Below are 130,000 nucleotides of genomic sequence, written 5' to 3' on the forward strand. Positions count from 1 at the left end.
TTGGAGGAAGTGTGTCACTAGCGAGTGAGCTTTGAGGTCTCAGAAGCTCAAGCCAGGCCTAGTGGTTAACTCTCTCCTGTTGATTCAGATGCAGAACTCTCAGCTCCTTCTCCAGCACCATGTCTACCTGTATGCTGCCATGTTTCCTGCCATGATGATAATAGACTAAACCTCTGAACTGTAAGCCAGCCCCAACTGAATGTTTTCCTTTATAAGAGTTGCCGTGGTCATGGTGTCTCTTCACAGCAATAGAAACCCTAACTGTGCCGGGCGGTGGTGGTGCACGCCTATAATCCCAGCACTTGGGAGGCAGAGGCAGGCGGCTCTTTGTGAGTTCGAGGCCAGCCTGGTCTACAGAGCAAGATCTAGGAAAGGAGCAAAGCTACACAGAGAAACCCTGTCTCAAAAAAACAAAAACAAACAAACAAACAAACAAAACAAAACAAAAAAAACTCTGAGTCACTGGGATTTCAGCTGGCTTGATCTTGGGTTTGTGTGAGTATGTACTGGTGCTGGAAATTGAGCTTAAGCCTTCACACATGCTGGACAAGTGTTCTGTTGCTAATCTATACCCCTAGCCTGTGACTTTCTTTCCTCAGTTTCAAACTGAAAAAAAAAAATGTTTAGAAAGGAACTATATGTGCCCCACCTCCCCCAAAAGCCCCACCATAGGAATGAACCACTGACTGTGTCTATAAGAGTGGGGAGTTTTAACTGACACCTGGAAGCTCTCACCTGAAAGGGCCATAGGGGAATTTTCTGTAGGGTCTTCATTCTAATTGTGTCTACAATTCTAAGTGGGCCAGTTTCCAACCATTCAGAACTACTTTGAAATGACTTCAGACTCAAATGTGTTCACCAATGGTTAGTGCTACGTCAGTATTTGCCTAGTACAGTGCATGGAGAAGCTGATGTGGAAATGAACTTGATGTTTGAAAGAGTGGGGCAGGGAAAAGCAGTACATCAGAGCAGGACACATAAGAGCCTCCAGAGGAACCAGAGTGAGCTCCTCAGGTTAGCTTACTCAACGTTGTAAAAGCCCAGGGCTAGTACATTTGAAAAAACTTGGGGTAACCATGGCAGGCAGCCTGGTAGAGAAAAACTTCCATTTTTGAGTCATCTGTGACTGGTCCCCACTTTTCAAGCTTTCCAGCCAGCATCAAGCACAATCCACCGACCTTCTGAGCGGGATTGAAGTCTGTTCACTTCATTGAATTTCCCGACTTCTTGCCCTGGACTTGGCCAACTCTCACTGGGCTTATGTCAAAACCATCTGGCTTCTGATGGTTGATTTCTTAATGGGTGTTATGTTTGCTGTCCTGATTCTATTTTTGATCCTTCTTATGTCCATTTCACAAATGTTCATTTGTGAAGCACTCTTGCCTAATTTCAGTCATGGATCAAGACTCACTTCCAGAAGTGGCTCCCAGTGAGACCATCTTCAGTGGGTTCATTGACTTAGTCAGTTTGTCAATTCATTTAGTGAATTTACCTCTTCTTTGACCTTATCAATCATTTTTGACTAATTTAGACACACACCAAAAAAAGTACATGTTGGGGGCTCCTGGGAATACTGTTTCTTACTCCAAAAGGTGTTTTTGTGTGTGTGTAATAAGAACAAAGGAAAATGGAAATGATGGGTGGTCATGATGAAGCCAGCTTTAACGACAACAGAAAAACCAAAGAAGAGAAACAAAGAAAAGTCACAGCAGGTTTGTTCTGCCTCTGAACTCAGTGAACTCAGACAGCAAGAGAGGGAGAGGGAGAGAAATAAGAATAATCTGAGTATGTTAGGTTGGAATACAATTTTTTTTTCAAGACAGGGTTTTGGTTGTCTTGGAGCTAGCTATGTAGATCAGGCTAGCCTCGAACTCACAGAGATTCACCTGCTTCTGCCTCCCAAGTGCTGAGATTAAAAGTATGAGCCACAACTGCCCAACTTGAATTACAATTTTTATAGGGCTAAGAGAAGAAATGTGAAGTCTGAGAAACCAAATATTGTGTCTGTAAAGTCAATTTTGGACTGTATTTTTCCTACTTTATGCATTCTGTGAACTCCAAGTCTATGCCCACGCACTCTTTATTATTGTGGAATATTTAACTTTGTAAAAATGTGTTGTATTTGTTTATGCTGTGGAGGAATATTACTTTAACTATGTGAAAGTGTGTTATATTTATTTATACTGCAGAATATTATTTTAACTGTGTAAGGGCTTATTACATTTGTTTCTGCTGCATTTGTTCAATTATGTAAAGGTGTGTTGCGTTTGTTTCACCTTGCCTGCTTAAGGCACCTGATTGGTCTAATAAAGAGCTGAATGGCCAATAGCTAGGCAGGAGAGGGATAGGTGGGGCTGGCAGGCAGAGAGAATAAGTCAGAGGAGAAATCTAGGCTCAAGAGAGGAGAAGAAGAGAATGAGGGAGAAAGAGAGGGAAACACCCAGGGCCAGAAGCCAGGCTGCTGCCAGTTAGCCAGACACTGGGGAAGCAGGAAAGTAAGACATACAGAAAGAAAAAAAGAAAGAAAGAAAGGTAAAATGCCCTGAGGCAAAAGGTAGATAAAGATAAACAGGTTAATTTAAGTTAAAAGAGCTAGCCAGAAATGAGCCTAAGCTAGGCCAAGCATTCAGAACTAATAAGAAGTCTCTGTGTCATGATTTGGGAGCTGGTTGGTGGCTCAATAGAAAAATCCTGGCACAGTTTATTATTTGCATTTTCTTATTAATTCAACAAGTACTTATTCTTTATTTTTGCATTGCTATAGATGTGTAGATAGGATGAATAAAGTATGATCTTTGAAGGGATTTATAGTCTAGTTAGAGAGATGTATAAACAAATAGATTATAACACTAACATTGTGTTGAATGCTGGAAGCAGAAAACAGTGGTTGTTGCGTTTTTCAGACAGTATGAGTTGCTAACCAGGAGTCTCAGCTGCAAGGGACAGAAACCCAATTTCAGACAGTCTAAGCAGAAAATGGAATCTACTGGCTCACAGGATTAAGAATTCCATGGTAGAACTGACTAACAGGCTCCAGTGATGTTGGCTTTGGTATTTCTTTGTAGCCTAATTGTACTCGTATGGTGTTTGCTTCCTCAAAAGCCAGTTTGAAACGGATTCAGTGGTATGCCAGCCAGTCAGCACCTTGAGTAGCCAGCACGATTTCCTCAGCTCTTGGGATTGCTGGCTCCAAGTCCAGACTCCCTGTGTGAATTGCCCCAGCCCCTCACTCAACGCTCTGCCACCTCCCTGAAGGCAGCCCACATCCAAAGACTGGAGAAAGGGGTACAAGGACCTGGACGCTTGTCTTGGTGTTTGAAGGGACATTCAAGATTTACAGTCACCTGTAAAATAAGTGGAGAGGTCCAAGGATTTAGAGGGACTGGTTCTTGGTAGAACTTGGTAGATCAATTCGCCCCGAGCCTCCCTCTCAGTCCCCCACTCACCAGAGAGTAGAGAAGAAATGTCAGTGAAAACCAAAGAGTTCCAGACAGTGAAGGACCAAGTGACTTGTGCTGTGCCCCGAGACCCCTTTCTGGGTGTGCACAAAAGTGTGCAAAGCCAGTGAAGAGTCAGGTCTTTGCCTTGGACTGGCCTGGAATGGGATCCATCTGTGAAGATAGTCATGCCTAGAGTCTTAGAGTCACCATCTGAAAAAATAAGTCCTAGAAGTTCTCAGGAAGTCATTGTGGTATAAATTGGTAGATGTGGCTGTATCTGTTATAGCCACAGATAGCTTGATAAGCGGTGTATAACCCCCAACATCTGAGGAGTGAGCAGTGAAGCTAACGGAGGCCTCAAAGGGACATGTGCTGAAATAAAGGCAAAGTGATGGAGGAACAATTCTCTGGACTAATTGATTCGTGTTTTCTTGTTTGGTTTTTAAGGTCATGTGTGCTAGATTTATGTTAACTCGACACAAACTAGAGTCATCTGAGTGGAGGGAATCTTAGTTGAGAAAATGCCTCCAAAGATTGGGCTATCAGAAAGCCTATAGGGCACTTAATTAGTGATTGATGTGGGAGGGCTCAGCCTATTGTGGGTGGTGCCAATGCTGGGCTGGTGGTTCTGGGTTCTATAAGAAAGCAGTCTGAGCAAGCCACATGAGCAAGCCAGTAAGCAGTACTCCTCCATGGCCTCTGTATCAATTCCTGCCTCTAGGTTCCTGACTTGTTTGAGTCTCTGCCTTGATTTCCCTCAGTGGACTGTGATTCAGGATATATAAACCAAATAAATCCTTTTCTTCCCAGTTTGCTTTTGGTCATGGTGTTTATCACAGTTTTGTTTTGTTTTTGTAAATTATCACAGAGCTTTATAATATAGAGAAAAACAATAACAAGAATCATCCAGGTCTCAAGTTATTATAAAGAAATCTGATGACAAAAATAAAACCCTAAAAACAAAACAAAACAAAAACCCTAGAAATGAGAAATTATTGTCAATTAAACATTAAAATAAAAGTTTGGTGGCACACGGCTGTAATTCCAGAACTTGTAAGTTGGAGCCAAGATGGCAGAGGAAATCTGAAGCCAGCCTGGGCTATGTACCAAACCCAAGGGCAACCTGGGCTACATAGTGAAAACCTGTCTCAAAACACCAAGAGCTGGACATGTAGCTAGGTAATAGAGCATTTGCTTGCCATGCATGTGAGGCCCTGAGTCTGATTTCACGCACTGCACACCCACCACCACCACCACCACCACCACCACCACCACCACCACCACCACCACCACCATTTATTTATTTATGACAGATGGAATAATTGAAATTCCAGGTTCCAGATAAAAAATAGTCTCATATTTTATTTGCTAGTAAACAAAAAAATAACAACTTTAAAAACCAGAGTATTGGACAGAACAGATATCTTTATAAGTGAATTTATTACTGTGGATGTTAAGTCTCACTAGAATATAGGCTATCTCATTCCATAATTCCTGCAGAAATAGGTCTACCCCTTTTTTTTTTTAAAAAAAAAAAGTGCTTTAGCACTTAAAGGCCTAAGGAACTGAAAACCAAATAGCAAGTTAGGATCGCCATCTACTGGCCAATGGCTGGGATATGTTTAATTTACTAGGTTCTTAAGCTTGAGGTCCTCCAGTAAAGGAGACTGAGCAGAATTACTGGAGAAGCTTGATCCAGGGAAGCATGGCACTGTGCCTCATCATCAAGGAAGATGTCATTAATATGTCAGTAACTATGTATAACATGTAGACTCTTGCTTGGGAACGTCTCTTTGAAAGAAAAATGTGTGACAGAGTTAAAACCAGCAATCAATTAGCTTTTTGTTTTGTTTTTTTGTTTGTTTTTTTTCGAGACAGGGTTTCTCTGTGTAGCTTTGCGCCTTTCCTGGAACTCACTTGGTAGCCCAGGCTGGCCTCGAACTCACAGAGATCGGCCTGGCTCTGCCTCCTGAGTGCTGGGATTAAAGGTGTGCGCCACCACCGCCCGGCTTCAATTAGCGTTTATCCTCTTTCATGGCTCATGTGTCCTGTGCTTTCGTTCTGTCCTTCCTCATCATCTGACGCCACCCATTCTCCTTCCTAAGTGTTATACTGCCCCCCATGTACAGCAGTTATACATTATAGGCTAGGATCTGCATATGAAGAACAGGTGATTTACCTCACTTAATAGTGTACAACGTAAGTCCATCCATTATTCTGTGATCTTTTCTTAAATGTTAAATTATTTTTAATTTCTTATTACATTTATCCTATTTCTAGTGTATGTATGAATGTTTTACTTGTAGGCATGTATGTATACTATTTGCATGTCTGGTGTCCACAGAGATCAGAAGAGGGTATTGCAGCCCCCGGAACTGGTATTACAGATGTTTGTGTCCCAGGTCCTCTGGGAGAGCAGCCTGTGCTTTTTTTTTTTTTTTTTTTTTTTAATTGCAGAGCCATCTCTCCAGCCCTGCAATCCTGTTTCTTTGTTTTGACGGGGTCTCACTATGTAGGTTTGCCTGGCCTGGAAAGCCCTGTGTGGACCAAACCGGCCTCTGTTGTCTTTTTCTGCCGAGATCAAAAGCATGTGCCACCGTATCTGGATCGTTTCTCTTTAGAATTTTCTATTTTATGAATGTAGCAGGTTTTCATTATCCATTCATCTTTCGATGGACATTTAATTCCTCCCACTTCCTTGCAATGGTGAATTGAGCAGTAATCAAGACCGATGTGCAAATATCTGTATGGTAGGACATGGAGTTCTCTGGGCATCTGCCCAGGAGTGGGAAAACTGGATCACATGGTAGTTCTGGTTTTAACTTTCTGAAGACCCTCCAGGCTGATTTCCATAGCGGCTATATTAATTTGCACCCCACAGCTGTGACTAAGGTTCCTTTTTCCTCACATCCTCTCTGATGTTTGTTGTCAGATTTCTTGATGACAGCCATTCTGACTGGGGTCACAAAGCAGTTTTAACTTTCATTTCCCAACTGACAAGGATTTTGCACCTCTAAAAAAAATTAGTTATTTGATACTTGTGTGTCTTCTTATGGAAATTGTATTTGGTCCAGTAGTCCACTTGTTGATTGGCAGTTTTATTCCCTTGGTATTTAATTTCTGCATTTGTTTTTAGGTGCCATTTTGTGTTTATTGGTTTAGGTTGAAGTAGAGTAAGTTAGAGAAGGCCAATTATTAGATCCTGATTTATTGATTTATTTAGTGATTTACTTAAAACACTGCTGGAACTGTGTATTTGCCAAGCATGACTTCACTTGCTATCTATAACAGAACGACATGGAAAAACAACAGCAACCATGGGTCATTGCCCTTAACAACCTGCTGACGGTCACGTATGTATGCTTCTGTAAAAGTTTCGCTTGTTTGTCTGCCCCACCTTGTAGTTTTAGGATATCAAATGAGACTGTGGCCTGGGCCCAGTATCAATTCCTTTCAGGAGCTCTTCTGGCTATGGTCCATGGTGACATCTCCTCTCCTCCCATCTCATTGGTGTTGAAGTGCTTATTCCAGGAAGACTCCCACAACAACGTCTTTAATGATTAGCTTGTTAGGGGCTGATAATCGGATGACTGTGCAGCAATACTGTTATAGATTTCTTTCCCCCAGACTTGGAAGAGAAGACCTTTTGGTTGATTCTAGGTGGTCTACGTGGCTAGGGTCTCAAGGACTCTTCAGGGGCATCCAACTCCATGATATGCAGCAATACCACAGAGAATATCACCAGAAGAATGCACCCTGCTTCTGGGCTGGAAGGAACCCCAGCAGCTTGTCCAGAAAGAGCATGGACACCTTACACACAGAGTCACCTGGAACCCTTTGGTGTTGGGGCTTTTCTGAAACATAGAACAAGGGTGTAGAGCCATTGGTGATTTTTCTGGGAAGGAATACATATCACATAGCACACATTACTGACCTATGCTGACTCTTGCTTCAGCCAGTGCCGGTGGCTGTGTCAGAGGAGCAGCAGGTGGCAAATGAAGTTCAAGGTGTCAGCCCACCAGGAGGCAACCCCCTGATAGGTGAATCTTGTTAGGTGAGCCACGGAGACCCCAGACCCCAGAATGCCTTTAGCTTCTGTTGTGCCTTTGAGCCCTAAGCTGCTGGGGGCTGGCCCTCCAGGCAGCGATAGGTCACCAGAATGAGCCTTTAACAAAATGAATCTTTTTTTAAATAAATATTTTTATTTTATAATTAATTTAATTTTACATATCAGCCACAGATTCCCCTGTCCTCTCTCCTCCTACCACCTAGCCTTCCCCCTCAATCCACCCCCCACTTCCTTCAAGGCAAAGTCTCCCCTGGGGATTCAGCCCAGCCTGGTAGATTCAGTTGAGGCAGGTCCAGTCCCCTCCTCCTTGCACCAAGGCTGAGCAAAGTGTCTCAGCATAGGCCCTAAATTTAAAAAAGCCAGCTCATGCACCAAGGACAGGCCCCAGTACCACTGCCTGTGGGGTCCTACCTAAGCATTGCCTCCTACTGGCAATGATGGAGAGAGTCCCTGAGCTGACCTACTCTGGTGATCGAATGGTCGAGCATCCTGTCATGATAGAACTCTCATCCAGTGACTGGTGGAAGCAGATGCAGAGATCCACAGCCAAACCCCAGGTGGAGCTCCAGGAGTCCAACTGGCAAGAGAGAGAGGGGGGGATTATATGAGCAAGAGATATTGAGACCATGATGGGAAAAAGCACAGGGACAAATAGCCAAACTATCGGAAACACATGAACTGTGAACCAATAGCTGAGGAACCCCCATGGAACTGTACCAGGCCTCTGGATAAGTGAGCCAGTTGATGAGCCTGAACTGTTTAACAAAATGAATCTTAAAGTACTACTGGTGAGCTGTGAAATCTCTTGCCTGGTATGAGCAAATCCCTAAGATTGAACCCAGAACTACATGAACTGGGTGTGGTAGAACATGCCTATAGTTTCAATTCTCTTATATGTCTTTCTGTGTCCTGCCATATCACTTCCTGGGATTAAAGGGTGTATCCTTCCCAAGCAAAGACATGAGATCTCAAGTGCTTGGATTAAGGGTGTGTGCCACCACTGCCTGACCTCTATGTCTAATCTAGTGGCTGGCACTGTCCTCTGACCCTCAGGAAAGCTTTATTGGGGTGCAAAATATATCACCACATTTCCCTCTTATTGTCTAAAATAGTAAAAGATTATAACTAATATAAGAAAAACTATATGCAATAAGTACAATAAATATATACAATACATACAGTCAAGAATTACATTAACAATGTCCAGGTCATAAACATTTGACAAATTCAGAGAAAATATTCCCTTATCTATCCTAACTTGTATTACCAACCAAAAATATCTTTTGATGTCTTCAAACTTATCACTTTACACCTCTTTAGTGAGTTTCTTTTCTGAATTTCTTAACAAGGAAAACTATAACTATCTAGTCTTCAACTCCCTCAGAGACCTGAGAAGGAAATAATATTAACTGAGTAAGAAGGTAGTGCAAACAAGCAACTTCCAGAAAATGTGAGAAATGACAGAAACAGCTGGCTGCCTAGACAGTCACCCAAGATTCCTCTGCAATGTTGGGGCATCCATCTTCAGCCTACAGGCCTAGCATATCTGACAGACTTTTCTGTGAATCAGGATTTTCTAAAGGGCCTTCCTACCTTGTCTTGGCAAGGATTCGCAGTCCTTTCTTTTGTGCTCTGCTTTCAGCCTGAGAACTCATGGAAACAAGATCAGCTGAGTAGTTGGCAAGGTGAGGTTGGCTGTGGCTTGTTCTATTTCTCTGATCTGTCAGCTTTCACCCCAATATCTGGCTTGAGATTTTTTTTTTTTATTATAAGAACTTTTAAGATTTGTGTACAAAACCCTGTATCAAAAAAACCACCACCACCACCACCACCACACACACACACACACACACACACACACACACACACACACACTATAGGGCGGCAACAACAACAACAACACACACACACACACACACACACACACACACACACACACACACTATAGGGCAAAATCTGCCCCAGGAATTCCTGAAGTAACAGGTTAGCATAGGGGCCACTTCATTATTGCACCTTTAAAATCTCACATTATATGCATGTAAGTTCCTATTCATGGCATGTTTAATTTTAAACACTTTTGCATGTGTGTGTATATTCATGTATGTAAACACCCTCAGGATGATTCTTGGCCTACAGTTATCTCAGCCATTTCTAGCTGAAATGTAGGTATTAGGCAGGTGGTCATGGCCCACACCATTAATCTTAGCACTTGGGAAGCCAAGGCAGGTGGATCTTTGAGTTTGAGGCCAGCCTGGTCTACAGATTGAGTTCCAGGACAGCCAGGGCTACACAGAGAAACCCTGTCTTGACAAACAAAGAAACAAACAAACAAAAAGAAATGCAGGTATTCAAGAGTTAATTTTTGGAGCAGGAGAGATGGCTAAATGCTTTATAACTATCTGTAAGCACTTCACATTCAAGTGGTACACAGACATGCATGCAGACAAAACACCCATATACATATAAAATAAAAAGAAGTAAATATTTTTTTGTTTTGCTTTTCAAGGAAAGATTTTTCTGTGTAGCCCTGGCTGTCTTGGAACTTGCTCTATAGACCAGGCTGGCCTCAAACTTAGAGATCTGCCTCTGCCTCCTGAATGCTGGGATTAAAGGTGTGTGTCACCACCACCACCACCACCACCCAGCATGAATAAATTTTTTAAAGTTAATTAATTAATTTATTAATTTATTATGTATACAATGTTCTGTCTGCATGTACGCCTGCAGGCCAGAAGAGGGCACCAGATCTAACTACAGATGGTTGTGAGCCACCATGTGGTTGCTGGGAATTGAACTCAGGACCTCTGGAAGAACAGCCAGTGCTCTTAACCTCTGAGCCATCTCTCCAGCCCTTAAGTTAATTTTTAAATGTGGGATTGAAGGGAAAAAGGTGGGGGATCATTTTAAAATTCAATGGCAAAATATATTTTTAGTTGATGAAAATTAAAATAACTCAAACTAAATAGAATTTTAATATTTAATTTTTTCCTTTTTTATTATTAAGAGATGTTCTGTACATTTTACATACCAACCACAGGTTAGTGGGAAAGCAAACTTGTACAACCACTGTGGAAATCAGTATGTTGGTTTCTCAGAAAATTGGGAATCAATCTACCTCAAGACCAGCCATACCACTCTTGGGCATATACCCAAGGAATGCTTAATCATACCACAAAGATACATGCTCAACTATGTTCATAACAGCACTATTCGTAATAGCCAGAACCTGGAAACAACCTAGATGCCCCTCAACTGAAGAATGGATTAAGAAAATGTGGTACATATACACAATGGAGTACTACTCAGCAGAGAAAAACAATGACAGCATGAAATTTGCAGGCAAATGGTTGGAACTAGTAAATATCATCCTGAGTAAGGTAACCCAAACCTAGGAAGACAAATATGGTATGTACTCACTCATAAGTGGATACTAGATACAAAGCAAAGAACAATCAGACTGCAACCCACAGAACCAGGGAGGCTATACAGCAGGGGTACCCTAGGAAAACTGTGGCTTATAGTAAGTTTTGGTTTTACTCAATTACTGGGCAAGCCTCAATGAAACATTTCACTATTAGGATAATAATTTGTATTGTATCAAGCCGATAACAGAAAAATAAATAAATAAATAAAAATGAAAAAAAATAAATAAAAAGAAAATTTCTGTACATTTTACATACCAACCACAGGTGTCCCCCTCCTCCCTCTTCCCATCCCCAGCCTTCCCCCAAACCACCCCCCATTCCCACCTCCTCCAAGGCAAGGACTCCCATAGGGAGTCAGCAGAGCCTGGTACATTCAGTTGAGGCAGGTCCAAGCCTCAACTCTGAACCAAGGCTGTGTAAGGTATCCCACCAAAGGTAGTGGGTTCCAAAAAGCTGGCTCACGCATCAGGGATGGATCCTGATCCACTGCCAGGGGCCCCTAGAGCAAGTCAAGCTACACAGCTGTCTCACCTATGCGGAGGACCTAGTCTAGGACCATGGAGGCTCCACAGCTATTGGTCCATGTGGTGATGCATTGTGCTCCTCAGTTTTGTGCACTCTAATAAAGTTTATCTGAGCATCAGAGGAAGTAATATGTAAACAATTTCCTGAATCTATAATTTATCATTACATGGATGATATTTTACTAGCTGATTCAAATGCAGATACCTTAGAAACAATGTTTGAAGAAGTAAGGAAAAATTTGCCTTGTTGGGGATTACAAATTGCTCCTGAAAAGATACAAAGAGGAGATTCTGTTAATCATTTAGGATATAAAATAGGTATACAAAAAAATTAGACCCCAAAAGGTGCAAATTAGGAGAGATTGATTATGGACTCTTAATGACTTTCAAAGATTATTTGGAGACATTTCCCATCTACAGACTGTTGCTGGGGTAAAAAATGATGAATTGAGTAATTTGTTCAAAACCTTAGAGGGTGACAAGGACTTAAATAGTCCAAGAGAAGTATCAGCTGAAAGCTGAGAGAGAATTGGCCTTGATGGAAAAGAAAATACATGATGCACATTTGGATCATGTAGATCCAAAGCTTAATGCATTTTGGTTATTTTACCCTCTATGCATTTTCCTACAGGAATTTTAATGCAGAGGGAAGATATTATATTGGAATGGATATTTCTACCAAATAAACAGAGTAAAAAATTAAAAATTTATCTGAAAAAGATCTCTGAGTTGATTAAAAGGAAAATTGAGACTTTGTCAATTAGCAGGAATAGACCCAGCAGAAACTGTAGTACCTTTAACTAAGGATGACATTGACAAATTATGGGCAGAAGTGAACCTTGTCAAAGAGCTTGCAGTAATCTTTTGGGAGAGATTAACAGCAAATATTCCAAAAGTGATAGAATTCAACTTATAAAGAGAGCTGGTAGGATCCTGCCTCACACTATATGAGAAACACCAATATCTGGAGTCCTTACATTTTATACAGATACAAATAAACAAGGAAAGGTAAATTACAAATCAGAAAATTTAAGTAAAGTGGTTCAAAGTCCATATAAGTTGGTCCAAAATCAGATTTATATGCTATTCTGATGGTATTAATGGATTTTTTCAGAACCTCTCAACATAGTTACTGATTCTCAGTATGCTGAAAGAGTGGTCTTACATATTGAGACTGCAGAATTTATCCCTGATGAGTCAGAATTAGGTTTGTTATTTATTCAATTACAAGATATAGTCAGGAATAGGAATCATCCCTTATATATAACTCACATCTGATCCCATATGGGTCTGCCTGGCCCTCTAGCACAAGGTAATGAAGAGATCAATAAACTCTTGATAGAAAATGTTCTGGAGGCCTCAGAATTTCATAAAAACCATCATGTCAATAGTAAGGATTTACTCACCACCAGCAGGATGTAACCCAAATGATACTCAGAGGAATGAAATCTGGCAGATGGATGTGTTTTGTAGCTGAAGTTTTCCTGGTCCTGCCTGGCCCACAGTCAGGACAAATCTCTCTCACCCGCCAGTCCCACAGCCACTCAGACCCAATCAAACACACAGAGACTTACATTACTTATAAACCATATGGCTGTGCCAGGCTACTTGCTATCTAGTTCTTATATCTTAAATTAACCCATTTCTATCAATCTACATCTTGCTACATGGCTCATGGCTTACTGGTATCTTACATCATGTTTCTCATGGTGACGGCTGGCAGCGTCTCCTGCCTCAGTCTTCCACTTCCCAGAATTCTCCTCTCTCTTTGTCCCGCCTATACTTCCTGCCTGGCTACTGGCCAATCAGCACTTTATTGTCAATCAATCATCCACAGCAGTGTTTCACTTTGCAGAATTTGGAAAATTGAAATATGTACGATTGATACCTATTCAGGATTTCAGTGGGCAACTGCTCTGAGTTCTGAAAAGGCTGATTCTGTAATCACGCATTTGCTAGAAATTATGGCCATCATGGGTATACCTGCACAAATTAAAACTGACAATGCTTCAGCATATCTCTCTGGTAAAATGAAACAGTTTTTTGCTTATTACAATATAAAGCATATTACAGATATACCACACAATCCTGCAGGCCAAGCAGTCATAGAAAGATCAAATCAAACTCTAAAGGATATCCTAAATAAACAGAAAGGGGTAACAAAACCCCCAGCAATAGATTACATAATGCTCTATTAACTTTGAATTTTCTCAGTGCTAGTGAGAAAGGAAGAACGCTATAGAGAGACATTGGATAATAGAAAAAGCTACAGAGTTAAATCAGCCTATATACGTCAAGGATGTGCTGACCTCAGAATGGAATGTATTGTGTATTATAGGATGTGTATTATGTTGGGGATGACGTTTTGCTTTTGTTTCTACAGGAGAAGAAAAGGTATGGATACCATCAAAATTGATAAAGATTTGATTTGAACAAGAGAGATCTCTTAATTGGAAGATAGTTCATCAACCAGCAAGATCATTCAATTTAAATTAATTTATACAACTAACAAATGCTTTTAATTTAATCAGATATAACTTGCCAAAAGGGAATCTCCCCAAAGTTAGGGTTGGAGAAGGGTTTTTGTTTTTGTCTTTCAGGAGAATGAAGGCTAAGGAATCTGAAGAACACTGGACAAATGAGACATCTGAAGAAAAAGGACAAATCATCCAGAAAAAATGTCCCAAGAAAAAGAGTAAATTGGTCTACTGGTTTATCACATATAAAATTTCTTAAGTCTTCAGGCTGGGTGGTGGTGGTGCGTGCCTTTAATCCCAGCACTTAAGAGGCAGAGCCAGGCAGATCACTGTGAGTTTGAGGCCAGCCTGGTCTACAGAGTGAGATCCAGTACAGGCACCAAAACTACACAGAGAAACCCTGCCTTGAAAAAAACAACAACAACAACAAAAATGTTTTTTCCATAAGTCTTCCTAAATGTTTGTTTCTGCTGTTCTCTACAGACACTTAACAACACAAATGGTCTTTATGTAGTTCCAGTTCAGTTAAAAATTAAAGCTGGCTTTGGAGTTGGAATGTGGCTTTCTCCTTCTCTAAACTCAAGCATGTTTGTTAAAAGGAAAATGTAAAATCTCTGTATCATGTCAGAAGAGCCATCTGATATGGGACAGAAGAAAACCAAACAATTAAGGGACTATTCTATTGCCGCTAATCTCATAATTCTTTGGTTCTATTTTGATTCTTTAAAATTTTTCTTAAGGTATGAATTTTATATCAAAATTTATAAGCTTTATACATATATTTTAAACTTTTCTTATGATATTAATGATCATATACAGTACTAATTCTAGAAAAAAGGCTTCATCTGGCTGCCTGTACATGTTTTCGTGTTTGAGTCTCTATCAGTTTTCTGCAGAGAATCATGACCACACCTAACAGCAAATTTGAAGTCTCCTAAAAGATGATGGGGCCCCATAACATTGATTCTATCAGGACAATGATAATACCACTAGGCTGACAAACACCACCCAAAGATCAGCTTTGGACTACAAACTGCTCAGGACAATTTTGAGATGGCTAGCTGAGATGATCCAGCCTCACAGACAACTTGATCAAGGACTTGAGACAAGTCCTGCATTTTCACATTATGCAGAGACTAGACAACAAATGATTCAACTACCTCTCCCAGAACTTGACAATTAACCCCAAAATTTTCTTTTTAGGATCCCCTAAAGATGCCCTCGATCCCAAACAGCAGGAAGTAGTTTTAAGAACATGATGCCCACATTCCCCAGAGGTGGGGTGGGTGGTTCTTTCAATGGATTATGAATAATTGTCATTGTTTAGGATGGTTGGCTACAAGTTTCTAATTTTTAATGGTTAGGGAAAAAGTTAAAGAAAATCAGATTCAGGATTCTTGTTTTAAAAAAAGAGGATATAGATAGAGGTATATTATTAAATCTGCTCTAAAAAAAACCCATAGAGATGATAAATAAAAGGTAGATTATTGAATTTACTCTGAAAAGAAAGAAAAGAAAGAATATGGATATTATAAGGTAAAAAGGGTAGATTATTGAATCTACTTTTAGAAGTCAATTACTAGTTTTAAATATTTTTAGATTGGATTGGATTTTTGTATACTGTATAACAAATTTTGTATATTGATACAAATTTGAGATTGATTTTGTTAGAAAATACTGTACATATATTTCTAATCTTGTTCAAGGTATTATACCTATACTGTTAATTTAACAATGTAATGCAAATTGCTAATCCTTGAAAGTTATTACCAACTATTTAGGATATAAAGAAATGTAAGTTAGCAGTTAGTCATTATAATCAAACTTGTAATCATATTAGGTATGTTTTCAAGGTCAAGCAGAGGTATATTTTAGATGGACAGGCCATATTCAAACACTTCAGAGATCTGCAGAATATGGCATTTAAGATGTTTTAATAACAGTTTTTTTTCTTTTTTTATGACTATGAAATATGTTTGCTCCCGGCAGCACCAATATACTTCAGAGAAAATGATGGGCATTGAAGAAACTCCATATGAAGTTTACTTTCATTGTGGCAAAAGTTAGCCACTGGGCAAGAAAGTGCCTTGGCATCGACTGCTGACAGTATGCTGTCCAAGATGAACAAGCAGGACACAATAGAATGTCTTGCTGATCTTTGCCAAGACAAGATAGGAAGGCTCTTTAGAAAATTCTGCTTCACAGATGAGTCTGTCAGATATGCTAAGCCTGTAGGCCAAAGATGATGCCCCAATGTTGCAGAGAAACCTCGGGTGACTGTCCAGGCAGCCAGCTGTTTCTATCATAACTCACATATTTGGAAGTGGCTTGTTTGCACTTCTGTTTTGCTAGGTAATATTATTTCCTTCTCGGGTTTTTGGGGGAGTTGAAGCTTAGATAGTTATAGATTCCTTGCTAGGAAATTCAGAAAAGAAACTCACTAAAGAGGTGTTAAGTGTATAAATTTGAAAGACATCAAATTAGGATAGTAGGTAAATTAAATACAATCCTTTGTATTCACAAAAATAAGATAGATAATGGAATATTTTCTCTGAATTTATCAAATGAAAATGGACTAGACATTGTTGATGTATTTATTTCTTGTATGTATTGTATATAGTTATTGTACTTATTGTATATAGTTTTTCTTATATTAGTTATCTTTTTTATTTTTTATTTTAGACAAAAAAGGGAAATGTGGTGATATATTGTATCCCCCAATATATTGTGCACCTTAATAAAGCTTATCTCAGGATCAAAGGAAAAAGCCAGCCACTATATTAAACATAGAAATCATGCAATGGTAGCAGATGCCTTTAATCCTAGCATTTGGGAGGCAGAGATTCATTTGGATCTCTGTGAGTTCAAGGCAACACTGGGAACAGACCCAGGCATGGTGACACATGCCTTTAATCCCAGCACTAACCATGGAGGTCTGTACAGACCGACAGGAAGTTACGTAGCTGGGCAGAGAGAGGAAGTGAAATGCAGAAGAGAAAGGGATAAGGCGTGGGTATACAGGAAGTAGGTCTCTTTGGCTGAAGATTTCCAGTGGTAAGAATGTGGTTGGCTGCTTTCTGCTTTGCTGATCTCTCAGGTTTTTACCCCAATATCTGGCTCTGGGTTTTTTATTATTATTATTATTAATAAGACTGTTTAGCAATTTGTCTTTCAAAACTGACTTAATCATAGTTATGCTTTTTCACTATATTATTGAATTTGGTTTGTATTTTGTTGAAGACTTACATTCATTAGGAAAATTAGTCGGATTTAGCTCAGTGGTAGAGCGCTTGCCTAGTAAGCGCAAGGCCCTGGGTTCGATCCTCAGCTCAAAAAAAAAGGAAAATTAGTCTATACTTTTGTTTTTGCTATCTCTGGTTTTGGTATTGAGGTAATATTGGCTTCATAGAAGTAGTTTAGAAGCATTTCTTTCCTTTCTATTTTATGGAATAGTTTGATGGGCATTGGAGTTAGATCTTTAAAGGTACAGTAGAATACAACAGTAAATCTATTTAATGTTGGACTGTCGAGAAGACTCAGCAGGTAAGGGTGCATGCTGCCACGCCTGAAGACCCAAGCTTGTCCCAGAACCACACAGTGCAAGGAGAGGACTGACGCTTGCAAGTTGAACCATGACCATGTATTTAACCACATAGACACAGATACAGACACACAGACACAGACAGACACACAGACACACACAAATAAGTAAATGTAAAGAAAGAATATGTAAAATCCATCTGTTCTTGCAGTGTTGTTTGTGGGTTTTTGTTGCTGCTTTAATCTTATTATAGACTTCAGCCCCTTTCTTTAATTTTATGGATTTATGTCTTTCATTCTAAGTTCCTCATCTTCTAAAATAACCAAATCTCCCTTTCAGAAATCTTTTGCTCTTTTTGTCCTCACTTTATTTATTTCAACCCAGATTTTTATCATTTTCTCCTAATTTTGTATCTGGCTTATTCTCAAGAGTCTAGAATCTCGAGGTGGGACATGAGGTTATTTATCTGAGACATCCTTGATATTGTTGTTTTGAAACAGGGTCTCTTTATGGAGCCCAGGTTGGTCCCACACTTAGGTGCCTTCTGTTTCAGCCTTCCAAGTGCTGGGATTACAGGGCATGTACCATCATGCTGGGTTCATGATTTCAAATCTATCCATAGCTATAAAACCTCATAGAACTGCCTTCTCTGTACCCCAGGGGCTTGTCACGGTGTCTTTTTGTTTGACTCTAAGAACTTCTCATTGTCTTCCTTGACTTATCCAATGACCTACCAATCATTTAAATGTGTATTGTTCAATCTCTATGTGTTTGCAGATTTTCTGTAGTTTCACAAACTGTTTCTAGTTTTATTCAAATACGATCTGATAAGATACAAAAAATTAGTTGATTTAAAAAAAATTGTTAAGGCTTTAAGTGTGATTTATTTGGGATCTTGTGGGAGGGATGTGTGTTTTGCAGATGCTAGAATATTTGTGTGTGCGCGCGCGCATGTATGTATTCACAGGGGTGTGTATGCATGTGGAGGCCAGAGCTCCCACTGAACTTGGAGCTCATTCATTCATTGAGGTTTTCTGAGCTCCAGGGAGCTACCTAGCTGCCCCTCCCTGCTCCTGCATAGGAGCCGACATGCATGGCAGGTACTTTATCAAATGAGCAATCCTAGCTACTGTAAATTGCTCTTTCATGGTTATTAAACGTGGTGTTCTGATTAATAAAATATTCCAGTTATATTTATTATTTTATTATATAACTTGGATTACTAATTTTTTAAAAAAGCATGGACATTAGAAATAACCTATATTAACCAGGTATGGTGGTACACACTTTTAATCCAGGCATTTGGGAGGCCGAGGCAGGCAGGTTTCTTCGAGTATCAGATTAGTCAGGGCTATACATTAAGACCCTGTCTCAAACAAACAAACAAACAAACAAACAAACAAACAAACAAACAAAGCAACAACCCCCCCCCCCCCCCCGAAACAAAACAAAAAAACTAATGTTACATTAAACTTGGTCCTGGTAATAGGTTTGTAATCCCAGCTACTTGGGATGCTGAGGTGGGCAGATCACAAGCAGCAGGCCTGCCTGGGCTACAAAGTAAGTTCAAGGCCTTAGCAACTTAGCAAGACCTATATAAAAAATAAAGCATAAAATAGGCATCTAGATATATGGATCAAATGAAACATCTTACATTAAAACTACTTGGGATTCAGAGGCAGAAGTTCAAAGTCATTCTCTGCCATTTTGTGAGGTGGAGACCATCCTGGGCTACAAGAAACCCTGTCCCCAAACAAAATAACAACAACAAAACCCTCAAATTAACAAAGGAGTTAGTAGCAAGAATAAAAAGGATGCTGTGGTGCCTCTGGCACCTCTGTACACCAAGAAACTCTGAGAACTACTTGGCTGGTACAAAGTATAGTGTTTAGAGTCTGAGGGACAGAGATGTTCACAAGACAGTTCTTGCCTTTTAGAAGGTAGATCAGCTAATAAAGAATTACAATTTAACAAATATTTAAGTGATTATTTGGTTACATGTTTTTTTTAAAGCTTTCTAAAAGCTGAAGCTCTCATCTCTGTCCTTTCCCCTTGAAATTTCTCCTAATTAACAAAACTACCCCTGCTTCAGGAACGGCTAATAGTGCTTTGTCCCTGATCTGCTGAACCAAAATGAGCAGTCTGTCCAGTTTTTACTCTTATGTATACGGCAACAGGCTGAAGAAGATGAAGATATTTGCAGGAGAGACTTCTGCTGAACGTTGCAGCTCTAAGAATCTCTAAAAAGCAGTCTGTTACATAAATTATGTCCCTTTTAACCTCTCCTCTGCGTTCATTTACACAACTGATCATTGAAACTGCTTTAGAAGTATGTCTTCCAGAAATGCAACATATTTACAAGCTTCCTTAAAATTACTGTGAAGTGGATGCAACTTAGTGTTACCCCAATGAATCCCACTTCTCCTAACTATATATAGTTCATCAACATTCCCATCAAATCACGAAATTCTCTCCCACTGCAGTCCCAGTTTGGTGCATGTGTATGAGAAGCAGCAGACTGTTTTTCATGATCATCGATTTTAAATATTTACTTGCTTCTACTGCATAATTTAGCACACTGGAGTTGGAAAGCAGTTTATATGGTAGCTGATTCCATGCCAGTGTTAGAGAATATGAAGTCCCTCTGTGACTCCTGTGAAACTGCAAAAACGAAAGGCATTCTCATTTCCTTTTCTAACCAATTAAAGTTTAACTATAAATCTACAGAAAGCCTATGCTTGCAGTGTACATATACATACCATAATTTTGTATAGTTATCATACAAATCCAAGCACTGATTCTTATGGCTTGTTAATATAGTATGCCAAAATGTAGTCATTCTGGCAATAATAATGTGATTGCTAATCTTGGTGGTCAATTTGACTACATCTGGAATTAATTCAGGCTAAAGCTGTTGGGCACTCTAGTGAGGAATTTTCTTAAACAGATTATTTGAAGTAGGAAGACCCTCTGTACAACTGGGCCACGACTTCTGGTGGCCGAGATAAAAAGACACGGAAGAAGGAAACTGCTTCATGCCCACTTGGTACTAGTTTCTCTGACCAGTTCATCTATCCTGTTGCGGCCAGTACTAAATCCAACTTCTTTGGGATTCAAACGAAGACAGACCTCCAGGAATCTTCCAGGACTCCAGCGCCAGACTGGGATTTCTGAGACCTTTAGCCTCATGGATTTAGTAACTACTAGTCGCCTTTCCAGTGTGAGACAGCCGTCGTTGAACTACCTGGACTACATCCTGGACTATCAGTTCTGTTCCTTTAGAAAATCCTCATACAAGTCCTTAGAGAAGTTATAAAAGGGCTTGGGACAGCTTGTGAGATACGTGTTACCTTCTCTAAGTGGTCAGAAAGTGTTCGGCATATCGAAACAAACTATCCAAGTAGATAAGGGAGCAGATACTTCGTTATCTATGCTAACAAATCTTCCACTTGTCTTGCCATACCCCTCCACTGATTAATTGGCTGTCCCATGTGAATGGTGAATAAATCACTCTAAAAATTCTAGGTAGATGTTTGCATGAGAATAACAATAAAGATATTTTCTCCAGTGTTTGAGAAAAGATCACAAGTTCCCGGCCAGCCTGGCGGAATTTCCAGTCTGTCTTAAAACACCCCTGAATTCTAATCATGAAACACAGTTAAAATTAGAACATATTTTGTATTCCAGAAGGCTTTCATTCTCTAGTGGTTCAACTGCAGGGTAGCAGGGGCTGCTGTCTTTTTTTTTTTTTTTCCCCCTTCTGGTTTCTACTCTTATTTCTTATGCATTGCTTCAACAGTTACTGAAAACGATATATTAGTAGAATTACATTTTGTCATTATTTAGTATTTCTCTCCACATTTCTTAAAGGCGGGTCCTGTACTTCAATCCTTGATGAGAATCTGAATGTGAAAACTGAATGCACACGTCCCTAGATACTCCACCAAGATGTAATCAGCACCCCTAACCAGTTTGCCTTGGTGTAGGGAGACTTAAGTATTTTTATCCAAGAAGGTTTGGTCGTAAGGACCCAGAGCTGTGCATGCTGGATGTTGTAGTCCTGAGGCCGCAACACTCACGGTGCGTGGCAGCTGGTAGCTTAGATACTGTAGTTACAGCTGCAGGGAACAGCTGTAAACCCTAACACGAGGCTGCCACTCACAGATTCACGACTCTGGGCTCTATGCTTGAAGCCCAGGAGCTAAGGGCCCGGGACAAATCTGCCTGCAAGATCGCGGCCTGCGGAGGCAACGGCGTCCGGTGCTACGGTGGCCGCACGGGGCCCTGTCCCGTACGTCCCGCGGTGCGTACGCGCTGCTAGGCGCCGCTGCTGGAGCCGGAGCGTATCCTGGTGTGGGGACTCCTGCGCCGCTGTGCAGTTATCCAGTCCCGTGTCGCTGCCGAGGGGTCGGCTTGAGGCTGACGGAGTGGATAAGGTTGGAGTTTGGTGTTTGTAGTCTCCGAATGGCCGGTTCTGCGGGGCCCTGCCCTTGGTGCAGACCCTGGCCAACTGTCTGGGTTCCTGGAGGGTGTTGGAGCTTCTTCCGATTCTTCCTTGTGCGGGTCATCTTCGAATTCTCCCTCGCCGTTTGAACTGTAAGCCTTTCAGTGGCCAGCGGTTCTGTCCTTCTTGACCAGACCCGGAGCTGTTTTATTCCTAGCTGCCTCATCCCATTGGCTCTTCCTGGTCTCACTGCCCCAGTTTCTTTCCATTTAAAACAAACAAACAAAAAAGCGTGTGTGGGAAATGTTAGATCTCAGTCTGCCCATCTGTAGCCCCGTTGCCTCTTTGGGGGTGTCTGTACCACTCTACTCTGGCTGTACTAATGATGCTGACTTCACTAGTTTGGCTTTTGCTCACTTTCACATGCCCACCCACATCTGAGGGTTTTTGAAGTTGGAAACTCAGGATATTATCATCTGTGCGATGACAGATGTCGCAGGGGTCAGCTCAGCATACCTTTGCGTGAGTTTATGTTTCTCAGGGTTTCTTTGTCTTACTTTTTGTTATTTATTGATTACTTTTCCACATGGGGAAGTGCTACCTCGGAGTTAAGACTATACCGCCTTATGGCTTTTTAATATTTGAATTACTTAGGTGGGGATTTTCTTCTGTTTGTTTATCTTTTTTGACTTGACATTCCTGTGGCATTTTGGATTGGTTTTGTGTCAGCTGATAGCAGATAGACACAAAGGAGCTATCCTTCCTGCCTGCTGCTTGTGATTTGTAACTAGATAATGAGTCTTTATGGGTCTTTGGAAGTACCCAGAGGGGTTGGAAAGGCTTTGAAATGTAAAGTCTCTGTATTTTCTGAGTTTAGAATTATAAAGCCCAAACAGGGAAGAGTGTTAAGTAGTCCAATGTCAGTAGCTAATTGACTGGTTCATCTGCCATAGAATTTGAAAACTGAAGTTAAAAATTGGGCAATGTGAGGGATGGTATAATTTAGCAAAAAGAGGTTAGAGGCCACTTAATTGATGCTGTTTCTAAAAAATGGGATGCATATATATTTTAAAAGAATCTTTTTTATTTTTTATTTTTGTGTGTTTTTCTACATGTGTCTGTTTCTGATGTCAGAAGAGGGCATCAGATCTCCTGGAACTGGAGTTACAGATGGTTGTGAGCCACCATGTGGGTGCTGGGAACCCAACTGAGGTCCTCTACAAGAATAACCACTGCTCTTAACCCCCAAGCTAACTCTCCAGGCTGGATATACACTGAAAAATGTTTTGTGAAACTGCTTTGAACTTTGTTTGTTCTAAGTAGTCTGATAGCTTTGATCAACATTTTTTGTATTACTGCTTGCTAATGGTATATGGATAGTTATTTTCCCTGCAATTTAAGTGACTTTTGCAGCTCCCTTCTAATTCTTGTGTTACAGTGTTTCTGATAGATAGTCCCCCCGCCATCCCCCCCCCCCCCCCAAAGCTACACAGGGTTTCTCTGTGTAGCTTTGCGCCTTTCCTGGAACTCACTTGGTAGACCAGGCTGGCCTCCAACTCACAGAGATTCGCCTGGCTCTGCCTCCCGAGTGCTGGGATTAAAGGCGTGCGCCACCACCGCCTAGCTAGTTTTTTTTTCTTTTTTAAATACTGTCTCATCATGTAGCCTAGGCTGGCTCCAACTCTGTTTTCTTGTCTCAGTGTCCAGAGTGCTGGGACACAAACAGGTGTGTATCCAATGTTATTCTTTTTTAAGTTACACAATCTATAACTATCAATAAAATTAAAACCTACCCTTCTAAGTTGGAAATATTCTTAATTAATCTGAAGTGTTTTTAGTTATGTTTAAGATTACACACACATAATATTTTAGAATTGATACATTCCTGTAATTCCGGCACTTGAGAGGCTGATGCAGGAGGAGTTCCATGAGTCTGACTGAGGCCAGGCTAGGATACATAAATTTGTTCTAGGTCAGCTTGGGCCATAGAGTGAGAATGTCTCAAAAACACAACAAAACAAACAATAAACCCTAAACTACCCAACCAAAAAAATATGACCTCTTCAAATAAACAAAACCCAACATTTTTACTTTCAGAATTAATTCATTCATGGAATTATTTATTAGAAAATAGGTAAGAAGCCACATAACTACATATGTTTTATATATTTTTTTCTGAGAGTTTTGAGTTTCCAGTTGACTTTTTCCTGAGAGTTTGTTCATTTACTAGGCATTCATTGGATTTGTACTGTTTAATGAAATCGTGACATTTATTGATCAGCACACCCTGCCTCAGGAGGCATCTTCGTACTATATAATTTCAAAGCATTATTTCCACATTATTGACCTCAGTGAGCTATTATTATTGATATTTTGCATATGAAGAAAGTAAAACAGAGTTTAAGTTCAGTTCTTTTTTTTTTTTTTTTTTTGGGTTTTTGAGACAGGGTTTCTCTGTGCAGCTTTGCGCCTTTTCCTGGAACTCACTTGGTAGCCCAGGCTGGCCTCGAACTCACAGAGATCCGCCTGGCTGTGCCTCCTCAGTGCTGGGATTAAAGGTGTGCGCCACCACCACCCAGCTATAGTTCTTTTTGGTGCTTCCTAATGCACTAAAGGGGCAAAGATTTTTTTTTTTTTAAATCTTGGAATGCATAAAAAGCATTAGTTCAGTAAATATGTGCAAAGCAGCCATTTTATATCTGTCTGTCTGTCTTTCTATTTATCCATTTGTCTATTTTATATCTTTCCATCTATACTTATCATCGATCTATCCACCCATCTACCTATTTATATGTATTTATCGTCTACCTATCATCTGTCACCCCAGACGAGATCTCATCTGTATCTTCAATGGTGGGTAGGGATTTCCTTCAGTGGAAATTGGGAGGAGCACAGTTCCAGGCGGAAGTACAAAGTGAAGAGATTCCTGAAGCTAAATTATGGAGGCCAGAGTAGAAAGACACTAGTGGCCTGTTTCCTGTGTCGTCAGTTGTCACCCACTTAGCAGGTATACAGTGCCCGCACTGGAAGAAAAAACCCTTTTGACTGAATGAGGGCCAGAGCTCAGACTGAAGTGATGGGTTGCAGAGATCCTGAGCCATTACCTCAAGAATGGAAGGAATGTGAAGCGGTTAGTGAAGGCGCCCTTGGCATGTGTTTGCTCTTGAGTGGTGGGCATGGGCTGGTAGCCTAGGGAGCAGATGGCTCGTTGTCAGGTTTGAAGGAAGTAGAACAGGTAGGGGACTTGTAGATTCACCTGTTCTTTTTGTTTGTTTGTTTTTGTGTTGTTGTTGTTTTATCAAAGCATAGGATTTAAAAAAAGCTTTCAAAATTCACTATTTTATGAGTTACTGTCAATTAAACAGGCCAAGATTGTCAACTATGTGAATGTATTTCAGTTGCAGAGTTAAGTGACAAAATTCTGTTACTGGAATTTATGTCATTAGGTACTCCTTATGTTAGCAATTGAGCCTTATAACTACTTTATTTTTATTTTTAGGACTATTTATGAATCCATTTGTAGTGTTTACTTCACATCTAATTTTTATTCGTTAACTGGGGATTCCTGTAGGTCACAGATGTAAAGTAGTTGAGTGTCCTAGTCAGGATTTCTATTGCTGTGATGAAACACCATGACCAAAAGAAATCTTAAAGGATTTGTTTAGCTTACACAGCTACATTGTAGTAGTCCATTGAAGGAAGTCAGGACAGGAACTCAAACAGGGCAGGAACCTGGAGGCAGGAGCTGATGCAGAGGCCACGGAGGAGTGCCGCTTACTGGCTTGTTCATCATGGCTTGCTCAGCCTGCTCTCTTACAGAACCCAGGACCACCAGCCCAGGGATGGCACCACCCACAAAGGGCTGCCCCTGCCCCCCATCGATCACTAATTAAGAAAATGCCCTACAGCTGGATCTGATGGAGGCATCGCCTAAATTGAGATTCCCTCCTTTCAGATAACTCTAGCTGGTGTCAGGTTGTTGGAAACTAGCCAACCAAGGAGTAAAGTAGTCCATCACAACAGAACTTTTTGCATCTTAGGGAAGGCAGACATATACCAAATAGTCACATTTGAAGTTACTGCTATGTCAAAAGCTATTACAAAAGGACTTGATGCTATTTTCTCCAAGGAAGAAATATAGAGGGGAAGATCGGAGATGAGAGAATCCAGTGAGGAGAGTGTTAGAAAAGCCCACGTGTGGAAGGAGACTGCCTGGAGAAGGCAGACGTAGATGGATGTGCGAGGTGAGGGAGAGATGTCTTTGTCTACCCTAGGCAGTTATGAGACAAAGGTCTTACAACTAGTGGGATTATGGTGTATTCTTTGAGATAGAGAACACTGAGAGATCAAATTTCCAGGGCTAAACCTTTTTATTAGTATTTTTATTGTGGCAGTGGTATTAGAGATTAATTTTATTATTAATCTATATTATTAACTTTTATATAGTTACTTTATATTAAAAATAGAAAAGTTATGTTTTTTTTTGTGTGTGTCATTACTTTAGTGTGTATGTGTGTGTGTGTGTGTGTGTGTGTGTGTGTGTGTATTTAAGATAGTGTCTCACTATGTAGCCAGGCCTGAAACTTACTATGTAGACCAGAATGGCCTCAAACCCACAGAGATCCACTTGCCTGTGCCTCCTGAGTTTATTCTATTTGAATAATGGAATAGCACTGAGATTCTTTTGGCAGTATTTTATCCTTGAATGCAGAGGGGTGGAGCTGTAGGTGAAAACGTCTGGAAATGTGTTGGCATCTGTTTTGATTCTACATGTGACATATTAAAACCATTTGCAATAGTATAACTAAGTGTGGTGGGCTGAAGGAAAAGGACCCCCATAGGCTCATAGAAAGTGTCATCATTTGAAAGGATTAGGACATGTGGCCTTGTTAGAGTAGGTGTGGCCTTGTTGGAGGAAACGTGTCATTGGGGGTGGGCTTTGAGGTTTCAAATGCTCAAGCCAGGCCCAGTGTTTCTCTGCCTGTTGCCTTGGATCCAGATGTAGAACTTGTGGCTACCTCTCCAGCACCGTGTCTGCTGTGTGCTGTCATGCTTCCTCTCCCATGATGATAATGGACTAAACCTCTGACATGTAGACCAGCCCCCATTGAATGTTGTCTTTTATAAAAGTTGCCGAGGTCATGGTGTCTCTTCATAGCGATAAAACCCCAAGACACTGAGTGATACCTTATTAAATAATATTTTAGGTTTTTGGCTTGAGATTTGGCAGTCAATAGGGCATCTAGCTATGTTCTAACTTCTCTTACTTGGTTCATATATAAATACAAATGTACCTAGAAGAATACAGACATTCTTTTTTTCCTTCAGCGTCTCTCAGTTGTGTGATTTTTGATGGGTACTAAGTCAGTATAGTCAGTTTAGATTTCATATTTCACAGTGGTGATAATAGTGTAGAGTATATTGACAAGTACTTTGTAATCAGGATATCGGAGTCCAGCGTCTCTTGTTACTTACTGGAGTACAGGCGTACAGAGTTGTGTAAAACAGCTCAGACATGAAGGATGGGAGAGCTGGCCTTTGCTGTGGGATAATGCTCCTGTACACTGTAAAGATTTTCACTTGAATTGGCTAAATAAGACCCTGATTGGCCAGTAGCCAGGCAGGAAGTATAGTGAGCAAACTAAGAATTCTGGGAAGAGGAAGGGCGGAGTCAGGGGTTACCAGCCAGACACAGGAAGCAAGATGAGAATGTCACACTGAGAAAAAGTACCAAGCCATGTGGCTAAACATAGATAAGAATTATGGGTTAATTTAAGTGTAAGAGCTAGTCAGTAATAAGCCTGAGCTACTGGCTGAGCAGTTATAATTAATATAAGCTTCTGTGTGATAATTTGGGAAGGGTCTGCTGGGTATTTGGGAGCTGTTGGCAGAACAGAAACTTGGTAAGTCTAAAGTTTTATATCTAATTTATCTTTTATTATAACTAAAGAAAACTATAACTATTTAGTCTTCAATCCCATCAAAGACTCCAGAAAGATGTAATGTAACCTAATGACAGGGATATCAGGCTGCCTGGACAGTCACCCAAAGTTTCTCTGCAACATTGGTGCATCCATCTTCAGCCTACAGGCCTAGCGTATCTAACAGACTTATCTGTGAAGCAGAATTTTTGAAGGTCTGTCCCACCTTGTCTTGGCAAAGTTCTGAAGTCACTTTCTTTTGTGTCCTCCTGCTTGTCCAATTTGTACAGCATACTGTCAGCAGTTGAACAAGGGCACTTTCTTTGCTCACATGGCTAGCTTTTGCCATAAAGAAAACAAACTCCATATGGAGTTTCTTTGATGCCCATTATCCTTTTTGAAGTAATTGCTGATGCCAGGAGCAGACGTGTCTCATTCTCAAGAAAAGTCCAAGTTCTTAAGTTCTTACTGGGTTATTTGAAAGGAAGATGAAGCCATTGTGGCACTTCACTTCCTAGGTCATTTTCCTACAACCGTGCCACCATTAGTATACTATAGTACTTTAACCTTAGTATCATCTGTATTCAAAACCCAGATTTTCCTGATCATGCCAATAATCTTACCATAACTTAAAATATACTGAATCTAGCCAGACGGTGTTGGCACACACCTTTAATCCTAGCACTTTGGAGGGAGAGGTAGACAGATCTGTGTGAGTTTGAGGCCAACCTGGTCCACACAGCAAGTTCCAGGACAGCCAGAGCTACCCAGATGAAACCCTGTCTTGAAGCAAACAAACAAACACAAACAAACAAAAAACTTAATCTAGTCATAGATCATGGAATATATTGAGTTGTCATATTTCTGTTTTCTTTTCTCTTTTTTCTCTTTTTCTTTTGCAGTGCTGGAACTTAAATCTAGGGCATTGGGCCTTATCCATGTTAGGCAACTGCTCTACCACTGAGCTGCACCCCCCTTACTCTCTGTTTTCTTGTGCAGAGAACATCCTCTCTTATTCCCCTCTCCCTTCTGTCCTTTTCTTTAAAGACAACTGATTTTTTTTTAGTACAAATGAAGTTTATATGTCCGATCATCTCTCCTCAGTTAGTTTCGGGGTGTCCTGGTTAGTCACTTGTGAAGAGGGAACCCCAGGTGAGGAGTTGTCTTCATCAGATTGGCCTATGGGCTTCTATGGAGTGACTGATGAGTGATGTGGGAGCCCCATCCTGCCGGGCAGTGCTACCCCTGGCCAGGTAGTTGTGTGCTGTATAGACAAGCAAGCTGAGCAAGCCAGGGGAAGCAAGCCAGTAAGCAGTGTTCCTTTATGGTTTCTTTGTTAGTTTCCACCTCCAGCTCCTGCCTCTAGCTCCTGCCTTGATGTTCCCATCCCCCAGATGGATTGTGACCTGGGGGTTATAAGATCAAATAAGCCCTTTTCTCCCCCCAATTTCTCTTGGTCGGGGTTTATTATAGCAACAGCAAAGCTAACCAGGACAATTTTGACTCTGGAGTGAGAAAATCATCAACTTTGCATTTCGCCCAGTAGACAGCTTGTCCTATCATTGGAGATGTTAACCAGACTTCTGTATTCTAAAAGACCTTTCCTGTGTGCATTTAACAATCACTCTGTGGGGTGCTGCTTGAAATCATGTGGCTGTTCTATTTTCCAGTGGTTTTTGTATGCTTAGTAGCCATTCATAATTCTTGCCCGAGTCAGTCTTTGTACTGCTGTTTGTCTCAGCAACTTCTCAGTGCTGTCAGACCTTTTCACTTCCCGGCATCTTCTCGAAGGAGCCATTTCCCCATCCTGGTGACAGTCTACCTTTCCCTGACTGCTCTTTAGCTTGCAGTCTTCAGCCACAGCAGTCTACAGAATGCTGGGATCACATGCCCTGTTCTTCCTTTCATTTCTCAGTACTGTGTACCTAAGGATTCTTAAGACGTTTTTGCTTTGTGTTATAATCTGTTACCACCACTTTTTAAGATTTATTTATTTTTTAATTTTATATGGATGAGTGTTTTGCTTGCATGTATGTCGTGTACCATGTGCATGCAGTGTCCATCAGAAGAGAGTGTCAGGTCCAGGATCAGGTGTAACTCCTGACAATGGAGTCTCAGATGGTTGTGAGCCACCATGTGGGTGCTGGGAATCCAACCTGGGTCATCTGGAGGAGCACTCAATACTCTTAACACTGAGCCGTCTCTCTAGACCCATCATATTTTTGCTTTGTTCTGTTTTCTTTTGATGATAAATTATCTCAGTGGCAGTCTGCAAGCTTGATCCTGTTTCCTTTGGATAGTTCCCATCAGTTGTTGATCATTTTCCTACACTGTTCTGTGAGGTATTCTGTACTCATCTGGTACAGTCTCTGCTGGAAATCTGGAATCAACCATTTAACCATCAAGTCCTGGTTTAGTTACTGTGAGGTGATACTTAGAAACCAAGATCTAGGCATTGAATATGCTACAGGGTATTTTTGTTTCTAAACATTTTAAATAGGTCCTACACAGCCACCCATGTGTACTTTTAAAAAAAGAAACCATGAGTTCATAGAATACCTTCTGTTCAAGTTCAGCATCAAAGGGCTTTCTTCACTTCTCCAATTCATTTCTCTAAGTTTTTTTAACCAAATTGGGAGAATTGGGGTTCTCAACCATATCAACATATATACTTATCCATTTTATCCTGTGACACACACAAGGTTTTAAAATTACTAGCTCATTATTGTACCCAACAACAAACCTACCAGATAAAGATTACTTTGCCATTTTATGACCTTAGACTATATTTCACAAAAGGTATTGTATTCAAAAATACTTTTCCCCCGTGTGACTATATTATCAATTTAAAATAGGTGTCTAGTAAACTACTTTTTAATAGATTATAAAATCATTCATCTATAAAACTGCTATAGTAGACATTATAATGTTCACCTTATAATACTATATAGTTACAGAGAACTCAGGAGTAGTTATATCTACTGAAGAACATGTAGTTTATAGGTTTTTTTAAACCTTTGTAAGGATTAAAATTTGTGGGTATATTTCCCAATTGCTGTAATATTACTTAAAATTAAGAATGACAAGGGAAAAAACCCAAACAATTTCTATTTGTAAGCCAAGGTGATTGTATTTGTGAGTGTTTTAAACAGTGCTCTTCTTTGGAGTGATGACATAATTCAGGCATTACCCTTTTGACAATAGATGCAATTGTTGAGGATACTAACGCGTCTTTGAGTGTTCTGCATAGTGTTTTCCTGCATTGTGTTCGGAATTGAAAGATGCATTTGTATGTCCTTGGTCTTTGTATCTGAACAGTGCAGTTGTAACTGTATTTGCCCTGTGATACTGTTTGTGTGATGCTCTCACTGGGAAGGGGAACTAATTCTTGCCTGTCACTCTTTGTTGTGGTATGTGACCATTCAGTGGTGTGCCATAGCATATAAGGTGGATGAAGGCAGGAGCTGAGTTTTGTGGCTTGATTTGTCTCCCTCAGTGTCTTGCTTCTCAAATATTTGGTGAATGACTGTGATATTTGGTGTTTAAATGGTATGTAGTTACTGTCCTCAATACCTGTGAAGTTTTTCTTGGCAAAAATGACCAATGAAAGTTGACTTGGGAAAGAGTTTAAGCACTTTTGTTACAAACTTTTTGTTTTTTTCTATTTTAAAAACTTTTCTCTCTCTCTCTGTCTCTCTGTCTCTCTCTCTTTCTCTCTCTTCTTTCTTATATGGATGAGTGGCCTACATGTATGTCTAAGCACCACATGCATGTGTGGTGCCTGTGGAGGCTAGAACATGGTGTTGGATCCTTGGGATTAGAGTTACAGATGATTGTGAGCTGCCATGTGGATCCTGGGAACCACCTGGGTCCTCTGCAAGAGCAGCCCGTGCTCTTAACCATTGACCTAGGTTTCCAGCCCCCTCACTATATTTTGTTTTAAACTTAGCCCTTTCTGTTTGGTTTCCTTGTTTCTGTTGATGTGACCATTTGAAATCTGAGTTATTTGGGACTCTGTCTTGTGTGTGTACCTGCATGGCACATTCTTGCCATGTTGCCAATTCTACTGTTTCAGCTTCCTGCGGGCGCCCTCTTTGGAATCCCTTACCATTGCTGTGACTAGGTCTTCATTATCGCTCATCCACTGTCTTCTGCTCCATTAACAAGATTGGTGCTAGTTCATATGGAAAAGAGAAGACTGGAGGGGCTTAGGAGGATGTTTTAAGACACCAGCTGGGGACCAGGTGTGGAGGCCTACACTGTTAATCCTAGCACTTGGGCATATTGAGTTCCAGGACACAGAGAGACCCTGTTTCAAAAAAACTAGCACCACCACCAATAAAAACCACAAACCAAACCAAACAAAAACATTCATGCGCGCGCGCGCGCGCGCACACACACACACACACACACACACACACACACACACACAGACAGACACATGCACGCTTGCACACCAGCTGGGATTTCAAATTGAAGAAGGATTAGTTTCTAAGGACCAGCGCGACCGGGCTATTGGAAATCATAGGGAAGAATTTTGCTTCCGTATTATAGGGTTTCTGGAGATTGAATTTAGGTTCTCATACTTGCCAGGCTTTATGGATGGAGCCATCTTCCTTGCCCACCATATACCATCTTTCAAGGAAATGTAGTTGTTAAACATGAGCAAATATCCTGAAGTTAATGTGGATTCTCTAGAACAGTTCACTGGAGAATGAACAGTTTAAAACACTGTTAGGCTTTTACAGTTATAACTGTGTTTTGGGTTTAGTACAGTATTGACACCCTTGTTCTGGAAGTGACCAGCCAGAGGCTAAGGAAGTGTAGTTGGAATGGGTGTTGCAAAGGAGGTCTCATTACTGTGGGTTAAGGCTGGGTTCTTGAGTAATGATTTGTGATGGGGTGAGTGTGAACCAGAAGGCAGATTGGGGATTTTGCAGTTTGAATGGGATCTATTTAAAGCCTTTCCTACTTCCACATTTTCTTCTACTCCTTTCTACCAAGAATTGTTGGTTAAGAGAAATCACTGATGGATTGGAGTGTATCATACAGGGCCCAGTGATCAAGAGCTACTTGTGATTTTAATGGCACCTGGTTATTAGATGTTCAGTAAGCTCCTTTTCAGTCTGGAGAGTCAAGTAAGTTTCAGTTCTCTCAATGGTAATTTTTGTGTGTAGACTTAACAGCTTGGCACACTGCACTTAAAGGTATGAAATCTCTAAATATTTGTAGTTTACTTGAATTGGTCAGACGTTAGTGAGATCCTGACCTAACGTTTGTTTATCAAAATGTAGTAAATACTATGTATATTAGAGATAAAATCAAGGCAATACAAGTACTATCTTCAGATAGTCCAGATATTAACTCTTGTAAAAGTATTTATTTTTATTTTATGTGTATGTGTGTGTCTGCTTGTCTGTATGTGCATCCCATTCATGTGCCTATAGAAGCCAGAAGAGGGTGTCAGATTCCCTGGAACTTACTTACAGAGGGTTTTGGAGCTGTCCAGTGTGGGTGCTGGGAACTGAACATGGGTCCTCTGCAAGAGCATCAAGTGCTCTTAACCTCCGAGGGATTAAGTCTCTAGTGCTCAGCCTCCTCACTAGTAATTCTTACAGCAATCTCCAAGTAAGCCACGAGGTTCATTTCAACCTTTGTGTCCCATGGAGGGTGGTTATGATGATGATTTGCACAGACTGTGAGATGTAATTTACAGTGCGGCACAGATGTGTCTGCTCAGTACTTAGATTCCTCTCTACTGTTTGGATTTAAGATAGTGTTTGAGTGTTCCATTTCATTTAGGTCATCATTATGACGTAACTGTGTATCAGCATAATGTTTTTAAGTGGAGAATGTGACCCCGAGGAGCTCTCAAAATGTTTACTAGATGCATTCTTGGGGCAAAGCTGTTATTCTTTTTGCTGTTGGTTCTTCATTGTATGTGTTGCTGTTTGTGTTTGGAATTGTTTTTTGAGTCTTTGTCTTAGTGCCATTGGCTTCTCCATTAGCTCTAAGGGGAGACAGCCTGTGTAACTGTTAGCACCCCTGCCTCTTTTATGCTAAGAGTGCTGGATTCCTGATTTAAGGAGGATTTACATTTCCTAGAGTATAAGCTTAGTGCATAAAAATAAATGATTGGCAGATAGATGTAGGAGAGAATAGAAATGAGTACAATGTATAAATAAAGAACTGAGATGGAGAGATATTAGAAAGCACAGATGATAGCTATAAAGAATTGATATTTATTGATAAAAAATATAGGCATGTAAGGGCTGAAGAGATGGCTCAAGAATTAAAAGCATATATTGACCCTTTAGAGGACCCAAGTTCAGTTCCCACCACCTACACTGGACAGCTCACAATTGTCTGAAACTCCAGCTCCCGGAGGATCTGATGCCTCTGGCCTCCACAGACTCCTGCACTTCTGTGTGTGCATACTCCCCAAACCCATGTATGATAATTGAAATAATAAAAGCATCTTTAAAAAATGCAAGCATGTAAAGGGTAATAATGAATGAAAAACTTAAAGTGGATTTTACTATTCATTTTATTCAATGGTGTAGTGAAAAGCACATAAAAATCCAAAGTGAGAGCTGGTGAGGCAGGTCAGTGGGTAAAGGCACTTGCTGTGGAAGCCTGATCTGAGTTTGATCCCAGAACCCTCAGTAGAACTGACTCCCAAGAGTCATCCTGTGACCCCTCCACACTTGCTCTGTAGCACAAGCCAATCCCCTCACCTCTCCCTCTCCTCACCTCTCTCCTCCCCCACAATATTAATAAATACAATTTAAGAATTCTTAAGCAACTTTTGTATTTTGTTTTGCTACAGAATTCCAGCTGAGGAAGGAATCCAGGCATATACATATGTACACTGTGACTAAGATGTATTTTGTACAGTCATTCCCAATGGTTCTGTCTGCAGCTTTCTGGCTTTGAATCCTCAGTGGATAAAATATTCGATCTATTGCTGGATGGGAGAGTGTGATTACCTTCACCTAGTCTTCAAGGACCGTGGTTTGAATACCCTTTTACTCACTAGTTTATAATTTATTTATTTATTTGTTTATTTTTGGTTTTTCGAGACAGGGTTTCTCTGTGTAGCTTTGCGCCTTTCCTGGATCTCACTCTGTAGACCAGGCTGGCCTCGAACTCACAGAGATCCGCCTGGCTCTGTCTCCCACGTGCTGGGATTAAAGGCGTGCACCACCACCACCCGGCTAGTTTATAATTTATAACTGTCCTACTTCATAGTTACGGATAGAAAAATGACCCTGAAAATGACCATTTTCTAGATAGAACTGCTTAGTCAGCACTCTGCTTTGCACATCATTAACAATAAAGTTAATTTAAGAGTAAACTTCATCTTGCTCCCTTAATCTCTATTTATTGAAGTACAGTTGGAGTTATCTCCGTTTTCATGTAATTATCTGGTAATTAAAAATGGAATTGTCACTGAGTGTGGTGGCATGTTTTTCGTCCCAGTACTAGGGAGCAGGGGCAGGTAGATCTCTGTGAGTTTGAGGACAGCTGGGCTACATAGAGAGACTCTGTTTCAACAAAACAAAACAAAGAGACAATAACAAAAAGATTTGTCAGAATGTAAATGCTGAGCAGATATGTGGAGATGATAGTTAGATCAGTTGTAATAGACATTGAAGATGTCTATTCGAAAAAGGATTTACTGATATCCAGAATGTTTTAAACTCTGGAAAAAAAAAAAAAGAAACAGATACTTCTAAGAAGAAATCTGGCAGTTTTGAGGCTTGTTATTTTGAGGTTTTTCCATGTTGAGTTTATATGGAATAAAACTCAGTTTGATCACAGGGCCAGTCAGGCCAGGCATTTTAGATACTAGAGGGACTAAAATATACTGAAAAATGGCTATTACCTAGACCTTCTAGGCTAATGAAATGATTTTCTTCTTCTTTAAATCAAGATTTCCTGCCAGGCGGTGGTGGCGCACGCCTTTAATCCCAGCACTCGGGAGGCAGAGCCAGGCGGATCTCTGTGAGTTCAAGTCCAGCCTGGTCTACAGAACGAGTTCCAGGAAAGGTGCAAAGCTGCCCAGAGAAACCCTGTCTCAAAAAAAAAAAAAAAAAAAAAAAAAAAGAATCAAGGTTTCCTAAGTTGTCCAGTGCAGCAGGCTTTCTCAGACCCCCAGCCCCCAATCACAACAGAGAGACTTCTTATTAGTCATGAATGCTCAGCCTTATCCCACTCGCTCTTATAACTTATGTTGACCTGTTTCTCTTCATCTACATTTTGACTGTGGCTTTTTACCTTTCTTTCCAACGGTACGTCCTACTTTCCTGTTTCCCTTTGTCTGCCTGGCTGGTAGCTGCATGACTGACTGGCCCCGGGTGTCTCCCTCTCCTCTGTCTTCTCTAGAGCCTAGATTCTTCCTCGTACTTATTCTCTCTGCCCACCAGCCCCATCTATCCCTCTATTGCCTAGCTATTGGCCATTCAACTTTTTTATTAGACCAATTAGGTGCCTTAGGCAGGCAAGGTAAAACAGTAACACATCTTTACATAATTAAACGAATGCAGCACATCTTTACATAGTTAAACAAATCCAACACATCTTTGCATAGTTAAACAAATCTTCCACAACATGGCTATTATGAATAAAGCTGCTATGGACACAGTTGAGTAAGTGTCTTTGTGGTAGGATTGAGCATCTTTTGGGCATATGCCCAAGAGTGGTATAGCTGGGTTCTGAAGTAGATCAGTTCCCAATTTCCTGAGAAGCTGGGCCAGGCTCTTTTTAAAGTAGGTGCCTACCTTATATTGATCTTGAGTTCTCTATGTCCTCATGGCAGGGATGGGTGAGACAGTATGGTCTGGAAGTGGTATTGTCATGGCTAGCCCCAGTTCTTTGCCCAAATTCAGCCGCCTGGCCACCTGTGACTGAAGGAAGTCAGGGACAAGTTTGGTAAGCTAGTATTCTGTCTCTGACACCAGTGGGACCCTGAGCAAATGGGACTGTTAAATCAAGTAGGATAGCGGCGTCCCCAGTAGAGATCCTCGAGTTTGGGACACCTTTCCACAGTTATTTGATTACAGCCTTTCATTACTGCTGTTCTCCCTCCTCCTCCCAGTGAGTGGCTGACCCTCCTCCTCCCAGTGGCTGACCCTCCTCCTCCCAGTGGCTGACCCTCCTCCTCCCAGTGGCTGACCCTCCTCCTCACAGTGGCTGACCCTCCTCCTCACAGTGGCTGACCCTCCTCCTCCCAGTGGCTGACCCTCCTCCTCACAGTGGCTGACCCTCCTCCTCACAGTGGCTGACCCTCCTCCTCACAGTGGCTGACCCTCCTCCTCACAGTGGCTGACCCTCCTCCTCACAGTGGCTGACCCTCCTCCCAGTGGCTAACCCTCCTCCTCCCCAGTGGCTGACCCTCCTCCTCCCAGTGGCTGACCCTCCTCCTCCCAGTGGCTGACCCTCCTCCTCCCAGTGGCTGACCCTCCTCCTCCCAGTGGCTGACCCTCCTCCTCCCAGTGGCTGACCCTCCTCACAGTGGCTGACCCTCCTCCTCCCAGTGAGTGGCTGACCCTCCTCCTCCCAGTGGCTGACCCTCCTCCTCCCAGTGGCTGACCCTCCTCCTCACAGTGGCTGACCCTCCTCACAGTGGCTGACCTTCCTCCTCACAGTGGCTGACCCTCCTCCCAGTGGCTGACCCCCCTCCTCCCAGTGGCTGACCCTCCTCCCAGTGGCTGACCCTCCTCCTCCCAGTGGCTGACCCTCCTCCCAGTGGCTGACCCTCCTCCTCCCAGTGGCTGACCCTCCTCCTCCCAGTGGCTGACCCTCCTCCTCCCAGTGGCTGACCCTCCTCCCAGTGGCTGACCCTCCTCCCAGTGGCTGACCCTCCTCCTCACAGTGGCTGACCCTCCTCCTCACAGTGGCTGATCCTCCTCCTCACAGTGGCTGACCCTCCTCCTCACAGTGGCTGACCCTCCTCCTCACAGTGGCTGACCCTCCTCTTCCCAGTGGCTGACCCTCCTCCTCCCAGTGGCTGACCCTCCTCCTCCCAGTGGCTGACCCTCCTCCTCACAGTGGCTGACCCTCCTCCTCACAGTGGCTGACCCTCCTCCCAGTGGCTAACCCTCCTCCTCCCAGTGGCTGACCCTCCTCCTCCCAGTGGCTGACCCTCCTCCTCCCAGTGGCTGACCCTCCTCCTCCCAGTGGCTGACCCTCCTCCTCACAGTGGCTGACCCTCTTCCTCACAGTGGCTGACCTTCCTCCCAGTGGCTGACCTTCCTCCCAGTGGCTGACCTTCCTCACAGTGGCTGACCTTCCTCACAGTGGCTGACCTTCCTCACAGTGGCTGACCTTCCTCACAGTGGCTGTGCTTGAACTACTAGCAGCCCAGCTGTCCAGGCTGTAGCCTGTGGGGAATTCTGTTCCCCGAGACAATGGCTCTGTTGCTGCCACCAAAGCAGCTTTAACTAAATCTCTGTCGTTCTAAGGCTGGTGAAAACCTGGGAGCTCAGAGAGCTGGAGTAGGAGGGGGAATCGAGGCTCTAGAGAGAGTGGGGGGAGAGAGGGAGATGCCCGCCAGGCAGCCACTCGCCAGACATGGAGGAAGCAGGAAAGTAGAGTATACAGAAGGAAAGAAAGATAAAAAGCCCAGAGGCAAAGCATAGATGAAGAGAAACAGGTTAACATAAGTTGTAAGAGCTATGGGACAAGCCTAAACTAAGGCTGACATTCATAACTAATGAGAAGTCTGTGTGTCATGATTTGGGGGCTGGCGGGTGGTCCTTGAAAGCCTGCTGCATTTGGTGCCCAACTAGGGTGCCATTTGCAGTTGGGATTTTTACTCAGCAGCTGGTTAGTGGCCCAAAGAAAGATTCCAACTGCAGCCCAGGCTGGCCTTTTTTTTGTTTTGTTTTTCGAGACACGGTTTCTCTGTGTAGCTTTGCGCCTCTCCTGGAACTCACTCTGTAGTCCAGGCTGGCCTCGAACTCACAGAGATCTGCCAGGCTGGCCTTTCAGTGCTAGCCCAGGTGGCCCTTTCTGCCTCAGCCTCCAGAGAGGTGGGAGCTATAGGTGCATGTAACTTGCCTTGAAGCTTACACAAATTGGCTTTAATTAATTAATTAATTTAAAAACCCTACCCAGGCAGGGTGGCACATGCCTGTCTTTCCAGTACTCAGGAGGTTGAAAAAGGAGGGTGGCAAGTTCCTGGCTGGTCTGGTTCCGTAGTGTGACTCTCTTGAAGCAAATAAAACCTAGAGAAGTTTCTGGAAGGAGAAATGGGAATAGTGAGGGAGTTCAGAATTTTGCAGTAAGACAAATACTCAGTGCTTTTTTAAAAAAATTACATAATCTATTACATGTATTGTTACTGTGTGTGTGAGTGTGTGTGTGCCTGTATGTGAGGTGTTTGTATTGAGAGTGCAGGTGTGTGTGTATGTGAGATGTATGTATTGAGAGTGAAGGTTGTGTGTGTGTGTGTGTGTGTGTGTGTGATGTATGTATTGAGAGTGCGGGTGTGTGTGTATGTGTGTGTGTGTGTGTGATGTATGCATTGAGAGTGCAGGTGTGTGTGTATGTGAGATGTATGTATTGAGAGTGAAGGGTGTGTGTGTGTGTGTGTGTGTGTGTGTGTGTGATGTATGTATTGAGAGTGCGGGTGTGTGTGTATGTGTGTGTGTGTGTGTGTGTGTGTGTGTGTGTGTGTGTGTGTGTGATGTATGCATTGAGAGTGCAGGTGTGTGTGTATGTGAGAGGTATGTATTGAGAGTGCAGGTGTGTGTGCTGTGACTTGTTTGTAGCAGTCAGAAGACAGCTTTGAGAAGCTGGCCATGGAGCCTGGGGGTCAAATCAGGCCTGCAGGTTTGCCCAGCAAGTGCTTGTTCTCACCCAGCTTTCTCACTGGCCTAGCCCACCCTTATTTTAAGGTGAAACTAAAGTAGTGAATTAACCACAGAGATCTCTGTAATTTTCTTTGGTCAAAGCTGTCCTGGGAGTTTGATTAAGGAGGTAAAGTTTCTCCATGACTAAGCAGTGGGGCTGGTGGGTAAACGCACTGACCTAAGGGATACTCAGCTAATCAAGGACCAGGACCACTAGACTTGCAGTGGTAGACCTGAGTTAAGTGACAGAGAGGTGTTAGATTTAAACATTGGACTTTCTGTTTCTACCCTAGTTCTTCCAAGGAAAACATGGGAATCGTCAACAGGGATGATTTTTAAATACACTTCTAAGCAAAAACATAACTTGCATGTACATAGTGTTTAGGTTTTATTGTTCTTGGTTTTATTTGAAACCCAAATTCTCCCCAATCCATTATTACCATATCCACTTTTTTTTTTTTTTTTTTTTTTTTTAAACTGGGACAGGGTCTATGTAGTCCTGGTTATCCTAGACCTCACTATGTTGATCAAGCTGACTTTGAACTCACAGAGATCTGCCTGCCTCTGCCTCCTGTGTACCGTCATCACATCATCATGCCTAGCTCAGATTGGTTCAGATTGGTTTGGGCATCAACACTTTTTATACAGTTTTACAAAGTAGTAGTATACCCTGTTCACCAGAGTGCAGGAAACTGCCTGATCCCACCATTTGAATACATGATTAGTACTGATTTTATTTTCCTTTTGAGAAGTTGTAGTAGCCTTTCCAAGCCTCTCCTCCAGGCTGCTGTTAGAATCAAACAAACCAAACCCCACAGAATCTGATTCCTTTGGCACAGTTGTTCCTGGTCTTCAGGCCGGGGGTACCCCACTCTTTTAACCCTTTGCTTCACTTGAGAGCCGCAGTTTTGGACTTCTTGTTCTGTTGACACATTTGCTTTTGAAGTGTTTCCTTCTACCTTGGAGCTATGATGTGTATTTAGTAGTGTTTACATACTGTAAATAGAATGTTGTTTGTTAAAAAAAAATGGATGTATCAGTTTTTTGATTTTTTTTTTTTTTTGAGTGGATACTTAGAATCCCCAAAGCACAGTGTTCTGTGGGGGCATTCTTTCCTTAGATAGCAAAATGTGAATTATGTTATTCTGTGAATAAACACAAACATTTTCTGTTGTAATTTCATCTTTCAGATGATATTACACATCTCAATTTTCCTTCAAGTTATATTTATTCTCATGTAAAATCAAAAGCACTGTCTGTTGTAAATTTAAGCCATTTTTTTAAGGCTTCAGTATTGAGACAGGAAGATAATATAGAAAATGTCACAATTTCAAAAGCTAAACAATTAGACACTGTTACACAAAAGTAACACTACTTAATCAACGTTAAGTGATGGTTGCCTTTCTGAAGACAGCCAACATTTTAGGCAGGTTTCCAATCAGCTTCTCTCAGTCTAAATAGAGAAGCCTTGGGTATTCTTGCAAGCATTAAAGCTGAGCTGTGCTTTTCAGGTACTTGGTTGTATTCAGTTGTGAGCTATTGGGGCATTATTGTTTGATTATGTGATATTTTTATTTTACATAGTTTATAGTATATGCTTTATATAGTTAAATTATAGAGTATCATATTCTAGAAAAGCTCTGTAAATGAAAACCATATTTTTCTTTCTTTTATTTTTTTAAATTTTTTTTCTTTTTGAAGACAAGGCTATTGTAGCTCAGGCTAGCCTCAAATTTGAACTCACTCTGCAGCTGAGGATGGACTTGAACTTCTGATCCTCTTGAAATGCTGGGATTACAGGCCGGGGCCACTGTGCCTGGCCTATGTGGTGCTTGGAATTAACCCCAGGGCTTTGTGCATGTGAGACAAACATTCTACCAACTGAGCCTCAGCCTCAGCTTCTTTTGCTTATTTTCAGTTTAAATTACATTTAATAATTTAAGTAACTTGAGCAGTAGGGCACCATATAATATGTGTTGATTTCTTATTTATTTTTCTTTCTTTCAGTACAGTGAATTTTATAAAAGAATGGAATCAAGTGATGGCTTTTTCTTTAGAGTTTGAATATGGAGGCTTCAGGAACAGATGAAGTTGACAAGCTAAAAACTAAATTTATGTCTGCTTGGAACAACATGAAATACAGTAAGTATTGTGATTTAAGCATTGTGTAAGCTTACTTGAGAATGAAATACTTTATTATGACTGGAATAGTCTTGAAATATGAATGGAGTATAAACAGTGCTGATAAGAATTTCTTAAAGAAAGTGCAATAGCATCATGAACATTGCTTAGAGACTCAAATACACTGTATTGAAATGTGGGCATGATCTGTAATTCCAGCATTCTGAATGTAGAGGCAGGAAAGTCTATGAGTTTAAGGCTAGCCTGGTCTATGTAGTGAGTTCAGCCCAGTAATGGCTATGAGACTCTATCTCAAAGACAGAGAGAGAAACAGACAGAGACAGAGAGAGATGCGGGGAACAAAAGATGTAAATAAGTGATATGGAACTCATTGTTTTCTCATTTGGTAGACTATTTTGATACCCTCATGGCTTATGTGCATATGAATTTGTCCAGGTTATAAAAATTCTAAAGTTCTTCGAATTCAGTTTCAGGTGGCTTCACATGTAAACTAGGAAAAAAACAGAATTGATAAAATAGATGTTGCTGAATTCATTCACCCAGGCGTGTGGCTTTCTTCTTGGTGAAGCTCCTGGACTTGACTTTTAGCATTTTCAGCAAGCAAGATCCAAACAATCCAATCCAATCAGGATTGTTGGGGATGCCAAAGCCCTCGGGGAGGGAGGAGGGAGGGAGAAGGCCTTAGGCTGAGCTCGTGTTTGAGTGCTTGCCTGGTTGCTTTGGACAAATGCCTGACGAGAAGGAGCGTGAATGAGGAGGGGTTTAGTGAGCCTCACAGCCTAGAGTGCACTACAGTCAGTGTGCCGCGGCGGTGGCAGTCACGCTGCATCTGTGGTCAGGGAGCACAGTGAGACCAGTGTGTGCTTGCTGTGTCCTGTGTCTTCTCCCTTTTCTTCAGTCTGGGACTGTGTCTCAGAACAGTGTCACCAACATCTAAGGTATCTCTTCCCCCTAGAGAAATGTTTCTGAGAACACACACACACACACACACACACACACACACACACACACTCGTTTCCATGGTAATTCTACATTTAGTTAAGTTGACATTAAAAGTTAGCCATCACAACTCCCCCTCTTGCCAACTTGACACCCAAACAAATGCATTTAAGTCACAATATCCCACTCCTGGTCCCTTAAGTCTCATTTTCATCTCATTGATGCAAATGCATTTTAGTCTGTCTCTAGCTGTACCCACAGACTCCGACAGTCCCAACACTGTTCAAAATGCATTTTAGTCTGTCTCTAGCTGCACCCACAGACTCTGACAGTCCAAACACTGTTCAAGTTTCCCAAGTCTGTTTTGAGATTCAAGGCAGTCTTTTAACTGTGAACCTCTAAACAAAACAAAGCAAGTTATATTGTTCCAATTCACAATGACACAAAATAACATTCTATTCCAGAGGGAGGTATGGCGGCATCCAAGGAAAGATCAGATCTAAGTTATATAGTTCCAATCCACAATGACACAAAATAACGCTCCATTCCAGAAAGGAGGTATGGGGGCATCCAAGGAAAGATCAGATCTAAGCGACACCAAGCCCAGGGTAGATGCCAAATCCTGCAGCGCCATGTCTGGCGTCAGTGACTGATGCTATCACCTTGGTTCCAGAGTGCTCAGCTCCACTCCTCCATCTCTGCCTCCAGCAGCACACATGTCCTTTCTCTTCAGCTGGCTTCCTGCCATCCCAAAGGCTTTTCTTGATGGAAGTGGTCCCGGCTCCCCAGCATCCTGGGATTTCTTTGGGGAACTTAGGCTGTACCATCACAGTTTCCTGTAGTGCCCTCTGGGGGCCTTCCTGCAGGGATTCTGACCCCGACACATGCTACCTGGTCTCCGTGGCTTTCTGGAACCTGGTACAAGTTTCCATTGTATCCTCATTCTTGCATCTTTCTTGCCTGAAAAGTGAGTACCACATGGATGATTCTGCCAAGTTCTGCCACTTTGGAGATCCATCCAGCCCCACTTGGCCCAAAGCTGTAGTGGCCTCTGTGTGCCTTGATGCTTGTTTTTGAGAAGGGAATCACTTTTAGTGGCATTCTCAGTTTAGGTTCTTTCCTTTCAAAAGGATTTATTTTTCCGTGTGGTGGAGCCCTTGGTGGGTGATATCAGACCTTGAGGGCATCTTTCCTAGAGGTTCTCTTTAACTATCATAGCTGCTTTCTTAGTACCTACCCTATCTACAACTATAAACTCCATTTTTTACTCTCAAAATGACACTTTATTTTGTGTTTGTGTACACATGAGTGTGTGTGTATGTGTGTGTGTGTGTGTGTGTGTGTGTGTGTGTGTGTGTGTATAGCGGCCAGAGGTCTTGTACCTTCCTCGGTCAATTTTCTGCCTTAATTTTTAACAGAGGGTCTGTCACTGAACCTGGAGCTCAGCAGTTGTCTAGACTGGCCTGGTAAGCCCTGGAGATCCTGTTTCCACCTCCCCAGCATTGGGATTGTAAATACATGCCTTTGCACTGACTATTTACATGAGAGCTGGAGCTCCAAATTGAGGTCCTCATGCCTACAAGGCCAGCCCTTTCCTGCTGAGCATCTCCCCAGACCCACAGCATCTTCTTGCCTACACGGCCAGCCCTTTCCTGCTGAGCATCTCCCCGGACCCACAGCATCTTCTTGCCTACACGGCCAGCCCTTTCCTGCTGAGCATCTCCCCGGACCCACAGCATCTTCTTGCCTACACGGCCAGCCCTTTCCTGCTGAGCATCTCCCCGGACCCACAGCATCTTCTTGCCTACACGGCCAGCCCTTTCCTGCTGAGCATCTCCCCGGACCCACAGCATCTTCTTGCCTACACGGCCAGCCCTTTCCTGCTGAGCATCTCCCCGGACCCACAGCATCTTCTTGCCTACACGGCCAGCCCTTTCCTGCTGAGCATCTCCCCGGACCCACAGCATCCTCTTCTGTCTTTGTACAATCCTGTTACTCTTTCTCCCTGTGGACCTGTGTAAGATGATGAGCCTTCCGGGTTTCACATTTCCTCTGCCAAACAAACTAGTCTTGACTTTTGAATTTACTCTTACCCAGGTTCTCAGGACACAGGTGGGATGCAGCTAGGTCTTTGCTGGAACGTAACACAAACTCCTGTAACTCTACTTCCATCAGAATCCTGCTCCCTTCACACTGTGTGTTCTGAACCTCTACTGTCCACATTTCTCTCCGTGTGCTGGTCTTCCAAAGTCTGACAAGAGCAGCCCATTAAACTCTCTTTATAGCATTCAGGGATTTATTCCTTCTGTATAACCAGTTCCAAAGGCCTAAGAAACACATGGTCCCGGTTTATCACAGTAGCAGGCACTTTTCACTACCAGTTTTCTGTATGTTATAAACAGGGATTTATTTATTATAGTGGCTCACAGGATAGGACCTGAGTAGTCCAGCAAGGGCTGCCTGCATGCTGGAGGGACTGAGAACCTAGTAAATAGTCAGTCCATGGAGCTGGATGCCCCAGCAGGCCATGTCTGCTCTCCAGCAGGCCCGGTTTGGTTCTGAAGGTCTAGAGTTGCTGGTCTTCTGTCCACGTTGGCAGGCTGAAGAAGTGGGAGTCTGATGTTAGTGGGAGATCGTGTGGCTGTGGTGGCGGCAGCTGTGTGGTGGCAGCGGTGGCGAGAACATACAAGAACAGACATGTTGACCGGCATGCAGCGGGCTCTCCTTGGACCTCTCTGTACCTGGGCATCTGTAGAGGATGCTGCCCACTCTGGGGGAGGAGCTTTCCCCTCATTAAACCTTTCTGGAAATGCTTTTAAAGACCTCCCCAAAGCCTTGTCTCTAGGTTGACTCTGGATCTCATGAGATTGACAATCAAGATTCACCTCACAGCTAGTTTCCACACATAAATTAGGAATGTAACAAATTTTAGTCAAAGCCCTTGATGTAAAATCATGTTAAACGTAATGAGTATATTTGGCTTCTGTCTCCCTGGGGGTGATGGTTAGCTAGCTGTATAGACAGCTATAACTTGATAGAACATGACATAAAATTAAAATTTCTTGAACTTTAAAGAAATTGGTATGTATTTCACGTAAAATAAAATATATCTGTTGAAGTGTACAACTTAAAAAAATGACTCAGTACAAAGAACTTGGATTTAATTCCCAGGATTCACATGGTGGTTAAAACTGTCTGTAATTCCTATTCCAGGAATTTTACACCTTCTTCTTGCCTACAAGGGCAACCAGGTATATATATGTACACAGATATACATGCAGACAAAACACTCATACATATAAAAAAAGTTAAAAGTATTTTTTTGAAGTGTTGGGGACTGAACTCAGGACTTTACATGTAGTAAACATACACTCTACCCCAGGGTACCCTTTCAGTCCCAAATCTTTTGTTTTTGGAGGTAAGGTTTCATTTAACTCTGTCCTAAACTATCTTGCTCAGGTTAGTTTTGAACTCATGATCTTCCTGAGCCCCCTGAGTGCTGGGGTTCCATGTGAGTGGCACCATGATCAGCCAGTAGTTCCTTTTTATATGATTAAGTGATATTTCATCGTGTGGCAGAAGCTGACATCTTGTTTGCTGTTCATCAGTTGAGTTTGAGGTTTTGTGACTAGAGTTGCTGTGGGTGTTCCTGTACAGATTTCTGTGTGAACACATCTTAATGTTGAGTCAGTACCAGCTGCAGAAACTTTGATGCTGAGTCCGTACCCGGCTGTGGAATTGCTGAACAATAACTGTAACTTTTTGAGGAATTACGAAGCTGCCTTCCAGAATGGCTGCATCATTTCACATTCCTGCCAGCACATCTGAGGCTTGAGTCCTCCTAGATCCCTGTCAAAACCTATTCTCTGGCTCCTTTGTTAGAAGCATTCTTGGGAAAGTGGAGTCGGCTCTCACTGTGGGTTTGGCTTGCATTTCCCAGTGACTAGTCCTGATGAGCCTCTTGTCATGACCTTCCTGGCCAGTAGCTCATCATCGTCGTCATCTGTGCGGAAATGTCTGTTCAGATCCTTCACCCCGTTTGAAATGGGGTGATTTTTCTTTTTGCAATGGAGTTGTAGGGACTGTTTGCATATCCTAGATCCATACAACTTTCCAGTTTTCTCCAGTCAGCTGATCACGATGCATAGGTTTCGTTCCGCTCTCTCAGCTCTCCTCATTTACCTCTGTGTCAGTCTGCACGCCAGCAGCACGCTGCTGTCATTCATATAGTTTTGTAATAAAGTGAAGGTTGGAGGTTGAATTTTCCAACTCTACTTTTCTGTTTCAGGATTGCTTTGTTTATTCTAGAACGTTTGTGTTTCCATATCAATCTGATATTCTTTCTTCTGCTTGGTCTAGTCCACTGATGATAGTTTCTCTGTGATTCAGTGAGAAAACTGACTCCACAAAGTTGTCCTCTGACTTCCACTTGTGTGCTGTGGCGTGTGTGCCCCACTCACATATCCACACTAGTCATACACACACACACACACACACACACACACACACACACACACACATTATACAAAAGATTGTTATTTCTGGCCTTTTCTTATGTTTCAGGCTCTTATCCATTGGCTCCATATGTTTTTTTTTTTTTTTTTTTTTTCGAGACAGGGTTTCTCTGTGTAGCTTTGCGTCTGTTCTGGAACTCACTTGGTAGCCCGGGCTGGCCTCGAACTCACAGACATCTGCCTGACTCTGCCTCCTGAGTGCTGGGATTAAAAGTGTGCGCCACCACCACCCGGCTTGTTTGTTTTTTGATGCAGGACCTCTCTCTCTATAGCCCTGGAACTCACTATGTAGACTACCCTGGCCTCAAACTCACAGAGCTCTGCCTGCTTCTGCCTCTCAAGTGCTGAGATTAACGTTGTGTGATGCCACACCCAGTACTATGATTTAAAAAAAATGATAATTTTTATTTATTTTTTGAGAATTTCATGTATGTATACAATATTTTTTGATCATATTCACCTCTAATCTCCTTCTCCCACTCTCTTTGGTTATGCATCTCTCTATCCCCCCTCCCATTTTTTTTTTTTTTAATAATTCACTAAGTCCCACTAGTGCTGTGTTGCCCATATATGCACAGATGGGGGCCATCCACTGGAGTATGGTCAGCTACCAGGCACCATAACCCTGAAGAAAACCCCCTTACCTAGCAGCCGAAACTCCTTAGCTAGGGGTGAGGACTTGTGAGCCCCTTTCCCATCCATGCTGGAATGGTGACTGCCGTGACCTTGTGAGGTGCTGTGCAGGCAGGTCCACCTGATGTGAGGTCATGAGTGCAGTGTTTCTGCCATGCCCAGAAGACACGCTTTGCCCTAACCTTTCCCACCTTCTTCTATTCAGGTCTTTCTGCTCTTTCTTTAGTGATGCTTCCTGATGTTAGGGGAGGGTGTGTGATGTCAGCGCCTGTCTATGCTTCCTGATGTTAGGGGAGGGTGTGTGATGTCAGCACCTGTCTATGCTTCCTGATGTTAGGGGAGGGTGTGTGATGTCAGTGCCTGTCTATGCTTCCTGATGTTAGGGGAGGGTGTGCCTGTCTATGACTGTATACTCGATGGACATTTGGTCAGTTGTAAGTCTCAGAATCAATAGTTGTCCACACACAAAGAAGCTTCTCTGATGAGGTCTGAGAGTTGCACTCGTCTGTGGACATAGAAATATATAGTTTGAAGACAATTTGATACTATGTCCATTTTCCAGAATAGTATTAGGTTCACCATAGGACCTACGGCTCCCCAGTCAAAGGTCTTTGTCAGATTTACAGTAGTTCCAGGCATGGTGGTTCCTTTTGAGGAGTTGGCCTTAACTTCAAACAGAAAGTTGTTGGTTACTTTCATAATATTAATGCCACTATGGCACCCATGGCATATCTTACCATCCATGATATTAATGCCACTATGGCATCCATGGCATATCTTATCAGGCCAGTTGTTATTTTAGCTAGCAGGGATCACAACTGAGGAAGACTGTTGATGACTTTTCTTCTCCACAGTTCTGCTTTGTAGCTTCTGGTATTATTAGGATAGCCAGTAGGAAGGAAACTTCCAGGTCAGTACCAGCTTAATTTCTCCAAGTCCTATGACCAAAGTGTGTGGTGTTTTCAGCAATAAGGCCTTACTATCAAGTTCTTGTGGGCAACCTAGAGCAGTGGAAATAACTTGCATTGTTTTGGGGAGAGTATCCCAAAGATTCAACAACTCAAAAAGAGGTATCCTACACCCAGCACAAGGCTTCTGAGAGGAGCATTATCTCTTCGTAGGGTAACTCCAATTAAACACACACACTCTGTCTCTGTCTCCCCCCCCCCCACCGTGTGTGTGTGTGTGTGTGTGTGTGTGTGTGTGTGTGTGTGTGTTAAGGGAATTTATAAATTTTAGACTTCCATATGGTTTTTTCAGACATCTCCAGGGCCCTCCTCTTCCCCATGGCTCTATGTTTTTTATATCCTTCAGGTTTTTCTCTCTGCCCCATAGTGCCCTGGTTCAGTATTAGGAAGCTAGAGTAGAGATAAGTAAGGAGTTTCATATAATGAATGCATTTATAACAATAAATGGAAAATGTTAACTAAATAGTTAAAAGTACAGTGTATATGTTAACCTTTTGATATGTTGATTTGTTCAAGCTCCATGTGTCTGTGGAAAAAGAGAAAATGCCTTTTTGAGAAGCATGGAACCCTCTTATGTACCTAGGATAGAGCAAGTCAGTCTATCATGAGGCATCAGCCCCTGCTCAGGTCTGCACAGGAAATAGAAGAGCAGGAGAGAATGTGTATCCCATGATTGATATGTAATTGTAAAGCACTGTGACCCCAAGTTCTTGTTAAATGTGAACTCAATGTCCTGGATCACTTTCACTTCCTTTTCTGAGGAAAAACTGAAGGGTGGTTGGTTAGAAGACGTAGGTAGAGCGTAAACCAGGAAGAAAGTCAGACTTTTTAATTTGAGCTTGTTTTTACTAAGTTCTCGGAAACCTGTTGCTTTTTGGGAGAAAAGATGGTTGTTGTTTTGGGGTTTTGAACTAATATTTAAAAAAAGACTATATATGGAAAGTCTAGTCTAGTTCCTGGTGTGCACAAAACTGATAACTAACCATGCCCTATTAGAGTTTAGGAGAAGGGAACCAACCAGATTTAGGTGGGGAAGAGGAAAAATATCTACAAAGGCCACTCTGAAAGGAATAGAATTTAGATAGATTGACATTCTGGGAGATGCTTTTGTCAGATGACAGCATGAGTCCAGAAATGTAGCCCAGTAGAGGTGGAAATAGGGTTCTGAGTTGTATCACATTGTGCACAATCTTAAGTGAGACCGAGAAGTTCATGTATGCTAAGTCTGTTGAGTACCAGGATGTTTTTTAAATTTTATTTATTTTTAACTTGTTTTGTATTTTAAATTTTGTGTATACATGTGTGTCTGAGTGTGGTTCTGTGCATGTGAAGGCCAGAAGACAGCAGTCAATCCCCTGGAGCTGGGGTAGCAGGCAGTTGAGAGCCGTCTGACATGGGATCAGGAAACTGAACTTGGGCCCTCTGGAAGAACAGCAAGCACTCTTAACCTCTGAGCTGTTTCTCTAGTCACTATTTTATTTTTTCATGTGTGTGTGTGTGTGTGTGTGTGTGTGTGTGTGTGTGAGAGAGAGAGAGAGAGAGAGAGAGAGAGAGAGAGAGAGAGAGAGAGAGAGAGAGAGAGAGAGAGATATGGTGGATGGTGCATATGTGGAAATCAGAGGACAGACATGGGAGTTGGTTTTCTCCTTTCACCATGTGGGTTCTGGGCTTGAACTCAGGTCACTGGGCCATCACACTGGGCCAGTAGATGCTTTTGAGCAGATGATTTATCTAGTTAAGGCTGAGCCACTGGGAGTTTCATTTGGCAGTGATAGGTGACATTTTGAGAATGGGGAAAGACTGTGAGCAGGGAAACTCTTTTTGACACCTCACGGTAATCCAAGTGAAGTCCAACGAAGGCCGATTGTCTGTCTGATTTCCATTCTGTCTTCTTGCCGAGCTCAGAGCCCCTGCGTCATCATGACTTTAAATACATGTTTTTCTTTATTTGTTTGTATAAAGCCCTTCAGGGAACAATCCCATAGGAACCACTAGCTTTACACTTTTGTTAACAACTGTGAAATGTCAAGGCAGGTGGTGCATCAGACCCACGTCTGTCAACGTTAATTCTGTCTGTATATGCCCTTGTGTTTAGAAAACCATCCCCTCTGCTTTCTTTCTAGAGAGAGTCTCTCATGTAGACCAAGATGGCCTCAAGTTTGTGATTCTCCTGCCTCAGTCTCCCGAGTCTAGGAGTTATTGGCATGTGCCACTGTGGCGTGTTCAAGCCCAACCCTTAGCAGTCAGGGGTTTCACACACTGGGCAGTGTTCATCACTGTGGAGGACCACTGCTTTCCGTAGGAGATTCAGAGTGGTTAATGCTGTCGTAGACACCAAAGAGAATACTATTCTCCCACTGTTGCCAAATGAGGAGGAGGAGGAAGCCTGAGAATTAGAGTTTGTGACTTCAGTTGGAGCTTAGGACAGGAGGATGAGGTCAGATGAGGATGTCTAAGCACCTTGTATAGATCTAGACAGTTACATCAGAGACCAATTTTACCAGGCATGTTAGCCTATCGTGTGCTTTCCTTAAGTTTCTCTCCAGGGGTTTTCAAGTACTTCGCACCTTTGAAATATCTGAGATGGAAGACAATTCAGAAAGTTGATCATCTTTGCTTACTTGAGGAACAGAGACTGTGTGAGGGAAACAAGAGTTCCTACCTTTTCAGTTTGTGCTAGAAGAGCATTGGGACCTGTCAAAGTAAATCAAAGTCACGTTTTCTTCTCTGCTGTGTTTTTTGAGTGGTAGGTTATGGTTAAAAGACTGAAATTTATTAAAACTAGCAGAAATAGCCTCTAATTTTGGTTCATTAGTTCATTGTCTAAATATTTTGTGACTTCTAAAAATGCAGATTCATAATGATAATCGTGACTTGAAGTCAAGTTAGGAGGAAAGAAACTCTGCAGGACTCTTACCTTGAAATCTTAACACAGCCTTCTTTCTCTCCATGCAGGTTGGGTGTTGAAAACAAAGACATATTTTAGTAGAAATTCACCTGTTCTATTACTTGGAAAATGTTATCATTTTAAATATGAAGGTAAGTGATAAACATGTAAAGCATTAAAAAAAATCTTTGAAGAATTTCATTGCTAAACTTTTTGTTATTTCCAGATTAAACTCTTTTGACATGTTAACCCCCTACACTTTGTAAGACATAATGTGTTACTGTATGATTTGGTCCTTGTCCATCCCTTGAGGATAAGGATCATATCATCTTTCACTACGGCCTTCATATTTTGGACTTTGATTCTGCAGAGGTACTAAAATTACTCGAGTTGATATGCTTGTGTTCTTTGTTAAGGTCTGTGGTAACTTTAGTGTATGGTAATAAAGGAAGGAAACGGTCACCTCAGTGACTCCCCAGGCCCAATAGTCACATTCCACTTCTCTACAGTATTGAGATATTGTAGAGTCAATCAGGCTTTGTAGGTGCAGACTCTTTCCAGAACTTTCCTCCACACCTTCCTTTCCCCATCCTCCCACTGCTTTCAGGGCACATGTATCCCACTTGCTCTCTTGTTCCCTCTGGACTTCTTCCCCCACATAATTCCCCCTGTGCTTTCTTCTTAAATTGTGTTGTATGCCCAGTGGAATGGCCTTCTGGTCATTGGCGAGTGTATTGCTCAGTCTCCATCTGTCTGTGTAGGTTTTGTAGTTCTTGCTGTTTTGTAGTATTGTGTAATCAGCCTGACTAAGCCTCCAGCATTATCAGCAATGTTATTTTATTTGTTTGCCTGCTTCCCTCACCTTTTATTGTGTGGTGTTTTTTTTTAAAGCTTTCCTCATTCTTCTTAAAGCCCTGGGGACAAAGTTCGCTTGGTACTGACAGTTTCTCCATGGGATTCAGTGTTGACTAGATCTGAAGAGGGTGAGAAATGAGTGACTTCTTGAGTGTTTGCAGGATGAGGCATGAGCGCTGGGAACTACTGTATCACATTTAAAACAAATTTGGATGTCAAAAGCACAAATTTAGACATATTGTAGTGCCATGTTTAATTTCCAGGTACTTTTATTTGTAACTAACTTCAAGTTCTATATAATATTGAGAGAAAGTCATGTCAACAGAGGCTTGGCATTCATTTGTTTATTAGCACCTGCTGAATATATATGAAGTTAGAGTGATGGACATTTTTTGGAATGAGCTGTAGGAAAGGGATGGGTGAAGGGAGAATGAAGAGAAAGTGCACTGTAAAACTCTCTGCCTTTAACATCCTACAGAAGGGCTTTGGATATTGAACTTGGAATTGATAGTTGTAGCTTGCATGAATTCAAGGCAGCCAACACTAATACTTAGCAGAATCTCCTAATGCTAAACAGTGTCTCCAGCTGCAGGTGAAAGGTGATGTGGTTTCTTTGGGAATAATTGAGGAATGGTAGTTCATTTTGAGAATAGTGTTTTGTAAATTGTTGGGCAAACAATGGCTTTTTCATAGTAATTGTGCTAAAGATAATCAGTCTATAAAGGCCTTTAATATGATATGTGTGGGTAGCAACAAATTCTAAAAAATTATATGTGAATATAAAAGGACATTTTGTCTTAAGAATTTTATATTCTTATTCCATAGCTTATTAATTTTGACTTTATAATTTGAGTGTGAATATTCATGACAATACAAATGTGCACCTTTTAAAAGCATTATCTCATGTGATTATATGCATTTTTACACATTGACAAGTCATGACAGGTTATTTGCAAGTCACATTTCAAAGAGCTCTAATCTGTGTGTCCTGGGCCAATGGAGGTAAAAAGGAAAGGTGTTTTACATTACCCTCTCATCCAAGAGTGGTTTTATGTGGGTGCAAGATGTTCACTGTCACAGCAGCATTGCTGTGAATCCTTATATTGCTTTCCCACTGTGTACAAACCACCTCAGGTTCATTCTCATTTGACTAGACAGTATAAAGCTTTTATTCCTTTTAAGTGAACAGAAAAAAAGATCAAAAGATTGTGATGTGATTTATAACAAAACAGGAATGATATTGCCATCATGCATACTTCTTCACCTATCTTTATACTATGTAACTTACATTTTTAAAAATTTTGTAGATGAAAACAAGATGTTGCCTGCAAGATCAGGGTGTACCATTGAAGATCATGTAATTGCAGGAAATGTGGAAGAATTCCGTAAGGATTTCATTTCTAGAATTTGGCTGACCTACAGGGAAGAATTTCCTCAAATAGAAGCGTCAGCCTTGACAACAGACTGTGGCTGGGGCTGTACACTGAGGACCGGCCAGATGCTGTTGGCTCAAGGCCTCATACTACATTTCCTTGGTCGAGGTAAATCCAGTGCTGTTTCCACTTGTATAGAGCATACACCTTGATGAGGTTAATTCTAAGAACTGATCTACCTATTACGTTTGTATTGAGCTGAGCTGAATATCTTACACACACGTTCCTGACTCTCCTTTCAAAACTGCAGATTCAACATGGCCATCTTGTCACCACCATGAATTTGTGTCACATTTTATTGTTCTAGTTGAATTCTCTTGAGTGTTTCTAGCTCATTAAGTCCCAAGCAGAAGAATTTTTACTCTGCTTTATTTTCTCTGTATGTGTCAGTAGTATTTTGAAAATTTTATCTTTATAAGTAATCTATAATTCTCTATATTATTTTAACTTAATTATTATTATTACTTTTTCAGACAGGGTCTCACTATGTAGCCCTGACAGGCCTGGAACTCACTATGTAGACTAGGCTGGCCTTGAATTCACAGAGATACACCTGCCTCTGCCTCTCAAGTGCTGGGCATGTGCTACCACACCTGGTTGTGATTCTTTATATTAAAAATTTAGGCATATTCTTAATAAGAACATTATGTGTAGAGTTTAAAAAAATTTATTAGAATAAATAAATGTGTGTGTGTGTGTGTGTGTGTGTGTGTGTGTGTGTGTGTGTGTCTGTGTAGAGGCCGGAAGATGTCAGATCCCTTGGAGCTGGAGTTGTAGGCACTTATGAGCTGTCTAACATGGGTGCTGGGACTGAACCAATTCCTCTGCAGGGGTAGCCGGTACTCTTAACTCCTGACCCATCTCCCCAGCCCCAGAACTTAGACTCGTAAAGCCTCAGAAATCTCATTGATGTTCTTTGACACTGACAACTTTGACTTTCTGACAACTTTCTTGTATTTACTTTCTGATGTCATTTTCCTGTCAGTCAGGTTTTTTTTATAATGTATACATTTGTAAGAGGGTTTTGTTTTACATTTTAGGCTATTATCGCTAGACACTATTAAATATCAGATTTCTTTAAAGTGTTAGACAATATCCCTGCACTAGTAACTTTTCTGTAGAGATGATTGAAGTTATTTAACAAAAGTTTGTGAGTAGTGTGACTAATACAAAGAAAAAGTTACTTTTTTTTTTTTTTTTTTTGCCAGAGCTGAGTACCGAACCCAGGGCCTTGCGCTTGCTAGGCAAGCGCTCTACCACTGAGCTAAATCCCCAACTCCTTATTTTTTTTTTTAATATTTAAAACTTTTACACATTGGAGATTAAACTCAGGGCCTTGTTTATATGCCAGAAATGTAATCTACCCCTAAACACAACTGAGTAAGACTCAGTTTAGAGCAGTTTTTTGGGGGGTGATTTGTTTGTGGTCCTGTGTACTCATGAGCAGGGGTGGGAATGTTTATTCCTGAGCAGGTCTCTGAACCAGTGACTTAATCTAAACTCAAAATGATTTGCTTCATTAACTTACAAACAACGTTTGAAGACTGCTGTGGTATTAAAACCAGTAAAATAATGGGTCTATTTGCTGTGTTTAGATCTTATAGCTTTCCTGGATTTATTCATTAGCTTTTCATTTACTGGAAAGCTATTACTCTCTAACAAACCATCATGGTATGCTGAAAGAAGGTACCAGAAGACCATCTTGAAGAAAAATAAAAATTTCAGTCGTGGTTCACCTCTGCAGCCTCCTGAGCACTGCCGCCGGTCCCCATTCTTTCTCTGTTCTTCCTCTTTTCTCCAGTGTTTGCTCTGTCGTTTTAGTTTTTCCTCAGTGCTGGGGATGGATTCCAGGGCTTTGAGCACGTTAGACAGACTTGAAGTATCCCTCATCCCACTGTTTTTGTTTTTTTCCTCAGGGCAGGTTTTCTCTGTGTAGGCTAGCTGGCCTCAAATGCCTAGTTTGCCTGCCTCAGCCTAGCGAGCCCTGGGGTTAGCATGCTTAGCTTACTGTTTGCTTTCCTTCCTTCCTCCCTCCCTCCCTCCCTTCCTTCCTTCCTTCCTTCCTTCCTTCCTTCCTCCCCCCTCCTTCCCTCCCTCCCTCCCTCCCTCCCTTCCTTCCTTCCTCCCTCCCTCCCTCCCTTCCTTCTTTCCTTCCTCTCCCCTCCTTCCCTCCCTCCCTCCCTCCCTCCCTCCCTCCCTCCCTCCCTCCCTCCCTCCCTTCCTTCCTTCCTCCCCCTTCCTTCCATCTCTCCATCCCTCCATCCTTTTCTTCTTTCTTTCCTTTTTTTCTTTCTTTTTCTGAAACATAGTCTCATGGTGTATATCAGGCTAGACTTGAACTTACAGAGGTCAGCCTTCCTCAGCCTCCCAAGTTCTGTGATTAAAAGTGCCTGGCATACATTTTTTCCCCCTATTTCAAAGCAGCTTTTACCAAGGGATCAGCCTTGAAATCATATACATACAAGTAACACTATACATAACAAACAGGTTATATTTACATACTTACACGTTTAGGAATATGTGTTGTTATGTATGTGTGTGTGTGTGTGTGTGTGTGTGTGTGTGTGTGTGTATTTTTTTTTTGATGTGCATCTATTGCTATAGCTTGGACCTGGCCTGATGCACTGCATATAGAGAATTCAGACTCGGACTCATGGACTTCCAACACTGTCAAAAAGTTCACTGCATCATTTGAAGCATCACTGTCAGGGGAAAGAGAACTCAGAACTCCAACAGTCTCTCTGAAGGAAACAACTGGGAAGCGTTCTGATGACCACACAGTACAGAATGAGATTTATCACAGGAAAATCATCTCTTGGTTTGGAGATTCCCCCGGGGCTGTCTTCGGTTTACACCGACTGATAGAGTTTGGGAAGAAGTCTGGGAAAAAGGCTGGAGATTGGTATGGACCAGCAGTGGTTGCTCACATTTTAAGGTATCATTGTTTTCAACCCCTCCATCTTGTGCTTAGAAATACCAACTTTGACAGTGAGTGTATACAGCTGAAGCTGTGTACAGCTACATGAGAACCTTCTGCTATCATTTGCTAGTGGGGAGTCAAACTACAGTTGCATTTACTATGGACAGAGTTTTCTCCCTTGTTTATAGGTACCAATATACAGGGTCTCATTCTAAGTAGGTTCTCATTAGTTTATTGTTGTATGTTCTAAAAGCTACCATCTCTTTCAACCTAGAGGCAGACCATGTTATTATTATGATTATTATTATTATTATTTTGTAATGCAACCAATTTACTGATATCTAATGAGATGTCAAGAGCTAAAATTATTGTTTCAGCACTTTTATGCACATTTCAAATTCATATGAATGATAAATAGTGAAGCAAACATTTATAAAAGCATAATCACAAAAGCATAGTTTCAGCCTTTAAGATGTCCCAGGCTCTGCATGTTTTCCTGTAGTGGCTAATGGTAAATATTTGGGGCTTTACAGACCTTACAGTTTGTGTTTTCCATTTTTCTTTCTCTTTTAGTATTTGAAATTGTCAAAATCATTCTCAGCTTACAGTATAAAAATACAGGCTACAGGTTGTATTTGGCCATATTTATCTGGTGTCTCTTCTATGCTAATATACAGGAACATACATAGTGGAACATTTAAAGTTAAGTAAAAATAAGGATATAGGCAAAAAAATTATTTTATTTGCCACATCTATGTAATTCCTTTTTTGCAAATGTTTGGTTTGTGTCATAACACATGCCATTGGAAACCCTCTTGCTCAGAAGTGCTTTCCAGTTTGCAGTTTTGCTTACAGAATCCTGACACTTTAAGTTAGGAAATTCATTTGCTTAGGTCAAATGGTTGTTCTTCTTCCTTCTCTGCCCTGTGGTGCTACGTATCAAACCCAGGATTCAGGACGATATACAAGTGCTCTAACCCTGAGCTACGTTCTAGCCCCTCATACTGATTTCTGAATGGTGTGAATAAGCCAAACTGTCGTTAAAAGAAAAAAAAAAAAGGAAAAGAACTTGGACAGGTGTAGTTGGGGACAAGCACAATAACACATTCTTTGTACTGAAGTCTTACTGTGCAGCACACCTTGAGTACACATGACTCACTGCTTAGAAAGCATTCTGTGTAGCCAGGGAGCTGATGAAGAAAGGAAGTCCTTTTAGGGCTAGGAGATAAGTTTTATAGACAAGGATTCTGAACTATATTCTGAATGTTTTGTAACTTCATTTGGAGTCTTCGGGAAATTCAGTGTAACATTCGGCTTTGGAAAATGCAGCTGATTTCTGACCCCACTCAGATGATAGCTTTGATAGCAGACATACAGGTTACATAGGAATGGCAGGGAAGCAATGGACTGTTTTCCTTTTTAAACTAAATTTTTAGGTGCCATCAGGAAATTTTACTTAGGATTTTAAAGATGTTTATTATCTTCCTAGAAAAGCAGTAGAAGAAGCTAGACATCCTGACTTACAAGGAATAACTATTTATGTTGCGCAGGACTGTACAGGTATGGAGCGTGTGGAATGGTAGTTGTATATGTATTGTGTTGGCTCAGACCCTCATGTATAAGGAGCTCATCTCTTCCTGGTTTATATTGTGAATGGTTATGAAGATGGCAGTCATGGCTAATCCATTTTTGTTCCTATGTAGCACCCTTCATGAAACAGGAATTTAGGATTTTTTTTCTGAATAAAGCCATTAATTATTAATTAAAATATATTCTCCAAGGAAATTTGAGCATTTAAAATGATTGTTTTGCTATCTTGTTTTTTTTCCCCTACTGAGACAGGCTTTTACTATGTAGCCTGGGCTGGTCTTGAATTTATAATGCTACTTCAGCCTACCCTGTCACCCTGTAGCCAGCGCTGAGGGCACATTGACACACCTGATCTAACATTAGCCAGTGCTGAGGGTGCATGGACACACTTGATCTAGCATTAGCCAGTGCTGAGGGTGCATGGACACACTTGATCTAGCATTAGCCAGTGCTGAGGGTGCATGGACACACTTGATCTAGCATTAGCCAGTGCTGAGGGTGCATGGACACACTTGATCTAGCATTAGCCAGTGCTGAGGGTGCATGGACACACTTGATCTAGCCTTAGCCAGTGCTGAGGGTGCATGGACACACTTGATCTAGCATTAGCCAGCGCTGAGGGTGCATGGACACACTTGATCTAGCATTAGCCAGCGCTGAGGGTGCATGGACACACTTGATCTAACATTAGCCAGTGCTGAGGGTGCATGGACACACTTGATCTAGCATTAGCCAGTGCTGAGGGTGCATGGACACACTTGATCTAACATTACTTTTTAGTTAGTCAGATTAAGCCAGTTATGGTGACTCATGCTAGTATTTCTGGCCCAGGGAGGCCAGGGCAGGAGGGTCATACATCTGAGGAGAGAAAATTCTGGGTTTCCCTTAGAAGTATGTTTTCCACAGTGTGCCAATAAGTCACCTCCCATGGTGGTTTGGGGCCTCCTGTTGATGTCCAGTATCTGTAGTTACCTTGAAACTCCATTGGGAATAGAAATAAAGGCTTAAGCTTCCTGAAATAAAATAAGCCACCCAAAGCTGTAAGTTCAACTTTTACAGAAAAGCTATTAAGAGGATACAATTAATGCTTTAGAAAAGTAGGAAACATGCATGCCAGGTTTAACAAAGACAGCTACACACCTGGCAACCAACAAGGGCTCATAGTGTTTGGCATTTTATACTTCTTAAAAAATTTATTTATTGTATGTGTGAGTTGTGAGCATGTGGAAGTCAGAGGACAACATGCAGGGATTGCTTCTCACCTCCCACCTTGTGGGTTCTGGGGGTGGAACTCAGGTTGTCGTGCTTAAGGGCAAGCGCCTTCCTGCTTAGCCACCCCACTGGCCTGTGTTTGGCATCTAATCAAGTCAAACACTTTGTGACTTACCTTACGCTTTTACTTTTGATTGTCCATTTCCCTGATAGAACCTATGCTCAGGGAGATCAAGACCTGTGTTTATTACTATTGAAGTTCTAGGGGCCATGTGTATCGCATTTTGAACTTGTTGATAGTTTGGTGATAGCAGAGACCAGATGACCAACCAGTGGAGGGGTGGGATCAGAAGAGGAGTGTTGATACAGCAGCCCTTATAAAACTTAATGTATACTTATTCCTGTGTTTCTCCCAGTTTACAATTCTGATGTAATTGATAAACAGACTGACTCTGTGACCTCTGGGGATGGCAGGGACAAGGCTGTTATTATCTTAGTTCCCGTTAGACTTGGTGGAGAAAGAACCAACACCGACTATCTGGAGTTTGTGAAGGTAGGAAGTGCTCAGTTCGCTTTGCATTTCTGTTTTCCTAACATAAAATGTAGTACCTAACATAAAAAATACACAGCAGTTGCAGTCCCTTTATGATGATCCTACAGTTACACGTTGTGAAGTTTGGCATCAGGGGTTTTAAATTTCAGCATGGAGAGATCACATGTGAGTCTGAAGAGCATTCTTCTGTGACAGAGTGAATACTCTGAGTCTCTGTGGTGTGCAGGAGTGAGGCTTGCAACATGGCTACTATTCCAGTATCCTTTTCTTATTAAAAAAATATATTTATCTTAGTTATTCTTAAAACTAACATTAAACCATGTCAAATGAACTGTTAAATCAAACCCTTAAAATAACTTCTGTATTTCATACTTTGTTGTGACACTGTGCTGTCTGTCGGTGAGAAACTGATAATGTAGACAGAAGTAAGATAGTGTGGGGGAGGGGGGACTTGACTTCCCCTTTTCATTAATCAGTTAAGTCTGTTCGAGTCCACAGCGCATAGTTATGTTTCTTGAACCAAAGGAAACTGTCCTGTCCTGTGTGTCATCTTATTTTATGCACTAAGACATTTAGTTTTAAAGCAGTGCCTTTTGCAGTATTCAGTGTTTGGTTAAGTTTGTAGCTTTAACAATCCTTTCAGTTTTAATAAAATGGCTTCCTCCTTGCTGTGATGAAATTCTTGGCAGAATGAACTTAGGGAGGTGAAGTTTGTTTGGACTCATAGTACAGAGGTGTTCAGTCCTTAGCCTGCAGGCAACTTGTAGCCCAGGATAGCTATGAATGCTAACTTACACAAAATTGTAAGCTTACTTAGGACATTATGAGTTTGTGTGTGTGTGTGTGTGTGTGTGTGTGTGTGTGTGTGTGTGTGTGTGTGTATGTGTGTGTGCATGTGTGCGTGCGTGCGTGCCTTTTCCTTTTGCTTTGATAACTATATTGCATGGTTCTTTAGTGTGAACTCTGGCGATGACAGTGTTGTGTTGCGGTGTCATACAGAACAGATGTGTTCTGTGTTCATGCTCTTCTCCTTGTATGTATACGAGTCTTACGGTGTGTTATCTTCTAAGTAGAGACAGCCCAGTTATAACACCAGACCGTCCATGTGCTCATGGTGACTTGTAGAGTGCAACACAGCAATCATCAATAATGCTCTAAACAACCATTGCAGATAATAGGCACCTCATGTTACTTAGAAGACAGAACAGTCTTCTCACTTGCTTCTTAAGGTTGCTTCCATACCTCAGCTGTGTTTCCTGCATTGCCCAGCATGCTTTACAGTTGGCTTCCCTTTGCACTACATCAGCAGCTGGGATACAGAAGGACCAACCTTGCTTCCTACTTTCCTATCAGTTAATTTTCACGGTAACAATAAAGAGAGTCCCTTCTGTGTTATTACGTTTCAGTCCTAGCATGGCTTATGCCGTGTCTCAAAGGCAAACAACTGCTGCTAGGGAGATGGCTTAGCCAGCAAAGTCCACGAGGACCTGAATTTGAACCCCACTTGCCCACAGAAAGGTGGGCATGGTAGCATGTTCCTGAAACCCCAGTGCTGGGGATGTGGAGGCAGGAGGATAAGGTCTCTAGGACTCACTGGCCAGCCGGTCCAGCCAGTGAGTGCAAGAGCTAGTGAGAGATCCTGTTTCAAGGAATAAGGTGGAGAGCATCCGTTGGCTTCTACATGCTTGTCCATACACATGCAACCACACCTGTGCACCTCTGGAGTGAGGGAGGAGAAGAGAAGCCCCAAAGAAGAAAGTGATGGCTGGAGGAAGATGTTCAATGCAGAATGGTCAGATGAGAAGTTTTCCATTGAGGTAAATAGTAGGTCAGTCTGCCCAGCCTGTAGGGACTTGGTGTAAGTATTCAAAGACTGTAATTTGAACAGTCATTGGCTATAATACATGCTGTCATATTTGATGCGTATCGGGATTGTGTCACAAGGACAAAATAGTGGAACTGAACAAAAGACTTGTCAACAAAATTGTTTTTGAAAGTTATAATTTGGACAGATCCTATTGTAAAAGCTAGTTATGTGGCAGCATGTTTAATAGCAGAAGAGCAAAACCATTTACTGGTAGTGAAGTATGTAGAGTGTGGCAGGGATAACATTACATGCTTTGAGAAAAGGGGTAGTTCTAAATTCACTTTGTCTCACCTGACCATAACCACATAAAGTGGAAAAAGTGGAAAAACCCACTGAAAGGAGATTGGAAAGAAGAGTCCCTAATTTCAATTTTCTTAAACTGGCACTACGAAACAGCTCAGCTTGCCTCTTTTAGTAAAGAGATTGATGATGAATTAAAGTCACTAAAGACACGGCTTCTTTAGTGCCAGGAAAGGGCACAACTAAATCAAACGGTTCCTATAAAGCAGTGAAAACACAAAGCCGTTTCTTTCTCTCTGTATCTATGGCCATTCCCAGTGGTGCTTATAATGGCAGGTACAAGAGAGGGACTTGTGCAATTCACAGAAGATGATATTGCCTCTGCCCAGAATTTGTGTTTAATGAAGTATTGCATCATGCATCAAGAAAATATGTATGCACAACATTAAGATTGAATATCATCATGAAAATCTTCATTAGGACTGAATTTTATAAGGACCAAGCAGGAATTCCTTAAAAATGTTGATGCTGACTGTGGCTACATCAGTAAGGGTTTTTGAAAGTAAGGGGCTAAGTCAAGGCCAGAGGTGGAGAAGTTTTATGATTTGCAACATGTTATCAAGTCCTTTCTGATATCAAAACAAAATTTATACAGGATATTGACAATGAAAACAGGCCCACAGATGTAGATTTTTTAAAATATTTTTTCATAGATTTAACACAGTGTTTCAAATCATCTCATTTTAAGTGAAACTAAAATTGTTACAGTTCATTGGGCTGTAGTGGTGCACGCCTCTTAACCCAGCACTTAGGCAGGGGCAGGCTGATCTCGTGAGTTCTAGGCGAGCCTGGTCTACAAAGTGAGTTTCAGGACAGCTAGAGCCACAGAGAAAAACTGTCTTGAAAAAACAAACAAACAAAAACAACAACAAAAAATTGTGGTAGTTCAAATTCAGGCTCTTTAAACAGTTTTATACATTTCAACACACTAGCTAAACCACAGTCCCGTGGAAACCAAGCAATGTGTGACATAAGAGCGTGGAAACAGACTGTTTAAAATGGAGGCCGGGCTGTAACCCCCAGAGACCTGTTGCTAGGCACCCTACTTCTAGCAGCCCCCCCCCCCCACCCCAGCTTCCCTTACTTCCCCAAACAGTACTACTACTGGCTGAGAACCAAGACAGGCTCCTTGAGCCAGAGCCTTCTCTTGGTGGAGGAAGTTGCCAGGGCCTGCCAGGTGTGGTTCATCTGGCAGAGGGTTCTGCTGTTCGGTGGTGTCCATGGCAGCACATGCTCTTAGTGTGAACTAGTAGTCATTGAGTTGTTACTGTGATATATTCTGTACTGGCCGTGTGGGAGCTACATGAGCAGTATTTGTTAACTCGCTTGTGTTGGCCTTTCCAGTATAATCCATCTCCTTTGCCCTCACAATAGCCAAGTACTTCGTCTTTATAAACTGGAAAAGGCCCAGGGAAATCAAGTGATACGTTCAACTTCAAATACTGAACTGGAGATACGATCATCACTTTGTTGTTTTAAAATCCCCCAATAAAGACTGATTCAAAAGATCACATTTCCTTGAATGTCTGCTAGTTGGGTTTACACTGTGTCCACTGAAATGAGAGCACTTTTGAGGGTTGAGACATTGTCAGATAAATATGCCTGAAGTAGTTGTGTGAGGGTTCTGTGGCAGGTGTTACACTTGGCCAGAGGGAGAGCTTGTAAAGAGCTACCCACCTAAAAGTGAAGGAGGGTGTGTCTGGAAGCCCTGAGAGAAAGGCCGTCACTGGAACCCCCTCCCTGGCACCCTCTTCTTCACTCACCTGATTGTATAGTGGTCAGTAGTTTTACCCCCCCCCCCCAACCAGAGTACATTATAGTCTAAAATGCAATATGTAGTTACATGTTTTAAATGTATTATTCAAAAGTGTATTATTCAAGGTCATTCACACTATCTTAGAAATAGTACCGTCCCAGACTCTTACTATATTCCATGAGAAAGACATATGCCGTGTGCTTTATCATCCCTTACCACAAGAAACTTATTTAATTAGTTTTATTTCTGTAAGGAGCTGAAAAAAGGAGAACTCAAAGTTCTTCCTTCCACAAGACAAATTAGGACTTTGCTTTTTGATGGATTAGCTTCAGTTTTATTGATTGGTTTGTGGATACAACTCAGTAAATCCTCACACTAGCTAATGTGGAGAAACAGTGAGGAGCTGAGAGGTGTTTACGGTTTCTAAGGATACAGCCCCTTACACCTGGTGGCCTTTCAGCTCCCAGCCACTAAATGTGTATTGTGGGGTCTAGTCTGAGGTGGAGGAAATACAGATGTCAGGACAGATGTCTCCTTTATGTGGCCACATTAGGTTTCTGAGAAGAGTAGGTAATGAGTCTTGGTGTGTGTGTGTGTGTGTGTGTGTGTGTGTGTGTGTGTGTGTGTGTGTGTGTAGGTCTCTTTCTTTTCTCGGCTATGGGAGACTTAGAACTTTCACTTCTTCATTGGTCCCCAGGACATAAATATTTTATTCAGCTGACAAGGTTGCCTTGTGAAACTAAGTTTTCATTTAAAGAGAAAGGAATAGAAACTTACTGACAAGAACCCCGTTTCTGTTACAGGCTTGTTTTTCATAGGGTAAACAATATTTGTTAGTTGGTTCAGGGCAGCTGAGGTTAGCGGAGATGTTAATGTTTGTTTTATTTATTGTTTATTAGTTGCTGCTTTTCTTAATAAACCACCTCTGATATTTTTGCAAGATGGTAGTTATTTAAGACTTTCTTTTTAAAGATTTAATTATTTCTATTTTTATCTGTATGAATGTTTCGCTTGCATAATGTATGAGCATTGTATGTGTGTGTGGTGTCCAAGGAGGGTGGCAGATCCCCTGGAATTGGAGTTACAGACAGTTGTGAACCACCATGTGGATATTGGAAACTGAACCTGGGTCCTTTCCAAGAGCAGCAAATGCTCTTAACCACTGGGCCATCTGTCCAGCCCTTGTTCTTCAGAGGCTGGTTTAGTCTGCTTTGTGCTCTTGTAGTAAAACACTTGAGATTGGGTGATTTGTAAAGAATAGAGATCCAACCTGTTGTACTCTGGGTGATCCTCATTCAGGATCAGGGGGCTGGCTGCTGTTGAAGGGTTTCCTGCAGAAAAGCAAGATGGAGGTATCTGTTCCCTCAGGCCCATCTTAGAGCACTATCAATCCGTTCAGAAGGGTGGACCCATCAGCATTCAAATGTTCCCCAAAGGTCTCACCTCTTACCATTGTTTTGCTGTGGATTAAGTTTCTAGCAAGTGAATTTTAGAGGAAATAAAAACATTCGAACTAGCAAAGGGATTATTTATAACCTAGAACATGAAGAACCTAGAACAATTCAAATATTCATGAGGGTTTATGAGCATAGAATACAACCATTAGTTATCAAAGTGATATATGTATTTACTGATGTGAAAAAATGTTCATGGCAAAATGAGTGCCTAAAAGATAAAATAGCATGGGGCTGGAGAGATGGTTCAGTGGCTAAGAACGCTTACTGTTCTTGCAGAGGACCCAGGTTCAGTTCCCAGCACCCATGTTAGGCAGCTCACAGCATGAGACATTGTCTCAAAAATGAAAAAAAAAAAAAACATAAAAAGGTGATCTTTGGGTATTCTATTTTTTGTGTTTGTGTACATTTGTTTTTGTTTTTTTAAAGTGATCACATTATTTTTAAGAACACAAATTAAACTAGAAAACACCTCTGTTTGGTTAGCTTGCTAGAGGGAAAAGAACATTGTCCATGTACAAATGTGTTAGTTACCTGCCTCAACGCTGGGACAAAATGCCTGACGGAAAGGCATGGTAGCCGAAGTGTGAGGTGGCTCGTCAGGAAGCAGTCGAGGAGGTGGAGAGAGATGAACGCTTGTACCCCACCTGTGTGCTCCTCTTTATTCAGTCCAGGACCCCAGCCCATAGAGTGGTACTGCCCTATTCAGTCCAGAACCCCAGCCCATAGAGTGGTACTGCCCGTATTCAGGCTCGGCTTCCCACCTCAGTTAAGCCTCTCTGGAGATGCCCTCCCAGCTATGCCCAGAGCCGTGTCTCCTAGGTGATTTAAGTTCTGTCAGGTTGACAGTTGTCGTAGGATTGTTGTAGCTGTGATGAAACACTATGACCAAAAGCAGCTTGGGAAGGAAAGGGTTTATTTGGATTACGTATCTCCGGTCACAGTCCACTGAGGGAAGCTGAGTCAGGAACTCAGGACAGGAATCTGAAGGCAGGAACTGATAGAAAGGCCATGGAATAATGCTGGCTCATTCAGCCTGCTTTTTTACACCACCCAGGACCACCTGCCCAGAGGTGCATCACCCACAGTGGGCTGAAGGCCCCACATCAGTCATCAATCTGGAAAACGCACCACAGATTTGCCTATAGGCAATCTGATGAAGGCATTTCCTTCCTTCCTTCCTTCCTTCCTTCCTTCCTTCCTTCCTTCCTTCCTTCCTTCCTTCTTTCCTTTCTTTTTTGGTTTTTCGAGACAGGGTTTCTCTGTGTAGTTTTGCGCCTTTCCTGGAACTCACTTGGTAGACCAGGCTGGCCTCGAACTCACAGAGATCCACCTGCCTCTGCCTTCCGAGTGCTGGGATTAAGGGCGTGCACCACCACTGCCAGGCCAGCATTTTCTTAATTGGGGTTTCTCTTTCCAAAAACCTTTCTAGCTTTCTCAAAAATTAACAAAAACCAAACCAAACCAAACCAAACAAATCCACCAGGATAAGTGGGGCTAGCCATTCCAGCAGGTGTTTCTTCGTCTGCAATCTCAGTGGTCTGGTAAAACCATTCCAAGTTAGTGTTGGCTTACAATCACTTTTTTTTTTCTGGTCCTCAGGATTTATTTGCTTTATAAGATACATTTTTGGACTAAAAGTAATGATGTTATCATCAATGCTTTGAATATCAAGACTCATAGTATGTATATATAGGGGCCCATGAATCTGCAACTGCTTTGTGGACTTCGTGTATATACACTTTGTGTGTATACACGTTCTGAAGTGTTTGGGATTGTGAGAGTAGAATATGTCTACCTATCACAGACAGTGACTGTTAGCAAAAGAATGCATTCCACACGTCTTCCCAGGACCCATTAGGCAAGTTTCCAACTTACAGACAAGAGAATATAGAAACATCACCCAAGAACCTACACTCAGAACACGGCACCTCCAACACCCTTAGTCTCCCCGGTTCTCTGCTGAAGAATTTGGTCTTCATGCTGACAGGCTACCTGGGGAGCCCTTCCTTCACCAGACCTTTGTAATAGCCCCATCACACCACATCAACAATAGGAGCAGCTCTGGCTTGTTTTTTGCAGCATTGACACATGTGTGACACCAGATCTCATTACGGGTAGTTGTGAGCCACCATGTGGTTGCTGGGAATTGAGCTCAGGACCTCTAGAAAAGCAGCCAGTGCCCTTAACCACTGAGCCATCCCTCCAGCCCGCTGTGGCTCCTCTTTAAGTGGTTAATGCCTCATCCCAGCTCTCCCAATGTACCCTGGATGGTATTTGTGGAAGTTGATCCTATGGGGATGCATGTCTCCAGCATTGCCCCAGCCTCATGGCTGCTTGTTGTGCTTCCCAATGAGGCAAAGGCTCAGTGGCCCCTGAGTTTCCAGGTCTTCCTCACTCTGGATGGCATGGCAGTGGCCCCAATCCTAAATACCTGTCAAGCATTATAGCTTTAGCAACAGTTACACCCTTTTCCTGGGGAGATATGCAGTAATGCTTACTCACCCCAGATAAGATACCAGCGGACCAAAGAAATTATTCCATCTCAGTGCATTTTGGGGCTATTACAAAGGTCTGGTGAAGGAAGGGCTCCCCAGGCAGCCTGTCAGCATGAAGACCAAATTCTTCAGCAGCGAACTGGGGAGACAAAGGGTGTTGGAGGTGCCTTGTTCTGAGTGTAGGTTCTTGGGTGATGTTTCTATATTCTCTCTGTCTATAAGTTGGGAACCTGCCTAACAGGTCCTGAGAGGATGTGAGGAATGCATTCGTTTGCTAAGTAAATTACTTGGGTTCTTTACAGATGCATGGAGTGTTGGACAGCTTTGTCATGACAAATTCTTACTTTAGCATGCACGGTGACTTTACCAGAGTCCATTTCCAGTCAGCCTTTCACCCACTGTGCACTCTAACAGCTGGGAGATGGGTCTGGAGGGACCAGGAAGGACTAAGTGGCTAGAATCTCAAGCAAGAGTGTGCTGACCTTCCCTCTGCCTTCTGCTGGGGAATGTTATTAGGGGCTCGGGAGGGTGGCAGTCCAGTGATCACAGCTGGTCCGTAAGGCTGTGTCATGCTCAGAGGATAGAGCTTCACAGCTGTCTATTGTTTACCCCTATGGTTGCTGGGCTGATGGGAAGCTGCGGTCACTCGCTGCCACTACCTGGCCTCAAAAGATTATACCACATTTTTATATTATTAACTCAGGAAAGATCAAAATCCGAGATCCAAATTATGGGTGTTTGGTTTGTTGTTGTTTGAGACAACAGTTTTGCCTTGTAGCCCAGGCTAGCTTTGACCTGTCAATCCTGCCTCAGCCTCTTGACTACTAGGATTGTATATATCTACATTCACCTCCAAGTATGGTTTCTGATGAATGTATAACAGCTTTTGCATTGCAATAAACAGTTGTGAGCTGTACAGTGTTAAGGTGGGTGCTGAGTTCTTTTTTTTTTTTTTTTTTAATCCTCTAGATCACATGTTCCCAGCCTTCCTAATGCTGAGACCCTTTAATGCAGTTCCCCATGCAGTGGTGACCCTCCCCAACCATAAAATTGTTTTTGTTGCTACTTCACAACTGTAATTTTGCTACTGTTATGAACCATAATATAAATACCTGGCATGCAGAATGGTCTTAGGCAAAGGTGAAAGGGTCATTTGATTCCCAAAGGGGTCTCAACCACAAGTTGAGAAGCACAGCTCTAGATGGAAGAGCATACTCATTAAGAGAAGAACTAGTGCCTTGCGTTGTTTTCTCTGTGGCACATTGTGGCCTGTCTGTGTTGTTGAACAACATGCTGTGAATTAACACTGAGTAGATTCCAGGACACAGAGCCAGTGTTAAACAGTAGTAACTGTTGGTGAGAAGTTGGGGTGCTTCTAAAATCAGCAGCACAGACTCTGCTGTCGCAGATTGTCACCAGACCTAAATCTGTTCATTTCCTCTGACAGGGTGTCTTAAGCCTTGAATATTGTGTAGGTATTATTGGCGGCAAACCTAAACAGTCGTATTACTTTGCTGGCTTTCAAGGTTAGTGACTAAGCATGATATTTCTTTATTGTTTTCTTTTAAAAGGGGAAGGTTAACATGAGCTTGTTTGGGAAGCAGATGGTTAAGAGCCCGGTGAGGACCTCAGATGGCTGTCAGGCCTTCCTCCACTGCTCACTTGTCATTGGTCCACAACATAACTGGATTCCTTAAAATGTATACTTAATTTCTGGTTCTGCATAAACAAAGCCTAATTTATTGGCTTCCCTGAATTCCAGAAGACACCGCTGCCGCGTTCTGGCAGTTGCTATTTACATATTTACTTTTGACCGTTTTTTTAGTGGTGTTCGTTGATGAGGAAATGACAAGCAATATGTTCTTGCTGTCAGAACAAAGAAGGCAATGCATTTTTCATATGCAAACTGTAGAATATAATTGTGTGTTTGTGAAAGTAATTTTATCACCAAAAATTAAATGACAGTCTCATCACTTTATAAAATTCTGCTTATACAAGCATATTTGATTATGCAAAGTTAATCTATGCTGCACAGACCTGTGTTTCCGTCAGTATCAGGCTGGCAGGCTGTTCCACCTAGACTTTTTAGCTGCTCTACATAGAAATTGGATTGTAAGCAGTGTCATAATAAGGTGTTTTTTGAATTACTTGTCTTCTGTTTTGTCCTTGTAGATGACAGTTTGATTTACATGGATCCTCATTACTGCCAGTCCTTTGTGGATGTCAGCATAAAGGATTTCCCTCTTGAGGTACTGTACATGGATTGCTTCCTTCCCATCTGAAGCAGACTGATGTTTGGAGGTGTGCTAGGGAGCCAGGCCTTTCTAGTGTAACAATCACAAGGCAGTATTTGCTAGTTTATAAAACCAGTCAGCGCTGGTCAGAGGCTGAGTGTTGGGATGCTGAATTTTAATTTGTGATTTCCTGCCTTCCTCATTTATATCCCTCTCTGACTTGTTAGATCCTGAGTGTACTGAAGTAAATGATCAAGTCTCCAAGGATTTTTGTAGCCAGCTAGCTAAGCAGTGCATAAACAGAAGACTCTATAGTGTTAGGTCTGTCCTGGACGGGGAGGAGACAAAAAGATGGTTCCCCAAAGAAAAGCCCAGCAGCCGGAGCCTCTGCCCCGTCCCTCCTACATTTTCTGGTGCTCATTTGGATTCCTAGCAATCACTGAAGCTCATTTTTATAGATTCTACTTTTCCTATAGGTGGCCATTTTGTTATCCAATATTATAAGTCAGAAATGTTTGCGTTCCTAAGTGAGACTGATAACTACTATATCATTTTACTTGGTTTTTCCTAGTTGATGCTTTTGCAGATTAGATTGATTTGATCACGTATGGCAAGGGACTGATTGTAACTGATAGGGTCAATGGAAAATGTGTGAAATGTTGTGTTTTAAAAGTGTCCTTTGAGCTAATGTTAATTCTTAATAGTATTACAAGGGGTAAATATGTAAACAAACTGCAAGATTAAAGTCTGGTTTAGAAAAATACATTGTAAAACACCCTAGCCTCTTGTGTAAGTTAATACCTCAGCTATGTTCCTCCTTTCACAGAATTGCATGTGAACTGTAGTAAACCTTAGGAGGTCTGCTGGGCAGCTGGGCTTAAGCTGGCTGAGGCCTCACCGTTGCTAGGCAAGAGCTCTACCACTGACCTACATCTCTAACCCCCAAATTTCACTTTCCGCTTTTGTCATATCAAGTGGAGATTTTAAGCTTGCATTCCCAAGCATCCTTGCTTTGGTGTCTCCTGTATATGCTGCTGAAACTGTGCAGACAGTGGATAACAGGCATGGTCTAAAGCCTCCTTCCTAGGTTGTTAAAATCACATTTGTAGACTTTTTTTTATGGATGGATAAATTCACAGTGCAGACCTTTCCCCTCTAACTCCATGTAAATAGTTACTTGTAGTCCTGAGATTGTTAATTGAGTGACCTAAATCTAACAGGATTGGGAAATTTTAAATAGAATATCTGCATGTGAAGATTAAAGAAAATATTTAAATATATCCTTTGCTATTATTCTTAGATGTTGATTTCTTACATTTTTGGAGTTGAACTTTTAACATTTTGAAATTGAATTAGGCCCACTTCTTTCTGAACTGTCATTTATTGAGTTTTCTGGATGAAAGTCTGTAGGCCTCTCTTGAGCTCTTGTATCTCCAAATGCTTTGGTTATGTCTCTATATTAATTTTCCTCTTTGTGATACTATCTCATGAATATGTTAGGATAAATTGTTGACTTAGCACGTGTGATTGAGTAGAATTCTATATGAGGGGAAGAGGATCTTCCTCATCTTGGGTCATCCTCATTAAGGTTTTTGAGTGAAGGTTTCACTGTGTAGCCCTGGCTGGCCTGGAACTTGCTGTGTAGATCAGATTGGGCTTAGGCTCCTGGAGGTCTGCTCGCCTCTGCCCTTGCTCAGGGAGAGGATTAAAGGTGTGCACCATCACACCTTCCTGAGGGCAACTTTTAATGTATAAAGCACCATGGTGTGATTTTCAGGGGGACAGTGGGGTTCAGAAGAGCAGTTTAGCAGCCTTAGAGAAAAAGTAAAATTACTGTGAGAAACCAGAAGAGAATGAGAGGATCTGGGGTCTTTGCGATGAGTACAGGTTGAGGTGCAGGTTTTCAGTGTCAGTGGCTTCAATAAGACAGAATTTTAGTTGTTGGGAATGGGAGGAATATGACATGTGTGTATTCATGCATTTATACATATGGCTTGCCAGCACGCTTGTGGGCATTTTCCTGATTGCTAATTGATGTAGGAGGGCCCAGCCCACTGTGGGTGGTGCCATCCCTAGGCAGGGGTCCTGGACTGCATGTGGAAGTTAGCAAGCAGAAGCTGGGAGTGAGCCAGTGAGCAGCATTCCTCCGTGGTTTCTGCTTTCAGCTCCTGCACTGACTTCCATCTTTATGGACTGTGCCCTGAAAGCTGAAATAAACTCCTTTCCAAGTTTCTTTTGGTCCAGCTGATAACGTGCAACAGAAAGCTAACCAGAAGAGTATTACATATATTATTAATGAATAAAAGTTTCTTAATCAGATACTATGAGTCCTTATTGTTTTCATATACTTCCAGAATTATAGACTGTTTATTAAAAATACTGTTTTTATTTTATTTTTTGAGATGGGGTCTCACTGTATAGCCCTGGCTGGCCTAAAACTTACTTTGTAGATCAGGCTGGCCGTGAACTCAGAGATCCACTGTCTGCCAAGTGCTGGGATTAGAGGCATGTGCCCCAATTCCTGGCAAATACTAAGTTCTTAAAGGTAAGAAAAGTGCTGTTACTGGGCATGTGAGTCTGTTCCAATTTCAAATTTGAGACACCAGAAGGATCATACAGTGGTAACTGTTTCAGTCACCACGATAAATTAAGAAAAATGGTGGTACTAAAGTTTTTGGCCAGGTGGCCAAGGAAGTGAGTGGATTTGTCAGGGAAGGGCACTCTTCATGACTCACACATGTGAACTGTGGTTAGCAAGCTGTCCTCTAACTACTTGGAAGCTTTGTCTCAAGCTCCAGAAGAGCATAGGCATGCCTGAAAACAGCTGTTCTGGTATTGTTTAGATGTTTAGGTAATAAAATCCATTATACCAAATAATTACCATTCTTAACACATCTATAAAGAGTGTAAACCCACAGTATCTCCTTTAAGAAATGAATTCCATAATCAAACATCTAATCATGTCTGGCATTTAATAGGTGCCTAATAATTATTTGTTCAGGCAATGAATAAATGATGCATTAAAAATGAAATAAATAAGAGTTGACTCTTTTTTCCCCCAGAAATATATTTCATTGTCACAAAAGAAAATACCCATAGTTATTATTCCCTAAAATGTGCATATGAGCTAGAGGCTGCTATTACCAGACACCCAAATTTTAAAATTAAATCATACATGCATAACTTAAAGGGGTTGGGGATTTAGCTCAGTGGTAAAGCACTTGCCTAGCAAGCACAAGGCCCTGCGTTTGGTCCTCAGCTCAAAAAAAAAAAAAAAAAGAATTATCACAAAATGGACATGGCCTAACAACACCGCTTCAGAAAATATTTAAAAGGTGAACCTATTTTGCAATAAATCGAAGTGATTAGGAATTTAAATTAATGTTTTGACTTCAAAATCTTGGGAGAGACAAACAGCATGACTTCAGCTTAGAGAGAGACCTCAAGTGCCTTTCTGAGTCCTGTTCCTCATGTAGCAACAGTGACAGCAGCCTCACTTTGGGGTGAAATCAGAGATTTATATCTGTGCTTTGTGGCTATCAAGATAACCACAAGATAGAGTCTAGCGTTTGTGGTTCTCATCTATGGTGATTGTGGTGGAACAGGCACATGCTGTTCTAGTTACTGATACTAGAAAAGCTTTGGTCTTTGTGCAGAGAAGGGCACATTCACTGATGAGTTAAACATGTATCACTGTAGTCTGTACAGACTTTTTGATTGTCTTCCTTATCAGGTAGTAAAAACTGAAGAATCATTTCTTGTTACTGGTTTTCAACAAATTGGGCAAATAGTTATTTTTAGATATATTGTGTGTAGAAGACCTTTTCGTAAATATGACCTAGAACTGTGCCTGTACCTCCCCCACATGCCTCCATATTACAGCTAACAGTTTACCTAGCTTTCCTGTATTTCACATCTGTTTTTAATCTCTTTAAAATAAAATAGTTGTAACTATATTAGGGCAAGTCCGATGAGACAGTGCTTGTATTGGCTAGAACCTGAGCGATACAGTGTAGCTAGGTTGGACTCCACTAATTAAAGAGCGTGTTAGCTAAGCATTTTGTGCAAGTCAGGCATTGGTGTATGTTGATTGACATGTTGGATCTGAGACGCAGTTGGCCTGCTCAGAATCTATGGTTTTTTTTTTTTGCAGAGCCCCTCACATGTGAGTTTCTCCTGCCTCTTAACATGCTTCTTATGGGAATGAACAAGAACATAAGACAGTAGAAAAGAAAATTGGAAGGTTATTTAATTCTGTGCCAATAATTTCACACTCAGGAGACAGAAGCAGGTGGATTCCTGTGAGTTGGAGGCCGACTTGGTCTACATTGCCAGTTCCTGGCCAGCCAAGGTTTACACAGTGAGAGCCTGTCTCAGAAACTAAATAAGCAAAACAACAACAAGAACAATAAAATCAAAGAAAACTATGAAGTTGACTATATCAATCTAGGGCACTTACGTGAGTCTGTGTGTTAGGTTATAAGAATAATAAAGCAGTGTTAAGCATTAGAAAGAACCTTCATTTATCCATGTGTACATGCCAGATTAAAAAGAACATTCATCCACGTCCACAAATGAGAGATTTGTTCCATTTTAATTCCAAGTAACTGTGGTATGAACATAAATTTTTTAAAAATTTTAAAAAGACTTCTATTAGGTATATAAGTATGTGCATCGTGTGTGCAATGCCCCTGGAGGCAAGAAAGGGGCACTGGATCCCTTGGCACTGGAGTCACAGGCAATTGTGAGTCACCTTGTAGGTGCTGGGTCCTCTGCAACAGTAGCTCGTGTTCCTAACTACCAAGCCATCTCTCCAGCCCCCGAACATAAAAATTTTGATTCGGTCTCTGTTTATGGATATTTGGTCCATTTTTAGCTTTGGCTATATGGATAAAACTGCTATGAATATTTATTTATAAACAATGAAGGATCTCTAATAATATATACTTAACTCAGTCTCGTGGCCAGCTAACAGGGTTCTAGACTGGACTATGAATGTCAGCTCTGGTGATCTGTGTTCCTTCTTCTCTTCAAGTGTCAGAAATGCATTCCATACTTGAGAAGTTCGCTTTGTTTATGCTTGATAAACAGCATAGGTCATGTAGGGTGAATGTTTGGTTAAATGTACACAATCCTGGTTCTTGGGTTTTATATCTTTAAAAAGATGGGAAGGAGCCGGGCAGTGATGACACAGGTCTTTAACTCCAGCACTCAGGAGGCAGAGGCAGGCGTATCTCTGTGAGCTCAAGGCAAGCCTGGCCTATAGAGCTAATCCAGGTCAGGCTCCAAAGCTACAGAGAAACCCTGTCAGAGAGAGAGAGAAAGAGAGAGAGAGAGAGAGAGAGAGAGAGAGAGAGAGAGAGAGAGAGAAAATCAGCTTCTTAGAAAATATGTTTATAGTTTTGAGAAAAAGTATTTATTCAGTCCATCAAGTAAGGGTAAATTAATCCCAAACTATTTTAAAAATTACAGACATTCCACTGTCCTTCTCCTAAAAAGATGTCATTTCGGAAAATGGATCCTAGTTGTACAATAGGATTTTACTGTCGAAACGTCCAGGACTTTGAACGAGCGTCTGAAGAAATCACTAAGGTACTGTATTAAAAGCCTGGTGTATAATGTTTGTAAATTACCTGAGTTAGAGTTTATAACAATAAACGTGCAAACTGTTACATGTTTGGAAATTTCTTCCTTGAATGTTACTAACTCTGGGGAGCCAGTGTTTGATACAAGGTTCCAGTGACTAGTGAAAGTGTTGTCCACTAGGTGGCAGTGTTGAAATAAAAATCCTGCCAACTCTGGCCCTGGACAAGCAGGTTACATCCTATTTAAGAGGATTTTAAAGGGCACTCCCTTAGGGGTAGAAGAAAAAATTAATGAAGAATTTGATCAAGTCAAATTTCATTTCTTTTTACTACAAGTGCTTCTTTTATTTATATATGTTTAAAGAGAAATGATATTTTTGCATTTCTTAGAACTGCTTTATCAAACGAAATGTGTTGTTACCTTTTAGTAACTGTGTCTTGTCTGGTCTGTTCTACTTAATTGCTCTTTGAAGGAGTTACTCAGCTACTTTTTACATTTAAACTGGTGCATGTTTTTGGTGTGTGAGCACAGCTGGAACGTATACGGATCTTTAATGCCTCCTATATTTAGTACTTTAGGAAAGAAAAAAGATTAGCTGCCCAAGAGGCCAGAGCACCTGGATGGGTGTCTTTACCAGTAGTTACATGGACTGTCCTTTTGTGGTAAGTCAGGATAACACTGGAGTCACCGTGAGGCACTCAGAACTTGTGCTCAGATGTAATAGGGATTTTCTTACTGTCTAACGTCCCTTTGAATTTATTCATTCAGGAAAGTAGACATATAGTAGCTTAACATTTTAGATCAGCAATGTAAAAACAGCATCAAAATATTAAGTACAAAATCTCAAATGAGAATTTTAGTTTACTTGACTTGCCAGGAAGAACAGGAAATTTAACAGGATGTGACTGAGAAATGAGTGAGGAGAAAGTGAGATCAGCGAGACCTTCCTCCATCCTGCCCACAGTCCTCACTTCTCACTCTCCCTGGCAACAGGGAGGCCAGTGAACAGAGCAGAACATGGAGTTCCCATTGCTTCCTTCCTTGAAATCAGAAGTGACAGTGTATGTTTTGGTTTGCTAATCCTTTGTGCTTGTAAAATACCATATATGTGCTAAAATATATAAATTCAGGCAATGCAGTGATAGATGTTTATATTGATGAGTATTTCCCACATAAAGGTGTGTTTCTCTGTTTTTATTAGCTTACTTTCTGTTTGGATCAGTAAGTGTGTTTGAAATGGGAGCACAGAGCACAGTCTACTCCTATGGCAAAGCGAAGCATTTACAGAGCAGTTATATATTGATCTTTCTGAATAAGAATAGTTACTATGGTTTTCTTCATCAGAAAAGCAATTAGAATTATTGCTGATGTATCAGGGCAATGTGCAGTGTTAAGGCAAAGGGAAACTATGCTGCAGTGTCTTCTGGAAGTTCCGAGAATTTTTAAGAGCCAGTTCCCTGCTTTCTTAAGATAGTGCTTTTGAGCTGTATCAAAGCCTCACTCTGTCAGTTGCTTTTGCTTGGGCAGTTCTAGGTTAAGCACACCCCCAGCCCCAACCAGAATTTGGTATTTTTAGTCAACCTAATTGTTTTCTTATTTCTTTTCTAATAGGACTTGTTTTCTGTTTTGTCATTTTGAAAATGAAGCTAGGCAGCCTGGAGAGTCATGTTTAATTTGTAATGTTCTGTGGGTGAATAGTCTCCTTTTGCTGTGTGATTGGAAAAATGTTAATAGAAATTATTAAGCTAGTTATTGTATGGACTGCATTCTGTCTGGTATGTACATAGCTACTGTTTACAAACATAAAGTGACCAAGATGGAAATCCTGGTTTGAATAAATCATAAAGCTTCTGGCCTTGAGTAACATTTATGCTTAAGGAGAAGGGGACATGACAGCAGACATATATTGCGTTGAATATGATAAGCATTCATATGAAACCAGAAATAAATTGATGGGGAAGGAAGCAGGTTGAACCCAGAGAGATGGCACATCCAAGTCCAAGTATTTTATTGTGGTGGTGATATTTAAGTGGAGCTTGGAAGCGCACGCAGAACTCCCATTGCTTGGTGAGAGGGGGCGTGCTTGAAGCCAAGGGAATAGTCAGAGGGCAGGCCAAGAGAAGCAGTTGTGGGGCGTACCCAGAAAGGGGCCCACTCTGAAGGAGTACACCAAGGACAGACTTTCTGTCCCCTGACGACCTGAGCCAGAGCCCCCAAGAGTGTGGTCTGGAGATTTCAGTTTCTGACAAAGCCATCTTTTACACCGGAATTGGAGAACTACTTGTGAGCTAACCCAGGGCACGCGATACTTGATATCTCCAGGTGTCACTAAGGACAAACATTCAATACATATATCTATTTCTCTTCATAGTAGACAACATGGTAGGTGTAGTAAACATGATTTCCCCAGAACTGTTGAAGTCATAAATGGTGGAAAGGAAAGTGTTCATTAATCACAGTAGAGGTAACGCACATCGCAAAGCAGGGAAGCCGTGTCTGAACGTCTGCGGCTTAGGAAGCCGTGCTAGGAAACAGGGCAGGGTGAGCGACACTCGAGAAGTACACTGACATAATATTGCAGAGAAGCGAGAATGTCAGGCTGAAGCCGCACATTAATAATGGATCTTATGACATTAAAATTTAAACTTCGGGCATATAGATGTATGAGGAAAAATGCCGGTATTCTCCCACTGAGCTTTTGAAAAATTACACGTATGCTGTAATTGCAAATCCAATGTCCGTGGCTTTCCTCAGTTGCATTCCTGTCCTTACTTGTTGCTGGTGACTTCCATATTGGATCAGTCTGTCCCACCCGCTTCATACAGCTACAGACATCATTTATTACTTGGTATGTTATTACATTTCTCAGTCTTTCTTTTGTCGATGGTCATTTGCTTATTTCAGTTTTTGTTTTGTTTGTTTGTTTTATTTTGTTTTTGAGACAGCATTTCCTTGTATAGCCCTGGCTGTCCTCGAACTTGCTCTGTAGAACACACTAGACTGGCCCCAGACTCACAGAGATCTGTCTCCTCTGCCTCTGGACTGCTGGGATCAAAGGTGTGTACCACTGCCCGGGTGCTTATTTCAGTTTTGAGTTACAAATAATATTCTATTTTTATTTTTTTTAAAGAGTTATTTATTTTCATGTGCATGAGTGTTTTATCTACAAGAATTTAAGTATATCACATGCAACACGGTGCCTGCGAAGGCCAGAGAGGGCATCAGGTCCCCTGGAATGGAGTTACAGATGGTGTGAGCAGCCATGGGGCTCTGAGAATTGAACTCAAGTCCTCTGCAACTGCTTTAGGTTCGAAGCCACCTCTCTAGCCCACAAACGGTATTTTAAAGAATATCCTTTTTTTCCCTCTGTCTTCCTGAGACAAGGTTTTTCTGTGTAGCAGTTCTGGCTGTCCTGGAACTCACTTTTGTAGACCAGGCCAGTCTGAACTCATAGAGATTCCCTTGCCTCTGCTTCCCAAGTGCTGGGATTAAGGGTGTATGCCACCACCGCCTGGCCCTAAAAAATATTCTTGTGTATATCTAATTCTTTTAGGATTGCATTAGACATATTCTGTGCATCAGTGCAGAAATGCTGGGCATAGAGATGCATGGTTCTGTGTTTACCACATGCTGTCCAGTGTTGTCCAAAGTGATCCTAAGGAGCAATATGCAAGAATTCCCCACACCTTGTGTGACAACAAGTGAATCTATCTGACTAAAATTTCAATCACTCTACTGGGTAGAGGTAGTATCTGTAGGGGTAGCTGTTCCAGCTTTGACCTGGAAATACTATCCCCATTGAAGCTTCTGGTAATTGTCACGCCTACGAGGCAGGGCCGAGACAGGAGCCCTTAAGACCCGAGATCTGGATGTGCCGGCTCTCTTGGTTCCTGGATCCTGGACAGTGGAGGTAGACCGAGCGGAGTTCTCCAGAGCACACTGCTGGACGCACTACACCTTTCCCGGATCCTGTAACCTATCCCTTCACTTGTCAGTTAGCCCACGAAATAAACCTCCCTTTTAACTACGTGGAGTTGCCTTAATACTTCCACCAATAAGTATCTGTTTGGAGTTTTAGTTTATATTTCTCTGATTGGTAGTGAGATTAAGCATCTTATGGGGTCTACTGGTCCATTTAGTTCCTCTTCTGTGATTTCTGGCTCCTTTCTTTCTCTATTTTTCATTAGGGCTACTTACTTATGAGGAAAGGCTTTGTAAATCTGGACAAGACTACTTTGATGGCTTTATATTTGGTAAATATATTCTGCTAGGTACATATAGTAAATATATTTTACTTGGTAATGATTTTTTTTTTTTTTCGAGACAGGGTTTCTCTGTATAGCTTTGGTGCCTTTCTTGGAACTCACTTTGTAGACTAGACTGGCCTCAAACTCACTGATACCTTTAATTTTAAGATACCAAATAATTATTTTTTAAATATATAGTATCAACCAAAACATTTGTTAACCAAAGATTATAAGCATACTGATTTCTTCCAGAACTTTCATGCTTCTGTTCTATATATTCTTAGAAACTTCCATGTTTTCCCCATATGGGTAAATGGTTATCCTGGTATCACTTATCAAGTGTAGTCTCTTTTCATTGATTTGTAACGCCCCTTTCCAGGATTCCTGGCTGAGACCCGAAGGTGTTAGGTTGGAGAGGAAGGACTTGGTTTGAGAAGGTCTGTGAAGAATCAAGCAGGCACTCAGACTTAGATCAGGAAAAGAGAGAACAGACGCAGGTCTAGAGGACTAGAGGGGAAGCGGGCCATTGATACGGTCGGTCACCGCGTCAAGAAGTACTCGAATGCCCTTCTGAACTTGTCAAAGCTGCCGAACCCATGTAGCTACACCCACTGATCTAACCTAGCTTTTCCTCTTCACGTCCTGGCAGAGGAATTTAACACCAGTTTCTTTTGCACAGTCAGGTTTGCTGGAATGCATACACAGCAGCTGCTGGCATCCCAGGAGTAGCTGCCTTCAGCTCTGCCTCTAGTCTTTCTGTCTTTCCTCTTCCTTCCCTCCCTTACACTTCTTATGTCCTTTATTTTCCTACCTGCTTTTTAATTTATGGAAAGATAGGTGATTGCCGTGGTTGGAATCTGAGATCTTCCTCACAGGCTCACGTGTTTGAACACCTGATTCTCGGCTGGTGATGGTATTAATGGCAGAGGCTGTAGAAACTTTAGGAGATGAGACCTGGCTAGTGGGGAGGCTTCACTGGGGTAGGCCTTTGGAGTTAGAGCCTGGTCCTGTTTGTGGTCCCAGTCCTTTTTGCCTTTGCCACGGGGAGTAGAGCTGTTCCTACCTCCACGCCTTCCCTGCCACAGTGGCCTGCACCCTGAAACTGGGAGCCCAGGCCAGTCTGGACCCTGCTTCTTCCAGTTCTTTGTCACAGTGATGAGTCGTGTAGATGGAGGAGCAAGAGGTTCAGGAGTGTGGGCATCAAGATGACTCAGTGGGTCAGGGCCTGCTGCCAGGCCTCACAGCTGAGTAAGAGTGTGGGTTATGGAATTCTCTGCTTCTTCTTTATATTTTATTGCTCTTTGTTTTATATATTTTGTGGTGATATCAGTAATTATGTGCAAATTTATGATTATTAGGCCTTACTCTTCAATAGAATCTACTGGTTGATTAAAATTTTTCTATTGGTTGATTTAAGAGTTTTATTAGATTTATTTGTTTTATTTTGTGGGTGAATGTTTTACCTGCGTGATGTCTGTGTCCCATTGATGTTCATAGTGCCCGGGGAGGTCAGAAGAGTGGCATCAGATCCTCTGGAACTGGAGTTACGGATGGTTATGAGCCACCATGTGGGTGCTGGGAATCAAACCTGGGTCCTCCGGAAGAGCAACAGGTGCTGTCAACACCAAGCCATCTCTTCAGTCCCTGGAGAGACTGAATATATAGAAACCTATATAAAGCCTTGAAAACTATGTAGCTGAGGCTGGACTGATTCTATTTTTAAAAATTATCTCAATTATCATTTGTGTGCCTTTACATGTGTGTGCGGTGTGTGTGTGTGTGTGTGTGTGGTGTGTGTGTGTGGTATGTGTGTGTATGTGTTTGTGTGTGGTGTGTGTGTGTTGTATGCAGTGTGTGTGTAGTGTGCAGTGTGTGTGTGTATGTGTGGTGTGTGTGTAGTGTGCAGTGTGTGTGTGTGTGTGTAGTGTGCAGTGTGTGTGTGGTGTGTGTGTGTGTAGTGTGCAGTGTGTGTGTAGTGTGCAGTGTGTGTGTGTGTGGTGTGTGTGTAGTATGCAGTGTGTGGTGTGCAGTGTGTGTGTGTGGTGAGTGTGTGTAGTGTGCAGTGTGTGTGTGGTGTGTGTGTGGTATGTGTGTGTAGTGTTCAGTGTGTGTGTAGTGTGCAGTGTGTGTGTAGTGTGCAGTGAGCAGTGTGTGTGTGTGTAGTGTGCAGTGTGTGTGTGCAGTGAGCAGTGTGTGTGTGTGTAGTGTGCAGTGTGTGTGTGTAGTGTGCAGTGTGTGTGTATGTGTGTGGTGTGTGTGTGTAGTGTGCAGTGTGTGTGTGTGTGTGTGTGTGTGGTGTGTGTGTGTAGTGTGCAGTGTGTGGTGTGTGTGTAGTATGCAGTGTGTGGTGTGCAGTGTGTGTGTGTGGTGAGTGTGTGTAGTGTGCAGTGTGTGTGTGGTGTGTGTGTGGTATGTGTGTGTAGTGTGCAGTGTGTGTGTAGTGTGCAGTGTGTGTGTAGTGTGCAGTGAGCAGTGTGTGTGTGTGTAGTGTGCAGTGTGTGTGTGTAGTGTGCAGTGTGTGTAGTGTGTAGTGTGCAGTGTGTGTAGTGTGCAGTGTGTGTGTATGTGTGTGTGTGTGTGTGTAGTGTGCAGTGTGTGTGTATGTGTGTGGTGTGTGTGTGTAGTGTGCAGTGTGTGTGTGTGTGTATGTGTGTGGTGTGTGTGTGTAGTGTGCAGTGTGTGGTGTGTGTGTAGTATGCAGTGTGTGGTGTGCAGTGTGTGTGTGTGGTGAGTGTGTGTAGTGTGCAGTGTGTGTGTGGTGTGTGTGTGGTATGTGTGTGTAGTGTGCAGTGTGTGTGTAGTGTGCAGTGTGTGTGTAGTGTGCAGTGAGCAGTGTGTGTGTGTGTAGTGTGCAGTGTGTGTGTGTAGTGTGCAGTGTGTGTAGTGTGTAGTGTGCAGTGTGTGTAGTGTGCAGTGTGTGTGTATGTGTGTGTGTGTGTGTAGTGTGCAGTGTGTGTGTGTGTGTGTGTGTGGTGTGTGGTGTGTGTGTGGTGTGTGTGTGTGTGTGTAGTGTGCAGTGTGTGTGTGTGTGTGTGTGGTGTGTGGTGTGTGTGTAGTGTTCAGTGTATGTGTGTGGTGTGTGTGTGTATGTGTGTGGTGTGTGTGTGTAGTGTGCAGTGTGTGTGTGTGTGTGGTGTGTGGTGTGTGTGTGTAGTGTGCAGTGTGTGTGTGTGTGTGTGTGGTGTGTGGTGTGTGTGTGTAGTGTGCAGTGTGTGTAGTGTGTAGTGTGCAGTGTGTGTGTAGTGTGCAGTGTGTGTGTATGTGTGTGGTGTGTGTGTGCAGTGTGTGTGTAGTGTGCAGTGAGCAGTGTGTGTGTGTGTAGTGTGCAGTGTGTGTGTGTAGTGTGCAGTGTGTGCAGTGTGTGTAGTGTGCAGTGTGTGTGTATGTGTGCAGTGTGTGTGTGCAGTGTGTGTGTGTGTGGTGTGTGGTGTGTGTGTATACATGTGTAGGTCAGAAGACAACTTGTAGGAGTCAGTCCCCTCCTTCCACCCTGTGGATTCCCACCATCTAACTCAGCTGTCAGCCCTGGCAGGGTCCCCTTTACCCACTGAGCCATCTCCATGGCCCACTTTCCTGATCCCCTTGCCTCTCTCTGCATCACAAGTGTTGGGACTTCAGGCCTGCACTACCTCGCCTGGCCCAGCTGAGTCATTTACAATTACATGATTAGAACTGCGGTCTCGTCTCTCTAATATTTCCTGCCTTACATTCTGTGCTTTGCTGTCCACAACTTGGATCTTGTAGGATTCTGAATCCCTTGTGTTGTAGTGAGCGTCACCTCTTCTGATGCCTCGGTTCCTTCACGGCTCATGCTGCTTTCGTCCGGGGTCTGTCTTACTTAATTGTTTTCATGGTTATTTCTTTTAGCACTGTTTGTGATGAAAAAAAATAGTGCTTTTGTTTACGGCTTTATTTTGCCTCCATGTTAAAGAAACAGTTTGAAATTTTAAAGAAGAGTTGAAAATATAATACAGTTAACTTTGCTCCGGAGCCATTTGAGAGTAATTGCGAGCATAATGCCCCATTATGCTTGAATAATTGAGTGTGCAGTTCTTACAAACAAGGACATTCTCCTGCCTAAGTTCAGTTTAGCTGTCAAAACCAGGGAAGTGACATTGTTTATCACATTGGCGTCTGAGCTTCAGAAGGGACCGCTTTTACTACTTACCTGGTGTAGTTGAGGGACTAGCTGATAGCAGTGTGTGACAGCTGTGTATCTTGAATCTGCTTTAATCTTAGACGTTCACCGTCTTCCTTGCCTCTCACATGATCTTGTACTTTTAAAGATGACTAGACTTGCCTAAAACAAACGCAAAACCAAAACAAATACAGGACATTTTTTGATAATTTTACAGCTTGTTCCCTCAGGATTTTCAGGTCCTCCACATTTGTCAGGTGTACTACAGCAGGTGACACAGAATACTGTATTCTTACTGAATTTTAGGGGCTGGCCTATGATTTCATTTTGTGTTTTGCTGGTAGCTAGCTAGCTTCCATCACTTCAGGTGATGTCTACTGCATCATTGTACTTAGTACTCCAGAGAGACGTCTCCCACCGTGGCGTGGAAGCCTGCTTTGCCCGGCCCCATCTAGTGGCTTCAGAAATGAATTGTCCTGGAGGTATTTTCATGGGACACAGGGCTCTGTGTTTGTGACATTTCTCCCCTTGTTTTCTGGCCTCTGGTATGATCTGCTCTGCCTCGTTAGGGTTTTCACTCCGTGAGATGTGCTCACCTCCTTTGCTTGCAGCAGCTTTCCATCAGGCCTTTTATCTATTTCATTCATTCCTCAGGGTTGCTCTTAGTGGTAGAGTTATTTTGACACACACTCTTTTATCAGGCTCTCCTAACAATGATATTTATAAAGTGTCATTTAGCTATTTTTTAAGCTCTATGACTTGCTATAAAATAAAAAGATCAATTTTAAAAAATCATAAAATTATTTTTATTTTTTTTTATTCACTAGAATTTTGCCACAAGTTCTATGTATAGAAAGAGGCCTGTTACATTTTATCTAATATCCATCCAAAGGAATATGGACACTAAAGTAAATTACAAAAGTACTAAAGTAAGGCATGGCAAATGAGAAAGAACTTGGTTCCTGTATAAATCAGCAATGCCATTTTTATGGGCCTTGCCCTCAAACTGGATCCTTCTTCACCTCATGCCCTATGTCTGAAGCATAGGAAGCGCCTGTCGTCTCTCAACGTGTACTCTGAGTGGTAACTTCTGGCCCCTCTCGGCATCCTCCTTGAAAGTTTGCTCTAGTTTCTCAACAGTCACCTTGTTACACCTACAGTGTAGCCAGAAGTGTTCCTGTGTCCCGCCTGGTCCGCAGCAGCTCAGACCCAAGTAAGCACACAGAGGCTTGTATCAGTTAAAACTGCTCAGCCATTAGCTCAGGCCTACCACTGACTGGCTCTTACATTGAAACTCAGCCCATTTCTGCTGATCTATATGTCACCGTGTGTTCTGTGGCTTTACCTGTGTGCCATGACCTGTGCTCCCTGGATGGCGTCTCCTGCCTCAGCAGTTTTCCTCTTCCCAGAATTCTCCTTGTCTGCTTATCCCACCTATACTTCCTGCCTGGCTACTGGCCAGTCAGTGTTTAATTAAACCAGTGTACCAAACCACTATCCCACAGCACTAGAGTCTGTTGTCAACACAGCTGCCCTAGTGATTTTATATAAAATGTAATCAAGGGGCTGGAGAAGTGGTTCAGTGGTTAAGAGCACTCGCTGCTCTTGAAGAGGACCTGGGTTTGATTCCTAGCAGCCGTGTAGTGGCTCACAGCCCTCTGTCACTCTAGTTCCAAGGGATCTGATGCTGTCTTCTGGCCACATGGCTATTGCATGAATGTAGTGAGCAGATACAAGCAAAATACCCATTCCTCTAAAATAATAACATATTAAGTAAAAAATGTGGTTAGGGCTGTGCTGGTAACTTGTCATTCATACCTTTATAGTTCCTTTCCAACCCATTCAGTGTCAAAGCTCAAAGCATACTAACTCATAAGACTTCAGAGGCACAAAAGCAATCCCCGTTTCCTCCCCCATCATCCCCGGACCTCACCGTCTGCTGTGCATCCGTGGACATGCTCTTTCCCTCTCTGATATGCTGTGCCTCTGTGGACATGCCTTTTCCATCCTTGTACATCAGTCTCTCAGTAGTGAAGATAAGAACAGTGCTGTCTTTAACACTGTCCTGAAGACAAGACTGAGTGCATGGTTGATGAAGTCTGTCCGCCCTGGTTTACTATGTCGCTGCCAGCCCGCAAACGGGCTGACTTCACATGTCCTTTTCACAGAGTGTCCAGTTTCTCTCTGTTTAAGGAATTTTTCTTGAAATTGAGAAAATAATTTCATTTTATCCTGTTTGATCTGCTTTTCATGATGTCTCTTTGCATCTCTATTCTGCTTCTTTCCATGTTCTGCAAAGCAGACCTGTGGCTTTCCATAAGTTCTGCCAGCACACCTGCTTGGCCTATGGGATGAGCTTGCACACCCTCCATTCCACTGCCCCGTACTCGGTGTAATGGGGACTGTTTATATTTTCTCTCAATGGTTCCCAGACTGATGATGATTATTAAATAAGGGACTCTTTTTGTTGGCAAACATATTACCTGACAGTGTTACTGTTTGAGGCCAGAAAATTGCACAAAAAATGAGAGTATTAAGAAATTAATTGGGCTGGGGAGACGGCTCAGAGGTTAAGAGCACTGACTGCTCTTCCAGAAGTCCTGAGTTCAATTCCCAGCAACCACATGGTGGTTCACAGCCATCAATAATGAGATCTGGTGCCCTCTTCTGGCATGCAGGCATACATGGAGGCAGAGTGTTGTATACATAATAAGTAAATAAATCTTTTTTTAAAAAAAAAATAAATTAATCATTGGGGCTGCAGAGATCACTCAGTGGTCAGGAGCACTGACCATGATTCCAGAGGACCTGGATTCAATTCCCAGCACTCACATGGCAATGTATAGCTATCTGTAATTCCAGTTCCAGGGGATCCAACACCCTTATCTGCTTCAAGAGATCCTGAACACATGTGAGGCACATAACTCACAGGAGCACAAATATTCATGCAAAAATAAATGATAAATCAATAAAATTAAAAAAGAAATAATTTAATTATAGAATAGAGGTTAACACAAAAATAAATGTATCTGGATAGTTATCCTCTAGCTACAGAAGCAAATTGGTATGACATGTTGACTTTCAAGATCTTAAAGGCGGTTCAATGCAAATCTAACATTTGTTAAGCCCTTTCTAAGCATTCTACGTATTGTCTTGCTTACACTACATGAACTTTCTGAGGTAGATGCTGTTACATGCTTTATACAGCTAAGAAAGTTTTAGAAAGGTCAACAACTCTCACAAAATCATAATTACTGGGGCTGGAGAGATGGCTCAGTGGTTAAGAGCCCTGGCTGCTCTTGCAGGGGACCCGGGTTTGATTCCCGCATGACAGCTCACATCCGTTTGTAACTCCAGTTTCAGGGGTCTGATGCCCTCTTCTGACCTCTGTAGGCACCAGGTGTGCATGTGATGCATTGCCTTACATGCAGGCAAAACACTCATACACATAAAATAAGCAATTCTTTAGAAGAAATGGAGGTGACGGTTAAGTAGTGGTGCCCAGTCAAGCCGTTGCTGCAACTCCAGACTGCTCATCTGTCACAGCCTCCGTTTACATGTGAATCCACCTTCTGGCAGCAGACCAGCTCTATTTCTGGCAGCAGAGAGCACATTCCTGAAAGTTTTTTCAGTTTTCAGGTAGATCCTGCTGCTGAGGAGTTGTTCACTTTTGTTGTTTGTTTTATGTTTGGTTGGAACTGGTCTCTGTGTGCCTTGTCCAAAGTAGTCACACAGAGAGCCAGAGAGCGAGAGCGAGTTTGCTTTCGTGTCTCAGATCAAGATTCCCGTTTTCTGCAGTGTGCAGTTTCCTGCATCTGTCACTGTTTCAGAAAACGTCTCTGTGAAATCATGTTTGTGATATTGCCCAAAGATGCTCACTCTTGCTCCACATTCTCCAACTACACCCTTTTCCTTCTGGGATATAGTGATAAGAACAATTGATTTCTTGTGTTAATCTTCAGGGGTTTATAGTTTCATGAGGAAGACAAGAATAGACATTAACAATAAATGAATCTGTATGTTTAATAAATGCCGGAAGACTAACATTGTGATAATAATGGTAACCATGATAAAGCTAACACATTAGACACCAGACAGTCTTGTAAGAACTTTAAATGCATTAACTGAGTCAGTCTGCACAGCAGCTCTGTTGGGTAGATACTCATATTGCTGGTGTTTACAGCTGAGTGAGGCGAGACAGTCTGGTCAGCTAACTCTCTCAGGCCCACACAATGAACAGGTATCTGGCTTTGAACAGGGTCTGCTGGTGCCACAGCTGATGTTAGTCGTCTATACGCTATACTGGACAAGTCTGTAGGGCTCTGGAGGAGCTAGTCAGTGTGGTCTGAGGTAGGTCAGTAGAACCTGGGCTAGACCCAGAAGGACTGACCCCTGTACAATCAGGAAAGAAGTGTGAGGAAGGACTAGACAGCACTGTGGATAGAAACTCTCGGAGGAATGCTGTGAGAAATTTGTGGTAGAATGGTTATCAATGGAGTGTTTAAGCAAGCAGACCACCTTTGCATCCGTCTCATCAGGACCTGTGAGATCTGCCCTTGAGGACCATGCTTTCTCGTCTTCTCTGTCTGTGTGTTCAAACGTGCCGAGGATCCTGGCAGCCACAGTGTTTGGTCCCTCTGGCTCCTCTGCCTGCAGCATTTACTTCCTGTCATTCAGGACTCAGCCTGGCTGTTTCTGACCACGGAACCTGAAGACATCCTTAGCACATGGCCTTGCTTTAGTATTTTTACCATGCTCCTCATCTGTGAATGACACACGAACACCCTGGGTACTTCTTTAATCCCTGTCTCTTTTCCTGCATTTTTTCTTTCTTTCTTTCTTTCTTTCTTTCTTTCTTTCTTTCTTTCTTTCTTTCTTTCTTTCTTTCTTTCTTCTTTCCTTCCTTCCTTCCTTCCTTCCTTCCTTCCTTTCTTTTTTTTTTGCAAGGAGAATCCTGATTGTATTTGTGATGATAATGTGCCTCTTCACTCCTGTTCTGAGGGTCTCCGTCATTTAGAAACACTTTGGGCAGCGAAGCCTGGGTGGGCACAGAGTTTGGGGGATGTCTAGCTGATGAGATGGGAAGTAGATGCCATGTTGTCACTCTCAGATCTACTTGACCCTACACTGAAGGCAAACTAAACATATGGGAGGTTAGTGATCTTACTGTAATTAGGGGAGTGAGGCCAGGGAATTATAGAAACTGTCTTTTAATGTCAACTAAACAGTGCAGACTTTTAAAAAAAGACTTCTTGTTGATGAAACAGTTCCCACCATTTAAAATCTTTGTTAATTGTTTTTGTTTTTGTTTGTTTAAACAACAGCAGCATCGTGATGACTTCCAAGTTTTGACATTGTGAAGATAACTGCCGTCAACTTATATATGCAGGATTTTAAATAAGTGTATTTATTTTTATTTTATTCATATGAATATTTGCCTGGTGAATGTATGTGTACCACATGTGTTCCTGGTGCCTGTGGAGGTGAAAGGGTGTTGGATCCTATGGTACTTGAGTTACAGGCAGTTGAAGATGCCATGTAGGTGCTGGGAACTGAACTTGGGTCCTCTACAAGAGCAGCCAGTGCTCTTCACTGCAGAATCACCTGTCCATCCCTATGTGCAGGTTTTATGTGGACATTGCATTTTAACTAATTTGGACAAACCTTTGTTCTTAATTTTATGTGTATGGGTGTTTCCCACATGTGTGCCCACGGAGGGCAGAAAGAGGGTGTCGGATCTCCTGGAACTGGAGTTTTAGATGGTGTTGAGCTGCTGTGTGGGTTCTGGGAATTAAATCTTGGTCCTCTGGAGAAGCAGTCAGTGTTCTTAACCCTGAGCTGTTTCCCCAGCTCCCTGGATAAACCTTTAATTTATTTCTCATTTGAGAGCCTCTAGCATTATTTTAAATAAACTCAGAAAGATTTGATAGCTCTCAAAGCTGGAATCACACTCTTTGTATAGGAGGCCTTACATTGCAGGAGGGTAAGTGTGCTTTACAAAGGGTAAACGTTTTCTTTCTGACTTTTTCCCTGGGGTGTAGCTGTAAATCTGATGATAGATGAGCGTCTTGGTCATAGCTAACAAACCCAAAAGACTCCTTTCTGATCTTGAAAGGAAAGGTGAAGATTCCAACATTAGCTATGCTGTGTTGATCTGAAAACAATGTAATATGGATGCTTGCCCATCAGATACTGGACTTTACAAGTGACATGAAATGGATGTAAAATGACAGGCAGGTCTGGCACATACCCCAGCTGTTGGCTGGTGAAGATGGTTCCTCAGATGCCAATCCTTTCCGCCTCTTGTTCTTTATTTCCCATATTTTTGCCCTTCTCCTCTCTTTTGTAGAATGCAAATCAAATAAACTAGAGCAATGCATAAATTAGAAGCCTGATATGAATTACGAGATCCGGTTTCATCACCTCGAATGTTTTTAGTACTGGATGTTTTAATATGGTTTGTTTCCATGCAACAAGAAGATGTGTTTTATGTTAAATGTCTTGTTGAAATGTTTTTTAACATTATTTCTTTTGCCAGAGCTACCTTTTTAAGCCATGTTTCAAGAGAATCTACAAATGTAGTGTGTGTGTGTGTGTGTGTGTGTGTGTGTGTGTGTGTGTGTGTGTTTGAGAAAGAGAGGGAGAGATAAATCTACAGGTGATAACAAACCATATTTAACTGATGGTTAGTGATGTGTATATGTACAGTTGATATTCTCTCAGCCTTTGCTGTGTAACTTGAAATTTTCAGAGTTTTAATGGTCTTTATTAACAACAAAATTTTGGTTTCTCCTGGGGCTGTTGGTAATACCTATAATTCCAGCATTCCAGAGGCAGAGGCAGGGCCATTGTGAGGTTGAAACCAGTCTGGGGACAGAATGACATCTTATCTCAAAAATGAAAAAAGAAAATTTTCTGTACAAACATTCTTCAGAGAAAGTTTTCTGTTCATTTTAATGAACATTGTTTATATTTTAATAGAATTTATTTAATAGAAAAATTTAAAATTGTTCAAAGTACGCTTGAATCTACAATTTACAAACGATTATTTATATAAGAGTTGCAGGTCCCCACAAGATTTTAGGGGCTGCTTTTTTTTTTTTTTATAAGGAGGCAATGTGTCATTACTGTACAAGAGATCACTCTTTCATGTTGCTTGGATTAAAGCAGAAATATTTCAGTCAAAATTGTTGGTAAAGGAATCTTTGAAAAGACTAAACCTATTTCTTTACTTTTATTACATTTTTTAAATGCATATGCCATTTTTTACATGTGGAAATCAGAGGACAACTTGTGGGAGTTAATTCTCTCTTTCCACCATGTGGGTGCTAGGTATTAAACTCAGGTTTACCCACTGAGCCATCTCATTGGCCCTCAAACTGAATTTTTAAGAGAGCTTTGTAGGGCTGGAGAGATGGCTCAGAGGTTAAGAGCACTGACTGCTCTTCCAGAGGTCCTGAGTTCAATTCCCAGCAACCACATGGTGGCTCACAACCATCTGTAGTGAGATCTGGTGCCCTCTTCCGGCCTGCAGGGATATATGCAGATAGAACACTGTGTACAGAATAAATAAACCTTGAGAGAGAGAGAGAGAGAGAGAGAGAGAGAGAGAGAGAGAGAGAGAGAGAGAGAGCGCTTTGTATTATTGCTTTCAGTCTTTAAAAACAATTCTCTCATAGATGATGAGGGAGAGTGATTTGCCCAAGGCCACCTTGAGGTAGTTGCAGAATTGAGACTAGACCAGACTGTCTGACTTGGTGTCACGCTGTTTTTATGAGTGTCACCTTAACAAACTATCTTTCACAGCATTTCACCACCATTTTGTAGCATTCTGGTTACTAGCTAGAAGAAATATGAGCTAGTTCCTCAGCATGACAACAAAGCAGTGGGGCTAGAGGACTGTGGGAGACCTTGGAGTGGAAGGGCTTGATGACCTAGCTTGTACTTTTATGGGTAAACTGTGGTGCTGATCAACTTGACTCCTGTAGATAGGACAGTGCAAACAATAGCGCTGGGTGAATGTAAGAGAGAAATGCTCACGACAAGGCCAGGGCTGAGACGGTTAGTTTTGTCACGTGGCCCTACTATGCGCAGTGTGTGATTCATTGTGCTGTCTCTTACAGATGCTGAGCATTTCCTCTAAGGAGAAGTATCCATTATTCACTTTCGTAAACGGCCATTCCAGAGACTTTGATTTTACATCTACTGCAGCCAGTGAAGAAGACCTTTTCTCAGAAGATGAGAAGAAAAAATTCAAAAGATTTAGCACAGAAGAGTTTGTCCTACTTTAAAGAGTCATGCATTTGTGTCTATGAGGAGAGCTTGACTACGGGGGGAGCCACGAAGAGTGACAAGCACACTCAAGATCCTCAGTCATCAGATCCCAGCTGTGCGTGTCCTTTTAACCGTGCACATTTGAAAACACCCAAACTTTAAAGGTATTTTTCTGAAAGGAATGGCTGATGGCTCTAGTTTTCTGGTGATAAATAACAATGATTCTGGTTGCATTTCTATTTCCCAAAGATGTGCTGATGAAACACTACCTTAACTGTAAGCCTTTTGGTCCCCATCAACTTCTACCTGAGCCCATTGGTCCCCTGGAGGTTTTGATACAGGTTCCCTCAAAGATTGGGATCACCAAATTAATTTTCAAAGCCTTGCTTGGTGTTAATGTCAGGAGACCAGAGACTGGGTCTTCAGAACTTCCCAGGCTCCTGCTGGTAAGGGAACCAGAGGATGCCTTGGCTTTGTGTATCTAGATAACTAAATGGACACATGAAATCATGTAAGCAGGATTTTCAGGCAATACTTAAAAATATGGTTTTATAATAGCTACTCATTATGCTTGCTGCAGAGCAATGAAGAATGAATATAAAGCATTGTGTTTTCTTTTCTTCCTTCCTTTCTTTTCTTTTTCTTTTTTTGTCCTGGGGATTAACTCAGGGCCTTGTACATGCTAGGCAGGTGTTCCACCTCGGGGCTGTCCTGAAGTGTCGATTTTTCCCATGTATTTAAAAGTTAAGTTGTCAGTAGTATCTATATTTATTTTAATTAGGTAAAGGAAATTCCAGAATAGTTGTATCATTTGTTCCTATCTTAAAAGTGAAATTTTATGGAAATCCAATGTATTACCCAATTTTTAAGTCTAAAGATGAATACCAAGAAAGATGTGGATGCTTTCTGATTTTTCTGTTTGTTTAAAGTGATGTCATGGTGTTTAGAAGTTGAGACTATTTACAGTTTAAATCTGCCTTAAGTGTGTTGTGAGTTTACTTAAAGACAAATTTGTGATATATTGAGAGTTATTACCATGCCAGGTTTATAAAACAAATACTTTAATAAAAATGTGAGAACATAAAATACTTTTGTTTTGGTTTTAATGTTTGGATTATTTTAATTCTCCCATGAATGAAAAAAAATCATTATCTCAAATGAATTCTATTTGTTTCTGATGAATGGAAATAATGCCTGAAGCAGAGGATTAACTATTTTACGAAACTTCTGTGTTTCAGTGTGGAATGATGACTTATAAAGATGTAAAAGTTTGTATCGTGTAGTCATTGCCCTGCTGTATCAGAGAAGCCCTTTGTATACAGTTGCATGTGAAGCCAAAACAGAGGGCGTGAGATAGCTTCAGTAAGCCTGAAGAATAAAAACAGGTTTGACATTTCCCGTTGAGGATGGTTTATTGAATTGAAGCAGTCTAAAATCTAAATTTTCCCTTTGCCCTAGATAAATCTGGACAAATTAAGTTCAATACTAATTTTCCTAGAATGTCAAGGCAGTATAAGAATGAGAAGCCAAGAATATGCCAGATTTTATGTGCTGCATTCGTCTCTCATCTCAGATACTGCAGGATTGGACAGTAGACACATCTCATGCGAACACTTACAGCATTACGTGGATCAGCACTGATTGTAAATGTTCCTGTGTAAGAATGCTGTAAAAGCTTGTAGTTACAGAAGAACTCTTTACTTCCCCAGCTCTTTAAAAGATAATATTAAAGTAGAATATTGGAGGGGGACAACATTCTACCCAGACAATGGTAAGGAGAGAGGAGGTAACAACTGTTTACATTAAATTCTATTTAACATGCTGTTTCAGAATATTGTGCAGTCAAAACAAACCAGTCTTACAACACAATCATCTACCTGACTAGGAATAACTGTCTAGAATCAGAAACTTTTAGCATAATAATATGCACCTAAAGTATATTTAGTAATGTATAGGGGTGAATGAATGTATGGGTAGAAATTAAGAGTGATGGGTTTATCTTGGTTATTTACTGATTCACCTTCATCTGAGGACCAGCCGAAGCTAGGCTTCTCTCTCACTAGGGAAGCAGCAGCTGGACTCTACCATTAGGGTCAGCCTAGAAGCACTTTGCTTGGAAGCATGTCAGGGACCCTTCGGAGTGCTTTCTTCCAAGGCAGACTCTAAGATGAGCTCTCTTTAGAGTTCTGATGGAGTGAGTCTCCTATTGAAGAACTAGACCTTACAGGAACATTTTAGAAGTGACTTTGTACAAGTTTTGATAGAACTTTAAAGTTTTCCTTTGTCTTCTTTATAAGGCTTGATGTTGTGAATTATTTTTTTTTTTTGCCAGAGTGTAAACCACCAGCAGACAGTTTTAACAGCCATCCTTTCCTGAATAAATGAATGAATAGATAAAAAGATCCATTATAGTGTGAGTATTTCCAGAAAATTTCCCTGAGGTTTCCATGTTTCTGCTATTACATCAAACCAATCTCATTAAATCTGTGTTAGTGAGAAGATAATCTTAGGAGATTACTAATCCGGATCACTCTGGGATCTCTCCACCTTAGAATTTGACACTGTCTGAGGAAAACACAGTTTTGTCAGTTAATTCTAACTCTAGAGAACTGACATTAAAACAGAAAGCAACAAAATGACTTCCCTGGGTAATCCATCCAATTTTTGGTTAGAAACCTGCTTTTTGGTGGTCTTTAGTTGGCCTCTCTTCTTCTGTACCAGAAAGCATTTTATTCCAGTCAAAACACAGTGGTCCAGCTTTTCCTTTCTACCTCAGAGAAGTTTCACTGTCATGGTTGGTTAGAGCTCACCTTCAGTAGCTTGTATTTGACATACAATTGTTTTTGACTACATGTTCAGGTGTAAGCATTACAAGAAAAACAAACAAACAAACAAACAAAAAGAATGTTAAAAGATTTTCCTGAACCAGGAAACAAGAGGAAGGGCGGGTAAATAATAAAGAAGCAATTTGCAAAAATATAATGACGAAATGTGTTGTTACCGAAGCATACGGGAGATGAGAAAGACACTACATTTGAAGTATTGGTGAGATAGAAGCTGGACATCAAGACATCGAGGAGTCCTGGTTGTACAGTCCTGAGGACCAGAGTTTGCATCCCCAGAATCCATGAAAAAGACAATGTGGCTCTGTACTCACATAACCCTAGCCCTGCTGGAGGTGGAGACAGAAAGGATTGCTGGGACTGCTGGGTAGCCAAGATGGCAACTCCGGGTTCAGAGAGAGAGACCCTGTCTCAAGAGAACGTGGCTGAGAATGATAAAGCAGAACACCTAAATGTCCTCCTGTGGCCTTTGCATGTGTGTAGGGAATCTCCCATTCTGCCCCCCACCCCAACAAAGAATAGAAAGGGAAAAGCAGTTGCTTAGAAATACGATGAGATAAGGGATTCTTATTCCATAAAGGTAAAAGCCTGTCTCTTCCCCAGAAGCCATGTTGGGCAGCTCCAGAGGCACTGGGTGTCAAGGATTCCCACTCCCCAGCTTGTGCAGTGTCTTTGCACAGGGCTTGCTTTCACTTGCCAGTGTTCACCAGCTTGCTGCTTTTAGAATACAGCAAATGAATGCAGGGAGATTAGGTCTGGTGAGCAAATCCTGCTGTCAGGAGTAATTAGAACGGGGGTTTTAGTGGGGAGATGCTACACATGTACATTTAAATTATTTACTGTATTTTGTAGAGATGACAAGAAAAAATGCACCCACCTCTTGCCGTCTTAATATATTGCTTTCATCTTTCTGTAGGTCGCGTTCATATAGTCCTTGAAGCATGTCTCCTTGGTTGGATTTGGATTTTTATTTGATTAATCTGTTTGTTCTTGGTGAAGAGGGTCACCACACATTGAGCATTTCATGTTTTTATTTATGTAGCAGTGTTATTTTAGCCTCTGGCTTACATAGGTGTTCATTCCTGTGACCTGTGACCTGTGACTGCTTTCTAGCCATAACCTTTATGGCTGCTAGCCCAAGTCTACACCAAGAGACACTTCTATTTTTGCTTATAATTTGTTCTTATAAAGACTTGAAACAGTTGAAGCTGAAGGGGCTAAATAATAGATGGTTTAGAATAATAGTTTAAGAAGATTTAAAATGTTATAAAAGGGAATTTAAAATATTTAAAAATATTTAAAGCTCAAATTATTTTTGATCATATAGGCTTGTCGTGACCTTGATATAGCTATAACTCATTTTCTTTTTCTTTTGTACAGTAGAACATATACTTGTCTACCTTAAAATAGATATACATTTGCCTGAACATTTCACAGAAGCTCATCATTCCTGTCTGTATACTAATTCAATTTATGAGATCTGCATTTCTTACCAGTAATTTTATCACTTTTATTTTTCTGCCTTCATGACAGTTAAAAAAATAACTGGTAATAAAATCCAAAAATTGTGTAGTCTGTTATTTAAGGTAGTTGAGGGGTACTAGATTATATAACTACTGTACATCCAAGTCCCAGATAAGTCTATTTAGTGTAGTAATTTGAGTTAGCAATTAATGCTGCAACAAAATACCTGTATAATCAGCTTTAAAAGGAAAGGCCTATTTTAGTTCATACTTGGGGAGGTTTCGATCCATAGTCAGTGGTCCTGTTTGCTGTTTGGCCTGTGGTAAGGTAAGCATATCACAGCAGGAGAGCATGGTGGTAGCAGAGAGAAGGAAGAGTCAGGTCACAAAGTCTCCTTCAAGGGTCATCCTGTCCACTAGACTCCACCTTCTAAAGATTCTGCTGCCTTCCAGTGGTAGCTGAGGCCAAGCCTTTAACACCTGGCCTGTGGGGGCCACTTACCCAACCAGAGTATCCTCACAGTGATGAGAAATAGCACCTCAGGGCTCACGGTTGTTTTTTGTTTTAAACAACAGCCCTGCCCCTACCTCTCTCTTTTAAGGCAGGTTCTCACTTTGTAGCTCTGACTGCCTTCCAGCTGGCTGTGTGGAGCAGGTTGACCCACAGAGCCCACAGACCTGCCTGTCTCTGCCTTCCAAGTGCTGGGATTAAAGGCGAGCACCATTGCCACTCCGCCAGCATGACTTTGTTTTTCGAGACAGGGTTTCTCTGTGTAGCTTTAAAGCCTTTCCTGGGACTAGCTTTTGTAGACCATGCAGGCCTCGAACTCACAGAGATCCGCCTGCCTCTGCCTCCCGAGTGCCGGGATTAAAGGCGTGCGCCACCACCGCCCGGCTTAGCATGACTTTTTAACATGGTGATGGACTTCACTCTTTTTGTGATTGAATAATATTCCAGTAGATTGAGAAACCACACTTTGTTTATTCATGAATTGATGAATGTTTGTATTATTTATACTCTTTGGCCTCTATGTAAAATGTGCGATTGTTAGTCATGTCCATGATTTTATATGGATGTATATTTTTATTTTCCTGGGCATATATTTAGGAATTGAAATTGCTGGTGGTGCGGGAAACTTTATGTTTAGCTATATGAAGAACTCCCAAACTGTTTTCTAAGGTGGCTACACCTCTTGATAGCTCTATAGCAATTTGGAGGGAGAGGCCCCTCCAGCTTCTCCCTTTCCTCACTCACCTTGATTTTCCCAGTTAGTAACAGCATTTGACATCTTGCCATGTGCTTTTCAGTTTTCATACTGCACTGTAGTGACTGGTTTTGTGCGTCAACTTGACACAAGCTAGAGTTATCAGAGAGCAAGGAGCCTCAGTTGAGGAAATGCTTCCATGAGATCCAACTGTAAGACATTTTCTCGATTAGTGATCAATGAGGGAGGGCCCAGCCCATGGTGGGTGGTGCCATCCTTGGGCTGGAAGTCCTGGGTTCTAGAAGAAAGCAGGCTGAGCAAGCCATGAGGAGCAAGGCAGTAAGCAGCACTCTTCCCTGACCTCTGCATCAGCTCCTGCCTCCAGGATCCTGCCCTGCTTGAGTTCCTGTCTTGACTTCTTTGGTGATGGACAGCAATATGGAAGTGTAAGCTGAATAAACCCTTTCCTCCCCAATTTGCTTTTTGGTCATAGTGTTTCCTCACAGAGATCCTAACTAAGACACCCAAAGAAGAAATTCAAATTGATTGCTCATTTCTAAGTTGGGTCCTTTGTTATATTATTGAGTTGTAAGGAATCTCTCCAGGTTCTGGGTCTAAGTTATTTGTTAGTGGTGTGATTTCTGGGCATTTTCAGTCTGTGGATTGTCTTATTTTCACGATGAAGGCTTCTGTCCATAACCAGTGGGTTTACCCCATTGCTTTGGGTCCTGTGTCAAAGGACCAAGTGGAGGAAGGGCATGGTGGGGGAAGAACACAAAATGCTTCTAATTCTAATCCAGGTCTAATTTTCCTGTTTTCTGTCTTCCTCTCTGGTTATTTGTGCTCTTGGTGTCATAGTTAAGAAGCCGCTGCTTGGTCCGTGATAAAAAGAGTGATTCCTATACTTCTTTCTAAGAGTCGTATCATTTTAGTTCTTACATTTTATTCATGTTGAGCCGATTTTTGTATATGTTGTGAAATGGATGCCTGGATCCATCCTGATGCCTGTGGCTCTCCAGTTGTCTGAGCGCCATTGTTGAATGTCTCCTGTTGAATGGTGTTTGCAGTGTTACTGAAAATCAGTGACCATGAATATAAGGATTTGGTTCTAGACCCTCAGCTAAGTGCTGGAGGTGCATCACTGGTCTTCGCCTCTGGTCCTGTACTCTCAGGTCCACTCTGGTTCATTACTGTAACTTTGCTAGAAAAAACCTTCCAGCTTCGTTCTTTTTCAAGATTGCCATGTTCTTTCTTGCTTCCTTTATTTTTTATTTTACTTTTTTGCCACGTTTCAGCATTCCACAATGGAGATGACAGAGTGACCTGGTGTCACACTGGCTCCTTCGGTCATCACTTGGTGGAATCCTGGCTGTGAGCAAGTTGTTTAACATCTGTGAACTGGAACCATACCAACTGCTGAAGTAGGGAGAGTTACAGCAAGGGGTGTGTGGGCTTTCGGTGAGGAAAATGCCTGGCCGCTCTGATCAATAAGTGCTAAACATGCTGTCTACGCTCGTTAATGTCTGTCTTAAGTTTGAAAAGGCTCTAAGAGATTTGTTTGAACTGCGGTTGGACTACAAGCATTAGAAATTTACTTAAGGGTGGAGAATAGATACACAAAACTGTACCCCCACCCAAAAAAAGGGCACATTAGAAATTATACAAGGTAAGATGATGCTTTGTCCCAAAATACAGCTAACATGTTACAGGAAGGGTGGCATTTGAGATGAATCTGGAAATCTAATATGGTTATATGACTGCAGAGATGAGTTAATTATCAGCACAGGGACTAGAGAAGATGGCTCTGCGGTTAAGAGTACCCAAACTCTTGCATAGGACCAGAGTTTGGCTCCCAGCACCCACACTGACAGGTGGCTCACAACAGCCTGTAACTCTGGTTCTGGGATCTGGTGCCCTCTTTTGGCCTCCATGGTCACTGCACCCACATGCACAATTAAACAAATAAAAAAAAATTAAACAAGTAAAATCTTTTTAAAAAGCAGTATAAATATTCAGAGTTGGAGTCCAGAGGCATGTTTTCTAACTGGAAGTGGGGTTGGAAAAAGACCCATCCCATAGGAATTTCGGAGGTTCATAGCTTTGACACTGGCTGGGGGACCCATTGCAGGCATTAAGCGATGATGCTTGGAACATGGCAGTGACATGCAGAGGAGAGGGAGTGAGAGGGATAAAGTGTGCTGAGGCCAGGTAGCAGAGGGCTGTGAGGCTTGGGCTGAAGTATGCTCTTAGGTGGATTCCCAGAAGAAAGAAAAGGAAGGACACTGTGAAGGAAGAACATGATAGAAATCAGTTTAAAAACTATCTTTACACTTTAATCATGAAAATTTAAAACCAGAAGATTCCTCAAGCCCTTCTCGAAGGCGTCAGTTTTACCGTGGTATAACTCTCCAGCTTCTGTGGATGTACTGACTGATTTTATACAGGGCTCAGAAAGAACAGGCCACTTAATGCATTTCATTTTTAACCTGATGGAACCCAGGGATCTGTGAACTTGGACGGGGAAGCTTGCATCTATATTTCCACTAACATACAATTTAAACATAGGATGTCTTTTATTTTTATTTTATTTTGTGAAATTTTTTTATTAGGAATGTAGGAAGCAAAGTACAGTGTTATCAGCCATAACTATAACTTTGTCATAGATGGGAACCAGATGTTTTCATATCCTAGTTAATGCAGATATCTTGAAATAGTTATATATCTTTGAAATTATGGTAGGGCTTGCTGCTTGGATTTATTAATGTGTTGATAAAGAAGCAGATATTTTACTGTATATCATGTTTCAAACATATTTTAGTAATTTCCTCTTAATCATACATTTATTTTTATTTGAACTTAAATGTTTCCTGGGGCATCCCATAGGTTTTACCACACTTGCAAAAGATTTAATATAAGGAAGTTTTGAGAAGTAGAAGCCATTGAAAAATGATAGGAAGAGCAGAATTCAGGCTGGGGTCCAGAGCTGGGCATCGTGTAGATGATATGAATGGCATGACCTCCATAGGAGACACAGAGTGATGGTTCCTATCCTCAGATGAAAGAAAAGTTGGAGTCAGGGTGAAGAGGCAGAGTTGGAAGGACTACCATGATGGTGTGGATGGCAGGCAGTGACTGCCTCATACCACATGTTATAAAACACACACCCTAAGTTCATTTCACAAAAACCCTGCGAAGCAGATCTCTTCATCATCTCCATTTTTACAGACAGGAACATTGAGTATCAATGGTTATTTGCAGACCTGGGGTTTAACCCACTCCTGATTCTGCAGCTGACTCTAAGTGTCCCCACACCATATTGAGTTAGATATTCTGAAGAACACAGGAAATCTAGAGAAAGTGGCACATGGGTAGTGGGAGGAGGGCTGGGCCTCATAGGGCAAAGAGAGGATGATGGTAGAGGACAGTCTCGGACCCAGGCTCTGGAGGAATTCTGGGTTAAAGACCCAATCCATGTGTGTAGGAGATCGGCATGGATGGAGTGGATGAGGCGCACTTGACAGAATCACGTCTCTTTAGGGAGCATTGAGAATTGTGTCCTGTTTTGGGAAAGCAAGCTATGTGCTAAGCGGGGAAGTTTACATTACATGTTCCTTTCTTTCTTCGCTTTTCCATGGCTCATCTTGCCCACCCTGAGGTGAGGAGCCTGATCCTAGCAGCCTTATGAGGAAACATTTGTTCTTTCTCTTCTTGGGCTGCCTCGCAGACCCCCATTTTCCAGACACTGTGGATTGCAAAGACCTTTTGTTAACTGTACAAAGTAAGGGAAACACCCAGTGGCACAAAGCAGACCCAGGGCTTGGCAAAATATAGCAAGTTCATGTCTCTAATATGTTAAGTAATTTGGCCTTCCTGGTTTAAGTAGTGATTTGTTGTTTTCATGCTAATACAAATTCTTGTATTAATAGGAGCATGGCCCCGGGTTTCTTCATCCGCCTGGGAAAAAATTACTTGTTTGATGGTAAACAAAGAACAGAAGAACCAATTCACTGTCCTCGTTTAAAAAAAGATGTTGTGAAGCAATAGTGCAGTCATTTTAATTGTGACCGTCTAACACTTGCAATGAGTTAGAACGTTTGTGTTCTGTTTTTAGGAAATGAAGTATTGAAGAGTACATCGTACATCAGAAATGCAAAACATGACCACATGTTCTCAGGATTTTGTCAGTGTTAACATGAAAGAGCACTTGTGTTGGGAGGCCTGGCTCTGAGGGTATTCTCTGTTTCAGCTTGTATTTGCAGAGATGTATGAATATTTGATTAATGAGTCATGGTCTCTGGAGAAATTTAATAACTAGATTGCGTACAAAGCCAGGCCCTTAACTGTTAACACAGATGCCGACAGTGGCCCCTTCTGAATCTGATATATTCTGGGGGTGAATTCTTTGCTTAAAGAAAGGATCTTTGCGAGGGAGGCATTCAGTTATCTGTTTTGAACTTGTTCAGTCCACAGGCAAGGGTTTGTAAAGATTTTCTGAGTGAAAACAAGCAGCACTAGGAAAACTTTGAAATGATGTTTGTATTTTAATGATTATTCCCCCCAGAAATCAGTTGGTAAAATCACTAATAATAATCTCTTCAAGATTATCTATTAGAGATTCAGTTGTAATTTTTTGCCTTCATCTTTTAAAAATGTCCACAAGAAGAAGGCACGTGAGGCACAAGTCTGATGTAGGTATGTAGATTTGATGTCTATTTGAACGTCATGATCTGAATTTATCATTAAAACAATAGAATGACTTTTGGGCGATAATTAATGGCTATTTTATCCTTTCTCCCCCCCTCCCCTTCTTTCCTCTTTCCCTCCTCTCTCTCTCTCTCTCTCTCTCTCTCTCTCTGTTTTGTTTTAAATGGCTGTGGAAAATCAATTCTAACTTTCAAAGTTTGGTGGGTGTTTTAGTGACGTTACCTCAGTTTAACTGCTGGAGTAACAGGAAGAAATGTCAAAAAAAGATAAATTCAGTGTGGGAGCTTTTGCTGGAAGCTCTAACCTCGGGTTAGAATTATCCATGCTATGCAGAATTTCCTGCGACACCTCTCCTTAGGGCCACAATGCATTATAGCAGACGTGTAATGAAGCCGCTATAAAGTCTCTGGTAATTAAGGGGGATTTGACAGTAATTGCAACAGTGAATCAACTTAATTATTACCTGCTTCAAAGAGAGCTAACCTGATGCTATAATCTAACCTTTTCTATTTTAAAATGGGAGATTAGACAAGTATATGTAGCATTTAAGAATTAAATGTGTTGAAAGAGAGTTGTATTAATATACTTCTAATATACATTTTAATGCCTGTATACATATCAAGTTCTGAAGAGCTAGCTTTTGCCTCCCTGTGATCTATTAAAATTATTTGATATGCTCTGGAAATGGAACCAAACTCACATCTCTTATTCAAATCAGCTCCTTCCCAAGCTACAGACAGTCCTTGATGGTTCTGGTGACCCTGCCAGCCACAAAATAAAGAATGCATTCTTCATATCACAGAAGAAACACTGAAACTGTTATAATTGTTTGCCTTTTGGTAGAGCATCTTTTAGAATCTCAAAAACTCATAAAAGCCACAAGCACACCAAAGGTGAGGATTCCGAATTATCTGGAAGATCTTAGATCACTCGGTACTTGCAGTCTTGGGACAAGAGCAAGACACTCAAGTTTCAGCTCGAATTAGGCCTGCAGCGATGCTAATAAACTGTCCCCTTCCATTTCCTATCTTGCTGCTTGCAGAAATTGGAGTGGGAAAAGATGAGGAAGTCAGTACAGCTCTGATACAAATTCATGTCATATACATGTTCTTAGCTACCTAGAAAATGTAGTTCATGCCAGTCTTGTGTGTGGTTCAGCCTCCTCTCTACAAATTTTCTCAGTGCTTTTTTTTTTTTTTTTTTTTTTTTTTTGCCCATAAGCCCGATCTTATTTGTGTCTTCATTGCCTTTAACTTTGCTAATAGCCTTGTTAATTACAATGATAGCAATTAAAATTATATAAAGTCTGCGCCATGGTAGTTTTATTTTGGAGCGTGTGTGTTTTTGTTTGGCTTTGTGTTACTGTATTGAGAGTCGGAATGAACTGGCTCATTTGCCTGGGGATGACTCTCAAGATACAAGTGTAGAGCTGGAACAGGATCACCCTTAACCGATGTTCTCAGTACTATAGGCGCGATCATGTGGATGTGAACTGGAGGTAAGTCTTCATCATGGGCAGCAGGGCATCCCTGGCCATGATTGTGGGCCTCTGATCATTGATCTTGTGTTGCAAAAATCCATGAATTCCCCGGAGAAAGCTTGAGATTATGTGTTATACACCTTGCTTTCTGATATTTGCTTCATGCCATGGACCTCACTTTCTCTTAAGGTAAGGCCAGTGACAGTGGAACAAGGAATGCGGGACTTTGGGTCATGTGAATCCTGAGTTTTATTTGGTCAGTGACTGACCTGGAGCAAGTTGTCCAGAAACTGTCTTGGTTGTACTCCTTAGCAAGCTGAGTGAGAGTAACTCCACAGGCCTCCTAAAGCCCAAGGTCTTGGGCTCTGTAAGAAAACTTTTACAAAGCCAGGTGCCCAACTTCCAAAGTTGCCCCTTTTCCAAGTCTCCTGTTCCGTGTGGGCCATGGATTTCTTTAATTCATGCACATGAGATTTAATTTGCTGTCAGCACCTGTATCGTGGCAGTTACAATCTTATTTTTTTTTAAGGTGGCCTATTGCCTGTTAGTAATAAGCAGAGGTAAGAGGTTATAAAACTCAAACCAAATGATTTCCTTTTGTTTGTTTGTTTTTCGAGACAGGGTTTCTCTGTGTAACTTTGCACCTTTCCTGGATCTCACTCTGTAGACCAGGCTGTCCTCGAACTCACAGAGATCCACCTGGCTCTGCCTCCCGAGTGCTGGGATTGAAGGCATGCGCCACCACCGCCCGGCCTCCAGATGATTTCTGTGAGATAAACAGAGTAACATTGTCACGGCGAGAGTGTGGAGACATTAGCCAGAGTAAGAATTTTTTCTTTAGACATCATGTCTGTGTGCTTGAGAAAGAAAGATGAATCGAGCAGGCGGGGCTCTTGCTCTGGTGACGCTCCATCCTAATTGTTTAATTGTATGGCTGATTACATAATTGTATCATTTGTTCAGCACTCGCTGTTCTGGGCACTGTGTTCTGAACTTCCTGTCTAGGCACTTGGCATGCACACAGAAATCTATACTTCCCAGGGAAGACCATGGAGTTGAGGTTAAGAACAGTGCCCAAGACTCTCTGGAGAGTAACACATCCACTCCCCCAGCTGCTGACCCCACCGGTGCCTGAAACTACCAAGGTTGGAGGTGGGGAGACAGTGAATATTTTCAGCATTCTGCAGATATACCCCTGAAATTCAGAGTCGCTCCCAGCGTGGGCATTTTCGATGTCAGGTGTAGCATGGCAGCTGTGAAGCCATTACTGTTTCAGTCCCTTAGGTCTTTCCCCAGGGGCAGAATTCTAACTTGCTGTAACTTTCAGAGACCTCACAATAAAGACAAATGATCACCGTTCTTGGTGTTCTTTTGCACAGTGGAGTGAAAAGGACCAAGCATCTTACACAGTCACCTCAGTTTTTGAGTATTAGCTTATTAGAGCTAAAATATTAGATTAAGGGTATACTCATTTCTGCCTTTGGGCAACAGAGAAGGAATTTTGGGTTAGTCCTAAAGTGATCACATTAAGGAATTAATTAGGGCCACCTGAAAACCAGTGGCCTGTCTTTGAAAGGTGGCAAAGTTTCGAAGGACTTTGAAAACTTACTCAGTCCAATAAGGCCCCAATAAGTAAAGTTACTTGTTGGAGTTGTACACCTGTATAGGATAGTGCTGCTGTTATGGGTCTAATTTGTTCACTTAGCTCACAGAAAATTATTTCAATGAGTTTAGTTTCTGGGGCTGGAGAGATGGCTCAGCAGTTAAGAGCACTTGCTGTTCTTGCAGCAGACCCAGCTTTGGTTCCCAGCACCCACATGGTGGCTCACAACCCTCTGTAACTCCACTTCCAGGGGATCCAATACCATCTACTAGTCTCTGTGGGCACCAGGTATGCCATCGGCACAAGTGCATACATGTACGCAAAACACCAATACACATAAAATAAAAAAATAAATCTTCAAAAAGAGTTTAGTTTTTGTTTGACAGTTTTAATATAAGCAGCACACACAGCCTCCCATTTGCTGGCATCTTAGGAAAGGTCTACTCTTAAGTTGGTTTTCAAGCCTACATTCCTAAAAGTGGATGACATTCTCGTCTCAGAACCAGCTTTGCTTTGGTATTCAGTTGGAGCATTGATGTAGAGTTGGAGTGGTGAGTGGTGCTGCCTGGAGAGACAATGGTGAGCCAGGAGAAGGCAGAATCAACCTATGCATCTTTTCAAAAATATTCTACCCTCCTCCCTTCCAATTAACATCTTAACTTCCTGTTTTTTGTTGGTTTCTACTTCAAGAGGCATAGGAATGTGGGGTTGATTTCAGCAACCCCACTTTGAAAAGGAGTGTGAATTTGAGAAAGGATGGAAGTTTCAGTTAATGGGTTGCTATGAAACAAATCTCCCCCAAACTTACTGCTCATTTGTTTTTACTAAACATCCACGACAGTGTTAGGATATCTGTATTTTTTGAAATAAAATAAAGTATAACAGATTGCATAATTTCCAAACACAGTAGTTATTCCTTGTAAATATATTAGGCATTATTCGAGAAGTAAAAAAAGTTTGTGAGCCTCTAGCTCTGTGCATTCTTACACACGTACTATATTAACCCTAGAAGACTTTACTATTCTTCAGGATTCTGTGGGCTGGGTGGGTGCTTGAAATTGCCAAATGGTCTTTTGTCATTCATGACCATTCTCCAGTGACCTCTCCTCAGTCGGTGGTCTAACCTAAATGTTTCTACAACATGGCAGTTGGCTCTGAAAAATGCCAAAACAGTAGCTTTCAGACCTTTGGAAACTTTGGGCTAGGCTAGGCATAAGGTCTCATTTGCTATAAAAGAGCTTGGGAAAACAGTTCTGAAGGCCAGCCTAGCCTCAGATGTAGAGGAGGAGATGGCACTTACTGATGGCAGAGGAGGCCATCTTCTCTGCCACAGTCTCAGTTTTAAGGGATCTTAATTTTTTGTTTTACAACCAATGTTTTAACTTTCGTAACTCTTCAGTGTTGACGTAAAATACTCAACAAATGCCAGTATCTTTAGCAGAAGCGAGAGCATTTCCCCTTGGACTCCCTCAAAGTCTCAGATATGCACGACTCACAAAAAACAAAACAAAACAAGACACGTGTATTATGTCTTCATGAAGCCCTGGATGTCAGAGATGACAAAGGGTGGACTCCTAATTGCCTGTGTTAGAGCTGAGGTACAGTTTCCCACCTCTTTACCATTCAGGTGTGTAAAAACTAGCCTCAAGTCCTAGGAAATTTAAATTTCAGAATAAAAAGGAACATGAGCACAGGATTGTGCCAGAAAAAGAGTGTTGGCCGGGAATTTAGATGGGTAATTTTGTTCTGCAGAAAGACCCTATCCATTTTCTCCTTGGCTGCTTAATTCTCATTTCTCTATTTGAGTCTGGATTTATTTAGAGTCATCTACGACCAGGTCTTGCTCTGCCAAGACAACAGGAAGTGCCAAGCTGCCCGAACCATGATGGCCAATTTGACATGGAGGCATTGTGCAAACAGGAGTGAGGGATCAGCTTTGAATTCCCTAAACTTTTTTTGTAAATACTTACAAAGGATTTATGCACAGGCACCATGCCGGCTTTTCTCTGAAAATGCAGTCAGTGCGCAGCCAGCCAAGCCTCCTGCCGAAAGCCCGCAGACAATGGTGGGAACCGAATTATGGGGTGGATTGTACTGCGAAGACAGCTATGTGATTCTGAAACCCCCTTTCCCTGAAGGCAGCAGCAAAATCACCAAGAGGCGCCTGTCCCCTTCAAATGAGATACAGCAGTTCATCATGTCAGACACCGCCACGGAGGGTTAAGGCTATGGGGCTTCTGACTGTCAGGAGCAGGATTTCATCTTGGGGCCCCTCAGGCCATATGGAGGAAGCCTAAAGAGTTCATTTTGCCATTTCCATTGTCTGGCATCTTGTCTCCATTTACCACCCCGGTGCCCTCTTGGCCAGCCTTGTAACCAAAATTATGTTCATATTCTAGAAATTAGCATCTTGAGACTTTCCTTCTCTTCAGCTGAACTCCAGTTAACTCAAATGAATTTACTAACAGAAATATAAAAGGATTGGCTTATTTTAACATGAAAATGTTAATCCGTGTCTACAAACTTAGAGAACGGTCTTTTAATATTTAGGTTCATCCTGTGATGAATTTGGAACTATTTCTGTGGAGTATAAATTTACTAGAGAGGCAGCGTGGTGAAGGAGAAACACACATAAGAATTCTTCTGTGGAGTTACAATGTTGAGATTCTGTTCACACTTCCTATAGACTCTACCAGCCCTCAGTTCAGATTTTGCACACAGTAATTGTTTCATTGTAGAAATCTTTTGTGTCTCTTTTTGGAATTGCTACATTGTCTATAAATATTTAGCAATAATCCGTGATTGGGTTGTATTTACCCCTGTAGTTCTGTATTGCAAATGCATCTGCTGAAATGAAAAGTGGCCACATTTTCACTAGTGCTTAATTAAATGCCAAAATTTATCTACATTAACAACGAAGTAGTGAAATTTATTGATCAATTCACATGATGTAAGTTGACAAATGGCTTAAGCAATTTCCATAATTTTCTACACGTGTTAAAACTTGTAATGAAAAAGAACACTATATTCACAATAATGAGAGCTGAGAGGAAAGCTTTGTCCCAGGGCCAGTGCCCTGGAGCAGTGTGCGTTGTCTCCGGGCCCTGTCCAGGCTTGCCGTTTGAGCTGTGTGCAGATGGGGCTCTGACAGTCCTACAGCTGTTCTCCTAATTGTCCATTAAGTGTTCTATTGATTCTCTGATTCAAAGTACATGTCTTTCAGCTCAAGCTATCCTGGGAAGTGGCAGACACATTCCTTGCAGAATGACAGAGCTGCTCGAAAGCTAAAAATGTGCCCTGCCAGTTTCAATTGAGGACCCTGCTTTGAAAGAGAAGGCTTGGTTAAAGGCGCGCTGTGATCGAGGGCTAGGCGGTATTTTCCAAACTTTTAGCATCAATCAATTAAAGTAGCGGCAGCATGGAGAGTTTTAATTCCTAGTTAAGGATGTGCAGACCGCACCTGGCTGACACACAGGGCAGGGCGGAGGGATCAGTATCCGCCACAGATCAGGTGGCTGGGCTGTATGCAGATGGTTCCCAGGCTCTTGACATGCCCGGCCATTTTCATTTCACCCACAGGTTCGCTTTTAGCACTTAAGAAAAAAAAAATTGAGATCATCTGCAATCCCAGATTATGCCAGTCAGAAGCATGATCAGAATCCCCTCTAATCCTGAAAGTAAAAGGTAAGATGTGTTTCTGTTGTCAGGCCCATAAATCTTCAGAGGAACAAGGAAGGAGTTTTAGTTAAAAGTGCAAAGGTTCTTTAGGTCCGGAAGTGGCTCTTTGATATAACACTTCCGGTCCACGGTATTGTGATTAGCTTAGCTTTGCACTTGATCTCATTTCTTGCAGCTGTACCTCCAGCAATGAGCCGCTCTCTTTAGAGTGGATCAGTTGTGGAGTTGGCTGCAGATCATGTTTTAGGAATGAAACAATGCTCTTACCCCTCTTTACGGTTCAGGTTGTTCTGAGTAGCATTTGCTTTCTTGTCTTAATGAGAGGACACAGACTAATGTTTTTATCATCTGGGGTTAGCTCTTAATTACCCTACAACACGACACTTAGTTGGAAACAGTCGTGTTACCTAGTGATCTTTCATCTGTAAATGAGATGAACAAACTGTTTGTTGCCGCCTGTGTCTCATTAATTTAATTAGGAGCAACCCCCATGGCCTTCATTCTAGGTGAGGTTCTCTGGTGTGATTTTAACTATTGAATAAGTTTTGACATGTATCTACATTTTTAAGAAGGAAAAAAACTATCAAACACATCTCTGTGTGTATTATGTACTAAGGATATCTAAATGTGTACAAATGAGAAATCGCGATGATACGAAGGAAACTCACTTTAAAAGAAGGGTTGACGAAAAGCTATTTCTCGTGATTTCCTCTTTAAATCCCATCTTTCATCTTCTCACAGCAGCTTCTTTTGAGCAATCTCCTCGTCTCCACTTACCTTTGTTAGGTACGGGAGGACTGTCCTCTTACACAGTGCTGTCTGAAGTGTGGCGCCGGGACCCTGGCCATCTTGGTCCTGAATCCCTACACTGCACCATCCTGAGCCAGAGGTGAGCTGTCTGCAGAGGACTGACCAAACAGGGCACGGGATGTCAGCACTTACACTGTTTTCACCTGTAACATCTCTAGGGGTTCCTTGGAAGCAGTAGAAGTTCTACAGCCTATTTGCTTTCAAAACATTTGTTTTAAAGTTTAAAATTATGTGAACAAATGAAATATCATGACATGTACTGCAGAATCTAATCCCACTTCAGGGATTTATGTATTTCCAGAATGTGGACACTTCAACCAAAAGCCCCCTTGCTGACGGATAATAAATTCTCCCTATCTGCTTTCTCTTGGAAAACAAGTGAAAAATCCATTTCAAGCCCTGTAATATAGTATATATTGATACCTGCAAACATTATGTGAATCTACTTAGATCCCAGCACTTTCAATTACAGTGTTAGCCGGGTTTTAAAGGAGATTTTTAGAAGCTTTCAACTGTAGACTTTTGTCTTGTTGAATGAACTTCAGCTACACTAAATTTTAAGTAAATTTGTGATGACTGAGCAATATACATTGGCTGAGCTAGAATCCAATAACCCACAGGACAAATTAATTTTCAACAAAAAGGGCAGAAACCTCAAGTGCCATGAGTATATGGAGTCTCATTCTTTCTCTCTGGAGCCATTTTTGCAAATCACTACAGCTATTCATAATCTAAATCCGTCTCCTTTAGCAGCAGAAAGCTCTTTTCTCACGACAAAACAGAAGATGACATTCATTAGTGCTAACTTGCGTAAGCTTCCTTAAATTTATGGGTGCTCTTCCACTTAGCTAGGTAAGAATTCCTTTGTCTCCTGCTATAGGGAAATCTTAGCTCACCTACTTAAAAATATCAATTGTCACTTTTGTCAGAACTTTTGGCAGTTTACTTTATTTTAGAAGTAAAACTGGTGGTTAAGGTTTTAGGACTTTCAATGGGCGTTGTTTCAATCATATTTAATAGGCGTCTAGGATAGTAATACGATTATGTGTAAGCTCTGTGCTACACACACAGATCCATATTTCCATCCATGTACTGCTGGGGAGGTGTTGGAGAAACCACCTTTTTGTGGTGGATGTGGCATTACTTGTCAGCCTTGGACAGACTATAAACCACCCAGTCTGTGTATTTGTACTCAAAGGCTGATCACAGAGAGGGGTAATGCTTATAGGATGTACCTTTGGACTGTCCCATAAACTATCCCAAGCCTTTCTATCAGTTAGTGGGACACAGCCTTATGTGTGCTCACGGTCTTCTGATAGGAGTTTTTCTTTTGTTAATCAGTATTTCTTTCCAGGTTTTAAAGAACTGGATAAAAAAGATGTCTGAAGAATCCTGTTGTTTCATCATTAGGACCATGCTTTTGATTTTTGCCCCCTCCCATCCCCATACTGGCTAAAAGGGAAAGGGAGAAACAATACACATACATGCAGTGATAAACTGGTTGGTTTGTGTCTAACAAGCAGATCCGTGGCACAGTAGAGCAGTGAGGACAGCTAACACAGCAGATGTCATCTGTGGTGCATCTACATGCAGGACAGTATGGTGTGACTTGGCCTGAACTCAAGATGAGCCCCAGTTAGACATTTAGATCTATTCTGGGTCGTAAAACATACTTTCTGAAAATTTGAGGGAACAATAGTATAAGATAGGCAGATCCCCAAAGAATCATCCACTAACACTTTTTCTTTACTCCTGTGACCACGGGGCATGTTGTGGATGTCCAAACCCACGTTTTTAGTTGCCGTTAGCCATCATTTATCATAAGAGCGATGCTGAGGTGAGCCTTGGGCATGACCTGGAACAGAAGGAGAAGAGAATAGGCCATAGTGTTGTGCCCCACAAGTTGCAAAGAATTCTCCTGTTTTTTACAGTTATTTTGACTTTGGGAATTGTAGAATGCTTGGGGTTTAAGAGAGTTGAAGAAAGAAAACTAGGGATTATTTTTAAATATAGAGTTTCATAAGAAAAGCAAGATTACTCAGGACATAATCTCTGCTGTAATTCTATTTAACAAAGATTGCCAACTTTGCTCATAATGCTCTAAGTTGCTGAATTTGGATATAGAAATGAAAGTTAAGGCAAATACCCACATTCTATCAAACACCAAGATTATAAATTCTCATTCCTTGTCATAAATCCACGTGAATAGAGCTGACTTTGGCTACTAGATTTCGCAGAGAGGCAGATTCCAGGCATAGTTCCCTGAAGAAGGACTATTGTGAGCAAGGTCTAGGAAGCTGAATCATTAACTCCTGGAAACTTTGAGATTTGCTTTAGTTTTTAGCACAAAGTCTCACTATGTAGCCTTGGCTGGCCTGGAACTCATTTTGTAGACCAGGCTGGTCTTGAATTCATGGAAAACCACTAGCTTCTGCTTCCTGAGTGTTGGGATTGAAGGGTACACCACCATGTCCAGCTCACTGGGAAGTCTTTGACAACTAGAATCAGCTGCCAAAGCCTAGTGGACTGCATGTTACTAACTAGTTAATGTTACCTCCAAGGAGAGAGTTGATTTGAAAAATTACTCTCGGTTTCTTTTCCCAGAATTAGTCACAGCTCCATCTGGGAAGTGGGTTCTGATCTTTGCTGATGTTCTGGTTTGGTATTCTTCTGGTTGCTCCCCTCTCAACATAATCTCCCTTTTTATGAAGAAAAGCTTTCTAATCTCCCAAATCTTAAGTAAATCTAAGTATTAAAATCAGAGTTACTAAGGATGCTGTTTTCCTATAATGTGGGCATGGTGAACTGTCCTACCCTTCAACACGGAGGGAGGAAACAATACCTTTTTCTTAGGTGGACGATGGCTTCACTACATAGCCCAGGCTGGTCTGGAATTTGTTGTATAGCTTATGACAGACATGAACTCAGAATCCTCTTCCCTCAGCTGTCCAATGCTGGCACTGCAGAGCGTACCACCATACCCAGCTTAAAATGATTGAATAGGAGAGCCTAATACCTTGGTAATAGAACACAAAATAGCCTCCACACCCACCCACCAGGAGATACATGACCACTTTGAACCTGCATATTAGATATTTGTTCAGGATAAAGCCTTTGGCACATGTCCACAAGACAGAGCTGCACTTTAAATCTGACTGGCTCATGTTAAGGAATGCACGTGTATCCCCCGTGCCAGTCATTACGGTCCACACAACTGAGCCAGTCACACACACCATACACTGTAAGCATAAAGTCCTGTAAGAATATGAAAGCATATCCTGTAACAAGCTGTACAGTAGATTGTGTTGAGAATGGGGCCAGCTAGATCTCTGGTATAATAGGTTAGAAACACCCTAGGCTGTTCCCTCCGTGCAGCCGACTTCCAGTTTTCCTTATTTTCCCTGGGCAGCATGCACTTTGGAAATGGACAACCCTTCTGGGCAGGCCCTTGCTGTGTGATCTGGGCAAGCTACTTGTCCTCCTGTACCTCCCTCTTCATCGCGAGGAAGTAGTCTGTGTTGGTCATGAATGCTTGTTGGGAATCCTAACAAGACCCTACTCTTAGTGGCAGCCTGCTTGCTTGCTTCTGTGTAGGTTAAGTGCAATGGTCAATTCCTAGTTGTTTAAAAAAAGTTATGCCCAGACAAAACTATTATCTGAAACTATACAAATAGGATTCCCCCTGACACACCCCACTTTGTAAGGTTGAGACTGGAGAAGGCAAAGGCATTTTAAACAGCGAGAAGAATATTTAAAAAGAAAGATGTATGGTGGTGCATAGCTTTAGTCCCAGAACTTAGGAGGCAGAGCCCCCGAGGACAGCCAGAGCTACATAGTGACACCTACCTTCCTTCCTTCCTTCGTTCCTTCCTTCGTTCCTTCCTTCGTTCCTTCGATCCTTCCTTCCTTCTTCCTTCCTTCCTTCCTTCCTTCCTTCCTTTCTTCCTTCCTTTCTTTCTTTCTTTTTCTTATTAGGAAGGAAGAGACATGTCCTGGCATACCATGACAAAGAATTACTCATAATTTGGCATTGTAGAAGCACAATGTGTGTGTGTGTGGGGGTGCACATGTGAGAAGTCATAGAACATGAGGCTCTAGGGCTTTCCATGCATTGAGAGCTGGTAGTTTTATGTGGTCAGCTGGGGAGCCATGAAAGAAGGAACGTGGTTCTATAATGATTGTGCTTTCTGAAATGCCTGTGCCTACCCTATAGACAGCAACCTGGAGTGGACAGGGCAGTTAGGAAGGCATGAGAAGAGTCTGTGGGTGAGATGGTGACAGCCTGAGCCAGGGCAAGGATGGAGAGATGGAACTGAAGAAAGGGCTTCTGAAACATGCTTGGACCTTAGGCACAACTGATCTGATTGTTTATATCTGGGAGCATGAAGAAGAAAAAAACTTGTTTGTACTTTAAAAATTCATTCCCTCTCCTTAGAGTCTAAATAATTTGGTGCTTAGTCATTTGCTGAGAAGGGGCATTCATTTTAAGAGCAGAAACTATGAACGGAACTCTCCAGCTCACAGGCCAGTGTGGGGCAGGACTCTTTCTCTAGATCTGAATGGGTTTTCAGGGCAAAGAGCTCAGCTTAAGAGAATCTTGGAAGTCATTTAGTCCAAGCTCCTGCTAATGTCAGAAAGCATTTCTGGAGCTCCTCAGATGGAAGATCAGGCCCAGATGAAGTCCACCTTCAGTTATAGAGAACCTGACCGCTAGCTTGCCCTCACTCAGGTATCAATAGGTAAGTTCTGCCTTACACTGGGCCTCCTGTCCTACAAAACCACAAAAGTCTTACTCAGGAACTAAAGATTCCCTTAGTGACTCTCCAGGCTTCCCCAGCTTGGCTGTCTCCTATGGGAAGTGGGTTCTGGACTCTTTACCGGCTTGGTCACGCTCCTTGAACATATTTGAAATACAAGTGTCTTTCTTAAGATCCTTCCCAGCAGTCCATCATAATACTGCAGATGAGACCTGGCCACAGTAGCCTAGTGGTCTCCGGGGGTATTTCCAACAGTGCTTCCTGAGGTGTTTTGTGTTTTAGCAGTCAAACGGCACGGAGTCTCTGGCCACCAAACCCCAAACAACATCATTTTTTAATCCTTTAATCCTGTCCAGCTCAACTGACTTTTAGAATCTGTGAACACATTTTTATACATGGTGCTGTTAAGTTTACCACCTCAAGCTTGCAGAACTAGAATCGGTCTGCTAAGTGAGTTTACTGATCCAAGACTCAAGATGATCATGTCAACCCCTCTGTGTCATCTGAAAATTCGACCCACTCTAAGCATATCTGTTTGTGCTCCTTTCTTCTCCTGAGCTGAGAGTAGGTGAGGCACGTTGGTGATGTGCTCTGCTGCAGCTGCTGATGTGGCCCACAATCCATTGCCCTTCAGCCTCTGCCATTGCTGCAAGTGTCCTGCTGGGACTGTCGGCTCGTCACTCCATTCTCATGATGTTGCTAATGTCACTGTTCATTTTACACAAGAATATGATTTCCCTTTTACCAGCTGTGTTCAGATGAGGAAACCTCCACCCCTGAGATGCAGTCCTTTTATCATATGCCACAAAATGAAGTGTGCGTGTGTGTGTGTGTGTGTGTGTGTGTGTGTGTGTGTGTGTGCGTGTGTGCGTGCGTGTGTGTGTGTGTGTGTGTGTGTGTGTGCGTGTGTGTGTGTGCGTGCGTGCGTGTGTGTGTGTGTGTGTGTGTGTGCGCGCGTGTGTAAGAATCTACACGGTATACACCCTATTCATTTTACAACTTGTTCAAAGCCCTAGCCAAAAGACAACGTGAGTTGTAAGTAATAGTCACAGCCCTGCTGGGAGGCAGACATATAGACAGTACTCAGTGCCCAGAGTACTGCGCTCGAACAGTAGCCCTAACGTGAACTGGCGCCCTTTTACTACTTAAAAAGACTTCACTCTCTGCCTTTTTTTTTTTTTTTTAACCTTTCATGGAGTTAGGATTTGAAGGACAGCCCCTATTCCTATCCTTGGCCCAGAGTCTTTGCCCTAGAAGTATCCAGCCTCAGTGGCATCTCTTTGGACTATTGGCTCTTCACACAGAATTTTCACTGCAGACCTTATACTCATCAATTCAGAGGTGGGTTCAAGGCTGTCACAGGGTCAGAATTGTCTAATTTGATAGTAGGATGAGAGATCATTTGGCACAATCCTCCATTTTGACAACAAAAATGTGAGACCAGAGAGGGTCAGGGTGCACACTTCCTCTTCACTTGAGAACCCCTCATGTCAGAAGAGCTGCTTTGGACCCCCATTCCAGCGCTTGGGAAGGAGGGCTGCCAGCTAGCACTTAGGAAACAGGTCCCACCTCTTCCAAGATGGGGGAAGCCACTGACCTGTCTATAAGGATCCTTTGTAACCACTTTTCCTTGGCTTCCTCTGCCTCCCAGGCTCCTCCAAGACCCACCTGTTTCCTTTAAGGAGCAGGATTTCCCAAGCAAACACAACCAAGTTGTTTGTCTCTGAACAGCTCCGCTGTGCAAGAAATGAGGGTTCCACTCTTGATGAGCCCAGGGACTCCAGTGCCAAGCCTTTGATATATAGTGCAGGGACTGCAGGGCATCCGAGTTGTAACAAGAACAAGATGAGCTTGTGGCCTCGGGCTCCTAACCTGCTCCTCAACCCACACTTCAAAGAAAGTTATTACACAACAGTTAGACTAAATCAAACCAAACTGCAATGTTTGCGCACTGTGGCCCATTTTCAGATCTCGGTGTATCTCACCACTAGTCCCTCAGAAACCCAGGCAGGAACCAAACCAAACGACCCAATGATAATTTAGTTGTAAGTCTTTAAAAAATGAGCCCGACTGATTTATTTTGAAATTTCAGTTAAGCACGATGTCAAGAAAATCTCGGTGGCTATTTGTCATTTTTCTCCTCTTAGCATAGTCCGAGCAGCCAGAATAAAATTAGAAACTGACTGCTCATAGGCTCCCCATTCTTGTTGTAGGCTTGATTTTGCTACTAGAATGTCAGAGATGTTTTGATGATAATCTGCCAGAACACTCGTCATAGCATGGAAGACCTTTTTTATGCCATCGACTCATTTTATTAGCCTTGTTATACAGCTGAAGGAAGGAGCACAATGGATCATGGGAAAGATATAGATTTCACTTTGGCTAGACCTACTACTCTCATTTTTTTCCATACCACAACCTGAAAAGCATAAAAAACATCAGATTTTTCTTTTGTAGTTTTGAATAGTGGAAGGGTCAGGTTTTTGAACTGCAAAAGAAATAAAGCTTATATTCACTGCTATCTACTATTATGTTTTAAAATATTTTATATTTGTTTGCATGTGCACATGCATATGTGTGTGAGTGCAAAAGTTATGGCACATTGTCTCCTTCTATCATGTGAGCCCTGAGGATGGAACCCAGGTTACCAGGCTTGGTGATAACCGTATTTATCCAGAGAGCCACGTTGTTGTTTTTTGGCTCTTTTTTTTGGGGGGGGGGGTCCGCCACCCAGCTCTCAAATAAAACACACAAGGCTTATTCTTAATTATGAATGCCAGGCTTTAGCTTGTCTTGTTTCTAGCCAGCTTTCCTTAACTCCTCTATCTTTTGCCTCCGGGCTTTTCCCATTCTCTGACTTCTGTAAATCTTACTCTTACTGTGTGGCTGTGTGGCTGGGTGGCTGTGTGGCTGTGTGGCTGGGTGGCTGGCCCCTGGAGTCCTCCTCCTTCTCTGGCTCCTCAAGCTCTGATCCTCACAGTTTTCTTCTTCTATATATCCTCTCTGCCTGCTAGCCCTGCCTATCCTTTCTCCTGCCTTGCTATTGGCCAGTTCTTTATGAGACCATCAGGTGTTTTAGATAGGCACAGTAAAGCAGCTTCACAGAGTTCAACAAATGCAACATGTGCAAAAAGTAATACCTTAAAATAATAAAAATAATATTCTACTACAGAGCCATCTCTCTGGCCCCTCTTAAGTATATTTTGTGGGACAGTTTAGATAACTTTGTGTGGCAGATGTGGCAACTTCCCTTAATAATCGAACCATTAAAACCAGTCTCCCAGGCCACTCCACACACATTTCTTGTGTTTCAGAAAATCTTTTAGTTCCAACTATGATTCATTGCAATCTCACGATCATCAGGAGTTAGTTCTGGGAGAGACCACCAAGCTGTGTGAAGAAGGGTGCTAGGATTCTGAGGACAAGTGGTCTTACCCTGGTCCCAGCGTCGGTTGCTTAAGGCCAAGGTTAGAATTATGGCTGTCGGCTTACAGCTCCTCTCTTGTTAGAATGGGCATTGCAGATAAACTGAAACCAAAGAACTTTGCATTGGCAGAGACAAAAGTGAACTGTTTCATTCCTAATCCAAAGGCGATTGCAGTTGAGCCAAGAAACCAGCCCCTCAAACGGGGAGTGCATGGCGGTGAAGCCAAGGGCAGGTATGGCCTTGGGCCTGATAGGATGCAGGCAAGGGGCTCTTCTGGCTTCTGTAAACAGAACAGTGTCTACAGTGCAGGAAGGGAACTTTCTGTAATCACTCTTCTGCATCTATACATTCTGTCCCAGTATTTGTTTCTAACCCTGAGGAATCAGAAGGGAGATTCGAAATATTGTGCTTCAGAAGAATTGTGGACTGAGATGCCACCAAAGCCTAGCGGCCTTTCCTCGCTGTAGCCAGCATCTCACATCTCTGGAACTGCTGCCTCTGCCTACCTTCTGAAGGCAGGAGCTTTATCAACTGGCAGCTTCAGCACAAGAGATGATCAGACCACTAGAGCCGTTGCACTATGGGAGGCCTCAATCAATGCCAGAGGTTTAAGGGATAGTGGTGTCTTGAAATTGTTTGTGTATATGCATATATTTGAGGAGAGAGACAAAGAGATACCATATTATCAGAAGAGTCTGTAATTCAGGGGAGGTTCATTGATTTATTGGAGAAATGACCAATGTAAAGCATCAGCAAAGTCAGAAGAGTGGTACACCCTATACTTGTAAGAGCAAGGTGTGTCAAGATGGTGGGAGATGCTTGCAGGGTGAGGTGGGAACTGTAGTTGTGTGTTGGAAGACAGTGTCTAGATATGCAGAGAGGAGAAGGCAAATGAGCCATATTGGGTAGAGAAATAAGGGTGGATTTGAAACTAATGTGCTCAGTAGAACACCTGTCATGTGTTGGGTACTTTATACTACGTATAAACTCACGGACTCTTCATAGCAAGCTAAGGATGTGGGGCATAGAGTGCTCCATGTCACAGGTGGAAACAAATTCAGAGAGCAGGTGCCTTGTATACAATTAAGAAATTGGAGCCCAGGTCACTTGGCCTCCAAACTGTTGCTCTCCCTTGCTCTCCAGTAGCAACAGCACAAGCTAGTGTTGGAGGAGTAAGCATTCCACATAGCAAATGGAGAAGAGAGGGCCGAAGTGAGCGAGATGCAGGCCTTGTGTAGCGACAGTAAGGTTAGCGCCCACTGGGCAAGGCTTTGGGGGACCACCACACACTAGCCACGGTGCTAGACTCTATGTCATGTAATCCTGAAACGATCCTATCACTGGGAACCATTGTTAAAGTTAGTTTGCTAGGGGACCCTGGAGTTCTAAGGAATCTGTCCAGCTCCCACAGACAATGGGGAGCTGAATTGGGATGAGCTGATAATCAGATTGTATCTGTTTGACCACAGAGACTTCACTCAAGTCACACCAGAACATAAGAATACAAGTAAACCAGAAGGAATTTATCTTCAAGGATTGTAGTCTGAAGAGGACAGACACACAAACCAGCAACTACAATGTTTGTGCTGGAGACAAGCACAGGGAAGGTAGTGCCAGAGAGAGTGAGTGCCTGATTCAGAATGGGAACAAAATGTCAGTGACATCTGGGGACGATGTCCCAAGGGAAATAATACTTAATGTTAACTAGGCTTTTTTTTCTTTCGGAACTGGGGATCAAACTATAATTCGCACATGCCAGGTAAGTGCTGGGCTGCTGAGCTACCCTGGCAGACTGTATTTGTTTTTTTCATTTTTTGAGACAGGTTTTCACTAGGGGTCCAAGGTTGCCTTGAATTTAATATGTGACCCTGGCTGGCCTGGAATTTGTGATCAAATGCCTCAGCCTCCTAAGTGCTAGAATTACAGGTATGTGCCACTACTGCCAGCGTTCAAGTAACTAATTTTGACTTAAGTTTCCTCGTATGTGTTGTATGTATTTTCTGAAAGTGGACATGCTGAAGCTGCTGGTTCAAAATGGTGAATTCAATGTACACTGTGCCTTTTCTTTCTTACATATGCAAGTGTATTCTCATACTGTTATACTTACATGCACAACTGATTTTTGAATCTTAAAACGTCAACACACAGACCAGTGAGATGTTTCAGCCAGTAAAGGCTCTTGACCCCAAGTCTGACGATCTGAGTTTGATTCCCAAAGCCACATAGGAGAGGGAGAGAACTGACTGAACTGACTCCACAAAGTTGTCCTCTGACCTGCACACACACACACACACAGAGAGAGAGACAGACAGAGAGAGACAGAGAGAGAGAGAGAGACAGAGAGAGAGAGACAGAGAGAGAGAGAGACAGAGAGAGAGAGAGAGAGAGAGAGAGAGAGAGAGAGACAGAGAGAGAGAGAGAGAGAGAGAGAGAGAGACAGAGAGAGAGACAGAGAGAGAGACACAGAGAGAGAGAGACAGAGAGAGAGAACAAATAAATGTAAAAAAAACCCAAATGCTTTTTGAAAAGTCAACCCAGAGACAGTGGGATGTGAAGACAGCACTTCCGGCTTACACGTTTGCTGACTGTGTGAGATCTGCTCTTTGTAGGGAAGACTCTGACCCTCTCTTTGACCCCAGCAGCAAGCTCCACTGATGAAGCCCAGAGCCAAGGCCACGTCCCATGATGTCACTCTGCTGTCACCCTGCCCTAGGGATAGTCCCAAGTACATCCACACTGATAAGTTTTTGTTTTTATAAAACCCACTTTTATTGTAATTTTATGTAATTACATTTCGCTCCGTTTTAAGTGTGTAGTTGATTAGTTTTGACAAATGTATACAGTTGTGTAATCACAATTGCAATCACGTTACACAGTATTGCCAGAGCCTGAAGAAGTCCCCGTGCCTTTGACAGTTACTGGAATCAGTCATAGTGGTGAACACTGTGAGGCACAGCTGGCAAATGAGTTAAACAGCTGGACAGAGCATGGCTAGTCTAAGGGACCAACATCTACGGTGCATTGTCTAGATGCCTTATCCAAGGACATAGGCATGGGTTTTTTTCAGACCTCTCAACTCTGTGGGGTCTTCCATTCTACAGAAAAGGAAACTACAGGCCAGGGAATTCCATAGCTAGTGCCATGGTAGAGTGCATCCAACTTGTGTTTCCTGCAGCATTGCCATCAGCAGCCGATGTCTAGAGAACAAATACATGAAGAAACACAGAAGCCAAGTATGGAAGACCAGGAACTGGAAGAGTCTAGCTATCTCAAGTCCTAGAGAAGGTAAAGCTAGTGGTCAAAGGCTGGTACCATAAGCAGGGAAGGGGCCCACTAGAAGAGGTTTTTTTTTTTTTTTTTTCCAGTTATGGTGATAGGACATTGACTATAATGGTAATTCCTCAGCTCTACACATTTCCCAAAACTCATCAAACTGCGTTCTTAAATTGAACATTAGATATAAATTATAATACAGTAGTGCCATTTTTTTTTAAAAAAAAAAAGGTGTTAGAAGAAAACAATATGGAGAGACTTGGGTGTGATGGAATTGTGTTCCCCAAAATAATATGCACCCTAATAAACTTATCTGGGGTCAGAGACAGAACAGCCACAATATTAAACATGAAGATAGGCAGTGGTAGCACACGCCTTTAATCCTAGCATTCCAGAGGCAGAAATCTATCTGTTCAAAGATACAGCCAAGCATGGTGACTCCCACCTTTAGTCCCAGGGAGTGATGGTAGAAAGCAGAAAGGTATATAAGGCGAGAAGACCAGGAACTAGAAGCATTTGGCTGGTTAAGCTTTTAGGCTTTTAGCAGCAGTTCAGCTGAGACCCATTCGGATGAGGACACAGAAGCTTCCAGTCTGAGGAAACAGGATCAGCTGATTAACTGGCAAGGAGAGGTAGCTATGGCTTGTTCTGCTTCTCTGATCTTCCAGCATTCACCCCAATACCTGGCTTGGGTTTGTTTTTATTAATAAGAACGTTTAAGATTCCTGTTACACTTGGGAAATATTCCTTTGTTTAAAACTCAAAGCAGGAACAGTGAGGTGGTTCTGTGGGTAAAAGTGCTTGTTGAGCAAAGCCTGGCAACCTGAGCTTGATTGCCAGAACTCACGGGAAAGGTGGGAACTACCTTCTCATAGTAGTCCTGTGATTCCTGTGGGTGCGCGCGCGCGCACACACACACACACACACACACACACACACACACACACACACACAAATCATTTAAAAGTTACATCATTATCATGTTCAGAAATACAGCTATTTTTGGCAGGGATAGAGTGCAGGGATATTTTTATGTAACTTAGAACTGAAAAGATTTTAAATCTGGCAAAAGATGCATTAGTGTCCACTGTGACTTTGAAATTAAGCCAGTGCACTCAATTTTCTTGCACTAAATGAACAATTTAAATATGCACGTTTCTAAATCCACTGCAAATGACTGCTGACTGAGGATCTGATTAAGCATGGTCCAGAAAGAGCTTGCAAGTAGGACTGTTTACTAACATTTCAATTTCTATGGCTCATTTATTAGACTTAGAATAAAAGGGTGAGAGGGCTGTTCGGGATTGTCTTTAACCTTGATGATATTTCCACTGGAGCAGCATAATGGCTCTTAATTGCTTAAGCGAAGAGAGCATGTTGACGTGTCCTTCTTTGGGCTAAGAGCTTCGAGCCTAGACTATTATGCTAATTCAAGCATTATATACACCTAAGTATTTATGAGGCTGACACCAGTGATGTTGCAGGTAAAGGGCTGTGAAATGGTCTGTAAACAGAGAGAATTGATCTGAGGCCCAAAAGCAGTGCTGGTAAAAGTCACAGCCATTGAACAGCCAACCCTACAATTTCTATCCAGATTGTCAACCTAGGTCAGACAGTGTCAGCAAGGCTGTCATTAGAGATCAGATGGGTGGCTAAATAATACATAAGCCAACCACACAGGCGCTCTCGTGGTGGCAGTCTAGTCTCATCTGGTGTGGCTCCGTGTATAAACTGACATGCGCATGAACTTTTGTCATGGAAGTTTCACATGCTGTAGTCAGTGGATGGTAAAGTGTTGGTGCCTGATGAGAGAAGGGCTTCTAGCTAGACAGGGATTGTGCCACCTAAAGAGACACAGGGAAAGCAAACACCAGAAACTTTCCATAGAATGAAGCAAGGAGGGCCATCTGACCTCAGTGCCCGATCTTCTGTATCATTAGCATCATTTGTGTTTTGTGTCTCTTCCTGCATTAGAACTGTACAAGTCAGCCTCAAGATAATTATGTAAAAAAAAGAAAAAAAGAATGCTGGGCAGCAGTGGCACACGCCTTTAATCCCAGCTTGGGAGGCAGAGGCATGCAGATCTCTGAGTTCAAAGCCAGCCTGGTCTACAGAGTGAGTTCCAGGACAGCCAAAGCTGTCAAAGACAGAGAAATCTTGTCTTGGAAAAAAAAAAAAAGGTAATTGTTTTTATTTAAATTATTATAGGTTCTGCTAATATGACTTTCAAAGACAAGTGTCAGGATAGTTTAGGTCTGTTTTTGATTTAAAGCAGAATTATCCATTTGTTTAACTGACTCTTTCCCATCCCAGTTTACAGGTAGAAGAAAAGGTCATGGTTCTCTTCCAGTGTTTAAACAGAACAAAACTTCAGTATCAGTAGAGCAAGCTGCTGGGGACCAGTGGACACCTTTGAGTAAGCCTTTTTTTACTACTGAGTCTTGACCTTACAGGGTTATTGTGGGGATGGACTTTGTGAAGTGCTTAGAAAAGTGCCCAACACCTAAGCACCCACTAATGGTCAACATGACTGATAGCTATTTGGTCTCATACATTTTCAATACAATTTAGTACAACTTTTTTCTTCCTTAGGGTTCATAGAAGTTATTCTGGTTCTAAGAATTTTGTTAAATACCTATGGTATTTAAAAAGCAAAAGAACAGAGCAGAACATAGTCATGTGCTTGTAATCCCAGCATTCATGAGGGTGGGCCAGAGACAACCAACTTCAAGGCCAACTTGTGCTACATAACAAGGATCTCAAACAAACAAACAAACAAAAGCAAAAACAGTCAACCCCTTTCAATGTTTCTTTTTTCCCTGCAGTGAAAGATGTCTGCTTAGTTCTACCTAGGAATGCATCATTCTCATTTGGCTTCAGTACTTGTGCTGTGTAAGCTGGCATACTCCCTGAAGAACAATAGTAGCATCAATGTGCACATTTGTTCAAGTTGGCTAAACTCTATAAACATTTAAAAATATTTAGTGTGTGTGTGTATGAGCATGTGTGGGTGCATGCGTGCATGCGTGCGTGCGTGCGTGCGTGCGTGCGTGTGTGTGTGTGTGTGTGTGTGTGTCTTGGTCAGAAGACAACCCATAGGAATTGGCTCTGTTCCTCCACAACGTGAGATCTAGGGGTTGAACTCAGGTCCTCAGGCTTAGTAGTAAGCACTTTTACCAGCTGCGTCATCTTGCTGGTGCATGGGTTGTTTGAATTCTTTAGCCTCACTTCTGGAGGGAACATCTGGATGCTGTTTCCCTTTTGTTCAAGTAGCATGTTATGTTCATGTGTTACCGTTCCAATCCAAGCTGTTTGGGTCGAGCTCATGTATTGGTTAGCAGTTATGATTTAAACATCCTTCTCTCAGTAGACACCAAGGCAGACATTGTGATTCAGAACTGTGAGTAATGACATTGAAAGTGACATGGTGTGGAGTCAGGACAACATTGAACCATTAGGTGGCTTTTTACTGCTTTCCTCTATCATGTGCATTAATAAAAAGGGTTTGCTTTAATTTTAATCAGCTCAAGGGGTCAATGGTATTACATTTTTCTAAAAGTTTAACATGTGTGGCTACATCAAGTATGCCATAATTTATAGTTATAAAAAGTTCTGTTTCAAAATCATGATATGCTCTAAAGGTCCATTTTTAGAAAATGCTTCAGTGTGCTCCCATGGCCTGCTGTGGTTGTCAGCAAAAGAGGTTTCCCAGTTTCTTCAACTACCAGTGTGAAGTCAAGGTTTCTTGAAGCCTTTGAACACACGGACGTTTGTTTCAGAGATCTTGTTTTATTCCCATATAAGTAGAAAAGCCACAGGACTCGGAACATCTTTAGAATTATTTTCTTTCAATCCTTCCAGGGACAAGGCTGTTTTTAACTAATTCTGAACATTAGTTCCAAGATTACTCATAAAGGGATCTGAGTAACCTGTTCAGGTCCCACAAGTAAGGCTTCCGTCAGAGCACTTGGTCCCAAAGAATAGCTTTAGAGATCACATCCCCTTGAACTCTTAGAGTCAAAGAAAGAAATACACAGCTTACAGTGGTTCTGGGTCTGCTAGGGCCACAGGGCCACAGAGACAAGCAATTTATTGTCACCAGGGGCAACAAATAGATTGACGTATGTGTATCAATTCTGCTAGGTTAATGGGAGTTGCTTGGAGGAAGGGAAACTGCTGTGTTCTATTAGCAATGCCTGATGGAGTGATGGAGTGGAAGAGGGGACATTTCACTAGGGCGTATCACCCGAAGTCAGTATGCTGTATGATCTTCCCTGATGCTCATCTTTCTCAACTGAACTAACTTTAAGTTTAGCAAAGTTGGGCCGGTCTAGAGTATTATATCCTGGGGTCCATTTCTATTCCTGTTTTTCTGTCTTTGTCTCTGCCCCTGTCTGTCTGTGTTTCTATCTGTCTCTCTCTCCCTCCCTCTCTCTTTCTCTCTCTCTCTTCCCCTTTCCTCCTCTTCTATCTCCTCCCATCTCTCTTTCTCTCTCTCCTTCTTTCCTGTAAAAAGAGAGAATAAGAGATCTTCCTGGGAATTATAAGCCTTTACTTCCTTGAACAAATATGCCAAGCAGTTGTTAAGTACCAGGCCCTTGCCAGGTGTGTATGAAGAACAGGTATAAGTGGCCTCTCTTATTTGTTCAAAATACCTTTACTAAATAAGTTAAAATATGAAAATTTACTAAAATCCTTAGAGATGTTCTGTGCACAATAAATACGATTTATCCTGATATACAGAATTTAGTTCATGTGTTTGAGTCCACAGCATCTCTTTACACCTTTCCCAAAAGGGAGCATGGGAAATATCCAACTTGGAAGCTGAGAGACATGGACTCTGGTCCTGGTTACATCACTAACAAGTTCAAGAGCAAGGCCTTCTCCTACCCTGCCTCTGTTTCTCATCCCTGAAGGGAATGCTGGCCCCTACTTCCCCTGACTATAATGTGTCTGGTTATGTGGTACTTAGAATAAACAAATGACATAGCCATTGATTTGTGTAGTATCATCATGGAATTTCAAGTTCTGTTTAAAGTTAAATAAATAAAGGAGAAATAGGAACTTAGACACAGTATTTGTTGAAATATTAAAAAATATTGGGGTTTGTGGGAGAAAGACAAGAATTTGGCCCAAGCCTGGATACCTGAAGAATAGAACAAGTCTGAGTTCTGATGTGGCCTCTGGCACTTAGAAGTTCTTTGGAAAGACATTGCAATTGCTGTAAACCCCAGTTTCCTTATCTGTTCATCGCAGTTGATGTCAGTGTCCCCCTCAAAGGGCTACATGGTGGGATATATGATGCATGACATACTTAGTGCACTGACTGGAATAGAATGCATTTCAATATACCAGCTACTGTTACCTTGCTTGACAATGCTATGTTTTAAAAAGAATTTATTGGTATTTTATGCATATGGGTGTTTGCCTGCATGTATGTACATTCACTGTGTGTAATGACTGATGCCTACAGAGGCTAGAAGTCCTCTGGAACTGGAGTTACAGGTGTTTGTGGGTTGCCATGTGAGTGCTAAGAACTGATCCAGGTCCTCCACAGGGCAGCAACTCCTAACCTCTGGACCATCTCTCTAGCCTCGCCTTGTTATTTATATATACACAGCAATATGGTGACATTTTATATTTTGTCAAAATAATTTCTCACATTTGTTCATGATTACCAAGTGGTGTTATATAGTGTCACAATGTCTTATGCAGCATTTTGGGGAATACTGATAGATATGATCTTCAGATCATTCTTTAGATTTAATTCTCACACACACCTGGAAAGATGGATATGAAAACCAGAGGAAGCCTTGGGGGACCTAGAGTGGTTAGGTAGCTAGTTGCCAAGGTTACAGGACTGAGACACAACTACTCTCAGAAAAGGATTGGAGTGCACAGCTCTGACTTCAAATTCCAATACTACTAAGATGACATGCATGCTGTATCACTGTGGTCCCTATTCTGCATGTTCTCTTGACCATTAAATGTCTGCTTTTTGTGTGGTACTGGGTATCAAATCCAGGGCCTCAAAGAAGCCAGGCTCTCACTGAGCTACATACCATGGCTTGCCCCCCTTTCTTTCACCTTTTACTTCAAGGCAGGTCTTACTAAGTTTCCCGGGTTTCCTTGAACTTGTGATCCTTTCCCAGTAGTGAGAATGCAGATGTGAGACCACAGGCCTGGCTTATGTATGCTTTTGAATATTTGCTGTGTTTCACGCGGCAACAACTCAAGGACAAGGGAAGTGTGTGGTTAAAAATGAGAAGGAAAAGATTTCAGACTAACCCAGTGAACTAAAATGTGTAACCATGTCCCTTTCTTGCTCTAATTTTCTTGAAAGGATCATTTCAAATTTGACAAGTAGATGTGACTACAGACACCCACCACTCTCACCATTTACACGAGTTTCGGAACACATCCCTAACAATAGCAGGTTTGGGTCCCAGAGGACCTCCCTCCCCACCTGTCCCTTACTGTTCTTTACAACTGTCTTCAGACCAGGCCAAATACACATGAAAGGGATATGCAGCGTGCAGGATGACTAAGATCTGTAGTTGGATTTTTCTTGGGGCCACCAGCTCATAAATAACAACACAGAGACTTATTATTAATTATGAATGTTCTGCTTAGCTTAGGCTTGTTCCACCAGCTCTTACAACTTAAATCAACCTGCCTTTATTAATCTACATTTTACCATGTGGCTTTTTACTTTCTTTCATTCTGTATGTCCGACTCTTTCCATGTCTCCTTGGCATCTCCTCTGCCCTCGATGATCTCCTCTTACTTTCTCTCCCCAGAAAACCCTCCTATGCCTCCTGTCCAGCTGTTGGCCGTTCAGTTTTTTTAGTATACCAATCATAGCAGTACACCTTCACATAGTGGACAGATATCCCACAACAGAGGTCTCCACCTTAGTTCTTCAAAGTTGGTAGCATTGCTGGCACCTGGAAAAGCCCACCCTGCACCTCTGCTGTGGTAAGCAGACATTACCTCCATACAGGCTCATTTATGTCTGTATTCCTCAAGTCTCTGTCTGGGGCCAGTTCTGCTGCCCAGACATACATTTCTCCCACTGACTTGCATGGAAATCATTCACTACAGAGGTGCAAATAAAGACTGAGTGAGGAGCCTTAAGCAAGTTAGGAGGTGTGGAAACAGTTCATCTGGTTTTATCTTCATTTGCTTTCCCCTGTGGTTGTTTCTATACCAGTTAAGTACAGCTTTTTTTGTTTTTTTTTTAATTCACAAACTGCCCAAAGAACAAGCTATCCAGAGCACAAGGATTATAGATGGTTTTGTGTACATGCATACACGTGTGTGGTACTCAGAGGCCAGCCTTATGTGTTATTCCTCAGGAGTCACCCACCTTCTTTCTGAGATGCAGTCTCTCATTGGTCTGGAATTCAAGTAAGGAAGGCTGGCTGGCGAGCAAGCCCCAAGGATCCCATTCCCACCTCTCCAGTGCTGGGATTACAAGTGTGTATTACTATATCTAGCTTTTAAATTAATATATATGTTTGTGTGTATAGTCATACACGTCACAGCATTTGTGTGGAGGTTGGAGGACAACTTTGGGAGTCCATTCTCTCCTGCCACCTTGTGTGATCTGATCCAGGGATCAGATTCAGGCCATGAGACCTGTGTCCCACTGCCCCTTCCCACTGAGCTTGAGTTTTTTATATGGGTCCTAGGGATTAAACTTGGGCCCCCAAACTTGTGTGGTAAGCACTCTGAGAACTGAGCTGTTGTTGTTTGTTTCTGCTGTTTTGGGGGTCCTGCCACCCAGCTCCCAAATAAATCATACATGAGGCTTATTCTTAATTATAAATGCCCAGTCTTAACTTGGCTTATTTCTTGACAGCTTTTCTTAACTTTAAATTATCCCATCTATCTTTGGACTCTGGGCTTTTATCTGTTCTCTATTCCTGTATAGCTTTTCTTTCCTTTTTTACTCTATGTCTGGCTGTGTAGCTGGGTGGCTGGCCCTGGAAGTCCTCCTCTCTCTCATTCCTTCTCCCTTTAACCAGATTTCTCCTTCTATTTATTCTCTCTGCC

General features: G+C 41.9%; 1 protein-coding gene across 2 annotated transcripts; it reads left to right on the forward strand.

The window, feature by feature from the left end:
* The first annotated feature begins 21,558 nt into the window (after positions 1–21,558).
* Positions 21,559–93,797, forward strand: Atg4c (autophagy related 4C cysteine peptidase). 2 transcript variants are annotated; one of them, XM_036177856.1, is made up of 11 exons: positions 21,559–21,912; positions 41,707–41,841; positions 51,851–51,934; positions 53,945–54,178; positions 56,675–57,005; positions 58,480–58,550; positions 60,209–60,345; positions 69,668–69,746; positions 70,393–70,469; positions 75,927–76,046; positions 92,549–93,797. In XM_036177856.1, exons 2-11 carry the CDS (start codon positions 41,766–41,768, stop codon positions 92,714–92,716), a joined length of 1,377 nt encoding a protein of 458 aa, XP_036033749.1. In that variant the 5' UTR covers positions 21,559–21,912; positions 41,707–41,765; the 3' UTR covers positions 92,717–93,797. The 2 variants fall into 2 exon arrangements, with proteins under 2 accessions (XP_036033749.1, XP_036033750.1); XM_036177857.1 differs by lacking the exon at positions 21,559–21,912 and adding an exon at positions 21,934–22,072.
* Positions 93,798–130,000: the final 36,203 nt, after the last annotated feature.

Source organism: Onychomys torridus, chromosome 2 (assembly GCF_903995425.1).
Source record: "Onychomys torridus chromosome 2, mOncTor1.1, whole genome shotgun sequence".
NCBI classification, from domain to species: Eukaryota; Metazoa; Chordata; class Mammalia; order Rodentia; family Cricetidae; genus Onychomys; species Onychomys torridus.

Bases quoted from the DNA above. Each gene is read 5' to 3' on its own strand.
- Atg4c (XM_036177856.1), top strand. From the start codon at position 41,766: ATGGAGGCTTCAGGAACAGATGAAGTTGACAAGCTAAAAACTAAATTT. The intron at 41,842-51,850 runs GTAAGTATTGTG...CTCTCCATGCAG, and splicing joins TTGGAACAACATGAAATACA to GTTGGGTGTTGAAAACAAAG. The intron at 69,747-70,392 runs GTTAGTGACTAA...TTGTCCTTGTAG, and splicing joins TTACTTTGCTGGCTTTCAAG to ATGACAGTTTGATTTACATG.